Raw genomic sequence first — 130,108 nt, 5'->3', positions numbered from 1 at the left:
TAACAGCAAATGTGCTTTTGAAAACTCACTGTGGCTGCATTTCTAGGAAAGATTTTCTGGCTAGTTTAAGCCTCTGGATTTTTCAGTGTCTGCAAACTGCAAGGCTCATCTGCTTACTCTCAGTGGCTGTTGCTATTTTGGTTTTCTAATGAAATCAACATTCTTGCAACTTGATCTGGAACATTTACAGGAGATAGATTCAGTGTTCTGAGAAAACTGCTGTGATGTTTCAGTTGGAGAATTTCAATTATTATTTCCAATTAGTTTAGTACTGTCTAAGATGCATGAGAGTGGAAGACTGGATTGCTAGTTCTTAAGGAAAAGAACACAAGACTTGATTATCCTGCTGTAACTGCTACATAACAAGCTGTAACATAAAAACACAGGTGAGAACTTCTCATTATAACCTGATGAATAATGTATGATATATAAAGCACAGTGAATAAACATTAAGCCACTGCTGACGGTCTGAGAAAGGACAGCAGAAAGTTATGTGATCCTTTCCGTGTTTGCTTGATTAAAGTATGGAATTTCTGAAACTTCGATACATTTCACTTTTAGGTTCAAAAGCATCTGAAGTAGCCTTACTTTCATTGGCTTTCCTGTTATATCTCCTGCCAACGTATAAAATTTCTGTGTTAGTGGAGTCTTGCTAGAGAAGAGTACTCAAGTGTACTGTCAAAAACAAACAAACAACAAAAAACCAAAACAGGAAACTATATCTGAGCGAGAAGCTGCCAAACTTCATAGAAAACTATTTGATTAATTTTCTCTGCTCTCTCATTGGAAAACATGGGATGAGTTTATAAAGTTTGTCTTTTCCTTTTGCCCAGTTAATAACTCACTTTCTTTTCAGCCAGTTCTAGTGACCATTCAATACAACTCCTGCTGTTATTAAAGACATTTCTGCTTCATATAATTGATTGCTTATGGCATCTCATGTAATTTTATTCCCTGCCTCTTCTTGGTTGATATCATGAGAAGGGTTAAGTTGTTTTCTACTTGTTAGTACTCAGAAATATTCCTAACTGCTGAATGAATCTACTATATAAGAAAGACAGCTTTTCAAAATTGCTAAGAAAGCAATTGAGATGCTGATGGTTTTGTGTTTATCCATACTCATCTTCACTGTGCTTCTGCCCTACACCACTCTTAATGTAAGAGTAAGAAATCTAATACTTGAGCACGGAAAACTAATGTAAGTACTAGGCAGCAGTAAAGGAAATCAATCATTTGTAAAAAATATCAGCATTTCTTACAGAAGTTTTGTTTTGTTTTTCTTTCCAAAACGCTGTTTTGAGGCTATTTAGATCTCTTATATCAACTATGTGATTCCTTCCCCATCACCAGTGAAGAAATCCGTATCAGAATTAAATAAAAAAGAAATCAGAATTAAATTTAAAAATCCTTCACATTGTCTGTATATGATAGATCCAACAAAGGGATGGCAGCTGGCATGAAAATAGGAAAGGGCAGGACCAAAATGTACACTAGATTTGCCAACTTGTCCGATTTGCAGACATTTGGCAGTTGTCTGGAAATGCAGCAGGTCCATGCCAATACCAGCTAAGCAGCAGATTATCACCAAAAGCAGAAGCCCGTGTCAAAGGCAGAAGGAACTATGAAATCCGGAAACTGGTTCTTGGAAAGAAGATGTAGCGCAGCAGGAAAGGATGTAGGATCAGCAGGGGTTAAACATCAAGGTGTTTTTTGAGGGCTGACTTTTCTAATACGCTCCATTTGGCAAGGAGTTAGCTATCAAAGCAGAGAGCTGGGATTCTTGATCCTATAGCCATGAATGAAGATATCTGAATTGCTTTTTAATCTGTTTGCATGTTGGGTAAGATTTCATGCTGGGCGGTGCTTGCCGTATCCTCTTTGATGTTACTGTTTCTCTGGTAAAAATCTACACAGAACCATCCAGATGCAGAGAAAAAGAGAAGCTGATAGCCTTACGCAGCTGTAACTTGATGCTGCAGCAACTCTGTGCGCTTCCCCCTTACTAGATGCTGCAGTTAGAACCACCAACATCAGGCTCACTGGGGAAGACTGAACAAGATGTTATACAACATTTGGGTAGTGCCAAATATTATTAAGTGCTTTGCAAACCTTAGAACTTATCCTATGCATGGAAAGAGGGAAGAATGGGGTACTATAGAAGGATAAAAACTCTCAAACCATTCATTGACATTTTCTGAAGTTCAAGCAGATTTCTCAAAGTTATACTGTAGATTGGCTATTTTCCCCATTTAAAAGGCCCAGACCATAACTTAGATGTTATTTCACTACTGTAAAAAACAAACCCAAGTTTCTTGAGACCCATACTATATTATAACACAATTTTCCTCTGATTCTCCTGTTCTTATTTTGATAAATGCATTCTTATGGGACTTCCAAGTAGAAAACAATGCGCACTTTAAACTGCAGTACAAAAGCAGTTGATTTTTTTGCTGGACGTGAGCCATGCATGCAATCACTTCTGCTTTTTAAAAGCAACTAGTCAAAGGGAATGAATCACTTTTATGCTACCTAACACGAAAAAAAAACCAAAACCTTCAAAAAAGATGAAATTTGAGAAGTCAGCAGATTAATTCTAAATCTTCAAGATCTTCAATCTTCAGTGTCATGATAAACCATCCTTTCAAATTTTAACACACCATTGAAGCCTAATTATTAGCTCAGGTGGTTAAAATCTATTTTTCAACTGAATATGACATGGTTGCTCTTGATTTATGCTACTGTAGCACATGAGAGAAGTGTTCAATATACCTGTTTAGTCCAATTAGTAGGTAAGAAATATTGTATACTTAGGTAAGGAAGAAAGGAGGTAAAAAAGCTGACTGCCTAAGGTGAAGTAATAGACAGAAATTGATGTATTAATTAAAACCCATCTTTAAATGACATCTTTAAGAGCAGGGTGAAGTATTATGGCAGAATTGATGGATTAAGATAAGCATACAACATCTACTTATATTTAAATTACATTCAAGAAACACTCTGTATGAACTGCTGCTATTCACTGTGTTATCAATCAGTAATCCTCAAGGATATTAACTTAGTTTCCATTCTCCGTTATCAACTTTAGCTCATGGCTGGAGTTACGATTGTGTAACTATTACTCATTCCACAAAGAACAAGACAGGGAACCAAGAGGTAGTGGCCAGATAAACAGGCAGAGGTTTGACCTTTCCTCAGTGTCTAAAACTTTGTTAACCTTAACTGAGGTGGAACGGAGGTGAGGTAATTTGTTTCCAGCAGAGAATAAAAACAAATCAGTTTTCCACCTTTGAGAGAGGTGTGGCTGAGCACTATTCTTCATTGCCCCCAACACTTGGCAGATTGCAGACTTACAGTTTTTCACAAAGCTACAGGCCAACCCTGTGTACTTCAGTTTACAAAGAGATTTATCTCAGATTTTAAAGTATCACTGGATTTATTTTATGTTTCTGAGAAAGTGTTCTTTCAAATCAGATCCAGATTCAGAACATTTCTCTGCATCTTCCACTGCAATTCATTTGCTGGTTTTGAAGGAAAAAATAATAAAGCGTGGGAATAGTTCTGAAATTGTAACGACTACACAGCATCTAGCCTGATAATCCACAATAGGGATTAAAATTTGAAGCCTTTACCTTTACCAGTGAGAAAATACTCATGCCTCTTATGAGTGCAGGCAGATATTTCCTGCCTGGACTTAGAGGCATCTAATAAATATCTAAATGTTCTATCTTTAATTTCTTTTCTCCTCACTAAGGTCTTCATATTACTGTTTTACAGTATCTTTACCACCACATGTCTGTGCTTTCAGTCAGCAAACCCTATTTAATTTGCAGTGCACAGCTAAGTTCCTCACGCAATCAAACATCTGGAGTCTATTAATTTCGCTTGTAGGACAAGAGAAACTTGATGGGGGAAAAATGAAGAGCAATCAGCTTTAATGAATGTTAGCTGGAGCTGTGCAGCTTGAACCTCCCGACAACATATTTCATTCACTTTGTCCATCATTTTAAAACTTCTCCAAAAATTAAATCCTTTCCATGTGGTTCTGTTTCTTGTTGCTTCTAAAGCCAAGGGAACAAAATTAAGGCTAGAAATTAAGCATAAACGTATTTTTCTACTTCCATAAGGTTTGGAGAAAATGTTATGTAGCTTTGCATTCAAAGTTTGCTTTTACCTTATATAACTACTGACTTATATTACTGTTAAATAAGGAATATTATTAGGCAATGATTCAGGACAAGAACATAGGCTACATTGCTTTGTATCACTTTTAGCTTGCAGAAGCCACTTTGTTTTAAAAACTCATTTGAAGAGGCCATTTTCAATTCATTTGGAAAAGACTGTATTTCATGTTTTCTTAAGTGGCATGGTTTGATTCTATTTTTGTTTTTCATTTAACGCAAGTGTGGGTTTTTTTTCTGTGTAATTAATAAGCAAACAAAACAAACAGCATTGCAAATCTGTTTTCTTTCCCTATTTCCTTTTTTTTTTTTTTTTTTTTTTTTTTTTTTTTTTTTCCCCTGCTGATTCTCCCATTTGGCTGAAATTACATACTAAAACAAAATGTGTATTTTATTAGATTGTTTACAGATGATCCAGTTAGAATCTCCAAGAAAGAATTTTTAGGGAACTAGTTGATTTTATATGAAAAAAAAAAAAAACAGATGGAAAAGAGTGAAATACATAAAAAGGAGAAAATCATATCATCAAGGTACTTAAGCACTAAAATGCTGCCCATAAATTAGAGATCATGATATCCCCTTTCCCTCTCTCTATTTCTCATTACTAAGGAATGGACGGAAAGATTTGCATTTTTAAACAATCTACAGTTGTAGGGTACTTTTGAAAGAAACTATAGGTGAAATGACAGCTTTTCTTTTATTGCAGAATGAAATACTAACATATATTTTTTTTTTCTTACAAGTTTGTCAAATGTCTTCTGAATCTAGCCACGTATTTTCTTGATTCACATCAGATTTTACAAAAAAAAAAAAAAAAATCAGTGTCAATAAAACACGAAACTAAAAGCTGGAAACCATAATGAGGAATATTGACCATCTGGATAAACATGACTTATCTGCGAAGAGTTAAAATGGTTTTCATAAAAGGAAGACTCACAACTGTAAGGCTGTCCTTTGAAGGGATCAAGAAACACGAGGATAAGAATGATCTAGTTGATCTTGGATTTACACACGGCTTTCAACAAATTCCTTCACCAAAGGCTTGTAAGAAAACTAAACAGCCATTACTGTAACACAGCTTAAAAGTATAAAGGTGATGCACACTGGGGATTATTAATTTTTTTAAAATATAATTTTAAAAAGTATGAGACAGCTTCTTCTATAAAGAATGACTAATTATTCTGTTTATCTTCCCTTGAAAACACATGACTGAGGTGAATATGACAGTTGTCTACAAAATAAGTAACGTAGGGTGGCTGGGCACTTACTGTTGAGTTAATTCCGGAGAAGAAGCAGGGGATGTCAAATGAACCCATAGGATCCAGAGTCAAACAAGAAGTGATTCTTCATATCATGTATGGTTGGGGATTACTTTCTACAACCAGCTATCAATATCAAAAGTTATGTGGGAGCAAAAGCAAGCAGGAATAAATCATGGAAAAGAAATTCATAACTGTTATTAAATACACAGGAACTGCATTTGGCTGAAGAATTTCTTGAGTGGTACTTGCTGAATTTCACCTGAGGAAAGTAGTGTACATGTCCCATGTTCTTATTCTTTTCCATAAACTGTCATTTTTTACCCCTTGCCAGGATATACATTCTCACTTAGGTCTAAGTACTACTACTTAGCTACTTTTACTTTACCATGGCTCATCAAAAGCTATTGTGCTAAATTTTTGGACTGGCAGTTCTTGAAAGTAGATGAGCAGTTGGGAGTTTGACCTGGATTCTTTTTCATAAAGATCTTATCACAGAAGATCAAATTTCAAGCTGAAGTTTTGCCTGTATTTGGGCACAGATGAATGTCGGGTAAGCTCTGGCATTTGCAATATGATGACTTTCCAAAGTTAATTTTTGCTGCGTAACATTTTTACCAGTCTTTGCCTACACTTGAATGTTTTGGTTTTAGAGAAAATGATGGAGATGAAGGCAATGCTTAAATGTCTGTTTTTCCTGTTAAATTTGAAGTTTTTGGTGATCTCCAAAGATTATCTCTGAAACGATGCAATTTATTTGTGCCATAGAGACCAAATATCAACCAAAATGTCATAAACCTCACAAATGACTCCACTTTTATGATGTGTCCAGCATTTAGAAATCCCAAAGGATGCAGAGAATGCGCAAGAAGATAAGAATAACATTAAAAAGCAAGATAAGCTGAGGCATAAACATTTAAGAAAGTCATATATGGCAAGTGGAAGTAGTTAATGCCTATGGAGCATTATTTGATAGAGATTAGGACACAGGGAGCTTTGCATCTCCCCATTATGGGAATAGCTTAGTTACAGAGTTCAAATATGGGTTTTTTTGTTTTTGTTTTTCTTTTTTTTCTTTTTTTTTTTTTCTTTTTTTTTTTTAAGTTGAGGAACAAGCAACAAGTTCTCTCTTACGAGAAAAAAATATTAAACAGTAATTTGTTTGGAATCGTTGTTATAAAAACCCCTCAACAGACTACTAGGGAAGAAATATATATTTTTTTCTATCTCTGTTCTCCTGTGAGGACCTTCATCCTTGTCAGTTTAAGCAAAGGACACCACAGTTTAAGTGTTCCAAGCCAAAAGCTATGCCATCACACTTGATTACTCCTTTCATTTTTTAATATTATTTACACAGCTTGTTCTAGAGCTGTCAATACTACACAATATAAATAGAAACTCAGGTCCTAAAAAAGAATTTCTGCGTGGAGATCAGAGGTCTTAGCGCCACTGACATTATCTATTGGTGCTGCTTCCACTGAACTGTGGAGCAACACATAGATTTCACAAAGCAGAATTAAGTAGAACATTAAACAAATACTGAAATATTCAGCTTTAAGAATCCAAAAGCACTAGCACACAATTTCATATAAAACTTATTTTTACCATTGAAGAGAAATTTCTCCAATTTTCCTTGTGGTGATTTTGGCCAAAATCATTGACATAATTTTACATATCAATTTTCTGTTGTCTTTTGCTATACCAATCAATTTTGAAGTGCTTCTCTCTGCTCTTTTGCCTCAAGATTACAAATAGATTACAGGTGGGACTAACATCAGAGAAGACCAACTACTGATATTTCACCAACTGTACGTAGATACTTCACTTGTCACATAAAAAAAAAAAAAAAAAAAATCAAACTGTTCTGACTTATTTTTTCCAGCTGAGTGATGATTAAACAAGCTTGTTCCACATTATCATTTTACACCATTCTCCCTTATGGTCAAAAGAGATAAAAGTATCTATATCTAGTAAAAGTTCCTGTCAACTCTGTGACCATTCAGATGCAGAAGAGTTTAATTATGGTACACTTTACCTTGTCTTCTACAGTAAGTTTTCTGAGACATTCATAAACAGAGATCAGATTTGATTATTCCTTTTTACCAAAATGATAAAAAACATCCTGGTACAAACTCAAAAGCACCCTAGCAGTAATGAAACTATAAATTTTCTTACAAATAAAATATACGAAGGGCTGATATTCTGTAAGATTTGTTTTCCTAAAAACAAACAAACAAACAACAAAAAACAAAAAACCCACCCTAGTTTTTCCGGAGGACTTTTTTTGCAGCTATATGCCTAAGAATACTGTCACAAAAGTATCTATAACAACTTTTATCAGTAAGAAAAGAAGAGAATTTTATCTACAGCAAGATTTTGCTCAGGGAAAGATTTAAAAAAATGTCTGCTATAGCAACAGATCAACATTGCAGAAGATAGTAAGAATCAGCTAGCCCTCTTGAACTGTTATTTTAAACCAGGCTTTTTTTTCACTCAAATGTTATCTAGCAAAGCCCCTTTAAAGACTATTCCCTTTCTGAGTATGGTTTGTCTGGCAGAGTTTTTTTTGAAGTATTTAACTTTATGTCAGACCATGCTTCTGCATCTCCTGAGCCTTTGACTTGTAGTCGATAAAAAACAAAACAAAAAACACTACCTTCAAATAGATCCTGACATTGAGATAGTGACATTTTTCATCTGTTTGTTGAGGGAACTTGTCTCTACCCAGCCTTTGGGTTACCTTAATGCCTTCACATGCCTGATGAAGGGCTCAAGTACCTAAAGCTTGCCTCCTTTCTCCATAGTATTTCAGTCTAACAGAAGACTCTGCCTCTACCTCAGTATTTTGCTTAAAGGTTTTTAAGGAACCCTGCTATAGCAATTGGAAGCATCGCTCCATAGACATCGAACTGACGGACAAATAGGCTTAGTTTTAAGCCCTCAACAGCTACCAGATACTTAGTAACTTAAAAAACAAGTGTTTTCCACTGTCCCAACATTTCTGAATATGTTGAACTAGCCATCCAAAACCACTTTGTACTGAGACCTTTCAAACCACTCCAATTAAACCTACAGGAGCTCAGCTGTCCACAGTTAGACTACTTAAAGTCAGCAACTATGAGCAGAACTGCATATAGGCCTTGTAATGCAGCAGCTAACAAACTTCACACAGAATCAGTTCTTTTTATACTTATGATAAGGTTACCTTTTGTTGCTACCTGTTGATAGCATCAGCTGTTGATAGCATCAGTAGAGAGAATTGGTATAACTGGTATCTCATTCCACCAGTTCCTTTCCTTTCCCCGGTGGAAAGGGCAGCAGTCTGCATAAGAACAGGTATTATTAGGGTCTAACAATGCTTCAGATCATTGAAAAACAGCAGCGGATGTTGAACTATGCTGAGGCTCCAGAGAACCAGTGAAAGAAGCAATTTTAGGACTGGAAAATTGTGAAGTTTTTCCTTTTTTTGAGAGGGAGACATACCTATAGTGCTGCAGTCAGTGCATGCAGAATGGAAATGAAAATCCTAAAAAAGCTTTCAATATCATTTATTCAGACGTACACAATGATTCACTTGAAATTCTGCTTTCTTCTTTGTTTTGAGTATGAACACAAGAAATGGGTAAATTTAAAAATGACTGGCACCATTTACTAAAGTACACTTATGTCCTAAATCATCATTGGGAAATATACACTTCTTTCTGCATTTGTTTTGATTTAGCTGTCGTGAGAGACTCATGTTTAAATGCAGGCTTTTCTGCCTCATGGCCAAGTCTCTTTGTGTGCATTTCCTAAGTGTTACTTACTTTACTTTGAAGGTGGGCTGAGCATAGGAATCTGACGAAAGAGTGGGCTGTGCCCTTGATCTGAGAGCTCTAACATTCTTCTGAATGAATACATTTGCTAGTGCAGTACGCAGCAGCAGCAACAGTGTGGTGCTCTGGGTCTCCAGCTCTGCCTCAGGCTCGCTGAACATCTGCAAGACAATTTTTTTATGTTCTGTAAATGAATGCTGCCTAATTGCACCAGGAAAATGGGCACAGGGGATTATATCTGCATTGCTATGAGCGGAGGGGCGCCTTGGGGCTTTAGATTGCAAGGTGGCAAGGAGCAAAAGCAGCCTTTGCAAATCGCCAAGGTAGGATCATGAGATGTTGTCAGTGTTTTGTGTGCCATGAGTGAAGAGAATAGTTTGCTAACTACATATTGTCTCCAGTGAAACTGTTGGTGTGGATCGTATTGAGATGTTTGTTTGACTGAGCTAACATGTTTTGCAGGGATTATACAGGGGCTGATTGTGTTTGTTTCAATAAAAAGCATTGATTACTTTTTGAGAGTTAACAAGTATTGCAAACTTTTTCTTAAATGTAAAAGACCTAAAACTGAGATGATGTATGCCTTTCAGCTCCTATACGATTTGCCGTATGTTTTTGAGTGCACTCAGCATATTGCAAAACCGAATCTCATATTAGGAAATGCTGTTTCGGTCATTTATTTATGATACTTCTCCTCTCTAGGCAAAGAAAAAGTACAGCTTTATCATGAGAAAATGTCCTTACTATTTTGGGAATCCCAGAAAGAATTACACCAAGTTATCTCTGTTTTTGGAAAGTTATCCGGTCTTAGGAGCAGCCTTAATAGAAGCCAAACATTTCCTTTTATATTTCATGAACAGCACTGAAAATTACTGAACGGCTCATAAATTATCTTCATGTATAAAATGAAAGCAAAACAGATAGTAGAAAAGGTCAGAAAAAATAAAAATAAGAACTGGCAACCCTCAGCCACAAAAGTAATACTTTAAAAGTGCTGTTAAAAATCAGTACTCATTCCATTGCAACAATGACAATTTGTCATAGTTATTGAGGCTTATGTAACTGTATGGAGCTGTGTTCTGTTTTCCTAAACAAGGGGGACAATTTTTGTCTGGAGCACTGGGATCAGCAAAATACCATTGGCTGAGACCATATCGGGACTGCTCACCGTGCAATGAATTCTGCCCCATTAAATTGAGAGAGATTAAAATACATAAAAATAGGCTGGGAAACAAGATGCCGAGGGATTTACAGATTTTAGTTCTTGGTAGTCCCAGTACACTCAGTGTTAAGTTTTTTGAATTTATTTATATTATTTTAGGTCAGCGGTTCAGTTATTTAAGCTCTAACTTTCTTAACCTGTCAACATACTTCTTAACTAGTCACATTTAATTTACTGGATCAGTTAACGTTTTCACAAATAGCACAACAATATGTGAAAATCTACTTCATCTTATAAAAGAAAGTCTTTTTAGCTCCTTCGTCAAGGAAACATCGTCTTTCCTAATTATTTTCAATGATTTTAAGTCCATAATGTTAACCATACTCAATAATAGAAATATTTTTATTGCGTTTACGTATCCCTTTCTTATTAGTGGGTTTTTTTTGGTGTTATAATACTTTGCAAAACTTGAACATGTTTTAAAAGTTTTCCTACCGATAGGCAGCTGCTGCTTTGCACGTAAAGCTCCTGTTAATAGATAACAGTGGAGTCCTGCCATCTAGTGAAAATTTATAGCTAGAACTTCAAAAATTGTAAGTAACAAAAAGGCAACTGACATTGATTATGTAAAACTAAAATTAAAAAGCATAGAAACTTGAACACAGATTATGAATAAGTTTTTCTGACAAGAAAAAATAGGCTATACCAGATACTTTCCTCTTTCATGTTCACATCCCAGACAGCAGCCCTTAAGTCTGGTATCTCTCTTATCATTTGGGGCTTGAGAAAGAGATGGATGGCAACTGTTGTGACTTTGCACTTTTTCCAGTGGGAATAGCTAAACTTAGGAAGATATTTAGGAACCAAAAGGCATGAGTTTGCTCTCTTGAAAATGAAACCAATCAAAAGGCCAATATCATACTTAAGAAGATTCTTAGTAAAAGTTCACACATGCCAGCATATATGTGTTATAAGCATGGTGGACTTTGTGAGTTCCAGATCATTCATTTCTCCACACTTATGAGTGGGTGAGATCAGTGAGACTTGAAAATTGACATTCGTATCTGGCCAAAAACCTGAAACTTAGAGCTGACAGGTCACAGCTTTTTTTGTAGCTCACCTTGTCAGCAGGCTTTGCCATCCTTCCCAGGGAGCTTGGGCTCTCTTGGAGGTACACGGACCTGGGTCTGCAGGTCAGGAACCACCACCAGGCTGAAGCTCTGCGAGGTGGGTGGTCTGCAGAGGGGCAATGTTTTCAGCTTCTCTTTTGTTATCCATGAAAACTGACACTAGTAGCACATGGAAGATTGAATTATTCCCCAACTACTGCATACTAATTTTTGCCACTGGCTCTAAGATCCAAGGATAGCGTTTCCCAAATACAGTTTATAAATATATACAAGTACTCTACTGGGGTACACGAATGTTGATCCCATTGCTAATGTACACCAATGGAGATTTTGCCAGAAATGCGTGCATCTGCTTTCAGTATCTCAGCTCACAGATACTGGGAGAGCTGCAAAGGTTTGCTCTCGTGGTTGCCAAACTCAGCTTGAGTGCTGTAAATCTCTGGATCACTGCAGTGGGAAGTACATTCAGGCCCTGGTCACAAGCAGAGCACTGGCTGTGATAAAAATCTAAAGAGAGAGGGATATATCACAGAGGGAAGTGAGACAATCCAGGAAAGCATGGTAGGATACAGAAATGCTGAAGTCACAGTTATCTACAATTTGGTAAAGGAAAAACCCTGTGTTTAAAACTAATAAGTCATAGTTCACTACCAGAAAGAACTTTTACCATCTTTACACATACTCCCGTTTAAAATTTCTTTTTTCATCAAAAATGTCTGGTTTTTGTTGCCTAGCTCTTAAAATGTATATGTAAGTAGCATTCCCACTAAAATCAATGAGAGTTTTGTCTGTAGTGTAAAATACCATATAAAATTATCATGCTAAGTTTTAATAGAGACAAACTTTTTGCTTTCCCAAGAAATATCTCGGTATTCTTTTCTCATCAGCACATAAAACAGGAAATTTTCATCAGCAAATGATTTTTGATTCAAGATACTTCCATAATTTGCTAGATGTGAGACCGACACAAATGGACATTTTCTTTAAAGTATCACAAAGTACCACATTACTTTTTCCATTTATAACTCTTATTCAAAACGGTAAGTTTTAAGAACATTTGATACCTCTTTCATAGAGGCACTCAAAATGTTAACCCACTCTCCCACTCAAACACTGGATCTTGAAATCAACTTACTTTGTTACGTCCACTAATGTTGCAGCTAATGAAAAATTATTTTCCATTAAAAAGAATTTTCATAATTTCATATTGACCAAATAGATAAAAATGACTTTAAAGTATCTTTTTAAAGTACAGTACAAAGGAGACATTGTGCTAAAGAAAAATACCTCATAAATGAATGTTCTGGAAATAAAAAAGATATCTAGGAGTATTATACTAAGGGAAGAAGCAGTAGAGCTGGCTATGCTGTGTACGCACCACAACAATAAAGCATGTCAGTACTGCACCGTAGGGTAGCTTCACCAAAGCAAGAGGCAGTTAGGAAATCTCAATACAACAGTGACCCTAGATGGTTAAGAATTCAAAATACATAAGAGCAAAGTGACACGTGGTGTGCCTTTTGCTTCCACCATGACATACACGAAAGAACGCTTTTTGTCTGAATATCACAGATTTTTCTTTCCTTGTAAATATCTGCAGTTTTTAATTTATAGAATATATAAAACCAGTTGGTACAAAATGATAGACAATTTTCTGGACTTACACTTAAAAGAAAGTCCTATGAGTTTTTCCACTAATACTTAACAATATCAGCCACATAAATATATTGAAGCTGTATCCTTTAAGACGCAACTCTTTTGCAACAAGCAATCTAATGGAGTTTTCTACAGATGATATTTGTTTATAATTCAATCATGATGTATCTGCATTAAAATTACCTGGTTACAAATAGATACATTATGTTCAGTATATTAATTCATTACCTGCACCAAAGCAGCAATTTGATGAACTCACTGTTTTTAGCAGTCAAAGTATTGGTAATTTAAGATTGGGAACTTATCTGAATATTTCTAATAGTCAGTGATAAATCCCATTACACAGACCTCCAATCACTTCAAAGGAAATTCAGTCTCCTTTCTCATACTGTTATCCTAAAAGCAAAAATGAGCAGGTGCTTAAAAATCTTTATGACTAATGGCATCACAGATTTTCATTCTTGAGACACTGGAGGAACTAATGAGTGGAGGACTGAGGAACTGAGCAAGGTGCCTCACTTGTTAGTGATTTCAGATACTGTCAGTTTCAGAACTATTCCAATCAATACGTACTAAACATACACATACATTTCATAAGTCAGCAAGAAATACATTTTCAAAGGGAGTCATGTCCTGTTTTATGTCTTTGAGATATCACAAAGATATGAAGAAATATGCAGTGAATTCTTAAATTGCTGAGAAATCTTATATAATTTTTCAGAAACTTTTTTAAACTGCATTTTTAGAAAAATGAAACAGTAACATTTCCTCTTTTAATTTCAACCATACCAGTTTGCTGGTGCAAATCATAATGCCTATTTTCTAACATTCCACATTATTTGGAAAATCTTTATGGCTAAGTTTGTTTTGTTTTGTTTTGTTTTTGAATTCTTTTGAAACTCAATCTTTGCCATGCTCTGATTGAAATTTTCTTAGGTCAGAAGATGCAAAATATCATGCCATTTTCACTGTCTTGTAAATGTTAACTATACTCCAAATTAATCCTATGATATGCCTTCATTCAGGCTTCAAATCCAACATTCTCAGCTAGGCCTCATGCGAAACCTTTACCTTATGTGGCTATTTTGCCAGGTTCTGAAATAGGCTTCTGCTGCTGCTGCTGTTCAGTTAGTGGCTTTATTTTTGCCTTAGTAATGATATATGATAGCTGGCAGCCTGGTCATTTTGTATGCATGCATCTGATTTCAACCCTCTGATTTCAATCCAAGTGTCAGTTTCATCATTTTGGATTCAATAGATCTTGAAATTGAAAGTGAAACTCAAAGAATTGGCAACAACTTGAATGAACAGTGTGAAAGTGGTATCTGGATTTGATTAATGCTGGGTGCTTACAGAGGTGGGCTCTATTATGGCCATTCAAGTTGTTTCATGTTTGAAATACCTAACATGTGCAGAACGTGCTCAAGAGGTTTTCCTCAAATTGACCTTTACACTTAGTTTAACAGAGAAGAGGAACAGTATAAGATATGTCAGCACAGTTATGCTTTTGATCCTGAAGGAAAAGAACAGAGTGTCATTGTCATGCGCAAGAGAGCTGCATTAGCACACAGTTGGCTCATCCAAAAAGTATACCAGCGCTGCTAGATGTAAGGAAACTTTTTCAAGCCTCTATTCTGTTACATTTTCACCACTGACACATGTTCACACTGACAAGCAGAAAAAAAATGGGTTAGTAGAAGCTGAGATTCTGCTGGTTAGGTTCCAGTTGAAACATGGTAAATACACTTGTTGCTATACCTGTGCTCCCAGCTCATTTCAGTGCCAAGTCACACAAATGGGAATAAACCAGCAGCTGCTGAAGAAGTGGTTTTTTGCTCACCTGTGTGCACTGATAGCATAAAAGCACCATCCTCCCCATGAGGCACAGGAAAGAATTTGTTTAATGCCATCTCCCAATGACATTTAAAATTATCTTTGAGTTGGAGTTGTTGATTTGGTACCATTTGATTCTGAACTATGCTAGTTAACGCAAACTCAAGTAAGGTCTCACTGTATGCTAGAATGTTTGAAAAAGAAGATGCATACACTTGCAGACACTCAGTACTGAACCATGACTCTGCTGATCGCTCTTTATTTGTATTAACTGACATTTTAAACAGAATTTGAATACAACTTTAGGCTAATATAGACAGAGAAAACAGTGTTTAAAACATGCTGACTAAACTTTGGCAGCAAAGGAGGGGAGTTTGGAGTTAACCCACAAGATTTTAAACACAACTTGCCTTACTTGGACTGTATTTAAAACTGTTTGTTTAAATTTGCTAGCTAATACATTTCCAAACATAGTTTGTTTGCACAGTCTGGACAAGCTCTTATTCTCAAATTCACCCATCAGACCATCTGACACAGCTTGTATCTGATGGTATTCAGAAAACCCTATAAGGCATATTTACATATTCTTTCACATAAGGAGTAATGAGGAAAGTTATGGTATTTTTTTTTTTTCTATCTTTACGGAAAATAATTTTGAATCCTTTACTGGGCTTGACTCAATTTAATTGATACATCCTACATGTTTGGATGACATAGTTCAGCTTCTATTTAAGTAAATGACAAAACTTCCATTGACAAACTGGAAAGAAGGTGGATGTTATAGATGTTAACTTATATTGCAAAATGAAGGAACAGTTTAAATTTCCCCAAATCTAACTAGAATACACTACTGCTTATGGAAAGCTCTCATTGCTAATTACAGACAGAAAAATAATTAGGAAAGAAAATTCCATATACCAGCAAAGGCTTATAAGTACTTCCCCCCAGGGTTAGGGTTCCCCACTTTCTAGTTCCAAACTTCTGCATTCCAGCTATTGTGCCAAGTGGAAATGTTTAGTACTGTAGTCCCATCTAAGTTGTTTAAAATCTGCTGGCTGAATTAGAGCATGATTGTACACCCTGGTTTGGATATACAAGACCTACATACCAAGCTGATTTTGGCATGCCTTCCACAGTATTTAGGCAAATACAAGCATGCTTTGGATACACAGAAGTATTCTTCTGTGTTTGTTTCTAACACATACTTTTACAGCTCTCATGCTAGAAGACTTTTCAATGGAATAGAATGAACAACATAATTCACACTGATTTAAACCAAACAAGTTAAAAAACTCAGTGTATTCCTACTAAACTACATTAGTTGCTTTGTGTAGAGATTTGTTTTATTGTTTAGGTTCTTTGCTGGAAACATTTGAAGTACTTTGTATGACATTATTATGTTCCCTTGTATCTTCTTATATATCTTATATTCTCATATATCTTATATTATGTTTCTGTATCTTCTGCCACTGCACTGTGATTGTGAACATGAATGCAATAGTAAGACTTTTGGCTAAGTTCACCATAAAATATCACAACAGGAAATGCTGTTTACAAAACTCTTTAGGATTGTGTCAGATAATTTGAGAGAATACGGCTAAAGATCTATGCAAATCATGGAAGGGTTTTCTGCCAAATGCAGAATTTGGTGTGCTTCTTACTTGTTTTCTGGAGCAGAAAATAGTGTAAAGGACCATACTTCAATAGTTAAATGCTTACATACAGCTTCACTCTGTAAAGCCAGATTGATGCACAGAGACGGTTTATACTTCAAAAGGAATGATTCTGTGCATGGAATTAACTGTGAACAAAAATGATAACATTTAGATTGCAACCAGTACTGTTAGATGGAATGAAACTGGCAGTAAGGAAAAGCCCTGGATATCAGCTTGAAGGTTTTAAATTTCAGACTTATTGTACACAAGTTACGCAGTGGATTTCTTTTTCCTTTTCTGTAATTTTTCCCATCTGTCCCATTTCATTAGAATCTGCTGTCCATAGGCAGAGTGCATGGTTAGGATAAGACTAATGCACATTTAAAGCAAAACACTTCAGCATGCACCAAAAAAGAGCTATTCTTTGGTTACTTGCCAACAAGCATGAAAGGCAAAAATCTTCAGAATACCTCAGCACCTTGCTGACAGAGGGATACTGAGAATAGCAAAGCAGTTGTTTTATTTGTTGCTTATATGGAAGGTAAATTACAATGAAAAACTATATCTATGCTCTCCAAGAGCCAGTGGGCTCCTAACCTGAGCTCTATATCATGTGCTGCAGTCCTGGGCACAGCACAGGAACCTTTCTTTTCTAGAAAGGGAAGCACAAGCTATTCATCTCCTTTCTACTTCCACAGAAAGTTATTCTGAATCCTTTAAGATTCCTTCTTTGGTGCCTCCCTACATCTTGGTCAGGGCATCTAATGCACGGGTATTTTCCTTCAAAGGAGTTATGTCATCCTGAACAGGGAAGATGTGGAAACTATTGTCTTATAAACTTGCCTAACATATATTTCAGAAATATGGTCCCATTTAGAAAGCTGGATGCTTTGATTTTTGTAAACATTCTTTATATTACACTTCATTTGCAGAAGTACTGGCAATAGGTCAAAACTATGAGCAAATTAAATCAGCTGTGGTTTCCTATGCCAATCATTTGCCTTGCTTTTTTCATTTGGTATGTTCTTTCTATGCATAAACATGTCATTTATGTCATAAATTGTTACAAAATGGAATTTCAAGAAAAAAGGTCTATAAAATAAAGATACTGCAAGAGAATCATGTTCATTGTGGAACTTGGTAGTTACAAAGAACAGAAAGAAAAGCAAACCGAATGGCAGGTGAGTCTGATTTAATTAGACCAAATTTCCTTTTCCTAGTACTGTAATATAAAGAGTATCAGAAGACGCTTGCTATCTATAGGCAAAGGTGGCAAAGCTGAATCTTTGTTTTAAAAAACAAGCAGCTGAAATTGCTATAAAGGAAGCCTTAACAAAGGAGTTGCATTTTTCCCATGAACTCAATGGGCAATTTGCCACTGACTTTAAAGTGTAAAGGACTGAGCGTTAGTATGTATAATATAGTATAGATACTTAATTAAAAGCAGACGTTGAGAATAAAAATCCTCATTGGGAAGGGTGTAACAGTTTTTGCTAGAGATCTATTTCCTACAGTGTTCTGCGTCTAGCAGAAGTCATTCCCTTCAAAGGAAAACAAACCTTAATAAAAACAGACTTTTGGGTTGAATACTGTTGAACAGTGCAACTTTTTTCAGGCTATCTGGTACTTGCACATTTCATTTCCAAGCTCTCTTAGAAGTCCTAGTAAGCACCAAGATATTCTCTTGAGTTTGAAGATATTTCAGTTTGCTTATTCATAAGAAAGTGAAAAGAATGCTGACAATAGGTACAGGACTGACATTACTAGGAACTCAGGGCATTTGTTGAAGGGCACAATATATAAGCATAAGCTAAGGGGGAATTTAAACTACAGACATATATCTCAGTTGCAAACGTACTGCGTGAAGGAACCTTGTAACTGCCCCTCTTGTTTCCTTCAGCTGTGAAAATAGATAGGCTCTTATTAACTGAAACGAGCAGGTATTTCTTAATATAAATAGCAGGGCTTTGCAAACTCACCCCATTTTGTCTGAGAGCTTTGGGACAAAAAATGTGAGCAGCTCTTCTGAAAGATTTGAAGTATAAAAATATACAGAGGAGAATAGGGAGGAGCAAAGAGCAGAGTGCCAAGCAGCTCTGGGTGGCAATCTTTTCAACGTGCACAGCTGTGGCTAGACAAGGCAGGCAGTAACTCCTGGTTGGCACACTTAATGCGCAGAAGCATTTTCAATTGTCTATCTGACTTCATACTGAAGAGGCTCTAAATGCCCTGCAGAAAAATCCTCTGCTTTTCTTCTAGAAGAGCAGCATCTACACGGAGAATTGTGCAATGTTATTTATTAATGGTTGCGTATGTCTGTATAATAGCAGGTACTTCCTGGATGTACTGCATTCAAAGGGAATAATTTCATGAATTTTATTAGCTTTATTAGCTCAACCACTATTCCTGGTGTTCCTGAAGGCATTATATAACTCTTTATCTCTGTATACAAGCTTCAATCCTCTTGCACCAGAAATTCTTCCTCTGATTTCTCTTATTCTCTCAGAAGTACTCTTACTCAAAAACAGAAATACAGCTACTTACTTAGGCTCCATTTTCAGTGAATTTACTGAAAATTGAGGCCAAGTATGCCTGAGAATTTATAACCTTGCTACTCAGCTAGAATAGCGTCCATCACTCTCAGTCCATTGGACAGAAAGAAAAAAAAACTTTCTGCTTTGAGTAAACTCTCTCATCACTGAAATCTCTGAACTGCTAGAGCATAACAGATGTGGCTGGAATATACTGATCAGCATTTTGTTCCACAAATTTTCCTGTTGTGCAGAGATCACTTTAAAGACTTTCTGCCATGAGCTACTGATTTTATTACAGAGGATGCGTATAGAAATAATCTGAAAGGGATAAATTGCTTTATATATTATCATGTATTCATCATGATCCCCCTGCACACTGCAAATAATACTTCCAGAATGCATAGTCTAATACTTGCTTACAAAAATCCTCAGATTAGAAAAGCTATCATTAATCAAGGATGTTTTAAGCAAAGTCAGGCATTGAACAATATTATATGTTAAAGATCCTTACAAAGAAGCAGCTGTTTCACATCTCTCACTGTGGAAAGAGAGAAGAAAAAAAAAAAAGAAAAAAAAAAAGAAAAAAAAAAGCAGCTTTGTAACTTAGAAAAGCTGTTTTAAAATTTAGAAAAAAAAAAAAAAAAGCAGGTAATGACAAGAAATTAGCATGGTTTCACCTAAATTCTATCAGTGTCATGAATACAATTATGCCAATTGATACAAAACAAGCCATTAGCTTGCCTTGGAGGAGTTAGTTATATTAGTTACTTGTATTTGTTAGCGCATAACAAAATTACACAAATTAGCTTATGAGATGTTATTTCATGGAACCCATACTGTCAGCCAAAGTTTGTATTTAGATGTGTTATGCATGTTTAGGAGAATCCAGGGAAAGATACCAGTCAAAAAACTAAGCTAGAAATCACAACTAGGGTATTATTCCTTCTCAAGTCCCCAAATCCCTTTGTTGAATGAATTAGTGGTGTGCATTGCATCCTACAGTCCCAAGGGAATTGACTGACATAGTTGCCAACACACTCTCACTATATTTGAAAAATCATGGCAATTGAGTAAAGTCCCTGGTGAATGGAAAAAAAGGAACATCGCATCCATTTTTAAGAAGGGTAAAAGGGACAACCCAGGGAACTCCTGACCTGTCAGCCTCACCTCTGCGCTGGGAAAGACCCTGCAGCAGATCCTCCACAAAGCTACACCTAGGCACATGTAAAAGAGGAAGAAGATATGGGAGAATCAGCATGGCTTCACCAGGTGCAGGTTCTGCCTAACGAATCCTGTCACTTTTTACGATAGTGTAACTGTGACAGAGGACAAAGGAAGAGCCACTGGCATAATCTATCTGCACTTTACTAAGGCCCTTAACACAGCCCCCCATAACATCCTCCTCTTCAAATTGGAAAATACAGATTTGATGGGTGAACTGTTAGATGGACAAGGAACTGATTATAAGACTACCCACAGATTGGTGGTCAATGGCTCAATGTTGACAAGCCCAAGGGACAGGATACCATTCATAGAGGCCCTAGACAGGTAAAAAGTAGACCCAGAAGAATCACATGAGGTTCAACAAATTCGAGATCAAGGTCTTATCACAACCCACATCATCAGTACAAGCTGGGGCTCTGCTGTAAGGGACCTGGGGGTACCAGTGGATGGGAAACTGGCCATGAGCCAACAATGTCCCTCATAGCCCAGAAAGTCAACCATATCTAGGGCTGCATCAAAAGAAGCACAGCAAGAAGGGTGAGGGAGGTGATCCTGCCCCACTGCTCTGTGCTGGGGAGAGCTCACCTGCAGTACTGTATCCAGATGTGGACCTGTTAGAGTACATCCAGAAGAGGGCCACAAAAGTGATCCAAGGGAAGGAACACCTCTCCTATGAGGACAAGCTAAGGGAGAAGAGAAGGCTCTGGGGAGACTGAGAGCAGCCTTTCAGTATCTAAAGGGGAGCTACAGGAGGAAAGAAGGGTATAAACTCCTTCGTAGAGTCTGCTGTAAAAAGACAAGCAGAAATAGTTTCAAACTAAAAGAGAAGAGATTTAGATGGGATATAAAGAATAGGTTTTTTTTCCAGTAAGGGTGGTGAGGCACTGGAACAGGTTGTCCAAGAAGGTGGTGGAAACCCCATCCTTGGACACATTCAAGGTCAGGGTAGATAAGGCTCTAAGCAACCTGATCGAGCTGCAGGTGTCCTGTACACTGCAGGGCAGTTGGGCTAGATGACCTTAAAGAACCCCTTCTGACTCAATCAATTCTATGATTCTAAGACTCAATAACAGCCTTTTTATGATACTGGCATATTATTGATTATCACTAGATGGTGCTATTATTCACAATCTGCAAAAGCATAAATAACTAAACGTAAAGGTAGATACACCTTGGAGAAATTCTGGTTGCCAGTTTAGTGTTTTCTTACAAAAGCTCATAATTATTGTCCAGATCAGCATCTCCCAGGTGAAATAATTTCAAAGTGCAGAAATAACTCCTCCCCAAAAAATATGTAAACAAATCAAGAATCACATAACACCAAATCAATCAAGCACTACCTCCCTCACAATGGCCTTTTTCAAGCCATTCCAAGTCTTCGTATCACACCTACTTAATAATCCGAGTGTACAGACAGAAAATATCTTGAAGGAGGGCTCAGTGAATTTGTGCTGGTTTTATTTGTGAGTTTATAACACTAGGACAATTACTTTGAGAAAGTAACTTTAAAAAGTAATATTCCATAAGGACTTAAGGAAGAAACAGTCATAATCCTTTAAAAAGAAAACAAAAATATGTCTACATATATTTTATATCATATTATGAATATTTGGTAGCAAAACTGTGTATTACTATTGAATACACATGTAGTGAAATAATAATAAAAAAAGAGTTAAAAAAATGATTACATGAAATCTCAGTTTCTTCCAGCTCAATTTGTCGAAGGCCAGGGCTGGAAGCAAATGGAGATCTAAGAAGTCTTCTTACCAATCTTCTAACCAATTTAAATTGAATTTTAAAATATTCTAAAACATTAATTTTTCTAAACTTCTTGTTATTGTTTCTTCTTTTCTTCCTCTTTTGTGTGTGTGTCGGTTTCTCAGTCTGCAATACTAGCTCTTCTAAAATATGCATCCTTGAACAACATTGGATCTTGGAAATCTACCCGAGTTTTGCAGTTTCTGCCCATTTTCACTGCAATATTTTGAAATCAACAGAACAGTACAAGTCTGATCCAACCATTTTTCACTGACTGCATCATTCTTCTTTAAAGGCTCTGATTCAGCTTTGACACTTCCTACATTCTCAGATCACCAACATAACATTAGTAAAAGATTTCTGAATTCACAACACAGTCTGTAGCTACAGAAAGGATTTGACTTTAAAAACTTTTATCAATCCATGACAGCACATATCTTCCAAAGTTTTAGAATTAACGTTTTTCTTCTTCTATACCTAGAGCAACAGTGAGAAGCAATATAAATCGAGTGCAAGGACCATGTATGCCTCTTTTTCTGCACAGGCAAGAACAGTACAAAGGGTATGATAATTAAGCCTGAGGAGATAGTTATCTTTGTGGCATTTTTTTAGTCCATGAACAAATGAAGCACTGAAATTCACTGCCTGAGAACAATGGTGCCGGGCTCTGTACCACCCTCATGGGTCATTCAGTTGTTTGCTTCCAGTCCTGATTTGCATAAAAGGCCTGGAAAAGTTGCAGAGACTGACAATTAGCACAAATTGATACAGGCTGCTAATTGCTCAAGCAAAAGCTAAAGATGCATTGGCCCGTTCAAATTAGGCTTGAATTCAGGCCTTCTGGATTCCTGCATCATCAGGCTCTGAAGAATTAAACTCTGGCACAGTTTAACAGTTGCTGGGTCATGGGATAAAAATAGAGGCAGTGACTGACTGGACCACATTTTAGCACAGACTCAGCTGAAACTGAAAACGGTGGGAACGTTCTCTTCCTCTTACGAAAAACAAAAACATTTTCTTCTCAAGTGTTCTAGACTATAGCATGGCAATTAAGTACACCTAAAATAATAGCCAAACTAAATCTTTCCTCTACACCCTACTGCTGCTCTCAACCCAAATCATTTTTAAAGGATGTGAAATAGTCCTTATTCTATGTTTTTCTGCTGGTGTGTTCCAGCAAGAACAAGCAACAAAATGTATTTCAATGACCGGATGAACCACATTAGGTGGACATGCTGACTAGTCACAGTTTTTCCTCTACAAACTGCAAGGGCAGTTACTTATTGCCCCAGTCCTACACAGTACCTTTTCCTTGTCTGTCATTAAACCGAAAAGTTTCTTCTAGATTTCCACCAGCTGATAATGAGCAAGCCCTCAGGTGAGCTGTGTGTGATAGAGTACTGACAGCTTCCTAAGACTTCAGGATTTTTACTAATCCACAGACTGCAGGATTGAGTTTAACATCTGGAGAAAACCATCAGTTTACGTGTGACAGAAATGCTGTTCTAACAGGTTTCTTAGTGATTTCTAGTCCCTTTGGAATTGTAGCACTGTCGCCTACCTTAATGGGAGAGGAAAGGTTATGCTACAAAACTCTCTGTTTTTGTAATTTTGTAGTGCTACAGAAAGCAATGTTTTCTCCTAGGGATTCATATAATCTCATATTAAACCTATACATCACTTAAAGCAAAACCTACATGTTGGTTTAATGTGATTTAAAAAACTCCACGAACTTTTAAATTTTTCTAGTTTTACACTTGCAACATGCACTCAGGCCAGATGATCTTAAAATGCATGTTTCACTGTGAGTATTCCATTTGTCTCCTTCAAGCCTTTTGTACCTCTATTTTCTCCATCATTTAACAGACTTAGTAACATCTAAACTTTAATCTCCAATACAATTCCAGCTGCGTATAGACAGTCAAGAAAATATTCATATGACTGCTTTCCTTGGAGAAAGCTAAGGAGTATTTAAGGTGAAGTCCTAGAAGCAGGCCCCAGTCCCATCCTTCATCTAATAATGTTTACTGTGAACATGCCTATCAAATCTGCTGTGACTGTTTATTCTGAAACATCCCTTCCACCTCTCGACCCTCCTCTTCTACTCTCTTATTTTTAATGTGGAATGCTTTGCTGTAGCCCTGTGTTGTCGGTCACAGATCATTTCTTTCAAAAAATATCTATACAGTACAGGTAAGAACATTGTGGTTGGGGGCAGGTAAAGGTTGGACTTGGTCTTATATTTCTTCTCACAAAAGACAGTAATCTCTGGCAGCAAGGATTCTTCATTCAGGCAGAGAGGGCATAAAGTTTACTTCATTCAGGCAGAGAGAGCATAAAATTTACTTCAACGTGCAGCTTTCTAGTTCTTTCCATGCAAAAAGAAAATAACTGAAAAGCAATTCTCCCCTGATACTGTGACATGAATACACCCTTGCTGAAGTGTTTCCTTTAGATTACTTATTAGGCTTAAGTTAATATGAAAAAGGTAAGTTTCAGGACAAAATAATAAAAAAAAAAAGAGAAAAGGAAACTGGACACCAATTCTAACACTGAATTTAATTTATGAAGGCATTGACCTATGACATCTGATGAAAATCTATACAATCCTTAATAAGTGTGCTTCCCAGGGAAACTTGAGAAGATACTAGCAGTTCCTGTAGCGGGCTCTCTCCCTCAAAAATATATTAATAATGAAGATGTCAACAAAGTTATAACTCTTCTAGGGCAATCTGAGTTGATTTTCTTTTATACTAAAGACAGCACTGTACATTTCTACAATTCTATTTAATAGCTTAGAATGCCATTCTTCATCTTCAGTTGACTTTTAAATGATTTCTTTTATGACCAGCATTCTGAAATTTATACCTGACTGTAAAGGTTTCTTAAAGAGCATGAAACACCACCATGAGAAAGTAATCACATCGCTCCAATTTCTAATGCACAAAGCAACATGAATTATAAAGAAGTACTTGCTCAAGAAACAAATCCAAAAATACAGAACTGATTCACACAAATACCTTTCTAGCCAGGTCTTCACATGTCTCCTAGCCTCTACTGCCCTTATTAGATGATTTGAATTTGGAAAAGTGCTGCAGTTTAGGGCTGACTTTACCATTACAAAGGTTTCCTGACACTCCTAGAAATCCTTCATGAATAACATACTCTCATGTTGTCAGATATTCCTTTAGATTCTTTCATATTTTCTTTCACTACTAAGCATCCATATGAGAAGATACAGTGATTTCCATTTCCTGTTCTGCTTGCTTCTCATCTTTTTAAGCTGCTATTCAACCTTTGTTGGGAGTTGGAGTCCTTTCTGTACATCTGAAGGAAATACGCCAAGGAGGATTTTGCCTTAGAAACTGCCAACCCCTTAATTTCTCATGTATTCACAAGAAGTGCCTCTAAACTCTGTACAAAGAATAGCTTTTTCCATTGTTTTCTTCTGTCAAAAAGGCTGTGCTTGGTCTCAAAACCAAGTTGTAAACATCTGGCAGTTTTGGATTTATACAAACTAAAGTTACTTGGAGGTTCCATATTCCATATGGCTGTAACAATGCAGCTGTTAGATTGACCATGTAACAGTTGAAAAATATGCAAGGTATCTTGCAAAGAATTTGGACCAACAGGCACCTCACAAAATAAGAAGGAATGCTGTTGTCCTAAAGTAATATAACCACAGATCTATGAAAAAGCTTTCTACAACTACATTAGGGTGAAATAGCAAGTAGGTATTTTACAGCCACACGTTAATCTTTTTGAATGGGGTGCATTAGAAAATTAAATCCTTAGGGTTTACATGCTTACATTTTTCAGATGATTGATAAAAATGAGATTATCCTGCTTGTCCTGTTGTCATATGCTTGTTTCTTTCATTGCTATGTTCAGAAAATTCTTTAAAACTCAACCTAACATCCGGGCAAGATTTGAAAATCTTTATTTTAATCCAACAGCATTTTTCAATTATCTTTCTTAATTGTTACTTCTATTATTTATAGGTTTGGAAGAGGTAAAATGACAGAAGCTTATCATGACTTAAAGTTGTAGCATTTACTTCCATAACACCACATAGGATATGCCACAACTCTGTCACAAAAGTCTTTAAAAGGTGATAAAGAAGAACTGGAGAATTCCTCAGTATTATCATGCTCTTATTGCAGATTTGAGATCTTTAAGACTTTAAAATATGAAGGTTCAGTAGCAGTAAAATTCCGAGTTAATCTAAATTGATTAAGCAAATAGAATTTTGCCCTAGGTTTTGTCTTCACTAATCAGCTTTAATGCTTCTGGAAGTTTACTAAAGTTGCAATGCACAGTGTCTTGATGTCTTTAAAAAAAAAAAAAAAAAAAAAAAAAAATCAAAGCTTTTCACATGTGCTCTTCCATCATAATAAGATGTAAAGTACACTTTCATACACAGTTCCTTGTCTTTTGGTGGTGGTGATGTGCCCACATAGCAGATATGTGTGACAGTCTCATTGGTAGACTACAGTCAACTTCATTTGTGAACCATGCATCACTTAATGAAAATACAAACAATAGCAGCAAAAGTTGTCTTTCATGTTTAGTAGCATGCTTTGATAAAGCATACATGTGTTTGATAATAAAAACAGTGAGATGCATCTGTGAGTTAGCAAGCATATCTTCAAGTTAGAACAGATTTTGGCCAAAGATCATTAAAGCACTTCAGATTAGGATGAGATGCCATATTGTGTTTGGGTTAGTAAATAATAACAGTATTTCAGAGAAAAATAATTAAATGAAATAATAAAGAATGTATACCAAAGATCTGCTTGAAACAATACTCAGTTTCATTTATTACTCCAGAATTGTTAAAAATGGCAGTACTAAAAAACTGTTTTCCAATCTACTCACCTTTTGGATTTCCTCAAAAATTCAGTCTTTACTGTTTGTTAATAATGCAACCATTGAAATTCAAGAATGCTCTCCTATTGTTTTTGATTAATTTATTTTAACAACATGGAAGAATTCTACTATAGCTCCTGTGGGAATACAAATCTGCGTAACAAAGAATATCATTGTCTCCAGCTCTCTAAAAATCTCTAATAGCAAGTTCAGAGCTAAATGGATAGCAAAACAAATTAAAGCATCTCTACTTCTGCACCTGAATGTAAAAACATTTTTTCTCTCTTCAGCCCCTACCATTTTTATAATTTCATTCTAATTTCCCATCTAGGTGGCACATCCAATGAAATATTTTAATTTTTATACAGTAAATCTGCTTTACACAATTAAAATTAATATCCTGAAAAGAAAAACATATCTGTTGTGGTCAGATAACTTACAGAAAATGGCAATAATAAAAACATCATGAAATAATCACTGCTATCTTGCCAACTTATAAAAAAAATCATGCAAGTCCCAGAATGTGCACTTTTTTTTTTTTTAATAATGGTACTAGCTACTGAAGTCTTGTTCTTAACTGATTTACTGCCTACGTTAAAACTAGAATAGCCTCAAGTTCAAATGATTCCATCCAGAAAAAAAAAAAGGGGGAAAAAAAAAAAAAAGAGAAAACCCACCAATCAAACAATTCCAAGGTTTTAATGTTTGAATTATTTTTTATGTGATATTGCAAAAATTTTTACTAACTAGTTGTAGACTAATAGAAGAAGCTTGGAAGGACCACAGTCAGTTTGAAAACATAATACACCTTCACAGCACCTCAAAAGCAATTACAGTTTCTATGGACAGAAACTGGGGAGATGTACAACAAGCTACTATTAAAGAAAAAACAACCAACAGTGGTTTTCAGAGTTTACACCAATTGTCACAGTGATATAAAGTTGTTCTCCCACATTCTAGAAGAATCCCAGAATACTTCAGCATTCAAAGGGTATGTTGATTTTTGGAAATCTTACAGCACTTTAACAGAACTTGCTGTGTTAGCTTACTTATACAATTACACACTCATGAATCATTTTCTTTCCACTAACAATATTATTATATGTGGATAATACTGTACATGAATATTAGATACTTCTTTGTTAAACTCGCTCATTTAAAACATTAAGATGAAATCAAACAATTTCCAGGCTGTTTCTTATGCATTTCTGCTAAACTAGATGCTCCTTTGACATGTCATGTGTAATTTCAACATCATCCCTGTGTGTGACTGTATATACAGATGCTTTAGGCTAACATTAAACAACGTTCTATAGTTATGAGTGTTTTTATAATCCAAATAGAGTAGGTAGTGTTTTTATAACTATCAATTCTTGGGTTATGGAGAATGTCTTCAAATAGAACTGGAGAGAGGTTTATCATTACAAACAGGTCTCATTCCCTTAAAAGGAAGTTGTTTCTTTTTTCCTCTGCTTCTTTGGAGATCTGGCTACAAACTAGGAATGGTTATTGTATGACTCATTTGAGAAGAATAGCTACAGTGTAAAAAGTTCAGAAAAGATTTTCATAAAATCAAACCCAATTATTTTCTGCTTTGGGCATGATAAGGATAGTTTTAAAGTGCAAAATACCAGATTTTTCAGAACGATATAAATCAAGATAATACAGTAGTGTTCTAAAGGGAGAGGGAAAGAAGTCAGGAAAAAAACATCCCTCCTAAACATCCCCTTCTACACATGAGACAGAAGTCTCCTATACGCAGACTTTACACATTGTTTATTCTGGTTTGGCCTGAAAGTGAGCTCCTTCACCCACTGATGCAAATCACTGACTGCCAAAAACACACAGCGATCACAGGACTCACTCACTCAGCTATGCACAGATAATACTACTTTTCTACTGCACCCCTCCTCCTTCAGCTTCTTGGAACCTCCTCAAAACCCCACTCTAAGCCCAGCTGTATTCACAGTAATAAAATTATTTAAAATGAAAGTGCTTTCATGACAAACTGCTATTGTGAGGACATTAGTGACTGCAAATGCTACAAGTAAAAATGATTTTAATTCCTTTCATTGTTCTCCCGATGGCTTAAAGGATATAACAAAGCTAGGACAGAAAAAAGCCCTTTTCATCTTAAGTGCCCATTATCATTTATGATTTGGCAACTGAAATGTTTGGCAGAGCATAAGGCATGAAAAAGGTAGCCTCATACCTCACAGTATTTGCTCGCCGTGTCATTCTAAGCGGAGGCTGATCAGAAAGTAGATGGCAGCATTCAAGCAATCGTTGTATCCTTTCATCATAAGCCCCATCTTGGATTTCACATATTGCTGCTCTAGTCACACAGTGCCATGAACTATACAAGTCTGGCGTGTAGCTCACTCTTAAATAACATTCATCTAAACCCCAAATGAGAAAAGCTGGATAGTCTATTTACTGTATGATAGTTAAAGATCTGCTGAACAGTCTGTAATAGTTTTTGTACAACTCAGGTTTGTCTACTTGAAGTGTTCAATAGAATGGCAACCATGCTAATATTGCACGTGCCCATAAAATTCTGTTGAAACCATTTAGAGGGGAATGCAATATACCATTTTGCCTTAAAGCTATAATCCATCCTGAAGGAATAAAATTGAGACACTTCTCACTCTGCAGTCTCAAGAATATTCTGCATTAATAAATCACAGCCATTTCACTCTAAGCAGTGACAAGAATCACAAATTTGACTGTTAGCCCTTAGTGCACCTATATTTCTGAGTTCCCTTAAGTATCAAAGAACTGTTACTTGAGTCCACTTAGAAGTAAAAGTCCATGTACATATAGGCCACTTAATTAATGTGTTTAATTAAAGTGCCAATGGGATTTCTTCAACCTCTCCTGCTTTTAGCATTATGAAACTTTTTTTTGACTGTTCCTTCTAAGACTGAGACTGAATTTAACAAAATGTGACTGTGTGATTTCAATGGGAGTTTCACATTTCAAAAGCAAAAACAGTATTTTGGCAAGATTGCCAATTTACTTAAATTTCTTTTCCAAGGAAGTTTACAGGAAAACATGGAACATGTCACATTGTCATGACACTGCTTGCATTTGAATCTTCTTTCAAATACATATAAGGACTATGGTCTAAATACTAGATTTTAAAAGAAGAAATGCTTTAAAGCCTTCCTCACCTCCCTTCCACCCTGCTGATGCTTGATCAGCTGAGAACATCTTGGCCCATACAAGATGCATGTATCACAAGTATGTATTTCTTGGAGAATCTAAGAGTTTTGCATAACTTCAGACTGCTCTGTTCTTTACAGTGTAGCTCAGGAAGATGACAGATATGCACTGTGCTGTTTCATGAAGTACTTTTATGATAAGAGACCTAACGTTGCAGCCATAATTCACCATTGCATAGGAGGAAACCGAATGCAGCCAGTTGTACCTAGAGAGAATCTTAGAATTTGGGTAGTTTTAATATACTTTCAGAAAACATATTTGCAGGCTTCATGCTGAGAAACAAATGCAGGGACAAAACTGTTACTGTCCCACAGCGCTGTTCAGTGTTGGGTCTGCATGGTTGGTAGCTGTGAGGGGACAGTACGGGGTCTGCCGCTGTGAATGGGAGACCAGGTGGGACAGGAGACTCCCCTCACATCTGTCCAGCACTCTACCTGATAGCAATGGGAGTGATGTTGCAAAAGACTGCAAAATAGAGCCTGTACTTCTTTAAAGGAATGAATGTCCTGGACCTGGTTGCCAAGGAGCTGAGGGAGGGAGAAGGCTGGCAGGAGGCAGGAAAGAGGGAAATAATTCAGTTGAATTCAATTAGATTACATCAGCAGAAATAAGTAAACAAGTAAAATAAACAGGCTCCCTAAAGCAGAAGTGGCTATGACCACAGAAATCAGTCTTCAAAGACTTGTTTTGCAGTATATGGAGTTACCAGTGCTGTGTAACATGAGCCACTACATCACACATCTGCAGCGCCTTCAGGACATGATTACATCTAAGACTGCACATGTGGCATTGGCCCACCTCAGTTCATTTGATGCTGGTAAAGGAAAACAGAAATAACAGTATGAGAGCATAGAACTGTGAGCACACCGTTGCTTCCCTGCACTACAGAGGACTCCTGTGAACACCCATAATGGTTGCTCTGGAGGAATGCTTTTGGATTTTCAAAATATCCCATCCAAACTACTGGTCAAGAAATAACCTTAATCAAGCAGATATGAAGCAACAGTCCACTAATATCTTCAGATACACTAGATCATTTTTCCACTGAGTGGTAACTAATTGATTTAATGAGAGTGATTTTCATACTTAAAAGGAAGCATCCTGAGCATTTCCTGAAGCCTGTAGATTAAATTTGTTCAGGAATGATTTAGGCATTCATCAGCAAGCAATTATCTGCTTTTTGTTTATAACAGGCACAGCACTAATATAAAAGCCAGAAATTCAGGAGGAGGCTGGGTGCAATTACAAAGTATTGTACCGTAATAGTGACAAGTGGGTTTTTTTCGAACCTGTAAGAGTGTATTTACAGACTGCTAGAACATTTTTGTTTGACAGTAGATTTTGTAGATGTGTTTGACTGAAAAAAAAAAAAAAAAATCACAGAACTAAGACATAGAAACTTGCAATTTGAAAGTGAAGTCCTGCTCCTTTCCCATGCTACATCTTAGTATTCTAATATAGAAATGTTCCTGAGTTCTTCCGAGCATTATTTTGCATCCTCAGCTCCCAGTACCATGAAATTGCACACAGCAACAATAAAACTTCAATTCAGTATATTTTGAGGTCTAAATGTTCCTCTTTGAAAAAAAGAACAATCCCTTAGAAGGTATCCCAGAAATACTGGTGAGAATACTTTTGTTCAAATTAATACACACAAATGTGCTCTCTATGGAAGAAAATTTCCACACTCACAATCCAAAATATTGCTTGCTTTTTTTTTTTTTTTTTCCAATCAGAAATAGAAACTGAAAATGCTTGCAAGATTTTTTTTTTTTTTTTTTTTTTTTTTTTTTAAAGTAATGCCTTTTTTAGTTATGGATCAGCATTGCTGACAAATACCCGATTCTTGCCAGCAGCTGAAATGTGAAATAGCAAGCTAGTCCTAGTCCATTTCAGATAGACCACAGGCAAATACGGCCACATTGATAAAACAGCATTTTTCAGCACACTCCTTGAAATATCTAAAATTAAAATTGCAATGAACAGCATGACACAGAACAGCCTGATGCACAGAACAAGAGTGGTAGTATGTATTAGTAATCTAAGTGTCCTAAGCCGTGTACTTGAAAAGAACATCCATGGAATCCAATACAAAATGTCAGAAATATATTATTCAAAACTTCTCCCTTGATCCATTTCAGACTTCTGCAGCATGGGTGAGATTGCTGAAAAACTTGGCAGCCATGAATTTTCAGGGTACTGTTCCAGTAAATTCTTTCTAGATACATGTTTAGCTTTTCTATTAATGTAATCAGGGGAGTGATTACTATCAATGGAATTATGCCAAAAGCTTACAGTGGAAGCCTTCATTCCAGTGACCATTGCAGGAGACAGAAAGAATCGATGAAGGGTAGGGATGACTTGAGAGTCCACACAGAATAGTCCCATTTAGTATTACAAACCAGAATCTAAGCTTAGACATCCAATACAGCTCATTTTGTACATATTTATGACTTCAGATTTCCACTTTCTACTGTTTTATCTTCAAACCTGACTTTCATCACATCTGAAATACTAAGTGGATCAGCTCCAAACAGACCTAGTCAGAAACTCATCTAATCTTTCACCTTTCCATCATCTCTCCCCAGACTCTTAACATCTGCAAAGTGCTGCTCCAGCTTCCTCTGGCATACAGAAAGACATGAAATTGCAACTGCTGTCTGTGAACAATCCACTTCTAAATAATCTTTGTCCAAAAAAATTCTTTCTTCAAATACTTTGCATTGTTTAACGTGTTTGCATGTATAAAGGCACCGGAAAGCTACATTATGGCAGTTCCATCTGAGATTGTGAGGATTATCAAACACTGAAGATCAATTTCAGTTTTTTAACTGAATGTGTATGCTACACACACTGTATGCACAAAAAGATATAAATGATAATGACAGTAGATTAAACTTGGTTCACAAGCCTTCAAAGACAGTCAGTATGACATTCCTTTTCATTTATGCAGCTGAATAAGTTTACATCAGCCAGTGGGGGGAGAGGTCTAAGAAACTGTTTGGACTACATAATACAAACACATCTGTATAGTTGAGACAGCTTTGAATATCCATTAAAAAAAAAACAAAAACAAAAACTTAAAGGTTTCCAAAAGAATCTTAATATTATTTCTCTCCCTCAAGCCAAAAGAACACCCAAACCAAAACAGCTTCAGAAGTCATGTAAGTACTTCTATATCTTAATACATAAACTGCTTAAACAGTCAAGTCACACAATAGAACTGTATGCACATAAAAAATGGAAAAGGATTAGTTTACATACTATGCATTCAAATAACTATCAGCCAAATACACCTTCAAAAACACTGATATACTAAAAAGAATAAACACTTCTAGTTCCAAACAAAAATTACTTATAACACTTAGCAAATAGAAATATCCAATTATGGTATGCTTCAGTATTTAACCATGCTTGGCAGGGAGAAGTAAAAACAAAAATATATTCTGGCAATCTACAGCACATTGGATTCAAGAGCATTAACCAATGTACTCATCTTGTCCTATTTAGGAAATGTTTTTGTTTAGATTGCTTCGTTTGCATTCAGTATGCAACTGCAAGCTGACACAAAATGACAGAAAGCTTTATTCCCTGCACAGTATTAGAGTGCAGTCACAGATATGCCACTTCGTTGCTTGACCATAATAAGGACTGCAAAAGGTCTGCCAGGCTAGAAAAAAAAGCAGTGTGTTGGCAGCTACTTTTCAGACAGAATTTGCTACTACTACTGATCTAGTACACTTGCACACGAAATAGTAAGGCACTTACTGTAGAGTATGTATGTATGTCTTAATGTAGAGTGTATCAAATTCTCATACATTATGAATGTTCTAAACATACAATTTCAATAGGCTGGATTGTATTCAGTGCTCTGGGAAAAAAAAAAAAAAAAATTATAACTCCTCCTTTGCAAGTAAAGAGCCCCTTCTGGAGTGTTTTATTTGCTTGTACTCAGAACACTGCTACTCAGCCTTAGTCAGGACTGTGACATCTCACAACATAAAGTAACTGGTTTTCATATGCCTGAAGCACACACAAAAGTGAAAACAGAGTTTGGACAAGGTGACACCAGCACTGGCAGCATCATCCCGAACAAGGAACCAACAAGGAACCAGGCATGGCTGGGATTTCCTCACTACTATGCATGGTAGCTCCCGTAGAATGATAAATAAGCGGAAGTATTGGGAAGAAGCACGTCAGTTTCCTTCTATTTTCTCTCTGTTACACATCACATAGTAATAAATATGTTCTATTTTGAGATCTGGATTCTAAGGAACCCAAACGTATAGCTACCATTCAGGCTAATCTAGCTCCTTTGCATTCCCCCTCTGAGCCAGATTTATTAGCCTAAGCTTGGTGTTATTGCTGCAGGCAGCAAAGGCAAGAGAACACTGCAGCAGACTTTGGGAGCAGTATGAAGTGAAAACCGTAGAGGCTAAATCTTGCCTTTTTTTTTTTTTCTTTTTTTTTTCCCCAAGTATGGCTTGGCTAGAGAACTACTGGGAATCATTACTGTATAATATGTTAGATATACTTGAACAAGTTAATTTTTTTGTTTTCTTGGACAATGAAGTGATCTTCCTTCTTTAAGGTATGATGACTACTGTAAAATACAAATTGAGATATTTTGTTGACATGTGGGTTTTCTTTCATTTCTTTCTGGTTTTATTTGGTTTGGTTGTTATGCTTGGTTTCTAACAAAGCATAACTTTCCATCCACATTCATGTCAGCGATGGCTTTATTTGAAACAGCCATTCTTCTCAAGGTGCCTCGCAGGGTGATGACCCTTAATTCCAGACATCCCAGCTTTGATTAAAGCCACATGAAACAAGTTCATTTTTGTAACTCTGTACTAGTATATTGTCTGCTCTCCTTAAGCACACAAAAAGCCTTTTCTAAGACTACATTAATCCATCTTTATGTTGGTCACATTTTCTTGAACTCTGTCTCTCTGTCACAGTTCAAGCCCTGAACCAGGTACAGAATTGTCAAATTGAAGCAAGATCAAAAACAAGATCAAGAATTAAGTATGAAATATTACATATATTTTCCTTTTGTCGAACATTTTATATATATATATATATATACACACATATATATATACACATATATGATGCATCTTATATGTGCCCTGCCTATAAGTAAATCAGAAAAATCCTATCACTTGCAGTAAGAATCTCAGTAAAGAAAGGAGTAGAGACTGTTAATTTTCCCTAGTTTAACTCATACACAAGACCATTCTACATAGGAGAATGCATGGTGTGAAGCTTTATCTGACTTCTGAGTTAAGCAAGAAGGAAATATTCAGTGTTGACTCTGAAGTTAGAGATTTTCCTCTGTACTCTCCCTCAACATCAAGTACACCTGCTGTTAAGAACAACTATTGCAAAACAAGCTTTCCTCCTGAATGAGGAGTGGTCATTCTCCTTTTGAATCCAAGAACTAAATGATATTTTCCCATAAGCTGGATCTCCCACTCTCTTCTTCAGAAACAAACGGCCTTTTATTTTCCCCGTAGTTATAAGAGGGTGGCTACTCCTGCCCCCACCAGTCCCTCAAAAGTAGATGGTTAGGAGGGAGAAGAGGAAAACAGAAAGGAACAGATATTGCAAGAGCAAAATCATGAAGCTCTCTGGGGAAATTGGACAAGTCATTAAAAGAAAAAAAGAGAAGAAGGTAACACATGACTGTCACCACCAAATCTTTGAATGATTATTTTCAATAAAAAATCCACTTCTAAATCAGTTTTGACTAATTACAGCGTACAGAACAAAACCTCTAAATATATTAAGCACAGCCACAAAAATTATCTTGAACTCCCCTGCCCCTAAAGTTGTCAGACGCAGACACTCTTCTTTAAAGATGTAGGCAGAAGACTCAATTGATAAAACACTGATCAAAATAGTTATTTTCTGGTTTGTTATCTGTCCATAAGCACAAGTGAGTTTTCTCAAGGTTATGAAGAAAAAAACGACTCCCAAGGTTCAATGCAAATTCCTCATATAAGAAGTCTAAACACAATGTTGCCAGTGTAAATTAGAATACAGCTTATACAATCTGTTGAAACCCTAGTAGTTCTAGATGCAGAAATACTTCTATACACTGAATCACAAGAGAGTAATACATAACGAATCCCAAAAAGAAATTCAATCTTAATAATTTTCCATCACTATGAAGAGTGAGTTACATTGAATGTATGTTCAGAATGTTGAATTCTGAATTTAAAAAATGTAAAAAAAAAAAAAAAAATTACATATATTTTTACAATATTACAATAATTACACAATTTAAAGCCAGTAATTCAATTCTTTTTAAAACTGTGGTTTCACTTTCTGTGGGAAACAAAGTTTCCTGTGGATGGGATCACCTGAAGGAATGTCAAATAGCCGCAGTAGACTGCACTGCAAATAGTAGTCCAGATTTTTTCCCAAATAAGCACCTTCACTCAGTTTCAAATGAGCCTGAAATGACTGTTTTTTTCCTTCATTTTCCAGGTAGAAACAAGTGAAATTTTAATTGAATTTTGCCAGGATTTTTGTTTTAATTCATTCAATTTCAATGTGAACCACCAGGAATGCAAATTGTTTACATAGGCATATATACAGAAGGCAAAACTAAGTTTTCATACTTGAGACTTTGGAATGCGACCTGCAGAAGCTATGCATTAGAAAGTTCATATTTAAATAAGTATAGTATCTATTTCCCTTTTCTGAATACCCATACAAGACAGAGCTGCCATTTCAATTTCTTAAGCTTTAACATGAGTTGGAATTACAGAACAAGCATCTTTCCGCAGGTCCTACAGTAGCATCTGTAGAATATACATTCAACAATGTATGGGCATTAACTGTGAAAACATAAAATCAGAGCCTGGACAGTTATGCTGTTCACATATATGAGAGAATTTTTTCCTCAAAAATTGTAGGAATTTTGTTTTTCAGATTTTTTGAGGCTGACTTCAGCTCTTGTACACTTGTACTCTTGTACTGTACACTTTTCTATCTACCTTCTCAGTCAGAAGTGGCATATGATATGCTACAGTTGTCACAACCCAGCAACATGCTTCAGCACGTAATTTGTATAAATAGATGAACATTAATTAATGCAAAGGCTATCTGTTTAGAATTAGATTCACCCTGAAACACTTGGGTAAACCACAGCAAATATAACTATTAGACAGTACATAATTAGACATTCCTGTAAAATACTGAAGCATAAAACAGAGCCAATAGAAATTTAAAATATTTGTATGGATTAAACTGCCGCAAAACCGAGCATTTTCATATAATCATATGAGACCATACAACTTGAAACAGGTGGTATTTCTTTTGCCAGTCCAATAAGCACAGCATTTTAGTGTCTCAAGTATTTACGAAAGAATCATAGCTTGAGTTCTAAACTTAATCTCTTAAATTGATTTCAAGTGTTAAACTCCTTCAAGTACTAGAGAAGGAACAGGATAGAATAGAAAGCACAGAACAGCTTCACAGAGACCACCAGGGAATTGTTGAGTCCTAGAGATAACAACTTCAAAAAAGTAGGTTTCTATAGTAGAAATCCAAGGCAATTCAGGTATAGACATGCTTTGTAATCCCAGCCACAAGAATTTAGAGAAATCTGGGAATTCCCAGATCTATTCATAAGATTTAGAAAGGGAGAGGTGGAAAAAGTAAACTCAAAAGAATCATAATAGTTATTTTGCACAGACAGTTAATCAGAACGGCAGGTTTTCTCATTCATTATCATTCACCTTCAACATTTAAAGATGGATTCTTGTGAAGAACTCCATGCCATAGAAATATATTTCTTTAGCAGAGTGTGCAACTGAAAATAGCCACAAACTTTATCCCACTCTCAGGTTACAGTTCAAGAAATTATAATTTTAAGGTTACTTCCTCCTTTCCTCCTAAGCCCAGTCCTGACATCTAAATTCATCAGCCTACTGCAGTAGTTGTTCCTTTCACATGCCCCTCAGAACTTGCTATTCTGGCTTGCTATTCACATAGACAGGTCCCAAACACCAGGTTTTTGTCAGCTCCCTTGCAGTTTTATGTGCGTAAGCACCTACAGGAAAATCAAGGACTTGGAAAGGAAAATCTGTGAAGGTCAGAGGTGAATGAACATGCAGAACTGCAAAACTGCTCTTGTCGGGGAAATAATTGGGTTCTAGAACGAAAATTCATAATAGGGGGTGCATTCAGACCTTTCATTTACCAGTGCATAAGCACTGAAGCACTGACTGCACAGTCATTGCTAATATCCGTGTAGAAAAAGCCACCTTTCTTTAGTTCATATAATACAATATCAAGGCCTAGGTCACCTTAGCCCTTTCTACCTTTTACACTACGTTGGTTTCTTCACTATTACTTGTGTTAACTATAGTACCACAGAACAAGGACAGAACAAGGACTGGACACTTAAATCCTCACAAACTTGAAAGTGTAAGGTGTAAGCTATGAGCCATGTAAGCATCCTCTGTCTTGGGCATCTCACATAGGTCATCAGTTGTCAAAGAAAGTAGTCAAATAGCTCCGTACCTCCAGGCAGCAATGTTGCTGACCTTTATGGCATGGGAACCTCAATAAAGCCCTGCTTTTACCAGGGTAGGAGACAGTAAACAGCCACTAACTACTGGGTCACTAAAGCAAAACAATTCTGACTCTACAGATATTTCAGCACAAATGTGCAAGTAGATTTCTCCAAGTTTGTGGCATTGTGTTTCTAGGGAGGTGTTGAAACCATGCCACTGAAAAAACATTTTGGGACAATATAGTAACATCTGTATTAAGGTATCTTCATGTGCTTATCTCAGGGAGGATTTGTTTTCTTTAATTCTATCCAGAATACTTCTCCAAAGTTCATTGCACGCTCCAATCTGAAACTGCTGCTGAGGATATACCTTCAAAGGGACCGTCTAACTCACAGCACTGCTTTTTCTAAAGCTGAGTACCTGAACAGAGTTACACATGAAAACGTTCACTGCATGTAACATTAACTGCAGTTGTTTAAGCATTGAAAATTACTACAATGGAAGCTTACACAAAAGTTTGGAAAGAATTGTTTACATATCTCTAATCCAAATGTGAAAACTACTGTACCCAAGGCAGATTCTGTTCCCTCTGCAGACACTGCAAGCTTTCCTTACATTTCAAGGCTGATGGCTTTTATCTGATCTATCTGAAGAGAAAGAAACCATGCTAATGAAGTAACAATGAGTTTGGTGCACGACATCATTAAGGAACCCCAACTTGCTTTGCTTCTTGACATGACTTACTCCTCCTGCTGTTTAGCTTTAATGCACTGTGAGTAATCAGCCTCCCAAATAAACAAAGTCTCTACTGCGTGTGACACCGACAAGAGTTTTCCACAGACCTGCTTTTTCTTGTACATTGTATTTTGTAAAGTGGGAAACTGAAAAAGTACTACTGATATCCAGTCAATACAATTTCCTACTGAAGGAAACTATTTCTGTTATTGGTTTGCACAATTGTTTCCCTTTTTTTTTTTTTTTTTTATTCCCAGGGGGAAGTGAGGTAGGATATGTATAACAAACAGTAAGCCCCACTCTATTGAAACTCAGAATATGAGCTATGAACAATTTAGACTGGAATTATAACCAAGTTTTATAGCCTGCTTTGAAAGACTCGGTATTGAGTTAGATTCAATTCTGAGCAGATTTGTTGGAACCATTTACTTTTTGGCAACAATTGAAATGATCAGAAATTGTGCTTGGGTGTTGAGCGTCTTTGCACTCCGCATTTTTCTACTCGAGAGAGAAATTCTCCCTCATAGGTTTAAACAGTTATAAGCAGTCCAAAATAAAGTCAATAAATCTCTTGATCATCAGGATAAGTCATTTATTTGAGGATCGGGAGATCTTGGCATGTTCTGTAATCACAAAACGACATAGGACAGGTAACACTGCTCAAGACATTCACTGTAACTATAGAATAAAATATCTGTTCACTACATAATCTGCCTGCCTTAAGAGCACATCACAGAAGGGGATATATGAGGTCAAAAAATGATCTGATGAAAAAATTACCTTCAAAATTCAATTAAAATAACAATCCAACCTGTTCAAACATCCAATACAGATGCTGTAAGTTCACCTAAGAGGTGGCACCTCTATTTTGTGGAGAAAGGAAGAACTGGAAAAGTGATCAGTTAAATCTGTTTCACCTGAAGATAAAATACAAAGAAATTCATATACAGGGCTGCTGTCCATGTGTGTAGAGATAGGATTAGGAAAGCCAACATGCAGATGGAGTTGAACTTGGCGAGCGATGTGAAAGATAACAAGAAGGGGTTCTACAAGTACATAGGTAGGAGGAGACAGGCCAAGGAGAGTGTTCCCCCTCTGATGAAAGGTAACGGGGAACTGGATTCTTCAGACATAGAAAAAGCTGAGGCACTCAGTGAGTACCTTGCTTCAGTCTTCACGTATAGTCAGGCTTCCCATGTCTGTCAGGACCATGAGTCTTGGCGAAGGGGTGGGGAGTGGTATCTGTCCCACTGTAACAGTGGAACAAATCTGAGCCCTCCTCTTAAACTGAGACAGGGGAGGTTTAGGTTAGATGCTAGGATGAAGTTTTTTCACACAGAGCGGTGGGACACTGGAACAGGTTGCCCAAGGAGTTGTGGATGCCCCATCCCTGGAGGCATTCAAGGCCAGGTTGGATGTGGCTCAGGGCAGCCTGGTGTATTGGTTGGAGACCCTGCACACAGCAGGGAGGTTGAAACTAGGTGATCACTGTGGTCCTTTTCAACCCAGAACATTCTATGATTCAATGATATTAATATCATCCTTCATTAAGAAAAAAAAAAGAAAAAGTGTAGGCCATGAAGCACACGGAATTTAAATGACAAAGTTTGTTTTAGGATAATGATCTCCAGAGACTTTCTGAAGATATCTTTGCTTGGCTATTATTCAGTAAGTGTGCAGTGAGATTTCAGGCCAACCTTTAGCTTTCATAAATTTAGCCTGAACACAAAAAGGGGAAAAAAACAACTGTTTTGTTACAGGGCTCACTCCTTTGTCTTTAAGAAAGATATACTGCTGACTCAACAAAAGTAACTAGAGATGCTTAAACTTAAAAGCAAGGGAAAGGCTAGATCCTACAAGCAGAATCTGAGTAAAGAGATATTTTCCTATTGATAGCTTACTGTAGTTGCCATCACATAGCTTTTGGTCATTACTGATCTTCCTGCCAGATCTGCATTTACAACACCTCTTTCTCAGGCTTTACTAAGAACAAACCCTATAATCTTATTTGATGATCTCATAATCTATAGAAATGACAGTGGAATGTATGCCAAAGTCTTCATCAATTTCTTCTAAACTAAACTTCCTCTAAGGACAAAAAGCTAATAGTCATTTCTTTATAACGAAGCAAATTCAATCCTCTTTTGAGTTCTCACAATTCTACTTAAAACTTACTAAAATTAGAATGTTGTCCTTTTAAATTAAACAAAACTCAGTAGCTTAGGCTGAGACAATGGCAGTGGCTTTCAGACCCACTCTTCCCAGTAGACTGCCTTCAGGGACATTCGTACGGGTTATAACTAACGTCTTGTTTGTTCTCATAGCTGGCTTGGGACAGCAGAGTTCCAAAAGAAATAGGAGAATAATTTGTTTATGTTAAGACACAGTTCTGCTCCAAGATGTCATTCCATTTCTGATCTCTTCCATAGATTTAGCCTACCCAGAACCAGATGTTCCTTTTTCAGAGTGATTGATATTAAGAAAATTTCATGATATCAGTGTTCAAGATTTCTCACTGCATCACATTTGAGCGTGGAAGCAGGCAAAAATGAAGTGCAGAGAGCAAACACTGTCCCAGAAGAAAGTGGAATATTTTTCCAGTTTACAATCTGAAGAACTCATTCTCAGCTCTACTAAGCACAATACTGTAGCGCAGTATTGTCTTGAATTAGCAACTGAGATTGGCTTAAACTTTCCATACGTCCTTTGAACACTAGTGAAATAATTTACAATTAAAAAACTCATGGTACTTTGACATGATAGGTTTCTGAATAATAACTTACTCCATGTCTGATGATAGGGAGACTGCCTTCATGACTTTGCTCATGTTTTTTTGTTTCTGCAAGGTTAAAAAATGTGTATATTGCATCCTGGCTTGCATTAGGATGGGGAAAACCAACAACTAGCTGCCATGATTCTCATGCCTTCCTCTATTTCCATCAGAAATTAAGTATTAGTATTAGACTGTCTAAATAGTAAGCCAGCACTGCCATTATGACACAAGGCTTCTCAGGGCAGGTCTAGATACAGATGAATGGAGAGCAGTGCTAAGCAAAATAGTTACTGGCCTTGAGTTACCCATACAAGGAAGTGTTGGTTCCCCCCCTCCCACACACACACCTTGCTGCATAATTACAATAACAACAAGACATTCTCAGAGGTTCTTTGTATGTATCTGCCTGCTGTCCCTTCAATATTTCAGTTTCAATGTTCACTCAGTGTAGGGCCTGCTCACTAGAGATGACTCAATGCTGAAGCATTCTCCAAATGTGAGGCAAACTGGCATATCCAGGGGATTAGGCTGAGGTTAAAAATCACTCCAGACTCTCTGTATTAGATACGAATTTGGGTCAGGGAAAAAAAAAAAACAACCAAACTCTTGTTCATTAAATCATTCTGCCACTTAGTTCATATTAGCTGTACTTTAAAAGGTAATTACAATCCCAAGAACATGGAGAGTTCTGAGGTCAATTAACTTATCTGGCAAAAATGTACTGATACAGACACTGGGAACTATATGATTCTAACTTTTCATAACCAGACTTTGCTATAGTCATCCACAGGTTTACTAAAGCATACATATTTGTAAGTTGGCTGCAGGATCCCCACTAGCATAGAATATAGCTTCCTGCATTGCCCCAAATGGGATGGGAGAAAATCATATTGTACACTCTCCTTTGGCTGTTGCCTTCTCACATAAAATCAGTGTGGACCTTATGAACTCCAAAGAGCTCCATGCTACTTTATTACAGAGGAGAATGCATATACTTATTTTTATGCTTATTTTCTCCAACACAGAAAATAACTGCTTTGGCTGTTATTTTCAAGGATTTTATATTTTATATATTTTATTTATTATTTTATATTAAAGGCACTCTTCCTCTCCAAAAAAAAGCAAAAAACACAAAACAAAACAAGAACAAAAACAACCAACAACAAAAAAAACACCAATAAATAACTAAAAAAGAAACCAAAGATGAAATGCAGCTATATTTAGAGTTCAAGATCTGTTTATGTTTCTATGGTTCTGTATGGCCTACTCTGTAACTGTGGCAACTACAGATTTGATAAAGTCTGCAGACTTGCCCCCTCTTTCCAGTCAAGTTACTTAGGTGAGCACTGAGGTGCAAGCAGACCCACATATCAAGGGATTCCTTGCATCATAGTGCACTAATTTCCTGCAAAATCACACCATATCTACCAACTTAGGCTTTTACTCCATCAAAATCGTAGCTGCCATGAACTGTGGCTAGTCAAAGTCAAGATTGGCTTGAGAAACACCAAACACCAGTGTCTAGCCCTAAGGATTAAATAATCTTAGTCTATTCTTGACAGAAATTTGCTTAAAAACCCTCCATTGGAGATCCCAGGACTCATAGGTTAACTAAGCTTCTCTTTATCATCAGAAATATTTAAGATTCAAATTTTATTTGCTGTAAAGTTGATTTCTTACTCTTTCTTAGCCTACATATGAGAACAAACAACTGTTTTTTTCAAGTTCTCTGCCGTGAAGAGGTTAAATTCTACACCCCCTCCATCTTTTTTTTTTTTAAAAAAAAAAAAAGGAAAAAACCCTAAACTGAACACTAAATTCCTCCAAAACTTCCTCATAGGTCATGCTTCCAAATTCTTTTAGCATACTTACTGGCCTACTCTGCCAGTAAGTACAAATCTCCAATTTGCCCACATCTTTCTGACCTTTGCAGAGTACTCATAGTGCCAAATGAACACAAGTAATTGCCTCCTGTGTTCTACAGATAGAGCTATCCTATTAATACAGCCCAGGATCATGCTTCCCTCTTTAAGAAATCAAAACACAACCCAGGAACCACAACAAACTCTACTCCCAGAACCCCAGATCTTCCCTTCTTTTAGAAAGATTAAACATCCTCCAGCAACTTTGCAGCTGAGATCCTGTGTCAGCAAGGTACTTATTGTCTTTATGAATGCAACTTCTCTTTCTCACATGGACACGTTTGCGTTATTCTAATTAATTATATTATTTCACCTTGTCTTCCATTTTCCAATTCATCTTAAATGTTGCTTTTTCATAATGTTAGCAGTCACACCCACTTGGTTATCATTAGCCAAATTTATCTGTATAATATTTCTTCAATAGAAAAAAAAAATGGAAAAAGTGAGTCATAGTGGAATCATGATATAAGCCTATAATACTTCTGGAAATATCTTTTTAGTCTCAAAGTAGAATACTACTTTTTAAAACATGTAACTTTCTAGAGGACCTAACCTTGCAAAGCACAGCCAGACAATAAAGATAAATGACTTGAAAGAGTTGTAACAGAAATCCTTCACTGGCTTTCTTGAGTAAAACATTAATAGTTGTCTTATCAAAGACGGAATGTTGTTGCAATAAAACGAGACATGCTTTGTGCAAGAGATACAGAAACTCACAGGAGATGTCATTAATGACAACAGCTATTTTTCAATTCCAAGGGGACATTTTTTTCTACTTACAAGCACTGGTGAAAATCCTAAAAACCCCACATCAAATAATACATCAGAAGGCAAAGCAGCACAAAAACTGCTGTATCAGAATGAACTTAAGATAAATTTAAGAAAGGAAAGAAAGAAGTGTTTATATATATCAGCTATACCTACGTGTCTGTATATAAGCATCAAGCTTCTAATTATTACCGCTAGCTTAAAGGGACTCTAAAATTCATATTAAGAAATATGAAAATGGTACCAACTGAATAAATAGCAGTACTTCTAATGGGCAATACAAATAGTGTCTTAGAATAAGGCTATATCTCTATCAGAACTTAATTCAGGACAGCTTTTAATACAGCTGTTTGATTTTTCTTTTTTATAGAGTTTACATCAAAATATTGCTCTATGTAAAGATAAGACGTAAAAAAAAAAAATCAGTGTTCTGTAGGAAGTGTCTGCTTTTTCATAAGAAAAAGTCCTGAGTTTTCTTTTTTCATATTTCAGTTTTATCAAAATATATTCAGATATGGCAAATTAAAAAAAATCCACCCCGATGTATAAAATCATCATAGTAACTATACAGAGATTTGCAATTTAATTTGCAAATGCCCAACAATAGCCATTTCTGATAAAGCACAATTAGAAAGTGCAATTGTAAGGAAAGAAAACAACCATCTTCCTATGATAAAGCATTTTAGTTTTTCTTCAGTGTATTCACTGCCCTCTACTGCCTCAGACGTGAGCAAAAGCCACAAAGGATCAATTTAACTTCTCTTGACAAGTAGACTGTAATACAATTTGATTTGGGAAACCTGTAATGAGAAAACAGTGATCTCATCTGCTTCCTAAGAATTCAACTTTGTACTATCAGAAAGGCTTTCCATTAAAATATGTAATTAGAGTGAAGACCTTTGTTGTTATCTCATTAAACTAAAATGTTTGAACTACATTATACTGCTTTGTACAATAGGCACTGTGTATGAACCCAAGCAAGGAACTAAAAAAAAAAAAAAAAAAAAAAAAAAAAAAGCATCAGTAGTCCAGAAACTGTGACATGCAGAGTCTCAGATCTTCACCAGCATTTACTATTTAAAAATCACAACCTTTCAGATCTAACGGTAAATGGGGAACTAGTCAGTATATTCATTTGATGAAACACAAGTGTTTCTTCAAGAGTAAAGTGAGGTTTAGTCTTTTTTGACTATAAAAATGTCTATATAACTAAGGAGATGTTGACATCTGAAAACAAGTTGTATGTCCATATAATACAGTGACAAGGCAAATGCTCTGGACAAGCTCTTCAAAACGCACTGGAATGATGCAACATATCACCTCACTATAAGGTAATATAACTCAAGGTTGAATAAAAACATTGAACTCCACCATTCTACTTTCAATAACAAAGGTAGCTTATCTTGTTCAGAGAGATATTTGGGTCTTCTGGTGCTGATCAACATGACACAGATTCAGATTCTAAAATTGCAAGCAGATTTTGAACTGTGTTCAATATGGGGCTTTTCAGCACAGCACAGATTTTACTGAATAACTGTGACTTATAACTAAATACATTAGATGCATTTAATAACATAATGTAAAAGTACACAGGCTGCTGAGCTCACTAGTACTGTAACAGTAACGGGCAGCAAGAAGGTGAATATCACAAGTATATCACCAAGTTAGCAGCTGCTTAGCTGCTTACAGTGCTTTGACACCTACTCCAATAGCATAATTACAATTGCAAATACACAAATCCCAATTCCACAATCTGAGCACTTCTCACTCTTTCAAAACATACAAGTAGTGTCACATTACAGCTTCATGTGTTCTGGGGATCACAGTAACTTGTCAAGAGAAACAGATGGTGAAGAGGGAGACCAGAGAAACAGTAATCCTTGGGATTACACTGAGGCCCGGCGTTGTGCGTTTAGAAAGCAACAACACTACACGGATTTCACTATAATAAAATCTGGAAGTCCTCACTGATTTTGCCAGCCTGCTTAATCAGCCACATTCAGACTATTTTGGAAAATTCTCTTCATTTGCCCATACTGAACATTGTCCATTCCCTATTTAGTAGTTATAAGTCTTTAATTGTTATCTTTACTATTTTAACAAGACACAGTCTCTTCCTTAGACTTTAGTCTGTATCTCAGCTTGTTTATGTGGCTGGTGAACGTGAATTTCAGCCACATTCATTACCACTATCAGCTACTTCAACTACCTATATCGTCACAAGATCTTTTAAAAGAGTTCAGTCGAGATCAGTTATTGTCCTTACTTCAATTACAGCATACATATCTGCATCCAGACCTCTAGTATAGAAATTCATACATTGATGATTTTTTAAAAAAATACACATTAACATACAGTGAACACACTGTGACTAAAATCATCATGACCACGTTCACTTACACGCAGTCGTTACTGCTATTTTCATTTTGGCACTCTCAAAGATGTAATATGGTTCTCATAATAAAAATACAGCAGCTTCCTTAATTTAAGAAAATTATGATGCTCTGTCCAAATGTTCAGTATTTGCATGGCTGAACAAGAAAGTCAGCTTTTCAGTAAGATCTCAGAATATATCCCGTGAGTATAGTTCTGACGTACGGTTTTTCTGACTACTATATAGCAGTCAGTTACTATACTTAAAAGGCCTCTGTAAGACTAAAGATAGTGGTAGTAGTTAAAGTACTGTTTTAATAGTGCTAGCTGTGGTTTTATGCATATACCTCATGATAATCCCATACAACTTTTATCATATTTTTTTTCCATATCACAGGAAAGCAAGAACAGTAAGGTGAAAGACATACACACTCCCACATTTACCCTGTGGTCATTATATATGATGTCTACATATTTCATTTTTAACAACAAGCATGACGAACAAACATACACTGCCAGAAGGAAGTCATTGAAGATCACACTGATGTCAGACACTGCAAATCTGTGAAATCTGTGAGAACAGTATGGGGGGGGGGGGGGGGGGGGGGGGGAAATCCTTAATCCAAACCCAAAAAGACTCTTCTGCTCTTGAAAGAAACACTCAGACTATCCAGAAATCTTCATTCACTCTGAGAGAAGAAATTTGAAAGGGTGAATACTTGAGAAACGGGAGCTGCTACAGTCTGGGCATAATGAGACCACCAAGTATAAAGACATTGAGTAATACACTCATGAGACCAGTCTTATAAAAACCTGAGTACTCCCCTGGAGGTGTTCAAGGCCAGGTTGAATGGGGCCCTGGGCAGCCTGGTCTAGTATTAGATATGGAGGTTGGTGGCCCTGCCTGCAGCAGGGGGGATGGAGCTTCATCATCCTTGAGGTCCCTTTGAACACAAACCATTCTATGACTCCTTTGTAGACTGGCTAGTTAATTCAAAGAGATTGTAGAAGGTTTTGAACTTCACTGTCCTGGTAACAGGATAGTACAACTCCTTCCAGTCCATGGTCATATCTGGACCCCCCAAGTTTCTTTTTAAATTATCATCTGCCTATATTATATCGATCACAATCTTAAATAATTTATTCATTCTGTATTACTATTAAATTAACGAAGGAATTGCAAGCTTTGCTTGGACAGTTGATTTTTTCCTGTACTCTGATGTACTCTAATAGACAAATAATGACTTAACATTTTCTATCAGTTTCATTGTTTTTCCTCAGTTTGGTTCATGCATTCTGTTATGGATTCTCAATACGTACTACGATTTTTTTTTCCTAAAACACATAAACAGAAAATATTTCCAAGATTACTAATATGTTTATGAATATTTTGGAAGTGAGTGGTTTTCCAAGCAAATTTCTGTGTTTAACTAAATTCAGGTTTACACGCATGCACACATCACAGTCTGTTTCCTATAACTCTGCATTTTCTGTGTCTGATTTAACCTTAACTATTTAGAGGAGGCCTGATCAAAACACTGTACAATCATAACTTACAGATCAATGGTTCTGTAATGTAATGTTTACAGCATTATGCTGATGCTCAATCTTATTTGCCTCTTACAGCAGTATTTCACAAGAAATGCTGCTATTTTCAGAAGTCCCAAAGAATGGACTGGGTTTTCCACCTCCCTCATTATGAACTTTAAATGCTTTTTTTCCTTTAATTTTACAGAATATTTTACTGCCAGTCACGAGAATACTATGAACTAAAAAGAGAAGTGTGCTTATTTAGAGACATATGGAAGACAGACATTAAAGTTGAAGAAAACACTTCAGAAAAAGTTTCTAATTGTATTTAACCAAATCTTGAAGTTAGTATCAAATAAGTATCTGCAAATAAAAACAGATTAAAAAAAAAAACACAACAGAAAGCTCATTCAAATGACTTCACAAATATCCTGCAAAGCTAGAACTTACAATTTTAGATGTTCAGTCAATGAGGACTAAGATTTCAAGTCATGTCTGCTTTGTTTTCACCTCTACTTCAACTCTCTCAATATACCCATCTGACATAGGAAAATAAACTTGGCCACTGAAAGATTATACACTTCACTGCAAAGAAACAAAAAGAACTTAACCCACTTAAAACTTCCCTTTCTGTGATCTAAAAGTTAAGCTAGGAGCTCATATACCTTTATTGTTACGTTGGTTTAGGCATCTGCATGATGTTAATGTGTGTTTTAAATTAAAAAAAAATGCAAGGATGATGTGATATTTGTTTCTAAGCTGTTAGTGCTCATCAAATTATGTAGCAGTAAGCAGTTCTAGTCTTCCTTGTATGACAGATAAGGAAATGAAAACAAATTGAGTGCAGAATAGTATTGCACAGAGCATGAAGTAGTGGAAACGACACTAACAAAGTTAACTGAGAATATATTCACACAACTGACTGATCAGATGTACATTTAAGAATTCTCAATATCATAAAATTGAGGTGTTTATTAATAAAAAGGAAAGTATAAAGTCCACTGCCATGTGAACTGCATAGTCAGCAGCAATCTGAATTAATTTCTATAACCTTAACCAATCGTTATTCAGTAGACATTGTAAAGATTTGTTTAGCTCTACAAGGAGACTGTTCAGGAACTGGGGAGGGGATGCTTGGGATTCCTCTCCAAGACAGCTGCAAACTGGATCAAATTAGGAACATGTCTTCACTGCAGGGCAAGCCAGCAGTGCTGATGACATTTTGGAAGGAAGATAGACTACCATGGGAATATTCTTTGGGTGCTTTCTCAGTCGGGCAAGGGAACATATAGAAGCACTTCATAGGAAGGAGATTAAACATTTTCAGCTCACTGCAGAGTTAAGAGCTTCCGCACAGGTGGAGAAGGATGAGGAGCTAATTTCTGATGTAGCACTCTGGAAACAATTGAGACATTGCAAAAGGTCTTCATCAGAACCATATAGTAAAAGGTATGACCAAATTACTGAAGTTTATCATGCAACAACAATTAATTTAAGTACCTGAAAATTTTTATTGCTAACCTCTGGCTTCTAGATGCCCTGGTGATAAACTAATAGAGTTCGGTTGTGGCGCATTTACGCTATGAAGAACATTCAAGTTATACGGATGGCATTCTTTTTACGATGTGGCCGACAACTCAGCCACTAAGGGGCAGCGTTGCTATGCTAGAAAGCACAGGGACCTGTTACCGCTCACCTCCCTCCTCCCAGCTAGCTGATCGCTAATTTCTCCTTCAAGCGTAGTTCCTATACTTCCAACACAACAACGAAACGTTATAGTAGGGCCATTCAATCCTTCTGTTCCTGCCCAATATTCAAAAAACAATATAGATCGTACATGAAGCAGATTTCACCAATGAAGGCGAAATCAGCTGCAAAGGCACTCACATGCAAAAGTTTGACCGGAACATAGCTTCGCAATTTACTTTTAACTCCTTCTCATACCTTTAATAAGTCAAGACTGGCACGCCAGCTTATTCAAAAGAATTTGAAAAGCAGAGAGTATTGTTTCTCTTGCTGTTCCCAGTTCAGTGTTTTAGGTAGATAACAAAATTCCAAGTATGAACTATTTGGCAATTGTTTTGCCTCACACCAGTCTGCATTGTCTTGCCTTCTGCTTTTTCTGGAGTGCAGGCATCATTTCCGGTTGCTATGCTCTGTTCATGCACAATTCAGATAATCTAGCTCTCCATAATTTTATTCACCCAGAGCCCAACAAGTTACACCACAGCTAGCTACACAACATAAAAACAAAAGCATAAAGCCAAGGCAAGTTAAGACTAAAATCTGCTTGCTTCTGTCTCTATTTAGAATTCATGTTATGAGCCATGTTGGACTGCAGCAAACACAGACCCAGAGTCCTTAAATTAGCACTGCTACCTTATCTAGTCCTCACTCAAGCAAAGTCATTTTGGCTTCAAGTGCTGCGCTAACATTTGCAACAGCTGCTAAAACCAATTTTACCTGGGCTGCCTCTGAAGGCTCCACCAGACCTGAAGGCCTCCCTTGCTTTACAAACAAGTTATTTCCTGTAGCTGAACAGCAGCAGAAGCAACACTGAGAAAGTTTATTGAGAACAGTTTAAAGAAATTCTGTTCAGATCCTTTTTACTATCTATTCATAATAGAATTAGGTACTAAAGGTAACACAGTTATGTGTTTACTGAATTATTCTACAGCAAGCAGGAAGAAATGAGCTTCAGTAGAAGGCTGTCTAGCAAGCCATGCTTAATGCCTGAATTTCAGACTCTTCCTTTATTCTCATTTAACTGCAACAGCTACTCTTACCCCACCAGACTGCTTGGCTTTTCTTCAGCATACAATCAGCTTAGGTGCATTTTGTACTCTGGATAACCAAGGAAACTATAAGTTAGAAAGACTGAATCCATAACACCCAGTTCTACCTACTTCCTCATGAGGGACATGACACCAATCTGCTGTATTTTCCCAGTGCTGTCATCTGCTTGCACACTAAGTTGCTTTTTGGCACCAGACCATGCTTGGAACCATTCCTTCCCTCTTGCATCATCAGTTGTGATAAAAAGCCCTCCTCATCATTTTTAATGGCTATAATGATATTTTCAAGAACCTGAGAGACATTCTGAGTAGCATTAAAACCCAAATATTAGATCTAAACCTTTGATCGCTATTACCCCTCCCCATACAAGATATCAAAAATCTGAGTACCTTTCTTTTTTTTCAGTTTTACATAGACAAATCAGGTGTTCTTTTTTTTTCATCCCTCAGTGTATTCTCATATATTATCAAAACATATATATTATTAAAACACTAATGATCTCCCCAGCACAGCCTTATATAGCTCTTTGAGTAGAATATCTCCCTAAAAATAGAAATCTCTTTGACACTGAAGTGCCAGGCAACATGGAAACTGCTGCATTTCAAGCTGAAGCTTTTGGAAAGCCACTCTGTATATCTACAAGTGTCCCACAAATATGCAACATGTGCAACCTGTCCTGTTGTGAACTTTGGGTACAAGATTTTGTTTGCAGTCAGGGCTGCTGCAGCAATAGCTTCTTCGAAGCAATAAAAAGAAAAAAAAAAAAAAAGCAGCACTGGCAAAATGTGCAGGATTTACAGCTCTGCAAAATAACACCCTTTCTTTCCCCCTCCCTCTGCCCTCATACACAACTGCCAAACGTTCCCAGACTGCCTGACTGGGCAAGATACCCTGAGTTTAGCCCAACACTTGCACTGAGGACAGAAGGGCAGATGAAAACAAGCAGACAAATCTCATATGTCAGCATCGCAGATTTTCCAGTTCTCAAGCAGACATTCCCCTTGGGAAAAAATAAAGAAAGGAAAGGGCAGAAGGAACACAAATCCTCCTGGTTGAGCTTCTGAAAATGCTGACAGATTGCTCTTACAAAAGAGAGAGAAATTAAAAGTCATCAGCTTTGCCAACATGCCTAAACTGGAGATTGTAGGAGTAAGCCTGATTCCTCAGAGCATTAAATCCAGGAGCATTAAACAGAGCTCAGCACCTCTATCAGACTTGCTCAGACATGACTATGCTACAGTCTTCCAGTCTTCAGTTCTATAGAAAGTCTCATGCATTCACTGCAAGATAATGCATTTTTCCTCCGGTTGGCCCCATGCTGGAATTCTGGCACACAGCCTTATGTGGTATTTTATTAAGAGCTGAAAGGCAGTCAATGAATACTAATATCCATGTCAATTTTATGACACATGCACAAGTTAACAAATAGGTTCAAGGAGATGGTGCCAAAGTAAATAATTGCAATAGACATACGCACTCTATTTTTCATAATTATTTTGGGTTAAAGCCACATAAACAAGCCACTGAAGAAGGAAGAATTTTATGTGAGGACTTGATCAATTCAACTACGATTTTAAAGCTTGACTGAATTAAACTAAGGTAAAGTTTGAATAAAAAAGAAAACTCAGATGAGTAAATTTCCATTCCTAATTAGGAATAGGCCAAATCAATTGAAAGCACAGGCCTAAATAACACACTCAGTGTTGTTATCAGATGAGTGGAGAAGTCCACAGAGGGCATCTGTCTTGTAGTTCCCTGTAGGATCTTGAAATAATACTTGAGAATCCCCATCCACCATTTTCTCCACTATCTGGGCCTCCTGCACAAATACAGAAGCCTTGCCTCCTCTGTAGAGGGCAAACCGGAGGACGACTGACCTCCTCTGGTAGGCATGCATATTCTTGGTGTCCACACACTTCCTGAGCCATCACTTCTGCTGTCTCAGCCAGCTTTATTTGAGTCACAAGAGAGAGATAAGGCTGATGAACATCTCAGCTCCCTGATGAGTCACCAGAAGCTGTCCAGGATAGCAGGCATATGACACTGGAAGGCATCTATATGAACATATTTTGTGAATGTACTGGCATTCAGAAAATTCACCTGGATTTGTAGAGCTTTCATTTGTAAACAATAAGATGAATAGGTCTGTTACTGCTTTGTCTTGAAAAGTTATTTCAAAACATCACCCAAAGCGTGAAGGACACTAAATAACATAGCAGACCAGTGACAGAGTTTGTGTGCTTTTTTTTTTTTTTTTTTTTTAAAAGCTAAAAAATGACCTAAAGTAATAGCAACTGCAGTGCTTTCTGCATAGAATTCTTAGCTGACTTTGAGCCACTGTCTGATTCAAACTTCTCCAGCGAGTTGGAGCTCTGTGCTTTCCTTTTAAGAGTAGGCACTGGTCCTCAATTTGTGCATATTAAAATAACTGCTTAAATTACCTAGATGCTGCATTTATTAGATGCACACGTTATTGGGTTTCTATGAACAATCTAATTCATTTGCACTTAAGGAAATTCCAAAAGCCCCCACGCCTTACAATTTGAGATGTGGCCCAATTGTACAAAGCACTATACAAACAGAAAGCTTTCTTAATAAATGCACTGCTGTTGCTTCTCCACTGGAAGTGAGGCAGAGCTTCTGTTTACCTCTTCACGATCCTTTTGGTGCTGACTGAATTGCTACCAAGGCAGTGAGACAAGTAGCAAGAAATACCTCATGGGACACACATTTCAGTATAATCTTGACATCACTGGCAGGGATAGCTACAGCCCTCACTGAAACAGAAACCTGCAAGTCAGCATTTGTTTCTTCTTACTGCCTTCGCTGTTCCTTTTGAACAGGTGATCACATATACCATACTTGTATCTTTCCAAGCTCATGATATAATGTTAAGAGGTTGTCACAAAACCATATCTGGAAATGAACTGATGAGACTGAATAATGACTTCATTATAACTGCCACTGGACTAGTTTTGCTCTAAGGATTCAATATGTTGTCTACTACCCACATTTGTAATGAAAACCTTCGCTCCTTCCTCTTTCAGCCTGTTTCCCCTCCCCCTGCTTCAATAGAACTTGGGCAGATGACCAATGAAATGAAAATGAGACAGGGTAGCCACATAGGACTGTAACTGATACAGGATATGAAGCTAGGAATGAGTGGGTTTGACAAAGCACACACTAGTAGCCGAGTGGCTCATTTGCCTGGTAGCAGGATGGATTTATGGCCTGTATGTCACTAATTAACAGGCCAGTTCCCCATGCCCCCTCCAAGTAGTTCCCCCCCCCCCCCATTGCTTAGTCGGAAAGGCAGATCATAGGAAAAAACATCAAATTACAAAAACCCCTCGGTCTAGACTAAACAAAGCACAAAGACTTCCAGCAAGCTCCTTCCCTCCCACCTCACCATTCTTCCTTAAGACATATTGATTTCACACTATTCCTATCACAGTGCTAGACAGCATTCCAGAGGATAACAGGCTATTCTCTTGTGCCTTTTCTCTTTACTACTTTTGATACACAGAAATGCCAAAAGTGGTCTGAATCTCCCAAAGATGTTCCTGAGATGATGTACCCTCTGTTGCTGACCAGGTGTCTGGTTGAAATCAGATAAATGGTGTACTGCAGGAATATTACCTATTATCAGACCCAGTTTAATAGCTATACATGCTCTGTCACCACCACAGATGAGACCTGCAAATCTTCCTCAAATCTCATTCACAAATGATTCTCAGAAATTCTACATTATAAAGCTTATTTTACATATTTCCAGGTGCAGGAAAGCTAGCTGTAGCTGAAACTTACAAAGCAGCTTCAGTTCTCTCAAGGAAGACAACAGCTCTAGACTTCACAAAAACCAACAGAGTAGTCCAGCCAAAGCTGGAACCACTCATTTCATGATGGATAAATGCCAGCTTGCTCTGTCTGAACACTGCTTTGCTCTCTTGTCCAATTGTACAGAATATAGTTAAAAATCAATGCCAACTTGCCCTCAAGTTAGAACCTCTTGGCAATAATGTTCCATTAGCCAGAGACAGTAAGTTGGTACCAGCATTGACCACAGTATCAGCGCTACTAACAATTTTAATGGCTGTGGAGCCCTTAACCTCGAATTCAGTCACCACTAACTGCTGGCCCGTCCAATCTCCACCACAGGTAAATGAAAACAAATTTTATCCTGCATTTTGCAGCTTGAAGTTATTAACTATTAGCCAAAACAGTACAGCTTGGAGGAGCCCAGCTCTTAATGAAGTCTCCAGTACTGGAACGGGGCAATCAGCAACCCAGTTTATGAATGCAGTGTTAAGCTCTGAGGCTGTGCCAGCCATAAACCCCTCTCCAGGAGGAATGTTCTTTTGCCATTTGATGTCCTTATTCATTACAGCAAAAATACTAGTTTGAGCTGTTCCTTTAACACTGAGTTTGGAACCTTGGTTCCACAGTTACATATAATTGAAAAAAAATCAGCATCCACATCAGCAAATTTCATACATGATGAGGCTGCAAAAGCAATAAGAGCTTCTGCTCTTTAAGTTATTTATAGAAGTTTTGAATACTGCCTCAACAGGCCTCTGGATACCTAATGTTGATTTTCATTGTCAGAAAATAGTCTTCAGTGTCAGAAGCCTAGAAAAATTGAGTGTTTCAACTGTATTTTAGAAGTATAAACACAGCAGTTGTATGTTCTGGTATAAGCTCTGTGTTAATGGAGCAGCCTGTAGAGTGACTCAAAGAATCATGAGCATGCAATTAACAACTATGAAGGGCTGCTCAATAGAGGACCACATACTTGAGCTGTCTCTCGGCAAGATTAACTCCACCAAGGAAACATAATCATGTTGATGTAACATGCTTTATCTAAGGGACTTGCCTTGGCACCACAGATTTTGCCTGAGAAATTTCAAACAGCTCATTCCTAAAACGTTTAACAGTATGTACTCATTCTAGCTGACAGTTAAAGCCACACAAATGTATTTTAACACCAAGAATAGTCTCCTGACTCCAGCACTCAGTTTCTGTCTCCTCTTTGTTTTCCTCCATTTGTCTCTAAGGACCTGCAACTTTTCTTTGAGAGGCTGGCAGTTTCTGGCATGGGTCAGGCATGCCTGTTTAATATCTTTCTCATACAGTTATCCCAACTCTCTAGTTCTGCAGATATCTTGCGCATCTTTATTACAGTGATGGATGATATACAAACTCCACAGAATGAACTAATTTTTTTTTAGTTGATATACGATATCAAGACTCAGTTGAGCAAAGAGGAAGCATACAGCCTGTTATTCCCATTCCCTCACAATCACAGGAAATAAAAGATACTGTCTTTCTAAAGAAACGGAATTTCAGACATGGAAGTACACAAGTTTTTAGTTTCTTCTCCCAGCTGTGATGAGCCTATGCTAGAAAAGTTGTTCTCTTTGTAACTGTGTACAAACATTCAAGTTCTATCTTACTATCATCATATGATGCCAACTTTCAGGTAGCAGATTTTTGTATTTACCTTTCATTTACCTGCCTTTTGATTGCAATTTTAGAATAGGACATGTGATGCTTTTTCTGCTGGAAACACCTAGCCAACGGTCTTTAAATCATATTAATGGTGCAAATATATGGCAGTGGAACTGCTGTATCAGTGACAAGTTCATATCAAGATTATGCAGAAGGTATGCTTACCATAAGCACAGTCTGTTGTAGTACTTCTGTTCTTATTACCAACTGCTCTGCAGTGGTTGATATAGACATTTCTCAAATGTACACAACCATATTAGCCTCTTGTTAGTCAAGACTCACCATAGAAGTTCTTTTTCCAGACCAAAAGATACACTGAATGGAAAAGAATTTTGATGCTAGCTATATAACAAAGAACCCAATAAAGAAGCACTGACAATCCAATTCTCCCTCTGCACATGGGGAACACAAGGAAGAAAATAAAAAGAACACAGCTACAATGCTCAAGAAAAAAAATAAAAGTTGATTAAGATTTAAGAAGAAGCCAAAAAGCATACAGTCAGTCACCATTTAAGCAGGGCAACAAGGAAAATAGAGTAGGAAAAGAAAAGCCACGCTACTGAGGTGGCATTTCTCTTATCACATATTCACCAAGTCATACACAGCACTAATGAAAAAGAAAATAAACATTTTAATTTTGACACGAGGTACTTAGTACAGAATAGTACACTCCAGTGAAAGTATAATCCATAGCTAGGCAGGCTATATGCTAGAACTGTTGTGCAGAATGAGTAAGAACGTCAAGTGCTGTACCCAAGCTTGCTATTGGGAAATCTGCTGTGTCGCCAGCATACCAGATCAATATTTCAGAGATCATTATCTCATCCCTTCTTCAGCTGCTATTTTTGAATTTCTGCCAGAGAATGGCAACCACTAGCAAGATGATACACTAGTGCATGAGTTTTGGGAATTTGAGCAAGCTTTTCTTTTCACTGAGATTAGTCAGCTCTCTGGCTCCAAAAGTCACAAGGACTTGGTCAAGATTTAGATGGTCAAACATTTTATTTAACTCTGACAACAGCCTGTAAGCTGTACCAAACAAATTGATTCTTCTGCATTTGTCAAAGAAACCATGAGGAGAAGTGAACCTTTGCCTACATAGGCCCTTTAAAAGTAATGCTTTCTATTTATTTCCATAGAAGCTACTGCAGATACAAACAGCACAGTAACACTATCTCTGAGAGCTCAAACTCTCGTTTACAAAACACTATTCCTCAACATAGGCACCAACATCAGCAAATTTTCACCAGTGATGAACAAGAGCCTACATGCTGTGCTTGTAACCATCTGCACCAGCAGAGGTAACCTGTTTAAAAGTACACTGAACCTCAAACACAAAAAGCAACAGAAGGACTAATTGGAGACAGCTGTACAACAAGTAAATCAATAATCAGATCATATATCCTGCATTCTCTATAATTTTGACCCATGCATTTGTACATGACTAAATCTTAATTAATATTTTGTTTGAGCTATGAGTTGGTAGATGAACCCAGAACCTTTCAGGCAACTAGACTGATTATAAAGTTATAAAGTTAAGAAGTGCCTTCATTTAACATAGCGTAACATCCTATGTCACATACTTTGCCACAAACTAGCATAATCCTATAACATCATTCAACTTTTCTAGAGACAATCCTGGTAAAAATCCATTGCAGCACTTCTATGAGCTTGAAAAGCAGTACCCTGCCCCACCTCCTGGAATTACCAGAATGCCTTCTTGGTATAATTGAGAGCACCAATAGTCACATATAGGAAAAAAGTTGACTCACCAAGATGGTGATGAGGGTCTCTGGCTATAGAACATTCCGTCTCAGGAAGCAGCCAGGAGACACTTTCCCTCCCGAGACTAATCCTTAAATGAGCCCAACAGGGGGTTGGTGGGAGACCAGGCTCCAGCCCTCCCAGTGGCATGGAAAGCACAGGTAAATTGTCGGCACCTGGGCCAGCCTCTGTTGGGTGCTCAATCATCAATTCAGGCCATGATCCAACAGTTCTCCTACAGCAAGGGACTGTTTAAGCCTATTTAGAAATATCAAAAGTCACATAAAGAAATGACTCACCCGATGAGCAAAAAGGGTTTCTGGCTACAGAACATTTCTTCTCAGGAAGCCGCTTTCAAACAGGAGACCTTCTCCCTTTGAAAACTATCCCTTAAATGAGACCAGGGAGGGATACACACAGGGGCCACCCCTTCCAGTCACATGGGAAACACAGGTGAATTGCTTGCAGCTATGCTTTCAGTCCAGGGGCCAGTCACCCCCTCCACCAGGTGCTCAGTCATCAGTTCAAGCTGTAACAAATCAGTTCCCCTGCACCTGACTATTGGGAAGAATTTGGTGATAGGTAATATTTCAGTGCTTATCTTGCAAACCAAAGATACTTAATTATTCAAAAACATTCATGAGATAGTTAGCAGTACTTTTGTTCAACCCAATTATTTAACAGACTTTTGCATGATCTCACTAGTCTTATGCTACAAATTCTACATATATTCTCAAAAAATAGGATTCAGTGAATTACAACATGCAGGAAACTGGATGATTTGTACTACCTAAAGTCACAGCATTCCAACTTTAACATCTAACATGCTCTAGAAAAAAGCACCCTTACTGCATGCCCACGATTTCAGAGAGGTTAACAGGACCAGGAGTTTGGATCTCATACTTTTACTGAATTTGCCCTGCCCAAAGGCTTCTTATGATGGCTTTTTCTGTGATTGAATCTGAAAGAAACTGGCTCATCTAGTGAGGAAATTCAATGCAGAAGAGGGGGGAATGTTATCAACTTGATATAAACTTACCTTCAGGCAGTGCAGATACAACTGGTTTGAGCCATGTCGTGCAGCAGACTCAAAACTCAGATACAGGTATGGCTAATGAAAACACTGACATTTGATGTGCCATCTAAAGATATTTTTTATAAGAATACAGTTTATGTAGCCATTATGGATTTTCATAATCCATACACTGAGTATCTCTACAAAGACAAGACATCTCAGTCTTGTCTGCACCGTTAGTGTGACACCATGCTATCTCAATGGTATACATGCTTAAGATCTGACCTGTAAGCTTGAACTCTGGCCTGCTAAAAATATCAGGCCCCTTTGTTTAGAATAAAATCCCAAACCCATTATCAGGTAGGCTTAAGTTACCGTATAGATGTTTCTGTCTCAAAAAATCTTGCTAACTAAAGCTTACTATTTTTGTCTAAAAGACTTCCATGTTGTATAAACAAAGTAAAACAAAGTCCTAGGCCCAAATTTTTGATAATCAGTACTGGAATTAAGTGCATTTGTAGCTTAATATTGAATTTCTTAATTTCATACTACTAGAACCACTAACACACTAGTAATTGTGCCACTCAGTGCTTCTGCTTCCTAAGAAAATATTGTACATTGTTAATTCTATTAGACTGATAGACAACTTTTAAATATATTTAAATATGATTTCAAGCCTTTGTCTTTGCTGTGGAGATTATAATAAAATAGATGAAGTGCTTTTTCATTCTGTTTCTTAAGTGCTATACCTTTGATTCCTGATCTTGAACTTTATGACTAATATGAAGCTGATCAGTTAATGAGGAATATAACTTCTGGAAAGTATAAAATAAAAAAAAATAAAAATAAAAAAAACAATGCCATGTGTATGAGAAAAAGATAGTCAATAGGGGAGAAGTGCACTTCCACTACATCCAAGGGCAATATTTTCTGTTTTGTTATCTGTTTCCTGCAGACAAACTGGAAAACGATCAGTAGAATGCCGTGAAAATAATTTAAGTTTCAGAAAGCTTGCTTTAAATTGAGGATATCTCTATGCAAACATATGCGTGTTTTAAAGCCACAAAAAGAATTATGTTCATGCCCAGATTGCTTATTTTCTCATTCAGAAAAAAGGTTGAGTCAGGCTACAGCTTAAGCACCCAATTTAGATTCTCTAAGATACAGGACTGTAATCCCAACAGCACACCAGAATAAGATTTAGATATACTTCCAAGAAGTCACTGGTAAAAACAAGATTATGAAATCTTCTACTACATTTTGTATTTGGGCAACTGAAAGAACTACTGAGTGTCCTCACATGTAATTACCTTATGATCTGCACACTACAGGACTCAGATACACAACCAAGACTGTCAGCTGGTAATTTGAGCCCAAATTGCTTTCTATGCATCACCTGCAGCCCACATTAAATAACAGGTGAATCTAATTTAGCTTCATCAGGGCTACATTTTTTGCAGCATGTTTCCCTACTATCCTTCTTTACCACATGTTGATTTGCAATGTGGAACGCTTTTGAGTTGTATAAACTGAACTGGTTTCAGATAAAATGAAAGGAGCACGTCTAATACACAATAGTTAGGCAAGGGGTCTGCAGGCCATATAACGAGACTAGAGTTTGTCTAAAGTAAAAATGCTATAAGGCACCCTGCATTAGCTTTCTCTACAAAACCTCCCCTTTACCACATACTACAGCAAAAACAGCCACAGTGTATTCCCTTTGCTTATTCATCTTTCATTGGATAAGAAAGTGACTAACTACTGCTGGCTACAAGCACCAAGGCCTGCCCCAGACCTATCAACATGCCACAGCTACCACAAACCCAGAGTTAGCTAACACAGCATGCTTTCTTCCACTGAGAAGAAAGTGCCTCTGAGATGTTACCTCTCACCAGTACATTACTACATAAAGACCCACAATCCCATCTCAGCAGGACCTATGCTTTGTCTTTTTTCTTCCTGGTGCTGCTGTGCCACTTATTTTTTTCCCAACAAGCGAAGGAAAAAGAGATAAATGTATTTTCTGCTATCAGCCTTTCAGATTAATAATCTTGTATTAAGTCAAGTTTCTATCAATCAAGATCTTCCCAAAATCTTACTCACAGTTTCCAGCTCCAGGACAGACGATCCTGAACATGCTGGTAACAGCCCAAGCCCCACCCCCACGGGGTGATGAGGTGCCAGGTGAGGGGAATGAGAAACCCTCCACCAGACTTCGTTGCCACTTCACTGGAAAAACTGTGATTTAAAAGAAAAATAAAGCAATTTAATCACTGCACTATATACAACTTGAGTAATAAATAATAATATATTGAACAATATTACTATATTACTATACAAATCATATGCTAATACTGTATTATATGTAATACTATAGTTCACATAGGTTGCTCCAAAAGTAATGCTTCTTATTTATTTCCACGGAAATTATTATAGATACAAAGAGCACAATAACTTCATTTGATAGCGCAAACCATCCGCTACAGAACACTGTTTCTCAACAGAGGCCCAACGTTAGCTATGCATTTTCACCAGGTATGAACAAGAGCCTGCGTGCTGCACTTGTAACAATCTGCACTAGTGGAGGTGACCCACAGCAAATGTCACCACTGCTGAAGCACACCACCTCATTGTGCTCACAGCCACTATTTGGTCTCCATCAACACTCAGCAAGTATCAGTGAATGTCAGTAGATGCAATTTTTTCCTCATGGAGAAATTCAGTGATAGACCTTTGCTCCATACACACTTCCATATTGGATGCCATTTTCTCAGATTGCTACTTTGCTGTCATCTGTCACACTGCAACAACATGTAACAATATTGGTGAGAAGGTTCGACATCTACTGTCATACCACCACCTCCTCCCTCTGACATCATGGGCCAACATAATAAAACAGGATGCATAACTCTCAGAGCAGCCCTCTGTAGTACTATACTATATATAATATACAGTATAAACTTCAATAATAAAAAGTCCTGGCCGAGACAGGAGCAGAAAAGTAAAAAAACAAGTCTGAAGTGCTTCAACATTCCCCAGGAGCAACTGTTCTCTAGACAGGTTCAGCACAAGTGTTACAGGCTCAGCATTGCAAGCACTGAAAAATCAAGAAAATGTTTCCAGTAGATCCCATTCACAAATTTTAGGGTAAAAAAGCCCCACCTTTCCCTCCCAAAGAAAAGTCCAGCCCAAAGCAGAAAGAAGCAACAAGTAACTAGAAAGGCCTGGGCTGCAGTGCAACACAGGAAGAATCTCTTTGAACAAAAAATCACCCAAAACAATCAAGGGTGTCTGGTAAGGCAGTCTATGTTTAGCTGAGTAGCCTGGTCCTACTCTGAGACTAAAATGATGGTACTTTTCCACTCTACCATTAATCTGCTACAATTCACTATATAAGGTGCTGTAGTTCACCTTCCCCTTTTATTTCTCCAACAGAAACCCCAAAAAGAAGATAACACTGATGTTATCTTGAGGTTGGGGAAAAAGCTGACATACAGTCAGGAGAACCATTAACAGGTACAGCATGTGCAGTGTGATCTTGTCATGGTAAAATCATGTTAAAGGTTTGATGTATGCGGATAAACCTGGAAATAAAATAATGAGAGAAAATTTGCTCTAATATGCGTATGAACTGCAATGCTACCAGATAATGAAGAATAATGACTTACAGCAATTTTTTTCCAGCATAGCCAGTGCTGAGTTCTCCTATATAGGCCCAAGTATCTCACAGCTTGTGATCTTTCAAGAATTCAACAGGGAGCAAAATGGACTAAGGGGCCCTTTCAAGAACAGTAAAAAAACCTTCACTGTCTCTATTTTGTTTGAATGCTACCTAGGAGACTATTAGAAATAATGAAACCGTCTGTGCTGTCCAATAATTGACAGAGATATATTAACGTTGTACATTTGAACTTTCTCTTTTTGACATACATCACTGAAAGTATGGAATAATGGGTAACAATTTCTCTTCTGAGACAGTTGCAAAGATAATCTGTGGCAGACTAATCCCAAATTCTCAGGCACTTAATAAAGAAACAGAAACAAGTTTTCTTCTCACATTGTTGGTATCATCTTACATTATTTCTGTATTCACATGTTGCTGTGTCTTTTGAAAAAAAGCCATTCTAAATTCTTCTTAGCATACACATTAAATATTTACATACAGGCCTTGTACAATTTTAATAGTATACCTTCCTATTTCAAAAAACAGCAACAAAAGATCAACCAAAATCCTAGCTCATATATGAAGTAAAATACTAAACACTATCTAAACTGTCATTTCTTCCCAAAGTACAAGGATGTTTATGCTCTTGCCTAGGGGAAGATAAACATAGCAGCATACCACTCCATATTTGTAAATGTTAACTCCTCTGCAAGGTAGTAACCAGCTTCTGTATGCATGAGCCATCTGTTTTTTCACTGCTCAAAAAGCCATAATATGACATACAGATATGCTTAAATTGAAACAACAAAGATCTATGGCCCCACCACAGGAAAAAAAAAAAAAAAAAAAAAAAAAAAAAAAAAAAAAAAAGTGCAATCTCACTTATTCCACACACTGTTCAGACTCCAAGAAACTTCAGAACAGCCTTCAGAAATGCTTCCTAGGCACTAGTCTAGTGGTCTGTCAGGATACCAGGGATAATTCTATAAGTCCATGGGAATATGTCACCCTCAAGTCCAATATATATGAGAATGTGCTCTTCTAGAGTCAACGGAGATTGACTCTGCTGCCTTAAGTGTGGTAGATCTATGCTACTTCTAAAAAAAATTCCAAGCAAATGCTCTGATGATTTTATTCGCCCTCATAACAGACTGGATAACATCTTAAACCATTCAATGCCCTTATAAGAGTATAAGTCATAGTAAAGTACTCCTGCAAGCATTCTGGTTAATATAATGTACTGTTTGCCAAATATGTACTTTAAAACTAGTAGTCAACTGTGGGTATAATGTGAGTGGTGTTGAAGCTGTCTAGGCTTTGTTATATAAAAACTATGATAAGCTATAACATGCTGCCAGTGGAAAAAAAGAGTGAAACAGGAAAAAAACAAACAGTGTAGATTCTTGAATGAGTACTTAATGGGAGAGGTTAAACCATAACAGGAATCTTAATCTTTAATAAATCAGGGAACTTATTCAGATGACTAAACATGGATTTAGGATCTTCAGCCATTCTTCAGCCATATAATTTGGCAACTAAACCTTTAGTTGAGCATCTAAGGAAAAGTGTCCAATATACCAGGAATTTGTAAGCCTGTAGCTTTAACAGCAAGCAGATATTGAAATTCTGCCCAGAGCAGCCTGAAGTTATATACACTTCTTTTGAAATCTTGGCTTAGCAGTCTTCCATTCTGGGAGAAGCTAAAGAGATTTTTGCCTTTCTGATAGATGCTAACTGACTGTTGTCCCTAACTTCTGTGTGTGTTTTTTTGTTTTGTTTTGTTTTGTTTTTTTTTGTTTGTTTGTTTTTTGTACAAAGTTAAGTTGGGGACATATTTCCTGCTGTTTTCAAATGAACAGTAAATGTGCAATATGGAATTTTGTTTTTGACTCATAGGTTCGCAACAAAAGCAAAGCAGCTAAGGCTGGCCTGTGTGAGGGGGATGAGGTGGTGTCTATCAATGGCAAACCCTGTGGAGACTTAACCTACGCTGAAGTTATCGTTCTGATGGAAAGCTTGACTGATGTCCTGCAGATGCTTATCAAGAGGTACAGGAATGCTCAGAATACTTTGGTGCAATTCTGTTCAGCATACCACATAGAAAATGTTGGTGTTGAATGCAATTATTTTGCAGATATACAATGTGAGCTTCTGATAGTCCTACTGTTTGTGTCTTTAATTCTGTTTGTCTGCACTGAAAAGAGAGGGAGGACAGTATATTTGAAGGAATTAATGTACAGAATTCAAACGGCACAGTTTATACACAGAAGGATAGAGTTTCCAAACAAAACAGTTGTATTTCTTATTAACAGTATTTGGTACTTAAAAGGAGTCCACTACCATATTTGCACACTGCAGAGTCTTGAGTTCAATTATTCTTTCCACTCCTTTGAAGTAGTGAAGTGTTGTTATTCCCCACAGATAGGGAAGTGAGGAATATAATAAACAAAAGCTGTATAGATGGAGAAAGTGTGTTAGACAGATATGCATTGATGGTGACATGGCAAATGGTCTTCTTGGGTAGCATAATGTGTAGCAGCCAGAACAGAGAGAGGGCCTGGAAATCATGAATTATATTTTTGTGGATAATATCACTCCATTAAATGAGGCAGGGAAAGTCACTTACGTCTTTCTGGGTCTCAGATTCTCCACTTACAAAAATGACAGTGAAGTTCATTTTTCTTCAAAAATGCTTAGAGCATCTTACAATAGAGAACTTCCATGTAGATTTACAAGGAAGCCAGAAGACTGCTCATCAGTGCATCTACAAGTTCAGTCCTATAATGATCATCAACTTAATATATACTATCTTGTGTTCAGAACCACTGATAGTGAACACATACTCACCAAATTGTGCATTCAGACAAGATGAAGTCTAAATTGCCTTCAGCGCGGTTAAGAAGAGCAAGAAAAGACCTGACACTTTTTTCTTCCATGTAGGGAACTGTAGCTGCCTCCAGAATTACTGTAGTCCTCCGTATCTGCTCTCACAAAGGCAGGAGCAGGAGGATAGACAGGGTCAGGATTCCTCACAACAGCTAACACAATCATTGGAAAGGCTGAAAAGACTGCTACAAAAAAACTTCCCTATTATTACCAAGGAAGTCTAAAAAAGCAAGTGACATTTCTCCATGTTTTCTGCAACCTGCGCAAGGGAAAATTCCAAAGTGTGTAGTAGTTCAAAGTCACTATCTGCCTTCAAAACAAAATGCTCTGAAAGAATATTCATTTTATTCATAACAGACATTTTGCATGGCCTGCCTGTGCATCTTGTTTAGGGCTAAGCATTGTATCAATGTGATGAGATCAGGGGAACAATGACAGCTGAGCATTATAGCTTATTTTCTACATGTTATGTAGCTCATTTCTGGTTCAGTAGCATATCATTTGAGTGTTCCTTGTGTGTTAACTACATTCCTGTTTTTAATTCATCAGATGACAACAATAAATGCACTTGTAAAAATGATATTTGTGGTTAACCAGCTGCCTTCTCTGCAGCCTTACAAATACCTCCATATGCTTTGACTCCTGGCTGTTGCTGCTCCTTAAGTGACATTTCAATTGGTCTGAAGGTCCCGTTATGCTCCAGCTCAAAGTGGCAGAATATCTACTCACTCAATTGCTTCTTCTTGAATGTATGGTAAACAATAAGACATTTCCTGAAAATCAGAGCTGAGCCAAAGTGTTAAGGACCACTGTTTCATGGAATGAAACTCTGTGCCTCTTAGAAATTTTAAGAAAATTGCGGTTGCTCAACAGTGTTCTGAAATTTTTAATGGAATTCACTATGAGAATCTGAGAATTACTTCTCGTCAGCTCATCTCCTAATTCCCAGCACTTTGTGTCAGTATCTTATCTGGTGGGGAAGATTAAACTGAAACCCTTCTCCTCCTTTGCAACCCCTTTTGTAGGTAATATCCCTCTTAGTATTACCACCAGAAGGATTTTTCAGTAAGTGCCTTAGCACACTCAATGAGCATCAAGTCATTTTTTCACAAGGAGCCACTTGTTAGCCATCTCAGGAAAAGACCAGGAATCATAAGAAAGGACTAATGCCTAATTAAAGTGGCTTTCCAACAGTGATCTCTGCATCTGAGCTTCTCTTGCTGGTAGAAAAGCCATCCCTTGTTAGATGCCAAAGGCAACATGGTGACCAAAGATCAGGATAAGGCTGAGGTACTTAATGCTGTCTTTGCCTCAGTCTTTAATAGTAAGACTAGTTACTCCCTGGGCACACAGCCCCTTATACTGAAAATTAGGGATAAGGAACAGAATAGGCCCTGAATGATTTGTGATTAGATGATTTTGGACCTGCTCACAAGTCCATGGGACCAGATGGACTGCACCCTAGAGTGCTGAGGGAGTTGGGGATGTGGCTGCCAAGCCACTCTCCATCATCCTTCAACAGTCCTGGCTAATTGGGGATGTCCCCGCAGGTTGGAGACTGGCAAATGTGATACCCATCTTCAAATAGGGCCGGAAAGATGATCCTGGTAACTACAGACCTATCAGTCTCACCTCGGTGCCAGGGAAAGTTATGAAATGAATAATGCTGGGAGCCATCATAGACCAACTGAAGGTCAATCAGGGAATCAGGCTCAGTCAGCATGGGTTTATGAATGGTAGATCCTGTTTGACAAACCTGATTTTGTTCTATGACACACTGACCAGCTTAGTGGATAAAGCTAAGGCTGTCAATGTGTCTATCTGGACTTCAGTGAAGTCTTTAACACTGTACCCCACTACATCCCTGCGGAGAAGCTGGCTGCCCACGGTTTGGATGGGCATACCCTCTGCTGGGTGAAACACTGGCTGGATGGCCAGGCCCAAAGAAACTCTTTGTTAAATCCAGTTGCCAGCTAGTCATGAGCGGTGTCTCCCAGGGCTCGGTTCTGGGGCCATTCCTATTCAGCTTCTTTATCATGAGGGGATCGAATGCATCGTCAGTAAGTTTGCAGATGACATCAAGTTGGGAGGGAGTGCTGATCTGCCAGAAAAAGGCACTACAGGGGGACCTGGATAGACTGGATCAGTAGGCCAAGGTAAACTGTATGAGTTGCAATAGGGCCAATGTCGGGTCCTGCGTTTTGGTCACAACAACCCCAGGCAACCATACAGGCTTGGGAAGGAGCGGCTGGAAAGCTGCATGATGGAAAGGGACATTGGTGGGCAGTTGGCTGAATTTGAGCCAGCAGTGTGCCCAGGTGGCCAAGAAGGCCAATGGCATCCTGGCTTGTATCACGAATGGTGTGGTGAGCAGGACTAGGGAAGTCATCCTGCCCCTGTACTTGGCACTGGTGAGGCCTCACCTCAAGTACTGTGTTCAGTTTTGGGCACCTCACCACAGAAAGGAAATTGAGGTGCTAGAGCAGGTCCAAAGAAGGGCAACAAGGCTTGTGAAGGGCTCGGAGAATATGCCCGATGAGGAGCAACTGAGGGAACTGGGGTTGTTTAGTTTGGGGAAAAGGAGGCTGAGGGGAGACCTTATTGCCTTCTTCCAATATCTGAAAGGTGCTTACAGCGAGAGCAGGGTTGATCTCCTTTCACTGGTGACAGATGACAGGACGAGGGGAAATGGCCTCAAGTTGCACCAGGGTAAGGTTAGGTTGAATATTAGGAAAAACTTCTTTACAGAAAGGGTTGTTAAGCACTGGAATAGGCTCCCCATGGAGGTGGTTGAGTCACCATCCCTGGATGTGTTTTAAAACTGTTTGGATGCGGTGCTCAGGGACATGATTTTGTGGAGGGTTGTTAGAGTTAGGGCAGTATGGTCAGGTTGCAGTTGGACTCGATGATCTTTAAGGTCTTTTCTAATCTGAGCAATTCTATGATTCTATTATTTCTTCTTGGAAAGCTTCTGACTTTTCCTGAACTATGTGCACAAAAGAGCAGATTTTCAAAAGCTTTCATCATTGACCTGACTCTGTTCTTACTGAACTCACTGGAAGAAAAAATAGCTTTTAAATCGGGTTTTAAGATGCTACTTGGGCTTTGATGTCCAGAAGTTTTTTTAATCTGTAAGCTACAGTTACTGACCAGCAGTGCCCAGAAAATCTTTGGTTTGCAGGGCAAATACCCTCCAGATACCATGTTGGGGAGCATCTTACTGAGTGGTGCCAGCCATGCTCCCCTGCCCTTTTCACATCAGCATTAGCAACTCCTGAGCTTTAGCTGAGTCTAGAAAGAAAATTTTCTAGGGGAAGCAGGGAGCGTGCTCAATGCATACCTAAGAAATACACCATGTAGGGAGTAAAACATGACTCTGAGACAAATCCTGCTGTGCTGACTCTGTGAACTTTGCTTCCTTCCTGGAATTATACAAGGGGTGTTGTTCCTACAGTGAACTGTAAAGACATGAAATAAAAGTAATAATTTGTCCAAATAAAATCATAAATGACAATTAAGAGATCAGACCAAGTACTATGCCTCTTGACACATGGACACGCATTTATGTCTATATAGAGTAGAAGTATATCCATAAGTAGCAAGGGCCTTTTAAGGTGGAAATCTTTTCCTCTCACACAATCACTCAGCTACCAATAAAGGCTAACATTTAGCTGACCCATCCCCCAGTCTTATATCCTACATGGAAATGTTTATGGATTTCTGTAATTTATCTGTAGTTAAAAGCAGTGCAATTGATCATCCAAATAACATAATATGATGGAATCCAGCAACACTCACAAGGAGCTCCCTAAATCAAAATCTGTCTGACCATTATGTAGCTCCATATGTGGTGTAATGGATGTTACACATTTTGTGCTATTTGAGGCAGATCAAGACTTCTACAAACAGTATACCACATGGCCAAAAATGCAAGTGTTATTGAAGTTTCTTCTATATACTGACAGATTTATTTCTTCTATCTCTTATTCCAGCTTTTCTTTGTAGAGTGGTTCCAAACTTTCAAAATACTTGGGACTTGCTTTTGATTTCAGAAATCACTGTAATACTTGATCTGAGTACTTTACTGAGAATACCTATCACTCCTCTCATTTGAAAATGCGTTTTGCTACCTTCTAGTCAACAGAAAGCCTTAATAGCATACTGCAATTTGTCATTACGGCCCAGAGTATTGAAAGAGGAAGCTGGGAATCCTAAATTCAGTAAAACAGCCAAATCCAGGGGAATGAATAGTTCAGGAGAGTTACTCTGAAGTATGTTGCAGACTTAGTAAAGACATGGTAACATTTGACAATCAGGAATACATTTTCCCTTTAACTAGAAAATGTCGCATGGCTTCACTAATTTTTCTTGTTGGACCACCAAAATAGGGCCAGAATGTTTTAATTATTCCATCGTATATTTGGATTATGATCCTCACAGGAATTCTTTGAATGTGTATTTTAAGTATCCATTCCCTCCCCCTCCCTGGCTTTCTCTGTCTCTCCTTCTTATTCTCATCCAGTAGTTTATTCCTTAGAGAGTAAACTATTTGCTACAGCAACTATGTGTGAGTATGGTGCCTAAAACAGCTGGGGTAGTAGCCACAGTGCCAAAAATTAGGCACTGTTCTGGTGTCATGCAAAGTTAATTTTCTCATGCACATGTGAAATATGAAGCATTGTCCAAGAAGTCTCAGTAGAATCATTATAACAGAAATGTGTCTGAGAAAGCATTTCACTTTTCCTCTTCCTGAACTGCTAACTTGAAGAATTTTGAAGTATTCATAGATGTTTTGAGACTTCTGCATTCTGGGAAAATTCTTCTCCTTAAATGGTCCTGCTAGCAGGTACATTTAACAGAGGGGGGAAAATACTATACAGAAATTGTTTTTCTTTGCAATTGTGTTTACAATTACTGTACTTACAGCAGCTTAATATCTTGAATTACTTATTTATGTGCAGATCCTCCAGTGGAATAAACGAAACTTTGAGTGCTGAAAGAGAAAATGGAAAGCACGATAACATAAAAAATGAGGACTATAGGGAGAGCACTACACTGCAGATTAATACAGCCAAAGAGATACCCCATGGAGACTTGTGCATCACAGAGATATACAGTGAGACTCACCAGGGAGCAGGAGAAAGCAACATACACTTTTCTGAAATGAAACAAGAGACCACACAAAGTCACAGAATTACTCCTAAAGTGATAGGCACCTCCAAAGCGCTTGTGACTGATGAATCTGTTTTCAGAGGGAAGATAGAAGAAAGAAGGCCAGGCAATATGGTTGAGTTGCAGTTATCCCTCTCAAATGATGGTCACAAGAGTACCAACGCTCCTGCTGTGACTCTCTTGGGGGCAGAAAAATGCACCCCTTCAGGAAGAGGACTCAGTGTACAAGAAGACGGGACCAACCCTGTAATCACAATTCCCCTGAGTGTAAAAGAGGGCAACATCCAGTGGTCAAGCAAAGTAGTCCAGTTTTCTAGTAGCAAAGAGGTCAAGATGATCCAAAGTGCAGCTCCATCTATCCCCAGGGTGGAGGTGATCCTAGACTGTTCAGACAGAGAAAAAGAAGCACCCAAGTCTCTGGCTGAAAGGGGGTGTGTTGATTCTCAAGTGGAAGGAGGGCAGTCAGAAGCACCTCCTTCTCTCCCCTCCTTTGCAATCTCATCAGAAGGCACAGAGCAGGGAGAAGACAACCAGCACTCGGAAAGGGATCACAGACCTCTCAAGCACAGGGCAAGGCACGCAAGTAAGTACATCCCATCTAATCATTTGCACTGCCTGAGGATATGCTTTGTAACTTGAAACATCATCGCAGAATTTAGATTGCATTAGAAAACGTAGTTAGAGCTTCAGTCTGCAGTTTTTTAAGTTTCTGTCTTCTAAACAATTCTTGCTTTATATAATTTTCCAGGGTAATGCAACACTCCTGGTAATGAGCCAAGAGTAAAGCCATGCCTTAACTGTGCTGAATAACTTTGTTTAGTAGACTTCCACTCTGAAATAATTCAATGACTTTGTCCAATTAAAAATACTTTTATTTCCAGAAAATGCTGAATTCTGCTGGCTTTCTCATACACACTAAGAGGCAATCTGTGGAATATTAACAAAGAAAAAAACACACAAACAAACAAAAAACAACAAACCAGGTTGCTTGCACATATCTAAATGAATCCTGTGGCTTTCTGTTTACAGCAAAAATTTTGTGCTATTATTTGCATCATCTAAAATCAAAGCCGTGGTATTGCTCTTAAAAGTTGATAATAAAAAAGGCTATTAGTAAAGCTTGATGTTGTCTGCAGACGAGATTTTGACAGACACTAGCATGTGTATAACTGTTACATGATCCTTTCAGCTTTGTCAGTCTTCTCTAGACTGTAAAGTGAACTTACTATTTCTTCTGACTCCCATATCCAGAGGTCAACTACAAAATCCGTCCAAGAAGTTTACGTGAAAGCTATTTTGAAACTGAATCCAGTGTCAGTTTATTGAGTATAGATACGTAAAATTAATTTATTATTTTATTAATTTGATACCTTTCTATTAGTGGGTTGTTTTTTCCCAACAATGTTAAGAATCCTGACCAGGGATTTAATAACAGTATGGCAAAGCTGCTTGAATGCATGCAATGATATACTGTAGCAACAAACTATTTCATATGTAGTGTTGGAATTAGTCTGCTAACCCTTTGCTAATTCCACTGTAAGCATATTTTTAGCATGATAACCATTTGTATCTTATTTGCAAGCGGATTAAGCAGTTACTTATGCTTAAGTGTCTGCTTCCAAACCACATATTTTAACATTTTAAATGGAGCGTATAAGAAGAGTGCACATGCTTTACATTTTGGCTGCGAAGTTAGAACCATCTGTGGGACTGTGCCCGTATATCTTAGTGAACAGTATTGCCCTTCTAATAAGGCAAGTTTGTAGAGCAAACTACATATTACTTCTTTCAAGTAGTATGTATACTTTGCCTTTTTCTCATCCGAACTATGACAGTGTAATTCTTTTTAACCTACTGGCACGCCATTATTTTTAGAAACTGATGCAATCTATCAAAATATTTGCTTTTATTATTATTTTTAAAATGTGATTTACACATTAGAACTATCACGTTGCTAAGCACAGAGGAATAGGCTGCATGCAGCAAATACCGTGCATATGACTTTTTTTTTTTTTTTGTCAAATTAAAAGTTACAATGCAGCATTTCGGTCTAAACTACAAAAGAATATTTATTACAGACTTTACAGGTAAAATTTATGGTAAAGAAATAAATAGTAATTAGACTATATCTATCTGATTAATATTTCTTCTGGAAGCTTCTAAATCTATTGATTAAGTAACTGCAGATGAGTTAAGAAAAGATACACTAGCAAAACGAAAAGTTTCAGTTTTTGCTTTCCACAGTACTATGGGTTCCTGTTGAACTCCCCTCCTACAAAAACACTCCCTACTGCTTGTGCAAAAGCAGCTTATTTGAAAGTGTGGAACTTAAATGCTGAAGGGTGACCATATCTGTTTGCAGAATCACTCTAAAGGTACAGGCCATAATTTCAAAACTGCCCCCGGTAAACACTGTAAGCATTTGACTTGTCAAAAGACTGAGCCAAGGATTTGGTGATTTGAACCTCTCAAAATAAAATACTACAAATTGCTGGTAAAGGCACCGTGCTCTTTTTGCTCTTACGGTGTTTAGAACCATTTGCTCTTATGGTTGTGAGAAGCACTGGTCTAGTCATGCTGTCATCTGGCATAATGGCAAAACTCCAAGTGTCTTTAATAGGAGAAGTATCAGGCTTCATCCTCTGACATAGAGAAAAGAATCATTAATAGAAAATACATCACAGCGCTTTCTTTAACAAGTTTGCTTTATTTGTACTAGCAGAAGATAATGATTAACTGCTTTATTTTCACAAATCAGAGGCACACCTCATCCTTTTGAAAATAACTGGAAGGGAGCCATTGATCTATGCAGAATCAGCTTTTTATTTTAAAATCTAGCTTTTTAAAAGAGAGAAACTAGTGAGGTGGTCACGCTGATGTGCAGTGCATCTATCAGCTTTATAGATGCAGATACTCCTGTATGTTCCCCACAGCTTGATGAAAACCAATAATTTATGCTTTAAGAAATATATATTATTTTGGTAGGAGCCTTCTCCACTCAGTTCTTAAATGTGCATTCATTCTTGCCGCATGGTAAAAATAAATGTTCTGAAGATGTTATATCCTATACAATTTGGGATTATGTTTGCACTCCCACTGTCTTTGAGGGAGCTGAAAATTAATAATTTCTTTATATATTTCCAGGGATATATATTTGCTTTTAAATAGCTAATACATATAAATATACCTATTTTTATCAACTACACAGCTTCTATAGTGCAATAAACTCTTAAATGGTAGAAGCTGCTACCACTGTCAGACACAATACACAGTTTCATTTACTCTCAAATGTTAGACAGTCATGGTCCTGGCTGGCTGGGAATCTGCTGTAAGCCTAGCAACTGTGGTCAAACACTTGCTACACACCAGATCACAGAAATGGAGTAAATGAGAAAATACTGCCTACCCATTGCTGCTGAGATGACTGCTGGGAATGAAAATTGTGGAAATTAGAAGACACCTACCGTTCCTGTTGAAGTAAAGAAAGTGATGTAGCCTTTGAGCTTCTCTGGGTGTGGCCCTAAGGAAGGAATGCTGGATATGGAATTTGTACCACAGTTGTTATTGCGGGCAAAGCTTACGCATAACAATCCCTCCATGCACAAGAAAAGAAATGTTTTAATATGAGGGAGAGAGGCAGTATGCAAACTCCACTACAGACAGATGCATAACCACTTGCTAATAAACTCCATCTATTTTTGTGGGCTGCATGCAATTAAACGTGCACGTTGATTCTTTCCACAGGACTCCGGAGAAGTGAGAGCCTGTCAGAGAAGCAGGTTAAAGAAGCCAAATCTAAATGTAAAAGTATTGCATTGCTGCTGACGGCAGCTCCCAACCCCAATTCCAAGGGGGTGTTGATGTTCAAGAAGCGTCGGCAAAGGGCAAGGAAATATACTTTAGTCAGCTACGGGACTGGGGAGCTGGAACGTGACGAAGACGAGGGTGAAGAAGGTGAAGTTGAAGAAGGAGACAAAGAAAATACTTTTGAAGTGAGTTTACTTGCAACAAGTGAGTCAGAAATAGATGAAGATTTCTTCTCTGACATTGACAACGACAAGAAGATTGTGACATTTGATTGGGACAGTGGTTTACTTGAGGTTGAAAAGAAGACAAAAAGTGGAGACGAGATGCAGACGCTTCCAGAGACAACAGGTAAAGGAGCCCTCATGTTTGCCAGGAGACGGCAGAGGATGGATCAGATTACAGCTGAGCAAGAGGAGATGAAGGCACGCACAGTGCATGCAGAGGAACAAAGGGAAGTCACGGTGTCAGAGAACTTCCAGAAAGTAAGCTCCTCAGCATATCAAACAAAAGAGGAAGAAATGTTAAGACAGCAACCCTGCATAAGCAAAAGCTATGCAGATGTGAACCAGAACGATGGCAAAATTGTACAACAAAATGGGTTTGGCTTAGCACCAGACACAAGCCTCTCTTTTCAGTCTTCTGAGGCTCAAAAAGCAGCATCTTTGAACAGAACAGCTAAACCCTTCCCTTTCGGGGTTCAAAACCGAGCAGCTGCACCATTTTCACCCACGAGAAATGTCACTAGTCCTCTTTCAGATTTACCAGCACCACCTCCCTACTGCTCTATCAGCCCACCACCAGAGGCTTTATACAGACCTCTATCAGCTCCTGCAGCAAGCAAAGCTGCGCCAATTCTCTGGTCACACACAGAGCCAACCGAACGCATAGCATCCAGAGATGAGAGGATTGCAGTGCCAGCCAAAAGAACTGGGATACTGCAAGAAGCAAAGAGAAGGAGCACATCAAAGCCTATGTTCTCTTTCAAAGAAGCACCCAAAGTAAGTCCAAATCCTGCCCTGTTGTCCCTTGTACACAACGCAGAAGGCAAAAAAGGTTCTGGAGCTGGTTTTGAGTCAGGACCTGAAGAAGACTACCTCAGTTTGGGAGCAGAAGCTTGCAATTTCATGCAGAGTCAAGCATCTAAGCAAAAGGCCCCTCCTCCTACTGCTCCAAAGCCTTCCCTCAAGGTCTCTCCTGCTGCTGGTACCCCAGTTTCACCCATTTGGTCACCAGCTGGGGCTTCTAACAAGGCTCCTTCTTTCCCAGCTCCAGCCTCACCGCAGGCAGCATACCCTGCACCACTCAAATCCCCACAGTACCCTCATTCTCCCTCTGCCAATCCTCCGAATACTCTCAACCTATCAGGTCCTTTCAAAGGGCCACAGGCAACCCTAGCGAGTCCAAACCACCCAGCCAAGACACCAACCACCCCAAGTGCTGGAGAAACAAAACCCTTTGAGATGCCGCCAGAGATGAGGGGAAAAGGAGCACAATTATTTGCCAGAAGACACTCTCGAATGGAGAAGTATGTGGTTGATTCAGAGACTGTGCAAGCGAACATGGCACGAGCCTCATCTCCAACTCCATCTTTACCAGCTTCTTGGAAATATTCTTCTAATGTCCGAGCACCTCCACCTGTTGCTTATAATCCCATACATAGTCCATCTTATCCTCCTGCTGCCACCAAGCCTTTCCCTAAGTCCACTGCTGCTACTAAAAACACCAAAAGAAAACCTAAGAAAGGTCTCAATGCTTTGGATATTATGAAACATCAACCTTATCAACTTGATGCATCGTTATTTACTTTTCAACCTCCTAGTAATAAGGAAAGTCTAGCTATTAAGCAGATACCAAAGTTGCCCATTTCAAAGCAAGCTACATCCTTACGACTGCCTGGTTCTGCATCTCCTACAAACGTCCGGGCATCTTCAGTGTACTCTGTGCCAGCCTACAGTTCGCAACCATCGTTCCAATCAAATGCCTCCACCCCAGTAAATGAATCATATACGCCGACAGGCTATTCTGCATTTTCTAAGCCAGAATCCACTACATCCTCTTTGTTTACTGCTCCGAGGCCAAAATTTTCAGCAAAGAAAGCTGGCGTCATTGCACAGGTGTGGAAGCCATCTGTTATTGAAGAGTAAACACTACAGCTAAAACTTAGTGTCCATCTTGCTTGCAATGCATTATTGTTTGCAGTAGTAGCTGGGCACACAAAGAGTGTCAAGAGTATTCCTTAGCTTATGTAATATCTTCAGACGTATCACCTCAAATCTGGGTCCAAAATACTTGAACTTTTTTAAGGAATCAAAATAGATACAAATTCTAGCATATTTATGCACATTACCAGATGCTTTATACACATAAAATCCTGCAATAAATAGACACGATTGTGTTAAGTAAGCAGGACACTAGGTTTTTGCTTTAAGTTGACTACAACAGAAACAACAGTAAGCAGTACTCTTGGTTTATCAAACTAATAGAGAAGAGCTTTATTTCTATCCCCCACCCCAATTATGTCCAAATGACCTAGGGATTTGAGGACTCTTTTTTTTTTTAAGTGCCTTATTAAATGCTATTAATAATAACATGTATTACTAACATACATAGTCTAAAATAGGTGAAGTATTAGACTCTGACTGATCACTAGCAGAATACAGCAGGATATACCTTTGGGTATGCATGGAGTCCCACCAACTTCAGTCAGAATCTGTCTTGGCTCAAAGGTCCTTCCATAGGAATCTGATCAATCGGTCAGGGGCTTAGTTTGCAAGTTATGTGGATCAGCTGTGATCCAAAATCATGAATTGCCTCTGTGATTTCACAGAGAATGTGCTATAAGAGATGCAAGAGTATTCTGTGGAAGACTAATTTAAAGTAGATGGGATGACAGCTGGGAAAAATTGTTAAATATTTCCCATTTTGGGGAAATTTGACATCCTAAGTGCAGACATATATTTGGACAAAACTTTGCCTAGAATCCAGTAAATAACAAAAACTACGAAATCAAAAATATTGATTTAGAGAGATGAGATGGGTTTTTGGGTTTTGCAGCTGCAATATAATGCAATAGTTTCTTGTGAAATCGTAGTGACTGAGAAATGAAGGGATATGTATAATTGAGAGTCTTGCAACCAAAGTAGCGTATGCCTCAAAAATCAGCATTTAACATTAAATCATAAATATTACCTTGTCTTCCTATCAGTCTCACACACATTTTCTTAACTTCAGTTTGGGCTTTACAGTGCTTTTTCCCACTCTTAATCTTTTTACTCTGGTTTTACACTTTCACCTTTTACTTGTATTGGATATAAGGATTGAAATACTGCTACAGTAGAAAATTCTTAAGAGTCCGTAGTCTTGAAACCTACTGCACAATAGTGCAAAAAATACACAGTTTTGCGGAGGTATATTTAACAGTTAACAGTTTAGCATGCTGTTCTGTAAGGAGATTTGTTTACATCCATAGAGCTGTCTGAAACAAAATGTTGTTTCACATAGCTAAGGTTATCCAAATTCATCCTACATGCAACACTAAAGATTAAAACATTGATATGTGAATAAAGGTGGCAGAATCTGTTGGTATATTTACTTAAACTACCATCCAGCTAGGTACAGACACAAATAATGATTTTTATATTATAATGGTGAATACACTTCTATTAGAATGATCTATTTAGATGAAGAAGGTGTTCCCCAGTGTGAACAAAATCACTTACATTCAGTCTCATTATGGTAACTGAAACCACAATAAAGTTTGAAATGAATAATTTCATTGTAAATGTGGAAGGCAGATTGGAATCAAGTCAATAGAAATCACTCGTTTTAATTCTGGACCTTCAAAATTCCACTCCCACTTCCGGATTGGAATACTAACTGCATTAAAAGAAAATGACCAAGTGATCCACCTCCCTCTTAAAATTCAGAACAGTGATGGGAAATCTTAAGAAAAAGAGTTTGGAAAACTCAACTAAGAATTACACTGCATTTTCCAGGAAATAGAGTAGCAATATTTTAATCCTCTGGAGATCTCCCTTCTATTTTCCACTGCTAGTATCTGTATTATTCTTCCATCATTAAACTTGACCCTTTCTTCTCTGCCTGTTTGGGTTTCTTTTCTTTCTTTTTTTTTCTTTTCTTTATTCTACTTATATATACAGACAGACAGCATATTAGAGGAAATATGTTTTCTAGCAATTCTGTTTCTATGCAATTCTTGCCCTTTCCCCACTTCCACTTCTTCTTCCCTCTTCCCTTCTTTTCCCCACCTTCCTTCCCATTCATTTTCTCAGTCTCCTCCTTTCCTTCTGTCTCACCTCCCTTGGAATAAATATACCCTGTCAAAGGTAACAGAAGTGCTACTGGAGAGCTACACAGAAATCTAACTCCTTCCAGATAACCTCATGTTGCCTTATATATTTTTACTTAGCCCAATCCTTTAAATTCTAACTTTAAATTACAACCACATTTCTGTACTTGTTCACCACACAAGTGTTTCCCTAATTAGGAAATTTTTAGCAGTTTTGTACATACACCACAGTTTTGAGGTTGATGAACATGTCTATTAAGGAGATACAGAATCTTACACAGCATGGTGACCTGGTCACATCAAGCTCAGGTCAGTAACTTGGAGAGGTTTTCACCATCTCCAGAGCATCCTGTGTGAAATATGTGAATTATTGAAATCTAGTTTCTAGCGTAATATATGCCTGTGTGTCACTTTCCAAGTAAGAAATAATAAGCAGTATTATTCTAATTATAAGTATGTGAAAAAAGGTAGATTTGAGATACCATCTCACTTAAAGAAAAGCAGCTCTCCAGAAAGACGAAAGTCAAGTTAATGGGAACTAGAGAAGAGCTGTGATTAGAACAGAGCATTTCAGTTTCCTAAAACATCTGTCTAGAACTGAATTCACCTGAAGGACAGCAGTGTGTACTTATCAGCTTGTAAAATATTTATGTATCCTTTTCATTTTCAGAAACCAAAATTCCAGTTAGGACACCATGTAAATTATTTGCACGTTTACAGCTATATGCTAGAAGTCAGCTTCTGTGGTAGCTGTATAAAATACAGCAATTAGCCTATCTTCCCTCTACTTTGCCCAGAAGGAAAGGAAATTAATATATGCTAAATATTTGGCTATTGATTAGATTTGGATTTTTTGCTGTTATTCAAACACAGGTATTTCATATGGCCAGTAGCAATGACAGAAGAACTTTTTAAAGCATCAGTATGTTAAAAGCAACAGCCACAGTGACAATAGTGCTCTTAACTCAGTTAATCTTTTGAAAATCCCGATCGAAGACCAAGTCTGAGATCAATTTTATACACATACACTATTCTACATGCATAGTGCTTGGATCCAGCTTGGCTTCAAGGCTTTTATCAATCAGGTAAGTCTGTAATTCTCACTAATATTTCAGAAGACTGTCCTACTTAAATTCACAGTTTTACACGAAGTGTAATCTCTCAAGATGCAGATTAAATTTAGAGGAATGCTGAGCTGTTCATTGCCATGAGTACAAATTGAGAGCTAAAGATAACATCAAGCAGAGCTGAAAGGGGAAGAAAATGAACTGTTTGCAGAGAGGAGTGAAGACATCTGAATTTCTCCATAAAAGAGAAAGAAATTTTTGCTTTTTCCCCCTCCCCCAAAATCTATTAGAACTATCTTAATATAATATGATAATTTTCCAAGATGCAATGGTTGTGCTTCATATACGGGAACATTTACTAGTGAATTTTAGGCCATTCCTAATAACGATACTTCTAATGCACTCACATTAAAAGATCTATTTAATTTCTTTTAATTATAGTCCATACAAGAGGTATTATAACATACCAGTTTGGATTTCACGTTTTGAGATAGCCTTTCTTTGAAAACAGCCATGTTAATGAAGGGTTTATATTCTTCCAGTTTCTGAGTCAGTTCCAGGCCTCTTTACAAAACCTGAACTTAACAGTTTCATTTTGGAAATGAGTGCCTTTTAGACAAGAAGTTAATTTTTTGTTACAAAAGTAAACAAAATGTGGTTACTGGAAATAGAACTATCAAGCTTCATTTCCTTTCTCTAGGGGAACTACTCTTATTAAGTTCCTAATCAGCAAAAGATAACATATTATGAAACAAACAAAAAGATAGCCAAAGTTTTTTTTTGTTGTTTTTGTTTTTTTGTTTGTTTGTTTGTTTTTCTGTGGGGTTTTTTTTTGTTTGTTTGCTTTTCTGCAGGGACCTTTACAGAGTAAACAATACCATCTTTTACAAGTACATCTTAAACTTTTGCTTTTGCTCTCTTATGGAAGAAATTATTTAGTCAGTGTCCTAAGGTGTGACAACATCCAGTGACAAGCTGCCTGGTATCAAAAGCTCCTGGCCTGTGAACTGGGACTTTATAAAACATTCATATTAATACGTGTAGTAGGAAATGCCCATTTCTCTTCTAGATGTGCAGACAATTCACTACAAGATCAAGCCATTGCCATTACAATATCAGCCACCAAAAAGTTTCCATTCATTTTTGTCTGAAGTCCTATTGCACTCACCCAAAATACACCTGCTTTTATTCAAGAATAAAGTTCCTGAGACATTCAAGAGTTGAGACACAAAGCCAGCCCTAAAACTGTTGTGACCTGTTTTGCTGTCACCATAGCAATCGTGCAGCAATAAGGTTTTTAATAAGGGCTGTTAGTAATCACCCAAAAATGAATGTTCAGAATTCAGTGTGTTTGTATTTGAAGAAATACTAAGAGGCTAAGGCATCTCCAGGCTACAGCAATTAGGAAGTGAAGGGCTGGTACGTGCTTCATATCGGTAAGTTACTCATAACTGACAGCGCAGCAATTTTAAAAGAAAAGAACATCTAGAATTGGGGATGTGCAGTAAGGAGGAAACTCCAGAACAAAAACAGAGGTTCAGTTCTGTCAGAGGTTCAAGACATACTGAAGGTATAAGAGAAGAAAATAAGTAAGACGGGCTTAAGTCTGCTCTGAGATGGCTGACTATTTCCAGCCTTTTGTTGAAATTTTCTAGGTTCTTCTTGGATGACAGAGTGCTCATGTCACTGGGCATGTTTTTTTTCCTCTATTTACAAATTGTGAAAGAATGGAAATGCAGCAAACCCAGCAAAACAGAGAAAAGTGAGCTTTTTATAAAAACAGACCCTATCAATAGAGTATTGCACTGAGAGGCAACATACATATAAACGTATTATCCTAGATAGCTCCTATACACAACAGTCTTCAAAAATGCTAAAGTAAACTTTGATAAAAGATAGTAAAGTGCCCTTCAGCCCTGAGAAGCAGCCATAAACAGAAATCTGTACAAGATGATTTGGGAGAAGCAATATTTACCAAGTATCCAAGACAACACACCAGCAAACGACCAGCTTTACAATGTCCTGCTGCTCCAGCCTCTCCACAGGGAATTGCACACCATGAGGTAGGGAAATACCAGAGAAACAGCAGCAATCTTTGCATCTAACAATTTGCAAAATCTTTCTCCTCTCTTTTTCCAGGATCCTCATCCAGATTTCCTAGCTTGCAGAATGCAAAGTGATTGGTTATAAAAAGATCCACTTTTCCAGTATTACCTTTCTCAAAATACAATGATACAACTTTGTCTGAAGTTAAATGCCCAGGATTCCACTGATCATTTTGTGAGTTCAGCATGGCAAGTGCAAACCTTAATTACACAGCTTGGCAAAATGCTATTTTAAAATGAATCTGCTCAGTTTGAACAAGAAATGTTATACAAAGAAGAAATTCGATGACAAGATATTAAAAAAAACTGTGGATTCAGAATCTTTGAACTTACTGCTGGTAGAAATGTTTCTTGGGAAAATATGTGAGCCTGGTATTTACTTGGTGCCACCTTCACAAGTTCATAGTACCCATGACAAGAACTGTACTTGATCATAAACATTACTTCTGCGTGTTATTACAGTCGGGAGGAGCTGGAATTATTCAAGAGCTATGCTTGACAAGTGCTTTTTAGGCTGGAGCCTTACTCCAGAAAGAACTTCAGGATTTTTATCAGATGATTAAAAAGTAATCCTGAAGCTGAAGGAAATACTGTGTTGGAAGGTTCGCTACAGAAACAGATTTGAGCACTTGTTTTACAAGCTAGGGCTAACCACAGAACGATGTTTCTGTGGTTTAACTGTCAGCATCCTTGAGTAAGGCAGGCAAAGACTTTTATATAAGATGCTAATCAATTCTCCTGTTACTCTGTAGTTTCCAGAGGAAAAAAATCTATTCTTGCTTGTAACGATCTTGACAAACAGTTTTTAATTTCAATGCATGTGAAACCATCACAAAGTTATGCGGTGGTACTGTATAACAGTAACTGTATGCTCCCATAAGCTGAGGAAACAGCTCTGAGAAAAATAACTTACTGAACCACGCGTACAGATGGACTAAGTAGATTAGGGCTTTGCGAGCAGGTTATTCAGTATATCAGGACAAAGAGTTTTCAAACTTGTTTGAAGAATCCTTGATTCTTTCTTATGGTTTGAGACTGACGTCTTGAAAAGGTAATTCCAGACAATTGAAAGATACATTGCTGCAAAAGTAACACATTGCCTGCCATTGTTTTTCTCATAGAATTTCCGACTCAATTTAGGGCAGACAATGGTACCGCTCACCTAATGAACAGCCCTTCACTAATTTGTATTGACCTTGTTCTGTGCATAGCACCATCCCTTATATAACACAAGCTCTTCAAAGTATGCTCCTCATGCTGAATGACTTATTTCCACAAAGCTTTTTTGGTTAGCATTTAGTTGATTCAGAAGCTGTAATTTGTTTTTCCGCTACTGTACGAATGAGTAAATGAAGATGGAGGCACTGGTATTAAGATGCTCTTTAGCATTAGCTTCCCAGTTCAAGACACTTAGCATCAAGGCCAATAGGATGTGAACCACTCACTGTGCAAAAGCATAGTTCTCCTTAACAGTCTGTGAATGTTCACAGATTACACTTCTCCAGGTGGAATTCCAGAAAAGGGAATCCTCAATGACCAGACAGTGAAAATGCCTTTCCCACAATAGTGTAATGTTACTTTGTTACATTACCATACAATTTGCTAAAAGAAATGCTAAAACTGCACTGGATAGGGCAGCGGTGCTAAAATTTAATAAAAATTTGTATGCACTGGGCAATTATGTTTACATTTCATAACTTTTGAATACTTATCTTCCATATTTAATTCCATTGCTTCAAGGTAACTTTGTGTGTTTAAGATCCAAAGGGTTTTTTTAGAACAAACCAAGCTTCAAAATACTATCATACAGATCACTGTTACCAGCAGGGTCCTCCAGCATGGCTTGGCCCACCAATTGTCATCATGCTACTTAAATCCTAGAATGGCCTGGGTTAAAAAGGACCACAGTGATCATCTAGTTTCAACCCCCTGCTATGTGCAGGGTCGCCAGCCACCAGAGGCTGCCCATGTCCCCACTTGTTGACACCTGGCTGTAAAACTGCACCAGGAGGATGGCACACTTTCCAGTGGGGCTCTTAAGTGCTTTCTGACATCAGTGAGATCAAGGAAGGGCACACTCCATCCCTCTGGGGAAGAAATTTTTCTGGAGTTCTGAAGGAAAGTACACAGCAGTAAACATAGGCTCTTTTCCCCAGGTATACCTTCATGGCCCCATTTCATTCTATTTTTTCTTGGCCTGGCCTCCTCCTCATAGCCTAATTGCAAACTAAACAGGTCAATTTTCTATTCCTTAAGTTTCTCATCAAAGCCTATGAAACTTGGCCAGTTTGACAGCCAGGCATCAACAAGTGGGGACATGGGCAGCCTCTGGTGGTTGGTGACCCTGCACATAGTTTACCTAGCCTCATTACTCTCCAAGCCAGTCCTGAATACAGTTTTCCTTCTGTATCAAGTATTACTATCTTGTAATTTTGTTTTGGCCAGACTTTACTCAGTCCTTCACTTGCTGGTTTCTTCCACTTTGCTGAAATTATTCTTGCCTAGTATATTCCATTCAGATGTTTTCCCTTTCAAAGATGCTTTGGCCCAACAGGAGGTCTTGAGTTATGTCAAGAGGCAGGTGTGATGTGAAGCACACCTCAGTCCTGAACAGAGGTTGTGCAGAGCCCTGTATTCAGACCCAGTGTTGTGAAGACAGATATGCATCATATGTCTACACACAGAACTTTTTGTGAACGAAAACACAGCCGCACAACAAGTGCCAGAGCTATGATACACCTCAGTGGCTTCTCTAGTCTGTGGAAATACACATAGCCTGCAGGTCTCACAGGTAGAGCAGGACACTGCAGGAACTGGGAAACAGATAAGGCATTCCTATTGAGCCTCACATTCCTGATGAACCTGTGTTACCTAAAATTACTGGACTGCTTGGTCTGGACATAGATAGGCAAGCATTAGAATAGATGTATGAGATGCGTCAGATTCAAAGATCAGTCTCAAAGCAGTTCTAAAGCATAAAGCAGTACTACTTTTAAAGGAAAAGGAGTCTAGAATTTTTTTTGCATCTGTATGCTTTTTTTTTTTTTTCCTTCTTTTCCTATTTTCACTCTTTGAAGTGATTGAGCCACACGGGTTCACTCAGTTAAAATGTAATTCAGGGGCTGAATCATTTGAGATGAAATGAATAAGAAAAATAACCACAAAAAGGAGGATTTTGGTTTGAAAGATTTCATAAGGAAATTATATGGACCAGGTTAAATTATCTTTTCACTTGGAAACGTTCAGAAGAAACAATGCCACCATCTCCAAGAAGTACAATAAATTCAGTATTTACTTGATTTCATTTTAGAAAAAATATCAGTAACCTTCCCTTAATATTAAACGCTTTTGTCGTCCATACAAAATAGAAATGTCAGAAACTGAGACCAACTTTGCACTTGTTTTCAAACTTCTATTCAAAAGGAAGCAAGGCTTCGTGCTCTAAGGCCTTGGGAATTGTATAATATTTAAGTCCAGAAGATGGCAGCAAATGTTCTTCCTTAAGGGAAATAAACTGTCCATTCCAACACCCAAGGACCAAAATGCTGCATTCCAATTTTATTAGTTTCATTTTGCCTGCTACAAATTATTTCCAGCATTTTTAATTTTATTCCCTTTAGAAAAAAAAAAAAAAAAAACACAAAAAACTGTAGTTATATTGTAAAGTAGCCATGGCATTTACAGCAAAGTTGTCAGCATTTCAGAGAAGTTGTTTTTTTTCACTATATAAAGTTTAAATTGTAAATGCTTTCAGATGAAAAAAAGCAAAAATAAGCTTAGTAACGTCGTCTATATATTGGTCAAACTAAAAATCTGAAATGCTTGTTCAAAAAATTGGAAAGAATGAAAAAATTGAAACAATATATATATGTCTAAATCAGGTATTATTTATTTTGTCCTACCATCTTCTCAATGTTCTCTAACTGTAGTAGCCATTACAAATCAATAAAAAACAAAGTGACAAACGTAACCCTCAACTTTTATAAAGACAGAGTCATTCCACAGCAGTCCAATTGTTTTAACCACTTCCTTTTCCTTTGTTCCCCTTCAGTGTAAACATTAACCAGATGCTAACGTTAACTCTGATTTGAACTTGCTTAAGCCTCATGATTAAAATGAAAAGAAAAAATAAAAATGCCTCAGTGATTTAGAAACCTAAGTCAATCATATTAAATTTATTTATGTTTTACTTATTAATACACAACTCTTAAGTACTAACAATGCTTACAATAAATGCATCCTTCACTCAGCAGTTTATAAACATCTTGCATTTTTTTAACCAGCATTAGCTTGAATCTTTTTGCACAGACACCTGGTCAGCAGCTCTTGCTAGTGTTCTATGGCTACAATGGACAGTTCTGAACTGCCTTTCCTTTTATTGACATCCAGGAATCATTTTCCCTTTAATAGCTACAGTAGAAAAAGCCTTGCCTTTTCTCAGAAGGAGGAATAGAAGAACGCAAGTTAATCACTCTATGGCGTTCCCTTTTGCTTTGTAGCCTAACAACATCTTGTGTTCTGGTACAGTATTATTTTTAATATTTTACAAAAAGAGTACAGTAATACAGTGTGTGATAATTTAATAATTCTGCTATCACATCACTTTTCCTTCCCTTTTCTTTTGACTGTGAGAAGAAGAATAGAAGATCCTTACCCCTCTTTTTATAATCATCTTATATTTTACAGTAATGGGATAGAATAACCTTCCTCCATTTGCAATTCCCTCTGTCTGTTTTGCCTGTCTCATTTACGACCAAAGGTTTATGCATTTTTTTTAGTGTATGCATGTCAAAAGATCTATTTTAGCATATTTAATAGAAAGGGAAAAATAATAGAAAGTATCACCATGCCTGGCCACTACCATCTAGTAAAGGAATGATGAATTCTGGTGATTAAATGTTGCCTTGGTTTCACAGTATGTTAGAAATCAGTTTATGAATATCAAATGTGGTCTGCTATGAGTTTAGCGATTTTCACACCTAGATTTTCAGTCTAGGAACTTCACCACCAATAATAAGAATTAAAGGCAATATTAATCATATCTCAGTTCTTATATTTGAGACATTCGTTTTGAAGGAAAATCTTATTTTTCCAGAAGTATTTAAAGTATGGAAATATGCCAAAGATTGTAACAATTTCAGAATACAGTTGGGGTAGGTATAGACAAATATTAGACTACTTAGATTATTCCAATAGTATGTCACTAAGTAATGTTTATTGATTATTTAATCAAGTGCACAAAAATCTGCTGTGCAGCATGCTTCTGAGTTACTTGCATTGCAATAGATACAACCATAGCAATCTTATCAGTGAGTTACCTTAGAGACTGAATTCCTCCTCCTTAGGGTAAACACTGAGGCATTACGGCACAGTGCACATAACTGATGCAATTGCTTTATTTCTTTCATGGGTGATGAAAGAAATTGAATAATTTTCTGTGAAAGAGCCATGAGAATTACAAACGAATCCTGAATTCAAAAGGCTCTGCTTCAAGGTGCAGTCACTTCACAAAACTTGGCAAATTCCTTCAGGCCCAAAGTGATTTTCCTATTTAATTTTCCTACATTAAATTTTAAAATAAAATTGGAATACCAAAACAAATACTATAGTTCATCATTTTCATCCTGCAGAGGGAACTTTGTTGCTGTCATTCGGATACAGGTTGAACATCCATCCAGAATGCAGTAATCGTTGATTACCTTCTGTGATAAAGATCTCACTGAGTGCATTCACTGTATTCATTGTATCTAGTTTCCAAGAAAGATACTTCGCACCTAACAAAGCTGCCCACAGGGGCAAGAGAAATCAGTCTTTTGTCACCTGGTCTGTTTTTCCATCTTAGTTAAATCTCTGACAATAGCTATTAATATTAATAGCTATAAAATGATGTCTAGAACTTAACATAATTATGTGAGATCCAAGAGTCCAATGAAAAAATGCATAAACTACTCCAGCAAACTGAAATCAGTGTAAAAAATAATAGTTTGGCAAAATAGACAAGACCTGAAATAGCTATTCTTGGGGTTCTAGAGTAGAAAGAAAGCATACTTATAAATTTTTAAAGAAATAATTTATTCCAAATTAATTGGAATGATCTCTTATTGCCCAGGGAAACTGTTACTCCAAGTCACCTGGGAACCTAAACCAAATTTTGTTGGAAAAATTTATCACAGACATTTTCATCTAATAGAGTGATCATCACTGTGTACATTTCTTTGGTAGCTAAGGAAAGCCATCCTTACGTAAGGAAATGTTCTTCATCTATGAGACAGTGTGAACTACTTGGATTCTTACGTAGTCATTTTATCCCTGAGAGCATTACTAAAGTTAAAAATGAAATAAGAAAATGAGTTCAAGTAATTTTAGTATAACTAACCTCATTCCCAAGGTGCTACTCACACTCCAGCTTTACTGACTGCTTATCTTCCATCAAGACCTAACATTCTTGTCAAATATAGACCCACACTACACAAAAGCTCAAAAAAAAAAAAAAAAAAGAAAAAGAAAAAAACTCAGAACTAAAATGTGAAAAGATAATTCCTATGAGAATAAAATCTTTCACATGCAAGTTTCTCACGCTATTTGATTTTTTCCTTACAAAGCAAATACAATATTCTCCAGATTATCAACATGTCTGAATGCAGGTGCTGTGGACAGATACGACTTGAAGTACAAACATTTGTTCATTGAAGCCTTCCAAATTAAGATCAAATTAAGATCCTCAAGGCAGTAAAGCATTCTTTTTCAAGTTTGTCCAAACTGTGCTAGTCCCTTTATACTGTACTGATTGATTCACGCTGAGAACTTTTCTAGGAATTCATCTAGATCTGCTGTCTCAGTTCCCTTCCTTTGCCTTTTATAATAACAAGGAATTCCTAGAACAGTTTCCAGCATCGCAAAATATTATTTTACTTTTCATTACTGATTTAGATTATCTGTCAAGTCTGATATAGTGGTAACTTGTATGTAGGCATACATACAAGTACAAGTGGTAACTTGTGCTAATAAACTCCAGAACTCACCACATTTAATTTTGGCTACTGTATTGCTGCTTTTACAAGCTTCTGCCATTGTAAAATAGCAGAATGGCTTATCTGACAAAATACAGAAATACTTTTCCTAACTCACAATTCTCTAATCAAACTGTCAAGAAAAATTAGCTCCTGCTTTATTACTGATAGTTATGCCTAAAAGATAGCTCTGCCACTTGGTGAAAACCAGAAGTTTTCTCTAAACATAACAGACTACACAGAGCATTTCATCTGACCTGCCTTGAAATGTCAGCGACATTCAGCAATAACAGTTCTGTCTACATTATCATTTCCCTCTGCATCTCTGGAATCCCATGAAGTAGTACTAGCAGGGCTTGGAATCTCCATTAAGAGGCTTTCCTATTCAGCACAGACCACAGTCTAGAACCACTCAGAAAGCAATTATGACAGGTAGGCTAACTAGCAGAACCTGTTTGATCAACTTATTTTATCCCTCAGTACAATCCTAGCTTCTTAGTTTTGTGGCTCTGGTTATTACATTACTTTGTAATAGAAACTGTACCTCACTTTACATGCTTACTTCAATTTCATACCTTAAAAAAAATTGTTACTGATAACTTAAATAAAATGCACTAATCAGACATGCTGAAGAAGCTACTTTTGTAGATTCAGTGAAGAAATAAATTGCAATACATTAGAGGAAAGAAAAGTATTCAGACAGGCCTATCTGGGACCTGGATTTTTATTTTCTATAGAAGTATGAATCCCTCTCCTTAGGCGAAAATCTGGAAAAGGTTAACTCATGCTTGATGGCACATCACTTCATCTGTGTGGAAAAAAAGTATGTTCTGCATATTCTTTCATTCACCTTCCAAACATTTTTGCTTTTTACATGCTACCAGTTTGCAGTCTGCTGATAGGACCACATCTTAAACCATGATGCGATCAAGCATTAAAGAGAAGATTTAAAAATTAACTGTTAGTTTGCCCAAACCTAAGTACTTCTTGCAGTTAAATGTAGAACTTAAAGAAAATGTACCAGAAGGACGTGGTGGTAGGATTAGTAATATTAGGAATTTCCTCTCTGGAACTGCAAAATGGGAACAGCTGGTTGTGGCTAACTGGTGAAAAGATAGTCCTATTGTAAAGCATAAGTTGTGAATCTTGTCAAAGCTATCACTACATGATCTCTTTGTGTCACTATACACTTTTAACAGATTCAACTGTGCACCACCAAACTGACTGAAAATAATGCAATCGGTAGTCTTTTTCTCACTTTCTATCTCTCATTTACAAGCTTACATTAAAACACAACATAAAAGCACATGTGGAGTAGAGGTCATTTAATTTTTTAATTAAGATCCTATGCTGGAAAAGTCTGTAAGACACAAAGTCACTATGTGAACTATTGCTGGATAAGCTTTTCCTCATATGCTCACTGACTGGCATCTGGATCATATTCTCAAAATTAAAAGTTTTGGAAGTGAATTAGGAAAAGTAACATACATCAACATAGTTAAAATGAAATCTTAGCACAGCCTTTGTCAACAGAGCCTGGAATTTCACACCAGATTTCAGAGCTAGAGGCATTTAAACCTCAGGATATGAATCAGTGGGTGTAAATCAATTACTTGAGTGACCACTCTTGGTACAAACAATGTGATTTGTCCAATACAAAGAACGTATCTGGTTTGGGGAAAAGGCTGTTTTGTATGCCAAATGAAGACTGCTGTGGGCAGGACCTTCTCACAAACAGAGTTTCTGTTTCAAAGTGCTGCATTACTAAGAAGATTAGGATTTGTCAGATATGAATGGATTGCTCCCATAAATGGGTCAGAATGTTCTGAAATTTTGAGGGCACTGCTTTCTAAAGAAGCCAGGTTAGCATCCTGTAAAGGTATTAAGGAAATGACTACATTAACATTTTTAATTTTGTGTTCATCTTTGACCCACCTCATCCAAAGTTTAATAATTTCAGAGTAAGAAATGTCTTTCTTTAAAAGGAGATTGCCAAAGATATGCCCTTGGACAGATGTCCTAGACAGAACCTGTAAGTAAATTAGTCTGCGCCTGCATGAAAACACACAAAGAACTGTTGCAACACGACTTTATCATTATCAGAATGAGGTTTTTTTCAGAACAAGACATACTAGCTAAGTAGTGGAGATGGAAGTAAAGCTGAACCACTGCTAACAGAACTGTACCTTTTCAGTAACAAAAGCTTGTCTTTGGTTCATTTACTTTTCTAAGAAATGCAGTTTGCTCTTCCTTTCTTGATTCTTTACCTCCTTTTTCACACCTCATCTCTTTTCATTAAATTAAAATACTAAAAAGTAGATATAAAACAGGATTGCTAGGGTGTCACGTGCTTACAGAGTTTATTGTTCCACTGAGGAAAAGAAGCTTCTGCTCTTCTTGTTTAATGACTTCATCCATATTTGGTGTTTTGTTTTCCTAGGAAAGAAGCAGTGGACGTTCATTATCACTTCCTGGGAAACCTTCATTCATTTCTCGAGCCACATCTCCCACTTCTCCTCTTATATTTCAGCCTGCCCCTGACTACTTCAGCAAGCCAGACACAGCAGCTGACAAGCCTGTCAAGAGACTGACTCCCTGGGAAGCAGCAGCAAAATCCCCTCTTGGTCTAGTGGATGAAGCTTTTGGGCCACAAAATATGCAGGAATCCATTGCTGCTAATGTAGTATCAGCTGCACACAGGAAAACACTTCCTGAGCCGCCAGATGAATGGAAACAAAAAGTTTCTTATGAGCCTCCAGTCCCAAGTGCTAGCCTAGCCTTATTAGGAGGGAAGCAATCGGGTGTTACATCAGCCCGAAAAAGCACCCTGTCTGTGTCAAATGCCGCCACACAGGCTGGCTCTCAGCAGCAGTATGCCTTCTGCAGTCAACGGTCCCAAACAGATCCTGATATAATGTCCATGGATTCCAGGTCTGACTATGGCTTGTCAACAGCTGATTCAAACTACAATCCACAGCCAAGGGGATGGAGGCGTCCAACATGAACAGCAGAAGGGCCTGGCATATTTTCCCTTCTTCCAACTTTACAAGTTTCAGATTTGAGTTGGAGAAGGAAAGTTTCTTGCTGGCTTCACCATCTCTGAACTAAAGAAATGAGGAGGCAAGACTGAATGGAGCACAGTTTTCACATGACTTCAGGGCTAGCAGCAGCTAGAATAGACTCAGTTTTACACCTAACCTAAGATAGTTCTGTATGTAAAAGGGGAAAATTGCATATTTCTTGGGGGTGAGATGAGAATGAAGGTGGGACAACTAATGTCCTCATTACGAAAATTCAGAAAGGAGTTAGATGGAGACTGTACAAGCATTTGCAGTTAAGTTAATGTGGAAAAGAAAAAAGAAATTAAAACAAGGGCATTTTAAAGGCAAGAAGTATTTCACAGGATCTTGCAAGTTTTCTGGATGTGTTAGATACTCGAGTTCCAGATTACTGGATAGAACCAGCCTTGAGAAAGTTCCAGTGAAAACTGAAGGTTGAGGAACATTAGACTATTGGTCTTAAGATTTCTTCACTTCATTTTACAAAAGAGCTAGCAAAGTAAATAAGTGAATAGTTACACAATGGTAGCATTTAAAATACATCTGTGTTCATGGTACCTGAATTTCTACAACATGGAGGCATATGCTCATTTTACGGTAGTACGTTTTGGATTGATTTCATAACTGTTTCAATGAATTTTTACATGTTGTAATTAACTGAGCAATCTGAATACAAAGGAAGAAAGGTGTTAACAACAGAGACCAGTACCATGATACTTGAATAACAACAAAAGGGATGATGAAAGTGTTTAGGTTGTATTTAAACTGGATAGCAAGGCCATTTTGTAATAAACTCACATGGGAGTCTGGAACAGCATTTACTCCTCTGTGAAATGCACTACTCGCTGAACATTTACAGCTGACTGGCTGGGCAGTTATTCTTAGTATCTAGGTAGCTCAATGTTTAGAAGGCTTTTGATTTGTATTCTCAGTTCAAAAACAGTAAGTTGATTGTGAACATGATGAACGTAAATTGTTCATCAAGCACAGTATCTGTGTAGAAGGTGGTTTGTGAAAGAGGGTTTATGATATGTGTTACAATGGTGTGAGTCTAGTATGAGTACCAAATATTTGGACAGTTGGCTAGAGTTATCTTGATGGATCTGAAGAGATGGCAAATAATTGTTGCTAATGATAAATACCTTGCATTTACAGCTTATTTAAACAATAGTCATGTGTGTCTAAAAATATACGCATTGCAAGCTTATGGGTAGTTTAGATGTTGTTAAGGCATTAAATGAATACTCCAAGCTTTACAAAGCTCTCTGCATCCTCCTCATTTTTTGGGGCATTCTCCAAGGATCTGTTGGGCACAGTCAACCACAACTACTACAGAAACACTGTTAACTATCCCTATTTTCAAAAAAGTTGTCAGCTCTGCTTAAAGTGGTTAGATTAGAAAGAACTAAAACAAATATATATCTAAGAAATAACATACTACAAAACATTCCCATCTGCAAACAGTCTTCCATTATAGAAATTATGAAATAATTAGTATAAAGAAAAGAAAAAAGTAAACCAAGTTCATTTGAACTGAAATTTCCTGTAGGAGCAACTAACTGCAAGAAAAAGATACCTTTAAGGAGTTTAAGGTGGCAGTAATTCTCTAGTCAAATATAAGACTCTTTGAAATCAACTGATCCTTTTGACCAATCAGGAAATGGAGACATGGAAGCTATAAATCTTTGAGTCATATTGCTATAGCATCTTAGAAACTCATTTCATAACTTATGAACATGTAGAACAAAGATGATTTAGAAACATTACATGAACAAGGCTGCCATGGTGTGACTGAAAATGAACTTTGCACCTGAGAGTCATACACTTACATAGTTAGAATAAGTTTTCCTGCCACATAAAACAAACAAACATGACATCATTCTCTGCAGCACTCCATAATGCCCTTTTTCATCACTACTAGGAACATTGCCCCTGAAACCATTGGGACTGTAGGAGTTCCTTAAGAGTATGCGTTTGGATCCAGGCCTATTTCCCTAGAAATACATGTAAGCTTTCACCTGATTTCAGCATAATTGATATCTAGCAGTTATGTTTATAAGTCATTAAAGTCTTAGGTATTCAATAAATGTTAGTGTACATGTATTTTACAGAACGAGTACATTCTGAAAATTATTTAACGCTTACGTATTTTGCTGAACTGTGGTATGTATTATAATAATAAACATGATTCCCTGTATCAAGACAAGTTCAGATTTTTGTTTGAAACTGCATCCTTCACCCTATTGAATTAAAAAATAGATTAATGAGTTTACAGTAAGACTTTTTTTTTTTTTTTTTACCAAATGCAAGTATTTTAATTCTCATAATCAAGAGTTTGTCTTTTGAAGTCTCACTGAAAATAATGTTATGAATACTAAGGTCATGTGTAGAAGAAGAAATTGAGTGCTTAGGAAAGGAATATCTGCTTAATTTTTTGGTACATGCAATTCAAAATTGTCAAAAATTGTTCTAAATTTTTATATTTCAAAAAAGTTGAGAAATAGAATGCTTTTAGGAGGGATTTAATGTTGTGATCACACGGCAGTTTAGGAAATCTTACTTCAGGATCAAGCTTTGCAAAAAAACACCCAAGTAGGCACCAAGCACTTAAGAACAGCAGAATAAGAGAGCTTCAGACAGAATCCCTAACTTTCTTTCAATGTCCCAAGAAAAAAAAGAAAATATAAGACAATTTTCTTCTATTGATAAGAAGGGATTCATCAGTAAGTACTTCTATGAACGTGAGAATTAATGGTGCTGAGTTTCTTATGAATTTGCATTTTATCATAGATCAACTTGGGTGTTTTATGTAATCTTCTACAGATTTTTCTTTCCTGCTACTGAAGATTTGCTAGATCTCCTTCCCATATGGATTCTCTCATGTCTAATATGGGATAAGTTCATCCTATAGAATTTCCCTCAATAGCAACACTGATAAAGCATATACATCCTCCACTCAGGTGCCTATTTTTAAGAAATCTGTGGGAAATTGATTATTTTTGAGGTCTATTCCACTGCCACATAGACAGAAACAAACATTTTAAATATTATTAGTGAGAGGACAGACGCATGGAAGCAAGACAGATCATGTAGCCTTGTTTACAAAAGAAATCAGGCCAAAACCAGATTGAGACAATGAACCGATTTCAATGGAAGCAGCAGGCCCAGACTACAGACCGCTAATTCAAATGGTAATGCATACACAGCTTTAAGAATAACCACAGAGCATCACTCACTCTCTCTTCTTCACCCTATTCCTCCACTAGCAAAACATCTTTCTATCACAAATATTTGTAACTGTTGAGTGTGAGTTCTGAATATATTAATACAAGTATTTCTTACATTTGTTTTTGAATGCACAGATCTGTTCAATAAATGGGAAAAAAAAAATCTTGATATATTAAATGTGGTTCTTCTGTTTACTCTCCATTGTTTCTGTTACTATGGAAAGGATTAGAATACATAGTAGAACTAAAAATTTACTTTCTTCAGTTACAGTAGATGATGACAATCACGATTATTGTTCATAATTGTTTTCATTTTGGTTCCCTTTAATGCAACCAAATATCTATTCACATTGCATTTCTGCTCAGTCACAAAAGGCTGCATTGTCTTTATAAAAGGCTGTTCATTTCTAAAGGCTTTTTGTTCACTGCAAAAGACACTTTATTTGAGAATGTACGCCAGAGATGTAAATTGTATCATTTAATAAAGTGATTTGACCAATCAGATGATAAACACAATTTTGCTTTCTCTAAATTCTTGTCTGCTTGTTTTGAATAATCTGAACCCAAGTAAAGCCTAATCTCTTTTTTTTTTTTCTGTACTATTTTTAGATTCACTGACTGCCTGTCAGTGACCTTGGGCTGATATGAGCTTCTAAAAGCTTAAACCAACATCAGGTCAAATGGCAGCATGTCAATTCAGCAGAATTTCATTTTCACACTGAATAAGCAGAGAAAGGCAACAGAGTGAACCACAGTCTACCAAGGTAAAATAATATGGTCAGACTTTTTAATCATTTGAATGTTTTCACACATCTAAACTTCTGTTCATTCACTGTAGGTTTGTTTAGAAGGGCTGCACTGCTGTATTTTCTTGTTTACTCTTGAGCCATACTACTTAAAAAGAAATTAAAACTGAGAATAAATTGTGAACCCCATCTTGACATTGTTCAGACTATTCAGTGAACAGCTCTGAAGGATGTAAGTACATCCATGTAAGATATGTAGTACAATCTAGCTATGAACGTTCAGATCAGATTTCCACTCTTTAAGAGAATAGGCCTGATGAATCACTAAGCAGTTTTTACATTGGTAAAACAAGAAGGCTTTTGCCCTCCATAAAAGTGATTGGCGCATGTAAAACTTGGTAAAATGATAAAACTTGAAAATAGTATTTTTAAATACCTAAGGTACATAAAGGGTTTTCAAGTTTGCAAGAAAAATCAGTATTATTTCTTCTCATGATTACAGGCAGAATTTTCATTTTATATAGTAAGTTCTTGAAAGATTGTAAACGAAGAAAGCATAAATCAGATTCATTTTAACACAACATCCTTGTACTCAGCCATCTGCAGTGGCTTAAAAATCCCACTACACACAGGTGAATAGGTGCTATTTTTATATAATGTGGCACCATCCAGAAAACATACTTTCAGTTTCTTGATATTCCCTAGATTCTGATACATTCATCAACATTCAAGAATTTTTAGAGTGACTGCAGGACATCAGACTGCTGTTACTGAATGTGAATATTTGATGTATTGAGTCATTTTAGGTCCAGAAAGAAAGGTGGGCGTTTCCAGGCCACTACCTGTCTTTTCTCAAATTGAACATTAATGTTTTTATGTTGTTCATTGGATTCACTACTGGATTTTAAAAATAAGTTGTGTTGCATGTGATCCTTGTACATCAAGACAGCTTCACCTACGTTCTTAAGCATAGCTTGGATTGCATGCGTTTGAGGTCTGGGGATGTTTTGCTCTGAACTACAGTTTTCCCTTTTGGCAATGGGATGACTACATGCATCCTCTTGTCCACTGCTTTGTGCACAGTTAGTGTGAAGTCCTAGAGTCAAGGAGGGGAGAGTAACATAACAAGATAGTTCAAAAGGGATTACATAAATTCATAGATGACAGGCCTACAAAGAGACACTAAAGAGGACAAGCATGCATGTACTTTCTAATATTCTTAATTCTGCAATTAAGGATGCTTGTGAGGGAAAGGGATGGCAGTGTGTAGCTAGAGCCACAAATTCCTGTTACATAGCATCTCCTACTTCCAGAGTAAAAATTCTGGGCCAGATGTATTATTGATTGGAGCCACTAGGTGTTTCTCATTGCTTTTAACATGTGACTCATATTATTCTCAAGTCTTCTTTCCCTCTTAAGCCAGCTACATGCAATTCTTGCCTCAGTTACTTAGGGGTTCTGTTGATTTTTGAGCTTGTATTTGTCCTCTTACTGAGAGCAGCAGTGTTATTTAACACCATACCTTTTCACTTGCAGGGTTTTCCATCTTTACTGTGATGTTGTACAATGCCAGTTACAGGACCAGGAGTATAATTCAAAACCATGACTTCAGGTGCCATCCAAGGTTCCACACTGCCTTAAGTGAGTCAGCAGGGTGTACATGAGCCAGCAATGTACACATGAGCCACAAGTGTGCCCATGTGACCAAAAAGGCTAACAGCATCCTGGCTTGTATAAGAAATAGCGTAGCCAGCAGGACTAGGGAGGTGATCGTCCCCTTGTACTCAGCAGTGGTGAGGCTACACTTTGAGTACTGTGTTCAGTTTTGGGCTCCCCACTACAAGAGTGGCAATGAGATTCCAGTGTGTGTTCTAGAGGATAAATCTACCTATTGAGTAAGCATGTCCTGTGAAAAACACAGCTTAAAGAAAACTTAGAAACAAGCAATAAAAACCTTCCAACTACATGGAATAAAGTCCTAATTCCAGCTAAGACAAGGGGAGCTTCACTGTTTTACCACTGATGTCAGCAGGGTGACAATTTCACCCGCAGAGGAAAGTGCAGGACTACAAACTAAAAGAGGTCATGAATTCACTACCACTAACTGATGTTCAGTAGTTCCACAATGTTTTGAAGCCTATTGTTTCAAAAAACATGGTTGACAAAGTAGCAAGGGGTATTAATCAGTTTTCCTAACATATCTTCTGTTAGCAATTTGCTGCTTTCAATGTACAAAAATACTTAACGTTATCTCTGTCGGGACTATTGGGACTCTTCAGGCTCAAGCTACTGTATCAGTATCCTGTGTAATTAGTATGAAGAAGCATATTCGAAAAGCAATTCATCCACAAATCCATGGCTAAATCAGGTGGATTGGACGCTAAGTCAACAGTCTATTGGGACAGATGAGAATTAAAGAGCTAGTGACAGTGTGAAGAGCACTGAAAGAAAGGTGACTGCATACCTCTTTCTAAATATACAGATCTATCTTAAGTACAAATATTGTGAAATATTTAGGATGCAAAAGATTTTTACCAAAGGCTGAAGCTATTATGGGAAGTGACATTTTAATTTTGGTCATACTGGGATAAGTACATGCTTAAGTTACAAACTAGGTAGTAGAATACAAAGGTAAGTTGAGCAAACAGAAACAGAATATATGCCTTGCTTTCCAGACCTAAATTGCTTTTGTATTACAGTATATCCTGGCACAACCAGTTCTCAGTGGACTTAGTAGCCCCAAAATCATACTGCTTGGGCATCAGTACCAGCTCAGACTGAGAAACAACCTGAACATGCTCCTCATCTAGCTAGACTTGATCTAGAGTAAGGAATGAAGACCTTGGATCCTAAATACAGTTATGCCACTCTAAACTCATCAATTGTTTGCAGTGGTCTGATTGGATAGTTCTGTACTTGTGATATGGATTACCAACAAACTAGATACTCCATCCAAGGATACTGAATGTTTGTTATTTTGGTAGCCATACAGAACTTGAGCTCTAGGCAGATACTTTTTCAAAAGTGACATGTAGGTTTCTCAGAGGAAGGGATCATTAAAAAGCCATCTTTCTGAGTTTTAATAAGCTGCTATTAACCCTGGCAGAATTACACACAGATCACTGTATTTTGGATGTGTATTAGAGTTGGATATGATTGCTCTGTATTTAACTTCAAATGAATAGCAGTATAAATACAGGGTTGGATGACAGCTGGTAGATGGGTAACATTCAAACACTATCAACAATAGCTTTATTTTTTCTTGTGACCTTTGTCATGGTTTCTACTCCATTGAATGCTCTGCCATGAACTGTATACCAGAGAGTAGAAATCAAAGTGATTTAGGACCAAGTTTGCAACTACAGTAAGGGCATTTCCAAGGCACAATGTATTCTTCCAGATATTAATTTGACTACTTGCATCTCCAGTATTTATAATTTTCTTCTCCTTTTAATATTTGCCATTACTCATGATTTTTCTTCCAGACACTATACTGTGTATGAAACGTTTTTGACAAAGCATACATTTTCCCAAAAAAGTACACTTGCTGAAAAAGGAACTGCATCATAATAAACACTCACCTTCATGTACACAAAATGCTCACAGAACACAGACCTGAGACAGGTAGAGAGCAAGAGGGGAAAAAATTGCAATCTTCAATCTTACTTACAGAATGCTATCATGTTTTTATAGCTCAAACTTTTCAAAAAATGTGTGGTTTGATTGGAATTGGATGTAACTATTTCTGTTTCCTTAGCTGACAAAAACACAGATATATCTGACACAAAATTCAGGCTAGGAAATTGGAAAGTCAGTATCCATAAGCAGTGATATGTAAAGTTGTTTGCAAATCTTTACTCTTAGTGCAATTTAGTCTTTGTTAATAGGAAAGGAAGGATCATAAAGTGCACAAGTTCTAACAAAGTATTTACCTTTTTCAAAAATCACTGACACTCCTGAAAAGATGTATTCTTTCAGAGTCCAACTTCCAAGCTCTGAACAGCAAGACAAACAGCACTTGAACAAAGTTTAGTGCTGCCCAATAGAGGGCAATGGTACACAATTCACATAAAATTAATAACCTATAGGCTCTCACTGACAAGGAGTATTTCAGTAGAGAAACTGCAGTAGAATTAAGGAGATCACCAGACACCAACCAAGGTAATTACCAGTTAGCCCTCACACTATAACAGAAGTGGAACTTCTATTGCTTCTACTTGCTATAAAACTGAGCTAAATAAGAAGAGATAGGAGGCATTAACAGCAGGCTATTTTATTCCCACCACATATATGCTAGCTAATTATTCCTGACCTCAATGCCATGGCATGGATAGATGTTATTATCTCACTTTACAGATGGAAGAAAATACGACAGTGAAAAAATCACATGAATTGCCCATGCTTGTTTAGACAACAGACTCCAATGAAGACATACCTGGCTCTTCCCTTCACCTATAATTCACTATTTATAGTAGCAGTGCATGCTTAACAACTAGTACAATTACATTCTTACAGTCCAAAAATAAATAAATAAAGGTGTAGCAATTTGACAGATCAATACGATAGGAAAGGCATTACAATAAAGGTTTGGTGACAGAAGGACCAGCACAATAGAGAAGTGCTATAAAGGAAGGCAAGATTGCTCACCCAAATCAGGTTTTGAAGGGGAAAATTTCACCAGGGAAGGATCTCCAGAAAGAGATCCTTCCCCAGTGGCAGTCAGCCCTTCAATGAGGTCTAAGAGAGGTGCACAGCCAGGCTCCACCCCTTCTGGTCACACAGCTGAATTGCCTTCACCTGTGCTCCCAGGGCTGACCAGGTCCTTTCCCCAGGTGCTCAATCAGTGGTTCAAACCATGACTCAACAGCTACCATACACAAGGAAACTACAAATCAATTGAAGAAACAATCTAAGAACTGCATTGCAGTCTTCCAGCACCTGAAGAGAACATATAAACAGAAGGGAAACCAATTTTTCCACATGGGTAGATAGCAATGGAACAAGCAGGAATGGTTTTAAACTAAAAGAGGAGAGATTTAGATTAGATTGCAGGGGGGAATTTTTCACTCAAAGGGTGATGAGGTGCTGGCACAGGTTTCCCAGAGAAGTAGCAGATGCTCCTCCTGGAGGTTTTTATAGCCAGGTTGGATGGGCCCTAAGCAGTCTGATCTAGTGCTTAATTTAGTGGGTGGCAACAGCAGGGTTTAAAGATACAGATGATCTTTAATATCATTTCCAAATGAAAGCATTCTATGGTTTTAATTTCTATACATTATTTTTCCCAGTGAAATGACATTGAAGAACAGCTTCTGTCAGGGCTCAGATGAAAGAGATTAATTAAAGAGATTAATTAACTTCTGGGGGAAATAAACTTCACTCTATTGGTTCTCCATCCAGTAAAGCTCCAAGTCCTGCACCAATAACTTGGATTTTTGCAGTGTATTTTTTTTGAGGAAGATGGAACAGTAAAGAAAACATGAAGTTCCAGACCTCCCTCATTACTGCTTTCACATTCCAAATTTTCCCTTTCTGTTCACTGTTCTAAGAAAAAGAGGAATTTGGAAAAGTAAATAATCTGCAAAAGCTGGCAGTTTTGATTTGATTTTGCAGATAAGCCTCATCTGAAAGTGTATAAAAGCATTGGTACAGCAAGTACTATTTTACTGGGCACAATGCCCACATTCAATGAGGTTAAAGTAATGGAGAAATTACTCAGGAAAGTGAAACACACATGTACAATTCCATGATGTGTTCCCATACAGTGTAAGGGCTTTGAATTCTACATCTGTAGGACATCAAGACTGAGAATGGAAAATATCCGGGGCATGGCTGGACTCTTGTAAAGTGGAAAGTATAAGCAAGGAGTTTTGTTTTCTGTTAATCATCTAACAAGCCTATTAGTCATGCAGTGCTTCTAAGCTAAGTTAATCGGTGAAGAAGTAAGAACAACTTCAGGATGGAATAAAGCATTTTTCCAGAGTGAAATATTCCTTGTCCTATTTTAAACAGTGCAAAATATGGAGCAATTCTTGGTCTTTGATTCTCCATGTTTAACAGCTATGTACTTGAATTCACAATAATTTGGACAGAGTAACTAAATAAATGGTTTTAAAAGTTTAAAGAGGTAGTTTGATGATGCTGTAATCTGGATGTATTGATGTGGCAAATGTTACTTCCAAGCCTGGTGTTAATACTTTGTAAAAATCATACACCTTTCATAAATACTGCAAAGTACAGACTTACTATGTCAATCTGCTCCCCTGACAATCTTTTATCTGTGACTAGCAACAAAGGAAAAAACTGAAGAAATGCAGAATGAATCAAACTTACAACTTTTCCCCAAAACAATTACACACCAGATGCGCAAACATTACTGTAATATTTTGTATTTCACTGTGGTCAAATTGGTATAACACATTAACACTTCCTCAGCTGTAATGCATTACAGTTTTGAACTTCACACTTGCTTAAATTAATCTTATTTTTCATTCTCATGTTATGTATCAATGTATGTATCTTGTATGTAACAAAAGTCAATAACAAAACTTTTTAAAGATAAGGTCACAACTCATCTTGATGATGCAGTAACAGAGAAATGGTTTTTCTAATACAGTTCATTTGCATTAACTTAAAAAAAGGAATAAGTGATTGCGTTCCGTACATTTCAGCCATGAAGTGCTCCAATTAACTTGTCAGTTAATTGTTATAGCCTTTAACTCATTATTTTAGACTTCCCAGTTAATGTCACATCCCGAATAAAAAGGTGAGACAGCAGTTACTGAAAAAAACACTGATCTATGTTTGGATTTGTAACTTATAAGTTAACTGGATCACTAGAAAATATCTGAACAATGGAAACGTCAAAAGCAGACCACTGACATCACCGTACAATTTCACAAAAACTCATTTAGATGGTTGCCAAGGATTTGCACCACTGAATGCAGGAACTGGTTCCCTAGTGAGATTGAAAAAAAAAAAAATCCTACATAAGAAATCTAATTGATATTTTTCTTACAGTGATGATAGTGCTGAATATTTTTCAAGTTGGGCTTTAGCTTCTGAAAGAAGAGTTCCCATCATCATATGGGGACAGCTTTGGTAGTAGGCAAGGGCATGTCTTTTCTATAGAAAATTGACACAAAAAAAAAAATCAAGAATTAAGTTTCTTTGATAATGAAAACACCAAGTGGAAAATAAGTTCAGAGATCTGTAGCTCCAAAAATGGAGTTTGCATCTCATTTGTGATTCTGAAAAACAAACAATATGCTATACTGAGTCTGTGTAATTACACAAACACCTTGAGAAGAAATCAGAGAAGAATATATATATTCTCCACAGGCAGACTATAAATTTATAGAAATTAATCTCTTTGGAGGCCAAATACGAAACTTACTTCCCATGTACAATCAATCCCAAACTCTTACTTTAAAGGAAAACTCGCTGTTCTGAGGACAAACCTTCAACAGATCTGCTCACTTGAGGAAAGATAACACTGGATATAGATTCAGTTCCCTGAGAACCATCTACAGCCATTTTTAACCAACCTTTGACTTATTTTAGTCTCCCCTATTAATGTCACTCAATGAATAAGGGTGAATTGATGGCTGCTGAAAAATGCTGGTCTATGTTTGTGGTTTTGTAGAAAGTAATCTCCATGTCAAAAGTCCTTTAGCCCAATATTGTATTGTGAATTCTAAAAATAACCTAACCTCTATTTTTACAGTCTTGGATAAGGTAAGTCACTAAATTCACGTTCAAATAAAAATGACTTTTCAGAAGTGTTGAGGACCAAACCCAGTAACATATAATTGCTCACCATGTCTTAAAATCAGCCTCTTTGCATGGTTTCATGCATGCATTTCAGATACCTCGATTTCAAATGCTTTCTGAAAACCGTCTTGCTGAAGCCAGGGACAATCTTAAATAGAAGCTTAGAGGCATTCCGTTTTTGCCACTTGCATAGCTGCTTTCTAGAAAATGCTGCTTTCCCAGCAAAAGTATTTTCAGAGGTAGATATGCTGTAGGTTTTAATATTACTTAAGATACAACTGTAGGACTCCCTATAATGAATGCATGCAGTTTCCATTGACATTCAAAGGAGCTATGCACATACTAAAGTGGAAGTCTTTTTTGGCAAGTGACACTACCACACAGCATTGCAATCCACTGAGTACAGAGACAAATCCTGGTTTCAACTTTTGCACTAGCAAAGCTCCCATTAGCTGACACTCCTTTCCCTGAATCAATCACGTATATATTTGTTCTGATTTAAATATGTTCCTGTGCAGGAAGGGCAGCAGAGGATAATTTATTTTCACATAAAAAGATGAGCAGTTATAATGATTAATGTGAACATAATTTTCATATTACTGGCATACTGAAAAGAGAAAATATGGGACACGTTATGTAATGTGTACTTAGTAAAATATGCTGCATGTTCCTGAAAGGAGGTTTAATCCTGCTATCTCCGAAGTGAACAGGACCTTTGCCACTGGCGATTTAAAGCAGCTGAGGTCCCCACAAATCAATTTCCACTAATTTATTCTAATTTACAGTAAAATAATCCTGGGAGTGCTATATCAAAAACAGGTTAAGGACAAAAAAACCTACACACAACAGCAGAGTATCCACCAAGTGACATAACCTCTATTCCTGCTCTGTAAAGAATATCATATTTGTGACACTTAGGCCTAACACTTGGTGACAGCAACAAGCATGAGAGCTGCATTGGCCAAAGCAACTAAGGGTAAAGCAACATTAAAGCAGTTGCTCTCAGTCATGCCTGCAAATTCTTCCAGACTTTGAGACATTAATCGGAATTACTTATAAAAAGCAACTCTACCCAGAATAAGTGTCTTGGAAAGAAACCACTGTTACCTAAGATGACACCTCTTGGAACTATGATGAAGTTTCCAGGACAGACCTCATCGTAATTCAAGGGATTATAACATGCCCATAGCATTTTTTTCCACAGGGTAGCAGGAATATAACACAGTTCCTCAACTTTCTTTTGTAAAATTGGACTTAGTGCCTGGTCACAGGTACTCATGCACATGTCTGCATCAAGAAGTTTTAATTCACATTTTTAGTTCAAGTCAACTAAATCACTGCTTTTCAAACTGTATTATAGACTACACAGTGACTTAGGAAGGGATTTCAAGTTTTCTGAGTCTCCTACTGCAGGTTACAACTCAAGTAAAGAGAGCAGCCTGTAGATGGATGATGTTCTTCACCCTCCTGCTGTCATGGCAGCGTGGAGAGAGAAAAGCTTCAACACTGCAGCTCCAGCAGCATAAATGGAATAAAAACTTCCATTTACTGATTCATTAGTGAGACAAATTATTCTGTTAAAATACATACCAATACAAACGATTTATATTTAACCTGTGTATTTGTGATATGGCATACCATGTGGTTGTGAAACTGCAAAACTGCATCACAGTATAGTCCAGTCAAGACTGTACTACAATCCAGTCTCCACATCTCTAGTGCTGAGAAGAATTCTGACTAAGATTTACAATGAGAGAGATGGAAGAGATTTTCTGCTAGCAAAAAAACATTGTTTCTTTCCATTAGGAAGCCTACCCAAATGCTTTGTTCAGTTAGTGGTTACATAAAGTGAATGTTGACCCATTCTAGGGCCTTGTAAAAGTAGTAATTAGAAGTTCTGCAGGTTTACAAAGGCCAGCAGCATGCTCTTGCAGACCAGAAGGCCAATGGTATCCTGGGCTCCATCAGAAGAGGAGTGGCCAGCAAGGACAGAGAGGTGATTGCCCCTTTCTACTATACCCTTATAAGGCCCCATCTGTAGTACTGCATCCAGGTCTGGGACTCACAGTACAGGGAAGATGAAGGACCATGAAGATGATCCAAGGGCTAGAGCACACCTCCTATGAAGACAGGCTGAAAGAACTAGCTCATTCAGCCTGGAAAAGGCTGCAGGGAGACCTCATTGTAGCCTTCCAATATTTAAAGGGAATTTCCGAACACAAGAGAAATCAACTTTCTACAAGGGTAGTTAGCAACAGGACAAGGGGGAATAGTTTAAAACTAAAGGGGAAATATAGATTAGATGTTGGGGGAAGTTTTTTATTGAGTGGTGAGGTGCTGACACAGGCTGCCCAAAGAGGTTGTGGATGCCCCATCCCTGAGGTGCTTAAGGCCAAGTGGGATCAGGCCCTGGGCAATCTGATCTAGTACTAGATTGAGCAGCAGGCAAGCCCAGCCTGTGGTTAATGATCCTTGAGGTGCCTTCCAACCCAAGCCATTTTATGATGACTTTGTGATTCTATGATTATATTCTTAATGAAGACAAAGGAATCTATCCGCAACATGAACAACAAAGAAAATCCTGATTCGGAGGACAATTACCACTGGAAACAGTTTGTAATTATAGAAGAGAAGCAATGTTCAGCTGGCTTAACAAAAACTATATGAACATATTACCAGTAAGTTTCACATCCCAGTAAATATAACACTTTGGAGGACAGAGTTAGAACAAGTGATAAATGAACTTTGAGATTCTAAAGGAATATTGACATTGGTTATGAAACCAAACATCCACTGAAGTACTATGCGTAAGTCCAAGGCAAGATGATGAACTGGACAGGGGACCAAGCAATGGAGAAGCAAATTGAAATAATACTGAAACATGGTTTTGCAAAACTGTGCATAAGAACAGAAAAATTCAGATTTAAGACTACTGATGACATGTTTCATATAACTAGATTTCCTGCAGTTTTATATTTTCTTTACCCTAAGGTTTTTCAACGTGGCTTCCTTTTTTTTTTTATCTGTATCATCCACTTTCATTTGTTTATTTTATATGTTATGGGAAACAATTGCTTTATACTTCTGTTTTCAGGAAAAAAGTGTTTAAAATAACTGAAGCACACCAGAAATAAAACAGTTTCTGTGCTAACCTTCCACAGAGTGCTTCTTGACTGATGGTAACCATAAAGTATCAGTATCAGCCACAGAAATGTTTTGTCACAGCAGGTCTACCTGTGGCTGCCAGCCAGACTGCTTGTTTTTGAAGTAAATGAAAACATTGATAACTGTTCTCTTTCTTTAGGGTGAAAAAGGAAGCACAAAAGCAAGCTTTTCCACCTTATTTGTACTGGGTTTTTTTTATACAACAGTGTTTTCCTGCCAACTTCTTCTTTAGAAAATATTTGGCCACCTGATTGTTGTATTTTTTTTTCCTCCCCTCTCTGTTTGACAATTTCCTGCCAACACAGTTCTTGTGAGCACATCACAGTGTTCCTACTCAACCGTAATTCCAACCTTTTGGCCTTTACTCTTTCTACCTTTATTTTCAGGTTGGCAGTTGCTTATTTTAAAATCTTTTCACCATGAAAGGCTATATAAGCCACACTTAATAAACACAGGCCTGATATTGCTCATGCAATATCAAATACTTTCCTTATTGCTCAAATTTGTTTCTAGCTCTGGAAGCTTTGGTTTGGCCCAGTGAATTTCCTTTCTGCTGAAGTCTAGAACTTGTGCTCCAGCTTCCTTAGAACAGTAAGCCCATAAAAAACCAAGCACACAAAATTATGCAGGTGTCCATTGGTAGGCTTATTTTTGTTTAAACCATGAATTACTCTCTTAACTGGTTATTCTCAGCTTTGTTTACCAGCGTTTACCATGTTAAGATTGATTTTTAAATGGTGGAATTTTATTCTGTTTATTTTTAAGGTTTCACACTGTCTTAACTTAAAAACAAACATATGAACTACAAAACAAGCACAAAAAACTCATCCTGCTCATAACAGAAGACTTGCTGACTGGATATATTAACATCAAACCACTAAGTTTTATAGTAGTCAGTTTTATAAGCATGGTGATTGAGTTCAAAATGTCAAAAACTTTTAAAGATGTTTTCAGATAAGTGCTGTCAAAAACAGGCTGAGTAAAAGTTAGCCAGTGGACAAATGCTAGGTCTGAATACTTCTGTGTCTGAGTCTGCACTATCTTTGCTGATCACAATGGCACACCTGTTACACATGCAGTAACCATGCCCAACTCAGATCAATTCCTCCATGAATAAGAGCTGCTCTCAGCTAACTTTTCTGAAGGTTCCTCTGATATACAGTAGTATAAGTGACGCAGAAGCCACAGCCAAATTTGTCATCTGATGGCATTTGAGTGACTGCCTCCAAACTTCTATTGAAAAGATATTTGCATAATGAGCACCACCAGCATCACTGAACATAACTGACAAACTTGTAGCTGTCTTTACAGATAGAGAAGAATTAAATGTACATTCTTTTTTCCTACAAGTCAGGTCTGAGGAAGAGCAGCAATGCTGCTAAGAGAACAGGATTTAATCTCAAGTTGCAAGTTATTCTCTTTAATTGCTAACTCCTGCATACAGAAGAATCCAATCTTTCCTCAGACAGTGGGTTTCTACTCACAGGAAACTGAGCAAATTAACTGAAATGCATGTCAGAAAAAGGTTTGTATGTACCTTACCCCAGAGCAGTTAGGAGCACACATTAAGTATAAATCACTGACCAGAAAATAGCTGGAAATACTAGGAAAATAAGCACGGAGTTAATCACATGGATGTGTAGATCAAGTACAGCCAATGGAACCCATAAGAAGTGATGCATACTCTGAGGTTTGAATTGGATCAGCATTTTAAAATACTTTAAAAACATGCTATACAGTTAATGATGGGAAAAACATTTTACGCTCTTTAATTTCGCATCTTTTTACGCACCTTTAATTTCACTTTCAAATAAAACCCCAAGCCTTAAGATAGTCTGGAGTTTGATATTTGGCACACCTTAGCAAACAGAAGTGGTTTACTCTCTCAACAGAATGGTAGTTTTTGCAACTCTTCTTTGAGCTCCTTTTTCTTTCAGAATGGAAATGTAATAAAATACAAGAAACATGCAATTAAACTATTATTGCTTTCTTTTAAAGGTACAGTATCAGTATCAAAAGTTCACAAAATAAAAACAGATATTTGAATTTTGTAAGGAAGGCAGCTAAGTAGATTCACTGAATACGGAGAAAGGAAGCTACAGTTAAATGATGTATGAAAAGGACTGATTTCCAAACACCAACCTCCCAAAGACATATACAAATATTCTACTTGCCATGCAACAAATAAGAATTAAGACTTCACCCTTGACTAGATGCTCACATAGGCATAGTATTACAAGCACATACTATATCAAACTAATCTTGTAACCAGTGAGAAGACTTGCATCCTTTTGATGAAAGAAAAAAACAACACAAGCTTTGCAGTGCAGTAGACTACCTACAGAAATGAATGAGTTTTCAAGTAGTGATCATCAGAAAATGCACATACTAAATTAAAGCTTTCTGGACAGCTGCTGGCTTTCATTATGTCTTTGACAGCACAGGCCTATGCTTGTAGCCTTATCTCTTGGGATTAAATGAGGCTCTCAGCTTACTGTGGTTTTCTCCCCTCCCCCCTCACCCAAACAAATAAAACTGTCTTATACTCTAAAAGACTGGAATTAAAGCATGAAAGTGTGAAACAAGAGATACATCTTGAGAAGTCCCCCCAAATCCGTTATTCCTGTAGGCTGAACTGGAAACATCTTAGCAGGAACACAGCATCCCAGGGGCTGCTGAGGCAACTACACCACACTCAGTGAAAGGTAATGGCAATGTCATGCCTTCAAGAAGAAAGGAAGCTCTGCTCTATCACTACCCATGCACAAAACATGTATTTTTAATATGCACATCTTCAATGGAGAATGGTTCTATAGCATGAGAAAAACACAGTTGAAGAAATGCTCTTAGCTCCTTGTACCTACCACTACAGGTGATTCTCCTTGAGCCAAACATAGACTGCAGTCCCCAGTGACTTATAACCACAAAACCATGCATTTCAAGGGAGGAAAGTATTTAGCAAGTGGCAACCTAGGATGATTAAGGTAGCTGATGATCAAGGAAAATATTTACCTTCTTTCTTCCTATTATTCATTTTATTTTATAGACAAGAATGTTAAAACAGAAGGATTTGGAGTTTTTTTTTAAGGCTTCTATGTAAATTATTTCTAGATGTGATTTTCCAGATATAGATCCTTCAAAATAAATGATTTTCCTTAAACAAACCTGAGGATAACCATGAGAATACTAAAGACCTCAGGAAAATGATAGACTTGGGATCTTGAATGGAAAGGCAATTTTTTTTTTTAACCAACATTTTCAAAATTTTTTCAAATGTATTCTACACAGTAACAATGCCTCAAAAGTATTTATCTCTTGGCAACTCATTCAGTGAATCCATAGAACACCAACCCAGCATAGTTGCAAACTACTTTATTATATACATATTATAAGTAAAGTTTATGGAAATTACACACCTAGTTTGTAATTATTATTCAATTTTCTCCTATTGATAAATAGTAATTAAACATTAAAACGCAGACATAGAACTGACTGAAAATTCTTCACAGATTTTTTCAATAGGAAAACATCTTTGGATGAAATAGAGGTTTTCACTAAGAAACATCAAATAATTCTTTAAAATTATAAATTTTTAAGAATAAATTATTTTCTTAAAGATAATTCTAAAAAAATTTCTATGAAGACATACGCATAAAAACAGCTAGGAAGGAAAAAGGGAAATCGAAATATTTTCACTTCCATCTTCCAAGACTTATTAAGATTAAAAAATCCAAGTACTTCATTTTTTGAGTTGTAAAAATGATGTTTTTTCCTTCCTATGCAAATCTTAATATACATTTAGGATTATTTCCCCCCATAGTGAAGACAGGAGACCCTGTACCACCTCTGTCAATATACAAGAACCATTTCATAAAAGCTTTCAACAAAAATAAGATTTATCACATTGTGAGTGGGAGGCTTAGGTTACCTCAACTTCTCAATTTAAGTAAATACAGGATTATAGGTATATTGTTTTCAGTATTAGTTTCTCATAAAGATATAAGGAGCCTCCCTATAGTTGTCATTTGTTTAGATCATACTAACATTATAAGAAATAAGGCCATGAGAAAAAAGTCTGAGGTTTCTGCTGAATGTAAAATAAAGGCAAAAGATTACTCAATGCTGAAATGCCATAGTGTGATAAAAAGAATGTGACTGAAAGCACAACAGTAGTAGCATAGTGGCATAATCCTAGGCTGCAGCAAATAAGAACAAGCCCAATAACAGCAGTTGTGGAGTCAGAACAAAGAAAAAAAACTGCTTACCTTCAAAACACCTCAGTAAACAGGGACCCACTACCACCCCTTAAATGAAGTCTCTGGAAAGGGATGGATCCTGACTCCACCCTTTCTCATCACTCAGGTACATTGCATGCCAACTCCCTTGAGTTGGCCATACCTTCCTACCAGGTGCTCAACCACTGCTCCAGGCTGTGACTTAGCACTTCTACTAAAGGAAAAGCAGAAGAAAAGAAAATGCTTACTTGATCAAACTAAAATGATGTAATGGAAAAAGATATGGAAATGTTGACCTTGTTCGTAGGCTAACTCAATCACTCCAGTTTGCCACAATATAAATAATACTTCCCCTCATTGAAATGCATAACTTGATTTCTTTTGGTGCTAGTGTATTACCTTCTTAACCTTTATTCATCATCATGAACATTTAGACAGCTACATACATCTCTAAAAAATACTTTAAAAATTCGGTAACGTGAACCTTTATATAATCAATGAATATTAATAGATTATAACTATGAATTAAACAAGAAAGTTAGACAAAGCAAATTATAATAACAAAAAAACAGTAAATAGAAAGCTTACCTATATCCTAGGCTCACTTTCAAAACTCCAGCAGAGTTCCTTCTGCAGAAGAAATCCTTCCCTACTAGCAGCCAGCTCTTAAATGGGTGTAGGAGAGGTGGAGCCAGGCTCCACCCTTTCTGGCAGCACAGGTGAATTGAATCAATCAGAGGTTCAGGCTGTGACTCAGCATACACCCTTCTGTAAGCAATAGGAAAGAAATAGTATTTAGCATTATTTACCATTTAGCTCTTGATTCCTAGCTGTAACAGTATATGGGAACTGCTGAATCACGGCCTGAACCTCTGATGGATCACCTGAGGCGAGCAATGAGTCAGCCATGGGAGCACAGGTGAAGGCAATTCACCTGTGCTGCTGGAAAGGGTGGAGCCTGGCTCCATCTCTCCTAGACCCATTTAAGAGCTGGCTGCCACAAGAGGAGGATCTCTTCCTGGAAGTCCCTTCTTTGGAGTTTCATGGTAAGCTAAGGGTAAGTTCTCTATCTATTCTCTTTTTGGTATAGTAATCTGCTTAGCTGAATTCTCTTGTTTATTTTGTAATTACAGCATCTTAATATTCATTGGTCATACAAACTGTTAAACATTCTTTCTTCCAACTGCCGTATGTTTGTTTTTCATTCCATTTATGATAAAATCTTCAGGCAGTATCAGTAAGGTAAATTCTAGTTAAAAGCATCTATCAGTAAGATTACTTGTTCTGCTATCTGCAAGTTGCTGTTGCTTTTGTTTTTGGATCAAAACATACTGTTCATCAACAGTAGAAGCAATGCAACAAGTGACAACATGTAAAATTAAAGAAAAAGAATAAAAATAAGCGTAGCTACTGAAAACATTCTTATATTTCCAATCAGAAGTACTTTGGTTAAAAAAAACATTTGAACTAATAAGTAGGATTAATTTATGAACTAATAAGTAGAATGAGCTTACAAACATTTCAGTGTTTTTGTCCACATTTCTTCCCTGTAGCCATCAAATGCGCAATCTCTTGTTCTTGTATTATTTCCAGTATCAGGTACTGAAATGCTCTGAACAATATCAAAAGAGGTTCTTTGATACATAAGTGAAAGCTTGTGGAAGTCTTAAACAAAACTAAAACGTAGATTTGTAGATTTGTAGCTGTGATACGTGAGCACTATGCTAACTACTGGAGATAAAGCTGCAAAAGTAGAAGGTAGTTCCAGTACTGATTCCAACAGAAGTGGGGGGGGAAAAAAAGGAATCTAATAGGGTAAGTAGTGGTATTTGTAAATAACAATTATTTATTTCTAGTGGATATCTATATTCAAAGAGTGTTGTACAGACACAAAGGCTGAAAGAGAAATCTAAAGTTATAAAGTTAACATATGTATTCTGAGGCTGGGTCCAGTATGTCTAAACTACATTCTCTTAAAAATTGCTGAGAAACTTCTTTCCACCACACTGGTAAGCAACCAGGCCCAGTGTCAGCTGTCCCAGAAGGAAAGCTCTAATACTTCATCAATACTTCTGAAATAAAATCAGCTGATTATTTGTTGTTTTAAATTTTGTGAGCAAAATCAGAGTCCATATTATGGAATCACTTTACATGCGAAGAGACTGATATCATGATACAAGTCCTTCTTGTCTTTGCTAAGCCAAAAACACCTAAATCCTTTCATTCTTTCCTCTCAGGTAATAATTCTTCCTATGTGTTGTCTGCATTTCATTCAGTTCTTGACATCTTTGTACTTATTTAAAGGCAATGAAAATGCTCCAGCTCTTTGGTATCAGTAAAATGAGATTATCTTGCTTTTCATATACTGTTCATGGTATATGAACATATAGTTTGACCTATTTCATAGGTCAAAATATAACCATATTTTGTGATTCAATGTAATTCTTCTGCTATGTTGTTTTAGAAGCTATTCCCTAATTTTTCCTTCTGATGTGAAACTAACTTGCATTTTATTTCTTAGTTTAACTTTATTGTTTTTGAATAATTACTTTATTTTGAATTATAAATATTTAATTATTTTGAATAATTTCTGTGTGATTTTTTGAACAGGCATCCTACATTTCTCAAGAGCTTGCAGCTCTCAAAAACTGACAGATAGCTAATTGCATATGCCAGCACAATATTGCAAAAGCACAAATTGTTCATGTAATTTTTATTTTGTCAAAGAATTAGTTACTGGAGATTGTAATAGATTGAACCCTGGACTATTCCATTGAAGATGGCTCTTGGTATGTCCTCCTAGATAAAAAAAAAATTCAAGCTTAAGGATAACTTCAATGTCAATCAGTCGAATGTCCACTCTAAGATTTCATTAGAATTGCATTAAATTATTTCCTAGTTCATCAGAATAACTAAACAGTTACATTATTTCATACAGATTATGTAATATTCTTAGAGTGGCATTTAATTGAGACTCCCTAATCCACCATTCGTGTTATTAATGAGAACACTGAGCAGCATGAACCTTGACAGACTGCCTTTCAGTCCTGACTGATAGCTTGGTGATGAATCACTAATTACTAGAGTATGAGTTTCCAATCAGTTGCATAGGAGTTTCAAGAACACTTAAGTGTGGCATGCTATCAAAAACCTAACGAAAGTCAGAATGTATTATGCCTACTGCTTTCGCCTTTCATCACAGGCTGTCAACTATTGTTAAATAAAAAGAGTGAATTGGTTTCATAAATTTCTACTGGAAGTTTCCTAGCAGCTTATTATCTTGCTGATGCTTAAAGACTGATGTTTCAGTCATTTATATTTGAGGGACGTGAGAGGATTAAATCAGTTTCTATTACAGTGCTATCCACTTAAGTTAAAACAACACTGATATTTCTTGTGTGTGTGGAAAGTAAAAATTCTGTAAATATTCTGTGATTGCGTACATCCTTGTATCCCTTATCACCTCAGTCCAGTTCTTGACAGTCTTGGCAAAACATGTTATGTATTATAGAGTAACTAACTTGTGTTAGAAGAGATCTCTGGGGGTTCAATCCTCTGCTCAAAGCTAAGACTATGAGGTTGAGTTGCACATGGCTTTGGCCAGTCAGGTTTTCAGGAAACAAAAAAGCAGCATTCTGATTGAATTAAAACTGAATGTTGTATCATCTTCTATTCTCAAATATGTAACAGGAATGGAAATGTTCACTATATGCTTTTTAAATTCACTCATCCTATAAGAGAGAGGAAAAAGACCTATTTTCATATTCATTTTAGAAGTATCTGCACTAGTCTTGCCTTCACTTTGCAAAAGAAATCACTGAAAGCCTCACATGGGTGCAGAGAAACCTCTTTAGTTAAATAGGTAAGACTCAACCTAAGACTTTGATCATGCTTGCTGGTACTATTGTAAGTGGCTGAATCAAGCACGAAAACCTTGAAAACAGTACACAGCATTTAATAATAGTGTTAGATTCTGATAATGAGGAATAAAATGCAATTCTCTTTAGGGCAGTGTATGGGAACTGCTGAGTCATGGCCTGAACCTCTGATTGATCACCTGAGGTGAGCCATGAGTCAGCCAGAGGAGCACAGGTGAAGGCAATTCAACTGTGCTGCCGGAAGGGGTGGAGCCTGGCTCCAGCCCTCCTAGACCTATTTAAGAGCTGGCTACCAGTGAGGAAGGCAGGATCTTGTCTGGAGATCCCTCCTTCTGGTGTTTTGTGGGCGAGCCCAGCATAAGGGTAAGCCTTCCATTTATTCTCTCTTTTTATCATAGTCCACTTCGCCTAACTCTCTTGTTTATTTTGTGATTGTAACATCTTGATATCCATTGATTATACAGGCAGAGATGTCTAGGATCTCAGAGGAATGATTTGAAAAGGTAAGCCTAGGAGGAGAAAGCTTAAGGAAAAAAGATTAAGTAATTTTTGGTTGAAAGCCTTCTAGGATGTTTTATCGGGTATATATATTGTATATGTCTCAGCCTACTTGCTTGAAAAGGTATAAACGCTATACTGGTGTATTTTATTACTCTCTGGATTCAATTTACATGCAGAATTCATTTCTCCTGTCGAAGCTTCCCAGAGCAAAACCAAATCTGAATCAGAAATACAAGAACTATTTCATCTTCCTATTACTGCCCGTAATTCAGTTATCTGCATTGAGTGGAAAAAAAAAAAGGTTGAGGAGGGAAACTTCCTTTCTGCCACAACTTCTCTCTGCTCAAAGTTTTTTCTGTTATGTAACATTTGTGCTTCCCACATTTCTTTGACAGCGTGGCACAACACTATCCCAAAATGCTGAATTTGATTACCTCTCAGACTTCTGCAGGTTTCTCTTCCTAACACACAACAAAAATGTTAAGATTTTGAATAACAAGTTAAGGGTGTGTATGTTTTCTTGAGAAATTACTCCCAGCCATTTATAATACTGAAAATTACACCCTACCACTTAGAAAACTGGAAAAAAAATCTCATTTCTTTTCCAGAACAGACTTTGTGTATCAGCCATCTGCTACTGACTTTAGCCATCTATTGAAGTATGGTTTCATCTTTCACTAAGGATTAGCCCATGCCATTCTCATCTGATACAGACTTGATCATCCATATATTTAATACTGTATTTTTAAATGTCTCCTTCCTGGTTATAAGACATAGATTATTAATCTCAGAGGTGATGAGGAGATGATCTGTATGAGGAATGCATTCCATTAAATTTTCCAATAAGCTCTTAAAGGGATATAAACTCTCTTTGTTGTGGGTGCAGCTGAATCTTTCCTGTTCTCTTTTGCCAGGAAGATATGAGTGGCTGGAGTGTTTGATTCTATATATAACTAGTTGATGTCAGCTGGATGCCAATCCCTTTGAAGAGGATCAGCCCCCAGTTTGTCTCAGTACTAGGTACCATGCAGAACCAAGCACAAGGGTAGAAACCATCCTGGACCAGGCAGGTCACCCCCATTCACAACTAACTCCTGAAGTTTCAACTAAAGAGTTGAGATCACTTTTTTTCTGCACAACGAAACAGTACGGTAAGTGTATTGTTTCCTGAAATATTTTGTCATTGACTGTCATACAAACTAGCAGATAAAAGACATTTATGTAACCTCTTGGCTCTGCAATTTAAAAGATGTTTAATTTTTAACATAGTCAGAAATGCACCTTCTTTAAAGATACCAGAGCATCTTATTCCTCAAATTCTTTATTAGATTAAGAAGTATCAGTATAACATTTTGAAAACATAATACAAGGTATAATAAAAATGTTAGTTATGAAATCTTTTATTGTAATGTGTAGATATGCAAAGGCCTAAATCTCCAACACTGATTTTGCTGCAGAATGTATGTATCCAACTCAAAGCTCATTCTTTGGCAGTTTCTATCCATGTAAATACCTTCTAGTATCGAACTGCAAGCAGAAATTGCCAGTGCATCTTGCCTAGTTAAAAACACTGTATTTCTACAGGAGAAATAATAATAATAATAAAAAAATTCAGCCATTCTAAACATGCTATCAGAAAATTAAAGTTGGCTTAATAGCATGAGCTAACTCAACAATATAAAAATGTGTGGGTTTTCTTTTTTTTTTTTTTTTTTCAGCAAGGAAAAATCACATCAGAAAATCACAATGTTATCACATTCTGCCATGGTCAAAGAGAGGAAACAACAAGCATCAGCCATTATGGATGAAATACAGAGAAATGGTATAGAGCTGAACACAACTTACTCTATATGCACTGTCCTCTAGCCCTCCCTAAAACATTTTTTAATCACAGAGTTTAACTCTCTTACAGCTTTGTCTCTGAGTGTTTTGCCATAAATAATCTTGGGGGAGTATCATGCTGCCTATGGTAACTAATCCTTTTGTAGTTGCCTCTTTTCATTTGAAAGCTATTTTCAGATGAACAACTGCTGAGAAGGAATGAAGTAATCTAACAGCTGATGTGCATTCTGCTAGGATAGCCTTTCAGAACATTATTTGGGGTTAATAATGTGACTTCATTCCATTTTAAATGGCTATCATCTGAGGAACATGTTGATCTGCCTGTATTTTTTTTTTTCTTTGGCACTCTTTCCTGTTGCTTTTTTTTTAATAGGAATGAAAATTTTTGAAATAATTTACAGCTCTGTTCCTAATAATTAATCTCTGTAACTAACAAAATTTGCTATCAATCTGGTTATTTTCTCCCAATTCATAGCCACTGGTTAATCTTATATGCAGAAATTTTACTTTTCTGTTGTTGCGTTAATGGAAATGTAGACATGAGAAGGTAGCTCAATGTTCAAAAAGAGCTTATTAAAATTACACTTCTAGTGTGACACCTTTGGGAGCAATTAACTCACCTGGGAATGCTGGTTGTCTTAGTTTTCATTAGGTATGTGCTGGGTGCTTTTGGAGATCCTTCCAATCCTTCCCATGAATCTTTTAAAGATTAAAATACCACTATTTTTAAAGCGATAAGAACTCCACAAGTGGCACTGAAAAAAGAGTTATGCCAATATTAAGAATTTTTGAAAATCATACTTCTTACATATGATAAAGCACTGGACATTAAATTTCAATACTGAAAATTTCTTGTGGTCTTTTGATGCAGAGTTTTGGGAGGTTTTGTGTACGTGTTCATTGACCAATCTGACTGCTGGAAGAGTAGGACCAGAAACATAAAGAATTTAGAAAAAAGTAATATTGCAGTGTTGGTCCTAATACTGATAATTACATTTTTCAGTAATTTCTGTTCCTCTTCCTTTTTTTTTTTTTTTTTTACCAACTGAACACACACAAGTCTAAAACCCAGACTACTCTTACAGATTTCATTACAACTCAGATTTTTATTTGTCATGAAAGTATCATATGTGCCTGAAATAGCCACTAAGCTCTTCAGGGCAGGAAAACTGTTTAGAATAATGATTTCAAATGGTAAATGTTGCTGTTCATTGCAATACTAATAAATATACCATGCAGTTCTGGTAGTCATTGGAGTAGCTGAATAACCTGGGTTGATGTTTACCTTACATAATCTGTCCTTTCATTACTCATACATGTAGATATAAACAGATCCTACAACTTCTTTTTTAAGACATGCTGTGATACAAGGCCACTGAAGACAATACAAACACCTTAACCCTTAACTTCGTATTCTACTTCTGCCTCTTCTTTGAATGTCTGGGATACATACTTTTTTTTTAAAAAAACAAAGGGAAATTTCATGAAATGTGCGTGGTAACTTGTGTAAGTTAAAGTTCTAGACTCTTAAGTGAAACAATTTGGAAATAGAAGGATAACCAAAGCCATAATTAGACAAAATATATGCTAGTTCTCTAGGACCAAATTTGAACCATCCTTCAAGAAATCAGGGATAAATCTGATCTTTAAAGGAATAAAGTATTCTCTTTTAATTTTGACAATTTATTTCCCCTCAATTGCTAATTAAGCAAGTTTAGTCTGAGATCTGGAAGATAAAATGTTGTGCATCACTGTTTGTAATGAAGGTCCCACACCTGAAAATTACCTAAAAACTAAACTTCATCCTGAAAGAAACTGCTGTTTCACAGACCTTAGAAATACTAAGCATTAACAGAGGTAAACATTAACAGGAGGTTCTGTAGTGCAAGTCCTTTTGGCTTGGGATGGCATTCAGAAGTATACCTACTGCATTTTTATTTTAGCTCCTCTTTATTACAATGCTTTCACATAAACACTGAACCTTAAACTCCTTATAGAAGATATTCACAGCAGAAATATCTTATGGAAAGCCATACAAAGTTGTTCAAGTTTTTATGACTGTCTTAAAACTGGGCTGGGTTGGTAATGACTGGAAGTCCACATTTTCCTGTTGGCTATAGAAAATTACTTCATATTCTGCTTAAGTTCTGTGTGTCATAAAATGCTGCAGTAAAAGACACCCTCTTATGATCTCACAAGGGAGCCTGTAGGACTACAGCAGCATCGGGAACATTGTGACCTTTCGAATGCTTATTCTTTCCTCTGGCAGAATTGGGCGTATCATAAAATTTCTAAACCTAGTTGGTAGAGGCATACAGATATGTATATATTATGTTTAGGGAAGTCTTTGGAGTTTCTCAGATTAGTATTCAATTAAACTAAACCTCATGTCTAACTCTGCCCAGGTTCTTAAGTGCATTCTTCAGTAGCTAAACTACTATTATGACGGAGTTACAAATTCTTACTTCTGATACCATAACAAACATAATACTTACGATTAGAATTTATAACCCAAACAGAGGTCTTGAGAAGACTGTAAGCTAGAAGATCAAAAGGGATTGAGGGAAGAAACATATAAATCATACCTAAATGAAGTTTAGTAAAGACTTTAAGGGCAGAATAGAGCTGAATTGGCAGGAACAAATAAAGAAATGAAACTGGACTAAGATTAAGTTTAAACCATGAAATAAACTTCCCGCGTTAATGTCCATTTATGAGGCTTTTTGTATTGGTGCACTTGGAGATGTTCTCTTTTTGACATGCCCTACATGTTCTTCTTTCCTCATTTTTCATCACCTTTCTTGCCCTGACACTGAAACAATCCCTAGACACGTCCTGAACTAGACAGCAGATTAGATTTTAGTTGGCAGGGGATTCAACTGAACTTCACAGCTATGTTTCTGGGTTGCTGCCTAGATACACAATAGCACACAACTGTGAGCTACAAAGAGCTCCACACCTTGGAGCCTACAGCAAACATTTGCAAGAACGGTACATACATAAAGGAACAGCAAAGAGCAAAACAGTTAACATCCACCATGCTCCCAGACAAACGCAGAGTAGTTTGAACAGAGATCTTGGCTCAGGATTTATATACTACTTATATACTCTGCGGACAATGAAGATCAACATTTTCTATGGGAAAATGTTGCTGATATGAAGAGTAAACTTCTCATCTCTTATTAGCATAAAACCATTCAACAGCCCGTAGCCCTGTAGTAACCTTGAAAAGGAATAAAATCAAAATATGACTTGTGGGTCAAAATTTTAGGCTACAGGCCAGTAACTAGTTCACTTATCTCAACTACTGAGCCAAATCCCCACCATTATCTGTCACTGATATGTCTGGACAAGCCGAGTCACTTTCTTCCATGTTAAGAACTCTCTGTTTTGTAGCTAACAAATAGCAAGAGTGTGTTAGGATTCTTTCTGCATACTATTAATAAAGCAGAAGAGCATGCTTGATACAGCTAGCTTGCCCTAGCTCCAGTTAAATCTCCTGCAAGCATTCAATTGAAATCAGTAAGAACAGAAGTGGATCAGCGGCGATATACTCCATGGCCTATAAACTTGTTTGATTTATTTGATGGAAAACTCATCTAATACAACTTAGGCTAAACTTTTAATGTATGTATCTCAGTTATATTTTCCTAAGTGTCAGCACTACACGTTGCTTTTCCATCATAATTACTAGGAGATATAAACCATGTCACATATGCCATGTACTCAAAATGAAACACTGAAAAATAAAAATACCCCCCCCAGTATATGCAGTATTAACTTTGACATTAAGTACCTATGCAGATAATTATTTTGTACTGCTAATTTTAGATTGGGCTTCCTGTTTGATTCACCTGGAAGCAAGATACAGTTCCTTACAACTAATTAGGTTTCATTTTAATGCATTAAAATACCTAATGAAATTCAGAATTTTATACCCTGTAGATTATAAGAGCATGTAAACAATAGGAGATCTTATTATTAAAGAAATAACTTTGTGACTTTGAATAAGTGGATCGAAGAAATATAACACATCTCTTCAATGTAATCTTTGAAATACATTCCATCTTCATTTTTTTTCCCTGAAGTTCATGAATAACTAAGAATAATTGTAATTAACAAAATTATAATTATTAATAAAAGTGGGAATAGGAAATTATTCTGTTAAAAATTTGTTCTACTATATGATCCAATTGTTGTTACATTTTTTTAATTCTTCTAAGTTCTAAGCTGAAATAAATTAATACAAAATAATAATATAGTCTTGAAGTTACTGTATTGTAAGTTTCAGCATTACCTAAAGATTGAGGACATCTCATAAGAGAGTGACTACTCAGTATCAGCTTGCTCACTGACACAAACATCCCTCTTTCCGGAACATCACCACAGAGATGATCAGTAAAGTTTCAGATGTTCCATGCTCTCCATTTATAGTCTAAATTGATCTTCCTCATCTTCATTTTCAAATCCCCTAGGAGCCCAGTAAACAAAAGACAATAACTTTTTTTTCTGAACAGTGAATAAATTAACACTGCATTTAATAGTTCAGTCTCTGATAGTGTCATGTTTTGAGACTTGCTTGTAACTTTTCTCTTAAAGAGAATCAAAAATAAATATTCTAATGTATGGGAACTGCTGAGTCACGGCCTGAACCTCTGATTGATCACCTGAGGCGAGCCATGAGCCAGCCAGAGGAGCACAGGTGAAGGCAATTCACCTGTGCTGCAGGAAGGGTGGAGCCTAGCCCCCCCCCCCCCCCCCCCCAGACCTATTTAAGAGCTGGCTACCAGTGGGGAAGGATCTTGTCTGGGGATCCCCTCTTTTGGTGTTTTTTGTGGGTGAGCCTAGTGTATGGGTAAGCTCTCCATTTATTCCTTCTTGTTATCTTAGTCTACTTTGCCTAACTCTCTTGTTCTTTCTTTTTTTGTGATTATAACATCTTAATATCCATTAATTATACACTAAACGTATAGTTTTTATAAGCATGTTGTAGATCTTTGTTCTGTCTCTCATTTTTAACATCATGAGCTTTATTTTGAAGGTTTCTCTGAATAAAAAATGTTACTTAATGCAGACTTTCTAATACAAACTTCTCTTAAAGTACAAAATGGCCCAGATTTAAAAAAAATAAATAAAAGCAGAATATTAAAGAAAGATTAAAAATAAAACTTACATAAGCTATAAGAAACTGGTAGGTGTGTTTAAAAGGAGATACCTCCTCATCTATCCAGTGCAGAACACAAAGTTAACTAAAGGTTTGATTTGGGAATGCTGAGGTCAGCTGGAATTTTGTTACTAGTTTCAGCAGAAGCCATTTTTTCCTAGTCTCTGTGCAGGACAACATAGATCCAATTTTCAAAACAGCTAAATGTCTTTCAGCTGAATTAAATGTGGAGCTTGGGGTCTTTGTAGTGTTCTACACTCTACTCCAAAATGTTGGAAGAATGATTAATTTCACTAACACCATATGAAGCTCCCTCCATGTATTAGATAATTATGCACTGATGTGTTATTGGGTTTCAGGTGTAGGGTGTGCGACATCAGGCATTTAAGAAAAACACAGGTATGTATTTATTCATTGTATTGCAGTCTCACCCAGCTTAAACCTTGGAAAAAAGGTCAGTACCCCAAGAGACATCATGGTGGAGGAACTATCAACACTCAGCAATAGAGGTGCGAGGCTCTTCAAGAGACGTCAGCGAGATCTGACAAATACACATATGAAAATTATCATTATGTTGCAAACAAGCCAAGAAATGTGAGTATTTTGTAATAACTTGCTTACAAAACACAGTGAAACTAGCCTGAGGTTCCTTTTGTGCTCGAGATAAACGTTGTGCATGATTTATTTGTAGCTTTAGGAAGAACAAGGAGACAAAGGATAAAGCTTGTCGCTGAAATACAATTATTTTCCTGAACTGGTCCCACAGGAAATGGGATAAAGCATTAGAAATACCCTGGGTATCCTTAGGGCAGTGATCAAATGTACCTGATGTTTGTCTCATCTGTGGCCATGGCAAAATACTTAAACCACTTGTTTATTGTCTGAAAATAAGGAGAAAAACATTCATACATTTTATTTAGGTCTTAATCATTTGAGTGTGAGCACTTTACATCCAATCTAATATAGCATGCGAGCAGCCCGCCTAATTCATCACAACTTTGAATCTTTAAATCCTGCACAGGTGATGCTATGATTGTATTAGTATCCAAACCCTACAGAATCCATAGGAAGACTTGTACTGAAATCTTCTTTTGTCAAGAACTCCACTTAGGGAAATAAAAATGAGTATATGTCATGTACTGATATGATAAAGCCTGAAGTTTGAATTGGTACAAACAGGAGATGAGTAATTTATGAACCAAACAGCAAAGCACTAATGGTTACTCAAACTATGTTCAACTGTATTAACAAAAACACACGTAAATTAATCAGAAACAATAAAACAAGTGCAGGTTTTTGACTCTAAGGAAACTTTCTTGTATAACTGCTTCTCACAAGGAGGCTTTTGGAGCAGAAAGTTTGTAATAAACCATCCTAATGGAAATTTTGCAGATCTCTCTACATCTTCTGTAGTATTTCTCACAAAAACACACAAACCATGCATGATGTACAGTCAATATGACATTCTGACAATGGAAGAAACTATTCCTCTTTGGCTTCTGTTCCTCTCCCTTAAATACCTATTTAGACATTGTTTTCTGCATCAGCTGATTCTGGCTGCCAAAATTAATCTTTCTAACGTACCTTAGGATAGCTCCAAAACAGACCGCCTTAATCTTTTTTTCGTTTGTTTCAAGTTAAAACAAGTACTGAATATTTGCTTTCCTACTATAAGAAACTCTTACTCTAAAACTGTCTATATTTAAATTACTTTTAGCTTATGCGTCATAGCTAAAATAAGATACTGACTTCTTATGAGACTCCAATTCTATATTTATGCAACAATGATTAAGCTTTTAGATGTTTCCTTAGAACTGGTGGCCCAACAGCCGAGTGGAAAATAACACCGTATCATTAATCTTCAGAAACTGACCCACACTGAAGTTGCTATTTCTATTATAAATACAGGAAAAATCTCAAATGAAATCAATTCAACAAACGCAGTGGATTTTCAACTAAGATAGGAAAAGAAGCTTCGAAGAATCGGTGCTTTGAAACTCAAATGGCTCAAACCTAACAGATTTACAGAATATTTAAGCAGTGAGAGGGCCTTGTCTTGCATATCACAACTCCTGGCATTTAATGATCCCTCAGCCCCCAGTCAAAGTAACAGGATTTACTATCTGCTGTGAATCATGTGGCCCACAGGCAGGTACTGTAGTGACCAGTATGAGCAACAGAAGGGGTGAACTCTCTTCTTAGACTGCATAATTAATTAAATAGATAATAGATAAGTAATTAAATAGAGCTTAACTTCAGAAAAGGACAACTCAGATGGTAATTAGGCCTCTTATTGATCTAGCTCTTCAAACCCTCAATTCTTTGTATAAAGCTTTAACACACTTGAAATATATACATTTAAAACTGTGCTGTAATACTATTCTTAAAACTGATAGACTATTCACTTTTGCTTACCTAGCCATTGCAAGAGAGTTGTGAAACTGTTTAATCTTCTGGATAACAATTGGAAAGCTCAGAGGAATGCTGTCTAGCAAAAATGGTACCTAAAAGCAGGAAAGTATGCCTTTGGATAATATGTCCTGGGTCTCAGATGTGGGCTGTAAATACAGTAATACTCCGTCCCTCAAAAGAGAATTGTGGATGAGCTCTTTTTTTCCTTTTTTTTCTTTTTTTATTTTTTTGCCTTTGCTATCAATGATGTTTGTTTGTACTCGAATGCAGCGTGGAGAGCCCATACACAGTGTTAAAATGGATGGCCTCAGTGTTGAAGGAATTCCCCAGCACGCTCCAATGACGCCCCCTAATACACCTGATCCCCGGAGCCCACCACATCCTGACAACATTGCCCCAGGTAATACAGTAACTTGTAGATGTGAATGGTACTTAGTGTTCCTTACACAGCAAGTGACACAGCTCTTTATAAAACAACATCATTAACCTTTAGGAATGGAATTACTGTTAGAAATTCATAAATTTAGTTAAGATAACTAATCAAAATTTCCCATGGAAATTTAAAGCAGTACAATTTACTTGCTTCATTTTTAATGATTTTACCTGCCTTTTGTGCAACTTTTCCTTCAACTAAAATGTGCATTATGATCCGGTGAAACTGCTCATATATTTATTGATCCCATAAATATTGAGAAAGCTCCTCAGTTGTTAAATCAGACTAATACACTGCATTTACACTGCCCTAGTTTCTAAACTGCAATACAACGCTCAACAGTCTGAAAATTATCTATTGTAGCTTAATTAGCCAGAAATGTAAATATGAAATTATCGCAAGTTTTGCTGGACTCTTCTATAGAGAAGTAAAGAGGAATTTGCTCCAGCTATAAACACGGTTCTGCTTTATTTAAGTCCTTAACTGTGAAGGTACTGTTTTTTTTTGTTTTTTTTTTTTTTAATTAAAAGCAGTGAGCTGACTTAAGGCCTTATTTTGTATTCTCTAAGACTAGAGAAGGCTAATTCGTTGTGATTAATTTAACCAGTGATATATTCTTTCTTCCTGTTAATGAATTATCCATGAACACACTGTTTTTTGGTGTTTTTTATTTGTTTGGTTTTTACAAATTCATTCTTTGTTTGGAATTATTCAATGCACGTTTTGTGCAGACCTTTTCCAGTCTATGTAAACTAGGTCAATGCTACTCTGTTGGAGAATGCTAAGACTGTGCATACATGGGACAAATACAGTTCAGATGGAGGCATTTTCCATTGCTAAGAGATGATAGAAATCTTCACATTTGAAAATGGTGAAAATTATTTGTTTTAGTTCTGGTGAAGTAAATAGTTATTAAACCACAGAGTAGGGTTGGTTTTTTTTTTTTAATGTTTGTAAGAGAAAATAGCATTACTTTGTAGAGCTAGATGTTGAACAAGGACAAAAGGGAAAATAGATTTCCTTTGTTTTTCAAATGAATACTATAGGTCATATATTAGGATAATCCCTTGCTGATTTTAATTCTTCAAACTGTACTTTCAGGCCTGTTTTTCCTCTCTCTATTTGCTCTTGCCATAATGCACTTGATTGTAGAAGAAATCACATTGAATATGGAATTTTCTTGCTTATTAAAACTCTGATCAGAGCTAGACTGTCCGATGTTTATGCAGGGAAAAATCTGTTTGTTAATTCAGGCCAAGGATGGCATTGATACACTCTCATTTTCAAACAGATACTTACGATTATATGAATAAATTTAAATAAAACTGAATTAAATGTAGCCTCAAAAGGAGAGTAGAATACCTCAGAGCAGTTATCTAAAAATCTCCAAATGCATTCTGTGACCTATCTGCTGTTGCATGGCTTTGGTCAACCCGTTTGTTTCAGTAGTTCATTTTATCTATCGATGAACTGATGGAATATCACTTCCTATTTTCATAGGACAATTATAAGGAATCAAAAAGGCAATATATTGTTATACTGGTTTTCCTGTGATCTCCTTGCAGGATATTCTGGACCACTAAAAGAAATTCCTCCTGAAAAGTTTAACACTACTTCTGTGCCAAAGTATTATCAGTCTCCTTGGATAGAAGCCATTAGGGATGATCCTGAGCTGCTGGAGGCCTTATATCCTAAACTTTTCAAACCTGAAGCAAAGCCAGAACTGCCAGACTACAGGAGCTTTAACAGGTAATTCTGAGAGGGCACTAAATTTTACAGTGAAGAATTACTATGAAACAAAACTTTTCCAGCAGCTGTAAAAATACACACCATCTGTACTTGCAAGTATATCCACCCAAATTTACACAGATTACAAGCAGCAAACAAGAGCTTTAAGCAAACAAGAGCTCTTTCTGCAGTGTGGGCCCAACACCAACATTAATTATAGAACAAATAATGGGAGATTAATTGTTGAAAATATTGAATAAGAGAGAAACAAAGAGAAAAAGAAATAAAGAGTGACATAAAAAATAGTATAGCATATAGTAACACTTCAAACTTATTCCAGCATTTCTGTTGACTTTGGCAGGTACAGTATAATGACCTCCCAAGACCCATCAGGGAAACTTTGAGTAACACTTGGCTTGCAAACTATGTAAGGCAAACCACATTTATTTTTGCTTTTCATTTCTTTAATTTTACTTATTTATTTTACAGCTCACACCTTACTGGCTTGTTCTGTAGGCAATGGGAGTACAATGAGCTCTACCCTCTAGCAGTGCCACAGACCAAACAGTTAGCAGCTTACGTGTTTTATCACATTTCACTTTTTTTTTTTTTTTTTTTTTTGCATCTTTGAAAACATTTGGTAACAAATGAGCATTTACATTACAAGCAGGCTTCAGAATACATTAGAAATACAAAGAGGTCTGAGAATAAAGTTTCTTATACAGTAGCTTGTACACTGGGGCTTTTTGGTAGAGCTTCTCGACAAACTAATGATAATAGTTTGGAAATATTTTGAAATTTTAAAACTCCTGATTTGTTGCTATCATTCATTCCATTTGCATTATCATTATTCATCAGCCACGGACAGTTTTTTACTACAGCTTAGCCAAGCTTAAACTCCTTCCTCAAAACAACAGATGGATGGCAACATAATTAAAAAGTTCACACCTATTTATTTAGTGAAAAACACCCCAAACACCACTTGGATTCCTACCATAGATGAGCCTCAACTATGGGTGCATGGAGCAAAAACTCTGCAGTACATCAAAATTGGCGCTGTGGACACCACACTAATTTTTATATCCTAATACAATATAACACACATCACAAGTGTGTAGCACACTCTTGTCAGTAAACAAAATAACAAATACAAATCAGAGATATGCTACAGCTGCCAACATTGAAACAGTAGCAGCACAGTTTATGTACTATGGTCATTGTAACAGATGGGAAAAAAAATAGCCAAAGGTACACATAGACAGAAATAGGGAAAGAATCAGTGTTTCCTCACACAAGAGAGATTTGAAGTCCAGTACACAAGTCATCACTGTTGAAAGATAGGATCAGTCAAGGCACAGAGTGCATCAGTGAGTTGAGACAGTATCTGATGGCTTATTTGTGAATTTCTAGCTGCTTTGTGGTCCTATAATCTTTTAGTTGTCCTCTGTATAACGCTAACTGCTCAGATTTCTTCTTCATTCACTCTTGAACCTGCCATAAGAAAACCTAAAACTTGCCACATACAAACAAATCCAGATTGTGAAACTGATAGATGCTTGCTCAAAATGCAAGACACAGAGATATAATCTATGATACTTAAACAAAAACACCACTTTCCTCAGTAAAAATAATAACAATAACAACAATAATCTGGTGAATCCAGAAAAACTGATACATACAGTACACTCTATGTTTTTGAGCAAGAAGGACAAGCTCCAAAAGAAAGAATTTGCAAAATTGAAATTCAAGATACTAGCCTATTGGAGAGGATCTCAGGGCCATGAGTTACATGTCTACACGTCTAAAAATGGATAGGAGAGTGGAGTGCCTGATAATGGGATTGAAAGCATGCATCCAATCTGCAACTGTCAACCTAGTTAACTACAAATATTACAGAGAAGGCTAAGTGTGACTT

The 130,108-nt window shown here is 37.0% G+C and overlaps 2 protein-coding genes across 2 annotated transcripts in view; both read left to right on the top strand.

The window, feature by feature from the left end:
- Positions 1-9,446: 9,446 nt before the first annotated feature.
- Positions 9,447-93,037, top strand: SYNPO2 (synaptopodin 2; the record flags this gene model as incomplete). Its single annotated transcript, XM_079534966.1, has 5 exons — positions 9,447-9,575; positions 65,574-65,725; positions 71,525-72,318; positions 75,480-77,656; positions 92,474-93,037. 5 exons carry the CDS (start codon positions 9,447-9,449, stop codon positions 93,035-93,037), a joined length of 3,816 nt encoding a protein of 1,271 aa, XP_079391092.1.
- A 25,323-nt stretch (positions 93,038-118,360) lies between these two features.
- MYOZ2 (myozenin 2) overlaps positions 118,361-130,108 on the top strand; it is a gene marked incomplete at both ends in the record, with an annotated part of 17,200 nt that continues 5,452 nt past the window's right edge. Inside the window, 5 exon segments of the mRNA XM_079534218.1 lie at positions 118,361-118,436; positions 124,046-124,153; positions 124,156-124,214; positions 126,303-126,432; positions 128,031-128,214. Coding sequence (XP_079390344.1) covers positions 118,361-118,436; positions 124,046-124,153; positions 124,156-124,214; positions 126,303-126,432; positions 128,031-128,214 — 557 coding nt within the window.

This window comes from Tetrao urogallus (genome assembly GCF_951394365.1).
Source record: "Tetrao urogallus genome assembly, chromosome: 4".
NCBI lineage: Eukaryota > Metazoa > Chordata > Aves > Galliformes > Phasianidae > Tetrao > Tetrao urogallus.
The sequence above is the reverse complement of the archived record's forward strand: the minus strand, read 5'-3'. Positions and strand labels throughout refer to the sequence as shown.